Source organism: Gossypium arboreum, chromosome 12 (assembly GCF_025698485.1).
Source record: "Gossypium arboreum isolate Shixiya-1 chromosome 12, ASM2569848v2, whole genome shotgun sequence".
NCBI lineage: Eukaryota > Viridiplantae > Streptophyta > Magnoliopsida > Malvales > Malvaceae > Gossypium > Gossypium arboreum.
Genome location: NC_069081.1, coordinates 95,955,092 through 96,099,270, shown reverse-complemented (window position 1 = coordinate 96,099,270; position 144,179 = coordinate 95,955,092). Strand labels below are relative to the sequence as shown.

Here is a 144,179-nt window from a genome sequence, read left to right as displayed (position 1 = left end):
GATAAATAACAACAGATCAAACATGCATTTAGGTCAATTTAACCATAGGGGTATTTGGTAATTTATCTACTAGGTAAAGCGTAAATTTTTCACTTTTAAAGGTATTTCATAATTTATCTATTTTAGGGTTTTTCATGCATATTCCTACTTTTCACGTACTAATGTAATCACGTCGAGGGTTCTTACCGAATTGGGCTCGTTGGCCCATCATTCCAATTTTGGCCCATTAAGCCCAAAAATATCGAGGGCACAGAAACCATGCACTTTGCAGTCCAAATTTTACAGTTTACCAAAAACATTAATCGGTTTACCTCACGAGCATTCGCACACTCACAAATCTACAAAATACTGGTTTTCGGCATTTCAGCTTTTCGACTTTTGCCGATCCAGACTAAGAAAGAGGGTGTTAGTTATACACCTATTTGCGACGATATGTTGACGAGATCCACACACGAACCGACTACAATTGGATTACTAACACGTTAATCTAACTATTCAAATACAAACTACATATTAACCCCTTACAATGTTCGGCCAACCACACCTACAGGTCATAGTGAGCTTATAAGAAATTAATAAGCAACTCATTAACAAATTTTTGTCAATGTTTACCACATAATCATAATTTCACCGCAAGTTGTCTTCCGAGCAACAATCACTAAATCATTTATAACTGGAGCTACGAAACTCCAAATCAAGTGCCGTTAATTTTCCTGAAAATAAACTCATATATCTTATATCCATAAAATTTTCAGAATTTTGGTTTGGCCAATCAATACCAAATTTTTCTCAAAGTTTCGCATGTTTCACTATTTGACTAATCGACCACTCTTCATTACTGAATCAAATTTCTCATTGTACGTAATTCAAAATATGTTCTCGTTTATTCCATTTGAAACTTTATTCAGCTTCTAACTCATCTCGCCACAATTTATGGTGATTTTCCAAAGTCACATTATCGCATCGTCCCAAGCGATTTATTACCAAATCACTCTTTCGACATAACTTGCATGCATGTTTTTTTTAAACATGTATATCACCAATCAATCATCACATATCTATGATTTTACTTAAGTATAATCTCCATTTCATCATTTTAAAGCACAACATATTAGCCGATTTTTCCCCTTAGCATCTAAGCACATGCATGCTCATTTGTTTGGCTCAACTTCACATATCTTCCAATTTTCATCAAAAGAACATGAAACAACAACCATTTCCTTCATTTTAATTCATGACCAAATGCTCACAACACAACCAAAACCAAAATATGCTTCAAGAGTTAAGGTAGAATCAAGAAGAACTCATGAACATCAAGATAGAAGCAAACTACCATGAACTTACCTTCAATTTTCTTCCCCAAGTGACCGAACATTCAAGAGCTTTCTCCTCTCCTTTCTCTTCTCTAACTTTAGGCTATGATGAACAAAGATGGACAAAACTTTGTTCTTTTCACCCCTTTTTATTTTAATAAAATTTCATATTTCATCCATTTAATTCTTTAATACAAAAGACATGAAATTCCAATCATGAAACATTTACCTAACCCATTATCATGGAACATTTACCTAACCCATTATCAATTTGTATCAATTTGTACCATAAATTATGGATATCAAGTGCACATTTTGTCTACAACAACATGATGGCTGGCCACTTCATGTAAAATGGGAGGTTTGTCATGCAAATCCTCCTATTTTGCACTCCTATTTATTTGGCCACTTCAATTTAGCCTATAGAATTTTCAAACATTTGCACATAGGTTCTATTTCATAATTTCACCCCCTTTTTCTTATGGAACAAAAATTAACTAAAATTGTCGGGTTCTATCTTAAGCTTGGCTTTCTAGAGGCCCACTAACATAATTAAACTTATGCCAACATTCACAGAATTCTCGAAAATTGGGGCGCTATAACTCTACCCCTTAAAGAAATTTCGCCTCGAAATTTACTCGATCCAAATAGTTGAGGGTATTGTTGACGCATAGTCTCTTCTGATTCCCAAGTAGCTTCTTCCCTTCCATGATTACGCCACAGTACTTTTACCAACGGAACCAACTTCCTTCTTAGAACTTTAACCTCTCAATCTAAAATTTGTATGGGTTCTTCCTCAAAGGTCAAATCAGTCTGAACTTCAATTTCTACAACTGGCAGGACATGAGCAGGGTCAGAACGATAACGCCTTAACATGGAAACGTGAAAAACATCGTGAATCCTGTCTAATTCTGGAGGCAATTCCAACTGATAAGCCACTGGGCCTACTCGCTTTAAAACCCGATAAGGCCCAATGAACCGTGGACTCAACTTGCCCTTTTTACCGAACCTTAATATCTTCTTCCAAGGAGAAAACTTTAAGAAGACCATATCACCTACTGAGTACTCAATCTCCTTACGCTTCAAATCTGCATACGACTTTTGCCTATCAGATGCTTCTTTTAACCAGTCCCTAATTATTCTGACCTTATCCTCAGTATCAGCTACCAACTCTGGTCCAAGAATTTGTCGCTCTCCTAGTTCAGTCCAACAACTAGGTGTATGACACCTTCGTCCATACAGTACTTCATATGGTGCCATTCAAATACTCGCTTGGTAACTGTTATTGTATGCAAATTCTGCCAACGGCAAGTAATCCTCCCAACTACCTCGAAAGTCAATCACGCATCCCCTCAACATGTCCTCCAGAATCTGAATAACCCTCTCTGACTGACCATCAGTTTGGGGATGGAAAGCCGTACTAAAGTTCAATCGCGTCCCCAACGCCTTATGCAACCTTTGCCAAAACCGAGATGTGAATCGGGATCCGTCGAGACAATCAAACGGGACTCCATGAAGTCGTACAATCTACGCCACATACTGACTTGGCTAACTTTTGAAGCGAAAAGTCAAGACGCGACAGTATGAAATGGGCTGATTTGGTCAACCTATCCACAATCACCCACACCGAGTCTTTCTTTGATGGTGTCAAAGGCAACCCACTCACAAACTCCATGGTTACCCTCTCACTTCCAAAGTGGTATCTTCACCACCGTACAATCCGGAAGGTAATTGATGCTCACTGTCACTTGTTGGCATGTCGACATTTTCCTACAAACTCAGTTACTTCTCGCTTAAGTCCAGGCCACCAGTACAATTCTCGCAAGTCGTGATACAACTTATTCCCTCCAGGATGCATGGCACAAAGTCCCCCATGAGCTTCCTTCAATATTGACTGTCTCAAGTCAGAGTCCTTCGGAACACAAATTCTTCCTCGAAAGCATAAAACTCCTCCAGTATTCAGTCCAAAATCCTCATTCTCACCCTTCTCAACTTGCTGAAACCGAAGAACCAACGAGTTATCCTTCAACTGTTTTTCTTTAATCTGCTCAGTCCAAATAGGTCTCACTTGCAATTCTGCTAACAGACTTCCATCATCAAATAGACTCAAACGTGCAAACAAGGCTCTCAAATCAGAAACAACCCTTCGACTCAACGCATCAGCCACCACATTAGCCTTACCTGGGTGGTACTCAATCGAACAGTCGTAATCCTTAAGCAACTCTACCCATCTTTGTTGCCTAAGGTTTAACTCCTTCTGAGTTAACAGATACTTTAGGCTCTTATGATCCGTGTATATGATACACTTTTCTCCATATAAATAATGTCTCCAGATTTTCAACGCGAATATCACTGCTGCTAACTCTAAGTCATGCGTATGGTAGTTCGCTTCATGAGACTTAAGCTGTCGGGAAGCATAAGCGACCACCTTACCCTCTTGCATCAAGACACATCCTAACCCCACATGTGACGATCATTTGTACAGTGAAGTCCTTTCCAGACTGGTTGAATCAACACCGGTGCTTCACCAATACCTTTTTCAAATGGTCAAAAGCTTTTGTCGACTCTCACCCGCATAAATGCTACCCTTTCCTTACAGAAGCCATCAATGGTGCAAAGAATCGAGAACCGAATCGCCTCAATTTTTCGAGGATCCACTCTAATTCCTTCAGCAGAAACCACATGACCTAGAAAAGCCACTTCGCAACCAAAATTCACACTTACTAAACTTTGCATACGTTCATTCTCTCAAAGACTTGCAAAGACAATACGTAGATGCTCCTCATGTTTCTCCTCGGTTTCGAGTATACCGAATATCATCGATGAAAACTACCACGAATCGGTCTAAGTAAGGTTGGAACACTCGATTCATTAGATCCATGAAAGCGGCAAAGCGCCGTCAACCCAACGGCATAACCAGAACTCGTAATGACCATATCGAGTCCCGAATGTCATCTTATAAATATCCACTTCCTTTACCCTTAATCGATGGTATCCAGATCGAAGGTCAATCTTGGAAAATACCAAGCTCCTCTAAGTTGGTCAAATAAATCATCAATCCTTGGCAGAGGGTATTTGTTCTTTATCGTCAGTTTGTTCAACTGGCGGTAATCGATGCACATACGCATTGTCCCGTCCTTTTTCTTCACAAATAGCACCGGTGCTCCCCATGGAGACACGCTTGGCCTAATGAAGCCCTTATCCAACAACTCTTGAATTTGAGCCTTTAACTCCACTAACTCCTTCGGTGCCATCCTATACGGTACGATGGACACAGGCGCCGTTCCAGGCAACAAATCTATTCCAAACTCAACTTCTCGGTTCGGAGGCAATCCTGGAAGCTCCTCCGGAAAAACATCTTGGAACTCTTTTACGGTCCTAACCTTATCCACTGTCAGTCCCTCCTCTTTTGACTGGCTTAAAAATGCCAAATAGACCTCACAACCTTTCCGAATCCACTTTTCGGCTCTTAATACCGACACCACATTGGACAAATAATCTCTTCGCTCACCTATCACCATAACCTCCTCATCCTTTGTGGTCCTTAACACCATTTGTTTAGCAGCACAATCCAGAGTCGCTTTATGCTTAACAAGCCAGTCCATTCCCAAAATGAGATCAAACTCTCCGAACGGTAACTCCATCAGATCTCCAGGGAAAATCTTACCTTGAGTTTCCAAGGGTACATCCCTATACAGTTTGTCTACCCTAACCGAGTGACCCAAAGGACTTAGTACAGATACCCCACTCACAATCTCCTCAGAGCAGTCCAAGTTGTCCATAATCCGTTGTGGCCTCCAATCAATATTCTGCCACATTCGAGGCGATACCAGACACGCCTCTAAATATCTCCACTCCGTTAGCCCAAAGTCGTTCAGAAATAGATCCCCGAACTCCATTTCCCGTACTTGCCCGCAACCCTTTCCGAACACAAGTATTGCTCGTGACAGGCATCATCCCCGCACCATGGTCATGAGACTCTACCTCATTGTTGGTGGTACCGGTGCATCCACCGCTTTCAGTATATGTCTCAAGACGAAGATCTCGCCGAGCACTTCCTCGGCTTCATCCACGGCCTCTTGTACTCATATCGTATTATCTTGATTACAATTTTTATGCATCAATTAATATTCCAAAGTGTTTATTACAGATGTTTTATGAATCGATAGTAGTTCGAGTTTGTTTTCGCAGAATCAAGTCTAGCTACGATTTGATCTCTTATCGATTTTTCCTATGGTTTCAGATCATCCTATCTAGAGTATCCTAGCAGGATTTCAAAGATGCATGAAAAGTCGAAAAATATTCGTAAGAGTTTAGAGTAATACTTACGTGCTTGGTAGGAGATTGAATGCCACCTTCTAAAGATCTAAATTTTGAAAATCGCGTTTTCACAAAAAAAATTGGTTTTGAAAATCTTTGTTTTTGTAAACCCATTCCACACCGAGTTGTTGCAACCTAGGCTCTGATACCACTAAATGTAGCACCTCAAACCCGCCCAGACGTTATGGCGGATCCGACATGCCACATCGAGCGTTCAAAACATTTTATATTGTTGATCCGAAAAAACCTACTTAGTGTTTTAAAAGATAATTTCATTATAGGTTAAAGTGAATGAAAGCTGTGCACCAGGTAGGAAACCAGAAAAGAGGAGGTGAGTCTATTCGACTACTTAAGTACCAAGCTCCCTTCGGATCCAATCCTAGACATACACACCGCTATTGCCACACCTTAACGTCATGTATATTTCTAGGAAACCGATTTGATTAAGTCGTTTTTAGGAAAGTGATTAATTTTGGAAAATACTTTCATTACGGAAGCTTTGCTTGTTGTCGTGTTATTTTGAAATCAATTGTTGTTTTTTTTTTGAAAACGCGCCCTAAAGCTATCTAATTTCAACAGTTAAAATAAGTAATACCTATCTTAGTAATACATATTAAAACCATCAAAATAATTAAGCGGCCTTATTACATTTAAAAACCCAAACCTCAACGTAAATAATAGGATGTCCAGTTCACCGAAGAAAACCAAACTTTTAGAACGGTGGCCACTCAATTCCCTCACGACTCCAAGCCCACTATGGTTGGGGATTTCTGCGTGGATGAAAATAAAAGGGTGAGTTTGAGGAAACTCGGTGTAAGGAAAACCCATTCAAAGCCCAAGTCACTTAAGCCTATTGGGCCTAAGCCCATTCAGTAATAAGTGGTACTGGACGAGCCTTTTCAGATTACAATAAACCGGGCCTTAGCTCCTTATTCAGATAACAAGATGGCCCATAGGCCCATTTCAAAATACATGCAACATCAATAACATATGCAAGCCCATTTGGGGAGACTACTCAACCCACCAACCACTACACTCCACCCATACCAACCCCACACTCCATGTGGGGAATAGCTCAACCCACCCATTTAACACTCCACGATTTGACCTTGCTCACTCGATTATCAAAGAATTGAGGCAAAGCCTCCAAGACGTGGACAAGCCACTTTCAGTACTTCCTCCATCAATATCCCAATCCCATGCATCGATAATAACAACATGGCATGCAGTAAATAACAACAGTCAAACATGCATTTAGGTCAATTTAACCCTAGGGGTATTTCGGTAATTTATCTACTAGGGGTACAACTGTAAATTTTTCACTTTTAAAGGTATTTCAGTAATTTATCTATTTTAGGGTTTTTCATGCATATTCCTACTTTTCACGTACTAACAGAATCACGTACCGAGGGTTCTTACCGAATTGGGCTCGTTGGCCCATCATTCTAATTTTGGCCCATTAAGCCCAAAAATATCGAGGGCACAGAAACCATGCACTTTGCAGTCCAAATTTTGCAGTTTACCAAAAACATTAATCGATTTACCTCACGAGCATTCGCACACTCACAAATCTACAAAATATCGGTTTTCGGCATTTCGGCTTTTCGACTTTTGCCGATCCAGACTAAGAAAGAGGGTGTTAGTTACACACCTGTTTCTGACGATATGTTGACGAGATCCACACACGAACCGCCTACAATTGGATTACTAACACGTTAATCTAACTATTCAAATACAAACTACATATTAACCCCTTACAATATTCGGCCAACCACACCTACAGATCATAGTGAGCTTATAAGAAATTAATAAGCAACTCATTAACAAATTTTTGTCAATGTTTACCACATAATCATAATTTCACTGCAAGCTGTCTTCCTGAGCAACAGTCACTAAATCATTTATAACTGGAGCTACGAAACTCCAAATCAAGTGCCGTTAATTTTCCCTGAAAATAGACTCATATATCTTATATCCATAAAATTTTCAGAATTTTTGGTTTGGCCAATCAATACCAAATTTTTCTCGAAGTTTCGCATGTTTCACTGTTTGACTAATCTGACCACTCTTCATTACGAATCAAATTTCTCATTGTACAGAATTCAAAATATGTTCTCGTTTATTCCATTTGAAACTTTATTCAGCTTCTAACTCATCTGCCACAATTTATGGTGATTTTCCAAAGTCACATTATTGCTACTGTCCCAAGCAGATTTATTACCAAATCACTCTTTCAGACATAACTTGCATGCATGTTTTTTTTTTAAACATGTATATCACCAATCAATCATCACATATCTATGATTTTACTTAAGTATAATCTCCATTTCATCATTTTAAAGCACAACATATTAGCCGATTTTTCCCCTTAGCATCTAAGCACATGCATGCTCATTTGTTTGGCTCAACTTCACATATCTTCCAATTTTCATCAAAAGAACATGAAACAACAACCATTTCCTTCATTTTAATTCATGACCAAATGCTCACAACACAACCAAAAACCAAAATATGCTTCAAAAGTTAAGGTAGAATCAAGAAGAACTCATGAACATCAAGATAGAAGCAAACTACCATGAACTTACCTTCAATTTTCTTCCCCAAGTGACCGAACATTCAAGAGCTTTCTCCTCTCCTTTCTCTTCTCTAACTTTAGGCTATGATGAACAAAGATGGACAAAACTTTGTTCTTTTCATCCCTTTTTCTTTTAATAAAATTTCATATTTCATCCATTTAATTCTTTAATACAAAAGACATGAAATTCCAATCATGGAACATTTACCTAACCCATTATCATGAAACATTTACCTAACCTATTATCATGGAACATTTACCTAACCCATTATCAATTTGTACCATAAATTATGGATATCAAGTGCACATTTTGTCTACAATAACATGATGGCTGGCCACTTCATGTAAAATGGGAGGTTTGTCATGCAAATCCTCCTATTTTGCACTCCTATTTATTTGGCCACTTCAATTTAGCCTATAGCATTTTCAAACATTTGCACATAGGTTCTATTTCATAATTTCACCCCCTTTTTCTTATGGAACAAAAATTAACTAAAATTGTCGGGTTCTATCTTAAGCTTGGCTTTCTAGAGGCCCACTAACATAATTAAACTTATGCCAACATTCACAGAATTCTCGAAAATTGGGGCGTTACATCCACTCGAACATAAGTTCAGAGCTTTCACTTGTTGACACCAACAAGAAATCATCACCCTTTTCATTGGCTAAATTAGCAGCCGCTAAAACTTCCTTGCTGCTCTTAGCAACCCTTTTATTTCGCAGTTTGTAACAATTTGTCTTGATGTGACCTAACTTCTTACAATAGTGACATCTCTTGTCCTACTTTTTTCACGTGTGAAAATGATATACAAATTGTGCAAGTATACATGTTGGACCAAGTAATAAAGTGATATGTAATACCCCTACCCGTATTCATTGCCAGAATAGGGTACGAGGCATTACCGGAGTTTACGAATTAAATTTTTTTTAATTCAATATAGCCCCTTTATAAATATCTAACCTTCCCTGCAATATTAAATCGAGACCAATCCACATCAACCAAATCAATTCAACATATTTTCAAGATAAATTCATGCATATTTATAAGATAACGTTATCACATATCTAAAACCAAGTTTGTTAACTATACTAATGGCTAACTTTACATTCGTTTCACGTTAACATTTACTTTGTTAGCTTATACATGCCATTGATTTCCAAAATAAAGTTTCTTTATATACCGAAATCCTGAGGTTGATAGTGTGATATGTCTCTGACCAAATCCGACCTCCGAGCTCTTAACACTACAAAACAGGGAAAAAGGAAACGGGGTAAGCACTTTGTGCTTAGTAAGCTCATGTAACAAGAATTATACTTACCTAATATTTTTAATACAATACAATAAACATTCATATATCCATTCAATGCATTATTACCCTAATATGCACAAACTCAACATTCAAGTTAGTACAATAATTTTCATGTACCAATAATATATAATATGATTGATGAGCTCATCAATACCATGATTTCCATTTCCTTGTTATTTTTCCATATATATCCCGTTGAATTTCTTAGAGTTTTTCGATGGATTTTCAGAGGTGCACTTTTAGTGTACAATTCCGGGTCCATCAATTCATATTCATGTGCGCATATTTCCATTTCGAGAGCACACTCATGAACCTCAACCTTGCAATGGATTACCATCGAGCTAAATCTCGCAATATAAACTCATAGAGTATTGTCGGGATTACCAGTCCAGACTAAATCCTCTGCAACGATCGGTAAAATTTTTCTATCAATATTTTCATACGATTTTCCTATCAAATCAATTTTTATGCAAAAATATTGAAATAAATTTCTCTTTAAATCAGATATTGTCCTCAAAAATCTTACTAGTAAAGAGGTTTGGGTATTGTTTCCTCATTGCCTCCTCTGGTTCCCATGTCGCTTCCTCAATCCCGTGCTTTTGCCACAATATTTTTACCAAATTTATCTTTTTATTTCTAAGCTCTTTTGTCTCCCGTGCCAATATCTTGACCGGTTCTTCACTGTAAGTCATATCCGGTTGAACCTCTACTTCTGTCGGAGAAATAACATGTGAAGGATCTGATCGATATCGTCGTAACATAGATACATGAAAAACATTATGGATTCTATCAAGTTCCGGTGGTAATGGCAATCGATAAGTTTAATCGGTCCAATTCTTTCTATGATTTCATAAGGCCCGATAAATCTTGGACTCAGTTTACCCTTTCGACCGAATCGGAGGACTTTCTTCCAAGGAGACACTTTCAGGAATACCTTGCCACCGACTTGAAATTCAATCTCTTTTCGTTTAAGGTCGGCATATGATTTTTGACGATCGGTCGCTTTTAGACTATCCCGAATAACCTTCACTTTTTCTTCATTTCCGGATCAAATCAACCCCATGTATCTTCCTTTCACTAAGCTCTATCCAATATAACGGTGTTCTACATTTTCTACCATATAAAGCTTCATACGGAGCCATTTTAATATTAGACCGATAATCATATCGTAAGCAAATTCAATCAAAGGTAGATACCTCTCCCAATTACCTTCAAACTCTAGTATACAACATCGGAGCATATCTTCCAATACTTGAATTACACGCTCAGATTGACCATCTGTCTGAGGATGAAATGCAGTCCTGAAATACAATTGAGTACCCAAGGCTTCTTGCAATTTGTCCCAGAAACGAGACGTAAATCGGGGATCTCTATCTGATATAATGGAAACAAGCACCCTTTGTAGCCTGACAATCTCAGATATGTACAGTTCAGCTAGTTTATCTAAAGAATAATCCATACGTACCGGAATAAAGTGAGCTGACTTTGTTAATCGGTCAAGAATCACCCAAATAACATCTTTTTTCCTCGGAGACAAAGGTAACCCCGATACAAAATCCATAGTGATTCTTTCCCATTTCCATTCTGTATAGTAATTGGCTGAAGTAACCCTGAAGGTACCTGATGTTCAGCCTTAACTTGCTGACATATTAAACACCTTGATACAAACTCAGAGATATCACGTTTCATTCCCGACCATGAATATATCTTTTTCAGATCATTATACATTTTATTACTCCCCGGATGTACAGACATAGTACCGCTGTGAGCCTTGCGTAGAATCTTCTATATGAGCTCTGAATTCTAAGGTACACATACCCTACCTCTGAATAATAAACAACCATCAGAACCAATTTGAAATTCAGAATCATTATCTGACTCATACTGTGCCCGTTTAACCTGTAACTTCTCATCATTCTTCTGAGCTTCAAATATTTGTTGTAGAAATGTTATTAATGTGGTATTAAAATTTTGTTAGGAAATTTTAATGTTTGGGTAGTCAATTAAATGAAAATGACTAAATTGTAATAGGTGTAAAAGTTGCTAGAATGATTAAATAGCTTAAGAGACCAATGAGAAAGGATTTAAAAGGCAATTAGACCCAAAAGTTATTTGGGCTGGACGGCAAGGGTATGAAATCAGCAGAAAAATTAATAAATTAAGGGTAAAATTGGAATATTGCAAAATTAACTAAATAAAACTAGGACTAAATAGGAAATATCTAGATTTCTCTTCATTTCTCTTCAATTCCAGTAGCTAAAAACGCCATAGGAGGGTTCTCTAAGCTGGTATTTCATAATTTTTGCACCAAATCTGGAAGATTCAAATACGAAGCTAGATCGAGGAAAGGAAAAACTTCAGGATTAGTAGATTTTTGTACACGAACAAGTATCAAGGTAAGTTCGTGTAACTTGAATTATATTCTTAAATGCTTGAGATTGTATGTTATTTATGTGAATATGATTTAAATGTTCATTGTATGAAAATTGGTGAAACATTGATATATTTGATAAAAAGGGGAAGAAATCCTGGTTGAATGAAAGGAAAATTCGATGGATCTCTGAAAAGGAATTGACGATAAAAAGGATCAAGCCCGGACGGGTGATCCTATCTTGATATAGCCCTCCCGAAGAATACGTGGAAAATGGATTTAGCCCGGATGGGTAATCCAATTAGGTCTCAATTTAGCTCGGATGGTAATTCAGATCCAAGCTCATTAGAGTAATTGTCGTTGTAGGGGATTTAGTCTAGACTAGTAATCCCGACAATACTCTATGAGTTTATATTGCAGGGGATTTAGCCTGGACTGGTAATCCCGCTGCAAGGTTAAGGTTCGTGGGAGTGTGCTATCTGAAATGGAAATATGCGCACATGAATATGAATTGACGGACCCGGAATTGTACACTAAAAGTGCACCTCTGAAAATCCATCGAAAAACTCCAAGAAATTCAACGGGATAAATATGGAAAAATAACAAGGAAATGAAAATCATGGTATTGATGAGCTCATCAATCATAGTATATATTATTACATGGAAATTATTGTACTAACTTGAATGTTGAGTTTGTGCATATTAGGGTAATAATGCATTGAATGGATATATGAATGTTTATTATATTGTATTGAAAACATTAGGTAAGTATAATTCTTGTTACATGAGCTTACTAAGCACAAAGTGCTTACCCCGTTTCCTTTTTCCCTGTTTTGTAGTGTTAAGAGCTCGGAGGTAGGATTTGGTCGGAGACACATCACACTATCAACTTCAGGATTTCGGTATATAAAGAAACTTTATTTTGGAAATCAATGGCATGTATAAGCTAACAAAGTAAATGTTAACATGAAATGAATGTAAAGTTAGCCATTAGTATGGTTAACAAACCTGGTTTTAGATATGTGATAATGTTATCTTATAAATATGCATGAATTTATCTTGAAAATATGTTGAATTGATTTGGTTGATGTGGATTGGTCTCGATTTAATATTGCAGGGAAGGTTAGATATTTATAAAGGGGCTATATTGAATTAAAAAAAATTTAATTCGTAAACTCCGATAATGCCTCGTACCCTATTCTGGCAATGAATACGGGTAGGGGTATTACATGATAAGTGATATCGTCTCCACAAGGATCGGATTAGGTGTACAAATGGTTAAATTATTATGATAAAGTTAGATTAATGTTATAGTAAAATAATTATAAGAATGCAGTGGTAAACAAAAAGAATATTGATGTGAACAATATGTGTAACTAATGAATAATCGAAAATGCTATGTCAATGCAAGAGTAAAAATGTAATGACAATTAAGAAAATGATTATATGAATAACATGTAACTGAACAAGTAAACAACTAAGGATGCAATGGCAAAGATACTACGACAAGGGACAAGGGATATACAAAGTTGATTTGGAAGGTTGAGATTACTAAGAATCTACCCTTACTATCAATAATGCCTTAGCAAAGTCATACTCAATCTACTACTTAGAAGAGTTCTAAAGTGGTTTACTTCTTTTGAAAGCAGAAACCTCATGTTACCTTGCCTGTGTCTATAGGCCTTTAATACGGTACCTGTATTGTTTTCCTTCTGTATAAACAATGCTCTATGTCTAGAGTGTACTACAAGTATCTGTAGAGTACTTGCTCATATCATTCAATTTAGTCCAACTAATCCAACCTTTTTAAAATTAAATTAGTTTATAGGTATGCTGCACAGTCGTATATGTCTAGGGATTGCATGCATACAATTTAGAAATAAAAACAATTGAATGAAATAGTAAATTAATTCAGATCTATGCTTCAACCATTAAAGAAAATAAAGGTTTCATCAAGTAACCCCAACCTATGAGATTTAGCTTATGGGTTGGCAAATAAAATTCAAAACCCATTCAACATCGTTTCAATCAAATTAATTCATGAAGGAACAAATTAAGAAATGATAGAAGAATGTCAGAAAGATAGCTTTCGCATGTCCAGTTCACACTTTAGTGGCACAGTATCCTGTGATGGCTGAGAGGGACTGCCTTCGCTTTCCTCTTTCCTTCTCTATTCAGTTGCTACCCTATAGTTTCATCTATGGATCACCACCCTTATTCGTCTTTTTGGGTTTCCTTCTTTGGCTTTTTATAGCTTTTTCCTTAGGGTAAATCCAACAACCCATGTTTATCTTTTCCTCTTTTTAATTTCTTTTTTCAACAATCTAAGATTATATTCTCTTCTTTTTAAATTTTTTTTTCTAGGATAACAACCAACATCCCAAGATTATCTTCTCCTATTTTTTAGACATATTTTTCTGGTACAAGTACAGTTGGGCTAAAATTGGTATTCGTTGAGTGTTGGCTCGGTCTTCCTGGAATTGCCAAGGCATTCATGCTGACAAAATGTCTAACCTTTTGCCTTAACAAACCTTCACTTCTTTGTTTCTTTCTCCACACTCTGCACCTGCCAAACCACCAAACACACCCTTCCACATGCAATTAAAAGTAACAAATAATAACATTTAAGCACTGTCCAAGCTTCTTATGCAATGTTCTAAAAACGCTAAAATAATATCTTAAAATGTAACTAAGTTCACTTAAGTACAGACAATTGACCCAGTCTAAAGGTATGAATTATAACTCTTTTCAAGAGTTACCAACTTCCCTAATGCTATTAAAATCGACACTTGCCTATCTGACTTTTTATTCAAACCAAACTCATTGTCAAGTTTGTCTTTGCTCAATAGATGACCATTTACATCCTTGAATGAGAGATTATTTCTGTCATAAATCAAGGTCTCCTTGAAAGACTTGTATGAAGGGGGTAAATAACACAATAATAGCATAGCATGATCTTCACCGTCAATCTGAACCTTAATATTTCTAAATCATTTAAAAGAGTAATAAATTGATTGACGTAACCTCTAAGGTGCTCACTTTCGTCCATGCAGAACGTGTATAGACACTATTTCAATACATATTGGTTAGGTAGAGACTTTGCCGCGTAGATGATTCTAACATTTTCCATAAGGTGAATGTCGTTTTCTCCATCAAAACATCCTACAAGACATTATTTACTAGACATAATTGAATCGTGGATAGAGATTTTTTTTATCTAACCTAGCCCATTTGATTTATCCATGTCTACAGGCTTTTTCTCTATAAGGACCTTCTTAAGATCGTCTTGAATTAGGATTGCTGTCACCTGAACTTGCCACAGATTGAAATTTGTGATGCTATTGAACTTATCAATATCAAACCTTATTGTTGCCATCTCTGAACAAGTTGATTGCGAAAATCGAACTAGTTCTAATACCAGTTTGTTGGGAATAAACCCTATTAAGTAACGAATAAGTAAAATAATGAAGAAATTGAAAAGATCGAACATAAATATTTTACATGGAAAAACCTCTTCGAAGAAGATAAAAAACCGCAATGAAAGATAATGCCACTAAATAGACAAAAACAAAGAGTACAAAAAAGAGAGATAAAACAAAACCCCAAAACCCGAAATAAAAACTCTCAAAACATAAACACAAAATTCTCTAAAAACTTATAAAAACTAATACCTAAATGTGTAATGAGTTATCTTTTTAGGTTGGAAAAATGGTCTATTTATAGGCTAAATTAATAGGTCAAATAATATGAAAATAACCTACATTAATCAGAGCTTAAGTAGAAAACTAAAAATATAGTTTAATTGAGTGAAGAAAGGCCGAAAAATGCGAGTAATTTAGCCATGCTTAGGAGATGCCAAAGGAGTGTCATGATGGAGCACAAAAAGAGGTTGTAACGTAAAAATTGATGTAGAGCGTTTATTTCCAATGACCCAGGAGCATTCTCAGGAATTTTGCCAGGACGACAAGATGTTGCAACGAGGAAGTCACAACGGACCAGCAAAATCTTCACATCCATTAAGAGTTTTTGTGACATTTCCAAGCTCCAAAATCCTTTGTATGAATAGACTTTTTAAGAATATTTTTCAAAGAATTCCCTTTATTTTGAAATTACTTTGTAAAACCTTTCATATTTTGTAATCAGATCTATTTTCATTTCATTGTTTTATAATTTTCAACACTTGATGTGAAAGAAGTAGAGATCGGAAGTGGAAGTGCATAGATTTAAGCTTGGGCATTTTTAATCTTGCTACTCGGCACCTCTCTTGACCTTACTTTTATCTTTTATATTGTAATTATAGTTGGATTAGTAAATGTTGATGTGTGTTTTGGGTTTAGTTATAATGTATAGCTAAATTTCTATATCATCAATGACTTGTATGTGGATGTGAAATGATTTGATGCTTATAGGTTAGCTATGAATACATCGCATTTATTAATTACATGTGCTTAATGTTACTTCAGCTTCAAAACCTTATGTATTGATGTGAAATGATTTAGCTATGAATACATTTTTGTAACTGTTTTTTTTCTTTAAATATAAATTAAATAACATTATCCTCCAATATCCAAATTTATTAAATATTCAATTTTGATTTTTTAGTTGATTTGCAACATGTACTAAAATAAATTAATTTAAGTTAATAAAATTCATTTTTATAATTTATTATTATATTTATGTATTATTTAATAAATTGAAAAATAAGTATTAAATTTAAATTATAAAATCAATTTAGTATATTACTTAAAATTGAGTGTATAATATAATTATAGAATACATGATAAATGTAAATTTGAAATTATCATTTTTTTATCTTCATCTTTGTTCTTTAAATTATTTTAAACAAAATCAAATTTTAATTATAAAGTTTGGATTTTATTATAGATGATCAAAACGCGTTTAAAAATTAAATTAAATTTATTTATTTTTTCAACTTAGTTATAAAATTTTAAAAATTATTTTTATAATTGATGTAATTTAACTTAACAATGATTCAATTCTGTATAAGCACAATTTTTCTTTTAATGAATATTGATTTAGATCATGAATATTTACAACCTAATTCGAAAAAAAAAGAGAGTAGACATATGAGATAACAAAATGGATAGTAGCAATTCACAATGCTCATTATTAGCATATCAATTGACACCTTGATGGTCAATATAGCTGTGATTAAGCCATTGTTGACATCTCAAGTCTTGTTGATGTTTCTCAATTTGTAATTTTTCTAATAAATTTAATTGTTAACAACAAAGGGAAAATTTTTAATGCAGGGATGTGAAAATTTTACTTGCTGACCAGCTAAAATTAGGTTTGACAAAAATCTAATTGAGGAGACAACATGTTTGAATCAATCACTTCGCGACAAATAGGGTGGTCAAACCGATAAAAATAATTTTGTGGCTATTTTTTGGAAGAAGAATATAGTTAGAAATAGGACAGTAAAAATGTAAGTAAAAACGATATATATAAAGGCAGAGTTTTGAATGAAAGGAATAGGATTGGGGGAGTAGGAGAATTTTGCTCCTTTCCTTCAAACGGTGATTCATGCGGGACTTGTCCGTTGAAAGACCCTAAACCCATATCACCATTCCGGAAAGGCAATTAAGCAACCCTCCTTACCTACTCTAATTAACCTTTTTGTCTAATTAACCTTTTTGTCTTTTTCACTTCATTTCCAAACTCACGGTGTTGCAGTAGTGGAGCAATGGAAGGCGAAGGATTTGTTGCCGCAAGCAAAGTGAACATCTATGAAGGCCGTGTCACCGCCTTCGTCATCTGCACTTGCCTCATTGCTGCCAGTGGTGGTCTGCTCTTCGGCTATGACCTGGGTATCTCAGGTGGGGTCACATCAATGGAGCCTTTTCTGAACAAGTTCTTCCCTAGTGTTTTGGAACAACAGAGTAAGGCATCCCAAACCGAGAACCAGTACTGCAAATTCGATAGCCAACTACTCACTCTTTTCACTTCTTCCCTTTACCTTGCTGCTTTGGTCGCCTCCTTCTTTGCCTCCATTGTTACCAGGATCTTTGGCCGCAAAATTTCCATGTTAGCTGGAGGTGTTGCATTTCTCATCGGTTCCATCTTGAATGGTGTTGCCATGAACATTGGTGTCCTAATCTTTGGCCGTTTGTTGCTTGGTGTTGGCGTTGGATTTGCTAATCAGGTAAGTGAATTAAAAGTTGTTGCATGCTCCAATTCCAACTACCTACTAATTTATCCATGGCATGGCAGTCTGTTCCTGTATACTTATCCGAAATGGCACCTGCAAGCATTAGAGGAGCTTTGAACATTGGTTTCCAAATGGCCATTACCATCGGTATTCTAGCTGCGGGCCTTATTAACTATGGCACAGCAAAGATCGAAGGTGGATGGGGATGGCGGCTTTCTCTAGTTCTGGCAGTTTTTCCTGCTGTAGTGATGACCGCCGGATCATACCTGCTACCAGACACTCCCAATTCCATCCTCGAGAGAGGCCAACCCGAGAAGGCGAGGCAGATGTTGCAGAAAGTCCGGGGCACGCAACATGTGGATGCCGAGTTTCAGGACTTGCTCGACGCCACCGAAGCTGCCAAGAAGGTGGATCACCCATGGACGAACATCCTCCAACCAAGATACAGGCCTCAACTTGTCCTCTGCATCGTCATCCCATTCTTCCAACAGCTCACCGGAATCAACGTTGTTATGTTCTACGCACCTGTTCTCTTCAAGACCTTGGGTTTCGGTGATGATGCCTCGCTCATGTCCGCAGTCATATCTGGCATCGTCAATGTCCTTGCCACCATGGTTTCCATCTATTCAGTCGATAAGTTCGGACGAAGGGTGTTGTTCCTCGAAGGTGGCGCACAAATGTTCCTTTTCCAGGTACATATATAAGACTACTTTTAACCATCATTTAAGCTTATCTACAATATATGCACCGTTTGATTGATTAACATTATTATGTATGTACAGATTGCGATAGGAACGATGATTGCGGTGAGGTTTGGGGTGAATGGAGATGGAGAGTTATCAAGGTGGGATGCCAACATACTGTTGCTGTTCATCTGTGCATACGTGGCAGCATTTGCATGGTCATGGGGACCATTGGGATGGCTGGTTCCAAGTGAGATCTGTCCCTTGGAAATCCGATCAGCAGGACAAGGCATTAACGTGGCTATAAACATGATCTTCACCTTCATCATTGGTCAAGTATTCCTGAGCATGCTTTGCCACATGAAGTTTGGGCTCTTCTTTTTCTTTGCCGGGTTCGTGGTAATAATGACGGTCTTCGTCTACTACTTCTTGCCGGAGACAAAGAACGTGCCAATAGAAGAGATAAACCAAGTGTGGAAGCAACACTGGTTTTGGGGAAAGTATATCCTAGACGAGGCCCTCATTGGACTGAGCCGCAACGATGAAGGAAGAGATACTTGAATTCAATACGCAGCATCCAACCTCAACACCCCAAAAAAAAAAACCCTGGCTTTAACAAATTATGTATGTGAGCTGGGGGAAATCTTTTTTATTTTATTTTTCTTTTAAAAGAAGTGATGAGATTAAAGAGTGACAGAAAGTTGAAGTTTTGTGCCCATTCATTCTTTAACACTATTTACCTGAACTTTTTCATACTTCCCCTCTCTAATTATGACCAGTTTTTTGAAAGTTTGCAATAAGAATTCCAACATTACCTCCGATATTATTTTCAACCTCCACAAACTCTAAATTTAAATCATAAATATAAATTATAAATTTTAAGAAAAATTGTGTAATTTAAAACTAAAATATTCATAATATGCATTTATACATAATCTTATTATTTTGGTAATAATTTCATTACTAGGAGAGCTTTACTTGAAATCACCTTGCTTGAACAAAAATAATCTCAAATCATAAAATGAACAGTACACCTCTCAAATCATAAAATGAACAAGGACACCTCTGTTATACAAATAATATAAGTTAATGTAACCTAATTTAAAATGTGGTTTTTCAAGATATTTATATTTATTGTATAATTAGAGTATATAAAATAGTGATTGCCTTTAATAAAAATAATCAATTGTGTTATACAATAAATAAATAAGTAAAAAATAAAGAGAGAAATATGTATTTCTTACACATTAATAGTATTTCTACAAATGTTTATATATATAAATATAAAAAGTATAAATATATAAAATTCGACTCCTAATGAACATTAGAACAAAACATCACTTAAAGGAAAATATTACATCGCGTATTTACTTTTCTCGTGACAACATCACATAATATCCTAAACCAACGCATATCAATATTGAATAGTAGATTTCCAAATTATCATTTGAACGGATTTGTTGAATAGTTATATTACCATTCTTCTTAAGGTCACGAGTAAAGAAGAACTTTTGGGAAATATATTTTGTTCAATCTTCTTTAATATATTGACCGCCTCTCATCGTCCTCGTGAACGATAAGAGAAATCAACACTAAAACAACTATCAATCAAATACTACGTGTGGTGTTTGCAAGTGTGATAGGTCAGTTGTGATATATTTGTACAACGGGATACAAGAGTACTCCGAGGATTGAACCCAAAGGAGTTGGCGATTAAGTGAATTCTAGCTACAAACATGTAATTAAAAAGTCTAAAAAATTATTAGCTAGCCACTATAGTACGACAAACCATAACTGAAGTTGATTAAAACTAATTAATTACCTAAAACATAAAAGGACTAAATTATAAAGAAATCAAACCACACAACTACCAAATACGAGTAAATACGATAACAGAGAGTGGTTGGTTAACTTCTATGTGGTTGGTTGGTTTTCGAATTAGGGATCTAAATTGCGATTACTCCTAAATTGGCTCTATTTTATCTCTTGGCCTAAACTTTACCCAATTAGACAAATTAGTCCGATTTATCTCTCGACCTCACCGACTAACCCGAGACTTATCAAATTGGTTCCCAATAAGATCTCCTTTCAGTCTCACTTTTCTCGATTTTCCCTTAAGGGCGTCAATCCTAAGTTTTTAAGTCTATTCGATTTAGTCTAATTTTGCAATTTAGTCATCAAACCCAAAAATCAATTACCCAATATTTCCATCAACCAACCCCTAAATATTTAGCTACTCGTTGCCAGTTCTAAACTAACAAACAAAAAAAAGTAACCATGAAATCCATTGACATAAAAAGAAGATAAAATGTTGGATTTTTACTTGAGAAAATGTAAAGGAAAACTGTAACACCCCTTACTCATACCTAAGACCGAGACAGAGTACGAGGCATTACCGAAAACATACAAAGACATTCGGGAAATATGGCTATCAAATTTCGTTTGAAAATAAAAACATTCATAATATCCCTAATATGGGCTTACGAGGCCCGAAACACATTAAGAAACCTATTCAGGAACAACTCGGGTCCTTAAAAGAATTAAAAAAAACTTCATTAAAAATAGGGGCACACGCCCGTGTAACCCTCTCTACATGGCCGTGTTGATGGCCCGTGTGTTTCACACGGCCTAAGCACCTAGGGACACGCCTGTGTCCCTTACCCGTGTGGCCAATTTAATTCACAATTTCTCATAAATCAAGTGCAGACTTCACACGGCCAGAACACACGCCTGTGTCTATGGTCCGTGGAGCATTCTGCCAACTTAGCTATAAACAAAGAAATCACACGGCCAAGGCACACGCCCATGTCTGTTGCCCGTGTCCTCAGCCCGTAGAGCTCTTTGTCTAAATGGTCATGGTCTAAATAAAGTCGCACAGCCGAGACACGCGCCCGTGTACCAGGCCGTGTGGCTAAAAATAGGCTATTTACCAAGCCTTCAAGCCATCCATGCCAACAATAACCTACATAGCATTCTACCATACCAATATCTCTATCAACATGGGACCAAACAACCACAAGAAACTTCAGTTCAACTAACTACTAGAACAATTCAATTAACCAAGAGGGCAACAACCTTTAACACATGATTCAATATGAATATTAGCCATTAACCATGGCCTTATACAAAATGAATTAATAACACATTCATGAACCAATACTTTGGCTAAACTAATGACATGTACCAAAAAAAATAAACAAAATTCCTATACATGCTATTATAACAAAATAAAAGCTTCCATATAGCCAAAACGGAATTAGGTCGATAGTGTGATCAACGCTCTAACCGTCTTCCAATCCTTAAGAGTCCACAAGTATTGTAAAACAAGGGAAAATGAAAGGGGTAAGCATTAACATGCTTAGTAAGTCCGGATAACGGGAAAGTAAACTTACAGGTTATTTAGTATATGACCATAATTTCACTCAATCGAAACAAGTATGGGATAGATTTCCTATTACATGCACTCAACCATTAAGTTAGTCTCATAGAATGACAAGATAATAACACATCTAGATGAGCTCATCACATCATCATTCCCAATTTACATTTCATGTTAGTCCCATTGAATTTTTTGGTTTTTCAATAGATATCTCATTTCCCGTCAGTTCTTACAAGTGATCATTTCGAGTAATCACTCAATCCAAACAAGTATGGGATAGATTTCCTATCACATGCACTCAACCATTAAGTTAGTCTCATAGAATGACAAGATAATAACACATCTAGATGAGCTCATCACATCATCATTCCCAATTTACATTTCATGTTAGTCCCATTGAATTTTTTGGTTTTTCAATAGATATCTCATTTCCCGTCAGTTCTTACAAGTGATCATTTCGAGTACGCACTCCCGCAAACCTCACATCTTATGGCGGAATTACTAGATCAGACTAAATCCCCCGTAATAAAAACTCATAGAGTAAATGTCGGGATTACCAGTCCAGGCTAAATCCCCTACAATGACATATACTCTAATGAGCTCGGATCTGAATTACCAGTCCAGGCTAAATTCAGATCCTACTTTGGATTACCCGTCCAGGCTAAATCCTTAATACACACATATTTTTCGGGAGGCTAGGTCACTATAGGATCATCCGTCCGGGCTAGAGCCTTTTTACCGTCAATTCATTTTTTAGATATTCCATCGAATAACCCTATTCATTCAACCTGGGGCATTCTTATACTCATTTTACACACTTTATTAAATCTCATAAATTATCATGCAATAAACATTTACACAATCAAGAATATACATTTTAAGTACATTAAAAGTCTACTTTGAGTTATTCGAACTTACCTGGTGATCGTCTCGGATTTGAGTTTTGATCACTCCGAAACCTTTTCTTTCCCTCGGTCGACTTTCGGATTCGGTCTCTCGGGGTCTATATCAAAAAAAATAACTATATCAATACATCATTTAATTCATTTTTGGTCTATATCTCATACTAGGGCAAAATGACCAATTTGCCTCTAAACCTTGCTAAAATTACGATTTTTCCCTCGGGCTCGTAATTCGGTTTTCATTACATTTTCTAAACAATAAAACCTAGCATAATAATATTTATACTTATGGCATCTTACAAATCCATCTATATCATATATTTCATACTAATTTCACAAACTTTGCTAAATGGTCCTATGAGGGTTTTCATGAGAAATCTCTTTACAAAAGTTTTTTATCACATAACTAAACTTCATATTCCTCCATAAAAACTCAAAAAACCTTAGAAACTCTTACATGGCAGCTCCTTATAACCTTTACCATTTTGCAAAATAGTCCCCCAAGAGAAAGCCCATGCAAAGGGGACTCCAAAAGTACAAAAATTTTCAAGAAAATCACTTACTTGTGTGAGTAATGAGTTTCTGAATTTTAAAGCTTCAAAAACCCTTCTCTTTGCTGTAAATTTCGGTGGAAAAAATGGGGAAGACGAAGTATGATATCATCTTTTCTTTATTAAAATATTTCAAGTCAAATAAGTTCACCTAATTCACCTAAACTAAAATTTTTGTCTCCTAAACTACTATGGCCGGCCACCCTTGTTTTTAAGGGGATAATTGCCCTTTAAAAGCCTCCAAAATTAGTCCATGACAATTTAACACTCTTTTTCTATCTAATTTGGACTTTCGCACTTAATGCGATTTAGTACTTTTTCACAATTAGGCTCACAATCGATGAAATTAATTCATCAAAATTTTCATGTATCTATGTAATCATGCTATTACATCACAAATATTAATAAACTAATTTTATTAGCCTCGGATTCGTGGTCCCGAAACCACTGTTCCGGCTAGGCCCTATTTTGGGATGTTACAAAAACAACTAACAACAAAATAAAGAACCAAGAACACTAAAGTTAAGATTGTTTACAAATGAAAAGAAGCAAACCAAAATAGCATTAAACTCAACATTAAAATGTGATTACAACAGATTTTGAAGTACTAAATCTATAAATAAACCTCAGTTACAGTAACAACTAACTTAATTGCTTAAGCAAATGCTAGGAAAACAAAGAAATTGCAGAAAGCTAAGTGCTACAGCTATGGAGAAAACTAAACCCTAAAGAAGATAAAGAGAAAACTAAGAGAAAACTATTCTAAGTCTAGTGTCTAAGTGGCTTTCTCTCTCTCCAGCCAATATTTTGGCCTTTTTAGCATATATCAGACCCAATTTTATTGACCAATTTACCCCTGAGCGTGTCTTTTTTATTGGGGAACATGTTGGACAATGACTACCCTTCTGGTCATTTTTTGTGTACTTTCGACAGTGATATCGTGATACTTAGGCCATGTATCTTGATATTAGCTCTAGACTTGAAATGGGGGAAGTCCTTAGGAGTTGGATATTGCAATATCCATAGTTGATATCACGATACCACTGGGAAAAACCTCAATCCTCTTCAACTTAGCACTGTCAGGGGTGTCAACTCCTATAAGGCACTTATCAACTCCTTGACCCTACTTGTGGAGTTGAAAAACTCCACTAATCATGTACCAAATATTTTCCCTTAAATTTTTTTATTAATTTTGTAAGTTATTTTCATTATTTTAAAATTTTTACCATTTTAATAACTTATAATTTTTTTAAAAAATATTTTATTATTTTTAGTAACCACATATAGAATGAATCTAAACAAATAGATATTTATATTCAGATAAATGTGAATGTCCATTTGATCAGATTCATTCTAAGTAGGGGTGAGCATTTAATCGAATCGAGTAAAAAATTTTTGAGTTAATCGAGTTGACGAGTCCTATTTTATCATCCTAACTTGATTTACAAGTTTTTCAAATCGAGTCATGTGAAATGAAATTGAGTTAAGTCGAATCAAGTAAAATTATTCAAGTTAAATTAAAAATTGAATATGTCAAATTAAAATCTCATTACAATATAACTAATTTCATGTTAGAGCACATAAATTTGAAACCGTATATATTTGAAAACTTTTTCAAAGAAAAATAAGCTATGATAAACTTAAATCTTTAATTAACTTATCTAGTTCCAAAATTATTATTTTAAAAAGTTTTAAAATTTTAACTTTCCTTATATATTTTAAATTTTATAATTTTTAAAAATATAAATTTTAGAGTTTTTATAAATATTTTGAATTTTAAAATTATTTCAAATCCTTTTGTAATTTTTGTTGTAATTTTTGTTAAAAGAGACTAATTATGGCGGGAGCAAAGGAGAATTTACACCAATCTGCTGTAACGACCTAAAATTTGTGGGTATTGGAAAATTGAATTTTTGGGTCATCATTTCTACAAAATGAATTCGTAAATATTTATTAGAAATATTTATGAAGCTAATAGTGTAGTTAATTAGACTTTGGTTAAGTGAATTAGCTTGAATTAAAACTAATTTAGTGAAAGGACTAGATTGAATATAGTATAAAAGTTTAATTATAGATTAAAGAAAAGTCAAAAGACTAAATTAGCAAATAAACCTTAAGTGAAAAATGTGTGGTAAAATTAATTACATGTGTATAAAGTATAATACGTACATGTGTAGTATAAATATATGTTTACTTATATTATAAGTAAATAATAATATAATATAATAATTAAAAGTAAATAAAAGAAACAAAATAGAAAAGGAAACAGAGAATGAAAACGAAATAGAAAGGGAAGAAAAGGAAAGAAAAATAAAAGGAAAAATTAAGGTTTTAAAGTTTGAAGCTTATTTGGTAAGTCAATTTAATTCATTTTCTTGTAATTTTGATGTTTTCGTAATCTTAGAATAAAGCCCTACTTGAATTATGTTGAAATTTAGAAACTTAGTAAATTTTTAGATGTTAACTAGATTGAAAAAATAGATGAATTATGAGATAAAATGATAGAAATTCAAGTTAGAAGTGGGAGAATGATTGAATTGTAAAAAAGAGATATAAGTTTTGTTATAGTAGGGACTAAATTGACTAAATTGTAGAATTAGTGTTTATGAAGGAAGTTAAATGTTAAAACTTGTTAAAGATGGGTTAGAATGAAAATATGAGATGGTTTTGAAGAAAAAGAATTAGCTATTGCTTAAGGACTAAATTGGAATTTTTGTAAAAGTTACATGAAAAATATAAGAGTGTGTTATTAAATGATATGTATTGATGATTTTAAATGTTAATTTTTCTGTAGCTAACGTAGCACCAGAAACATCATCAAAGAAGGGAAAAGAGAAAGTGAGCGAAGATAATGAATAAACTTGAGAACCACAGTTTGTATTTCTATAAACTAAGCTTTTAAATTAAATGTTGTATGTATTACTTTACTATGTATGGTAAGTAAGTTAAAGGTGAGTATTGTTAAATTTGAAATGTAATAACTGTTATACGAAAATTTGAAAGTGAAATGAAAACCCTATTAACAGTATCGGGCTAAGTCGAATATAGTTGGCATGCCATAGGATTGGAAGTGTTCAGGGATATTCCGACTTTGTGTCGATAAGGCACTGTAAGTGTCAACTCATCACATCGTTCGGATTTGTTCGATGAGGTACTCGTGTATCGCTACTATTATCATTATTATTATCATTATGTTACTATTACGGTGTATTTCGGCTTCGGCCGATGAAACACTGTATACTATCCCCCTGTGTGGCTTGGATTCGTGTATCCGTTTAGGTCCAAGTTATGTTAATAGGGGTAAATTACTGCACTGAAGACTGAATGATACTGACTGAATTGAATATCTTACTAGTTTCGATTCTAATGATAAATGTTATTATGAAATGAAGACAATTAATTGAATGTTCATGATGTGTTTATTTATTGGATTCTATGGTTGAAGTATAAATGCATAAATTTAGTATTGATTTATAAAAATACCACTGAGTGTATACTCAGCGTACGGTTTGTTTCCGTGCGTAGGTTAGGTACAAAGTAAATAACGTCTCAGCATCCAAGCCAACTCCCGAACTCCAATACTTGGTGATGTATCTTATCTTGAGGAATGGCATGTACCTAGGTTATCTTAATGTTATTTTGAGTATGAATATTACTAGTGTAAGCATGATAAAGGTTAATCTATATAAGTAAAATTTATGTTTATAAAATAGTCACTTATATAGTTTATTTTGAATTGATTTGGATGATATTTAAGTATAATGTTCGGAAATTCTATGTTAAATAGTTATCGAAAATACGTGAGTTAAATCGTTATACTAATGGTTTTAGTGTGTATTAGATATGTTTAATCATGTTTTGGACTGGTTGAAAGATTGTAATTTTAAATTGCTTGCTATTCAAGGTGTGCAGGGTTGGTAAATTTGAACTATAAGGTTTATTTGGAGTCCACACGGCATGTCACACGGGCGTGTGATCAAACCGTTGAGACACACGGCTTGTACACGGGCACGTTGATAGACCATGTGTCCCCTGCATCCTTAAATGAAGTCAGGATAGTACACGGGTAAAAGACACGGCTGTGTGTCTTGGTCGTGTGAAGGACACGGGTTTCAAGCATGGTCGTGTGTCAAAATCGTGTAAAAATGGCTTAAAAATGGTGAAAAATTAGTTTACCGCACAGCCTAGCCACATAAGCGTGTACCTAGGCCGTGTGCCCCTTTGATGCTTAAGAAATTGCAAGTCAAAATTGCCCACGGGCTGGCCACACGGCCATGGGAGCCACACGGGCTGGCCACAAGGGCATTTGCCCCTAACTTCAAGAAATTTTTTTTCAAAGTTTTCCAAAGTTACCGGTTTAGTTCCAAATCATTTCTAAAGCATGTAATGGGCCCCGTAGGCCCATATTTGGGATGTTATGGTGAAATTTCAAAAGTTTTGATTTGGAAAGTAAAATTATGACTCGTTTTGTATAAATGCTAGTGTATAAGTTCGGTAATGCCTCGTAACCCTGTTCCGGTGACAGATACGGGTTAGGGGTGTTACATATGCTATTCGAATTATTCAAATTATTCGAGTTATTCGAATTATAAAATTCAACTCGACTCGAACTCGAAATTCGAATTACTTATTTTAGTTGACTTGAAAAAATTGAATAACTCGATTCGATTAACTCAAAAATCAATTTTTTTTATTTTTTTTAATCGAATGGAATTTTGCTCATTCTAATTCTACACATATATTTTTTTAATATATATATATATATATATATATTTTATTTTCACTAACATGATATATCACGTCAATATATTTTTATGCGGTATGCATATATGTCAACTTCTTAAGATTTATGTTAATTACATCTAACAATTAAATCAATTAGTGATAGATCTTCATTAATAGGATGAGTCAATTAATTTTTTTAAACACCAAAACCTGGTAAAATCTTAATTGATTTTTTTTAGGATAAGGTACATCAACAATTATTCAACTTTGATTAAAATAACAAAATAGTCACTAAAATTTTAAAAGATACAACTCAGTTACTAAATTTTACAAAAATAACAAAATAGTCACTAACGTCATCAAAAAATGACAATCAATCATCCACTAACATTTTTCGTTACAAGCCTAACGAGGCAGGTGATGTGGCTTGTAATACGCCGAAAATTTTTACAGTAAAATATTATCCGTGATATAGTAAAATAAGGGAATAAAGTGACAAAAAGGGAATTTTTGAGTGATGTCAATATTGAGAAGTATATTATGATATATTAATTCAAGAAAGGACTAAATTGCAAAGATGAGAAAAGTCTTGTTGCACAAGAGTAAATACTCAAAATTTAAGGTGTTGAATTGTAAATATAAAAAAAGTTGAAGGAATAATGGTGCAAATATTTTAAGGGTGGAATGATCTAGAAACCAAGAAAAATTGATGAATTAGGACCAAATTAATAGGTAAAAAAATTATGAGGGACTAAATCGCAATTTTACCAAATTAAGTGATGACTCAAGGATGGAATTCTAAAAGATCATGAAGGGCAAAATGGTCAATTAGTAAGAGAGAGAATTCTAGAATGTGATGATTATGTTGATGATATTTTAAATTAATTAATTAGATAAATATTATTTTATTAACATTTTATGAGATGTTTATTATTATTATATTATTATTTATTTAGTATAAAAGGAAGGAAAGATGAAGAATTATCAACATATTTCCTTTCCCATGCAAACTAACGTAAGATAAGAAGAAGAAAAAAGTTTGATTTCTTTACAATTTAGTCCTTCCACCAAAAATTCATTATTTTCACCTAAAATTGAAAGAATTTCCATAGCCATCAAGAGAGAAAGATAGCAAGGAGATGATGGGGAGCAAGAATATCAAGTTGGATTCAAGAAATCGAAGCTGGAGGAGAGAGAAAATCAAGTTAAAGATTGAAGTCAATAAGAAAAGGTAAGTACATCAAGATTTCAATATGTTTTAAGTTTGTTATTATTGATAAAGCATGGAAATAACGTTATAGTAGAGTTTTCTTACATAAGGTCCTATGTTCTTGATATGTTAGTGAAGAAAAAAATAAGAGAAAGTGATGAGAAATGGTGTAGAAAAAGAAAATAAGGATGTTATAACTTGGTAATTAATATCTTGTACTAAAACAGTTTTGGACAGCAGCAGTAGTCTAACTTTGAAAAATCATAAAAAATTGTAGAAATCTAATTATAGGATGAATAAAATATGAAATTAAATCTTATTAAGTCTAGTTTCTTATAGAAGAAATTATGTAAGCAATGGAATTCTAAATCATGAGATATGATGAATTTTGTGAGACAAGGTCAGAATGATTTCGGTTCCCTGCTCGATTTTGTAAAATCATAAAAAAAAATTGGATAAAAATAATTAGGGGCTTAAATTTATATGTTTAGAATCCTGAATGAGTTCATTTTCAATAGAAACAAATATGAACATCATTCGAATTTTATACAAGGAGATAATTAATTTTAGTGAAGAAGGGTCACAACCTGTCGACAATGAGAATAGGGGTAACTTTAAAGAATAAATTGTACTTATTTACTAAACCAAAATTCTAAAAATTTATGGTAAGAAGATATATGAGTTTAGTTTCAGGTAAAATTAGCGGATCTTAATTTGGAGTCCTATAGCTCCAGATATAAATAATTTAGTGACTATGACATAGATGGACAGCTTGAATATTCATAAAAGTAAATACTAAAGATTATAGATAATATGACTTACAAGTGTGCTACATACATCAAGGATGTGGAATGGAGAGGAGGAGGAGGAAAACATATATGAATATTCATTAAGCATGGCTAATTTGCATATTTTAGGCTTAGGGACTAAATTGAATAAAAGTAAAACTTTATGGGTAATTTTGTAAAAATTTCAGAAATGACCAAATTGCATGAAATGGATTATTTTATTATTTAAATTACAAAATTGAATGAAATTATTAATTTAGTTCAATATCGGGGAAAATATGTTTTAGGATTAAACCGAAAAGTGTTAAAATTATGGAAAATTCTGATATTTTATAGAATTCATGGACTGTTATCAATATATATGAGAATAATAGCTGGAAATAAGGATTAAATTGCAAGAATTTTATTTTCCTGACCCTAAGGACGAAATCGTCATTAATTAAAAGTTTAGGTGCAAAATGGTAATTTTGCCTAGAGCATTAATTAAATGCATTAGAAGATGAAATGAATGAAAATGATGATCAAATTTATTTATAAAGATCCGGACGACTCAAATATGAGACTTGATCGTGGAAAAGAAAGGATATCGGATTAATGAAATTATAAACACAAACAAGCAATGAGGTAAGTTTGTATAACTTGAATTGTATTTTAAATACTTGAAATATGTGGTTATGTGATGAAAGTATGATTTGAATGTTCAATTCATGATATTTGATGAAATATTGATAATACTCGATATAAATTGAAAATAAATCCCAGTTGAATGAAAGGAAAATTCGATAGATCTCTGAAAAGGAATTGACGGTAAAAAGGATCTAGCCCGGACGGGTGATCCTATTCTGATATAGCCCTCCCGAAGAATACGTGTAAAATGGATTTATCCCGGACGGGTAATCTGAATTAGGGTCTGAATTTAGCCTAGACTGGTAATTCAGATCCAAGCTCATTAGAGTAATTATCGTTGCAGGGAATTTAGCCTGGACTGGTAATCCCGACAATACTCTATGAGTTTATATTACAGGGGATTTAGCCTGGACTGGTAATCCCACTGTAAAGATGAGGTTCGTGGGAGTGTGCTCTCTGATATGAAATGTGTAAGACCATGGTTGAAAGATATCATGGCAACCTGATATGAAATGTGTAAGACCATGGTTGAAAGATACCATGGCAGCCTGATATGAATTGTGTAAGACCATGGTTGAAAGATACCATGGCAACCTGATATGAAATGTGTAAGACCATGGTTGAAAGATACCATGGCAGCTTGATATGAAATGTGTAAGACCATGGTTGAAAGATACCATGGCAACCTGATATGAAATGTGTAAGACCATGGTTGAAAGATACCATGGCAACGTGATATGAAATAAACAAGACCATGGTTGAAAGATATCATGGCAACATGACAGAAAATGAGTAAGACCATAGTTGAAAGACACTATTGCATCATGTCAAAGATAAATAAGACCGTGGATGGGAGACGCCTAACATCTGTTGAACAATTGATATTCGTGTAATATGTATCGATGACGAATGGTTATATGAAATAATTATGAAGATAGATAAACGAAATAAGTATAAGTACATGGAATATAATTTATGTTAAGTTTGATATAAGCTATTACCTAATAAGTATACATAAAATATATGGAAATGATACAGCATGAAATATTGATATAATGAAATGAATGATATATGCTTATGAAGAAACGGTAAGAGCATGATATGTTTCATGACATGTACATATATGATTATCTTTGATATGTTGATACAAGGAAATTATGTAAGTTAAGACTATTATTAAACTCAAGTGCGATATGTCGAGAAAATAGATATATCAATGTTGAATTTATATGAGATATGTGCAAGTATACTAACAATGTTGATGTTTGATGCTTATACAAGTGTCAAACTGTTGATTGAATGGTAATATATTTATTTATATGATGCATTGAATCGGTAAGTATTTAAATTTTTTTTTAGTGATCTGTAAATGTAGTAATGCTCCGAAACCCTGTTCTGGCAGCGGATACGGGTTAGGGGTTTTACATTTAGTGGTATCAGAGCTATGGTTTAGTCAGTTTTCAGACCAAACGTAGTATATGTGAAGTCTAAAAACACATGTCATTATAATATGTGATAGTGTGAGATCTCTCGACTCTGATGAGATTTGTTTTATTTATAGAAAGAGATGTTTTTCAACCAAGCTAATTTCAATAATGTTAAAAGCGATACTCAAGTATATAAGTAGCAAGTTGATTATGATGAATCGGTATAAAAAAATGGTATGAATAAATGTTTTATAATACATGTCGATGATGAATATGATGCTATATATATTATTAAAAGCAAATTATATTACTACATGAAATATTGTCTTGATGACTAAATTACAAAATATATAAAAGTAATATATAAAGTACATGATAAGGATTATTAGAGAATTATGAATGAATAGTGAATTTTGAAATATATTACATGTATTGAAGATACAGAAGATATAAGTATATGAATTATTGGTACAAGGATTAAATTGTAAAGCATGTAAAAGTATCATGCGAAAGGTGTAAAAGTGATATGCGTGCATGAAATAATTTGCCCAAGTAGACAAGATTAGAACTACTAGTATATTAAGGGACCTCAGCATGCTTTCTGATTATTAGCATATTCAGCACATTTGTGCTTTCTGTATAGCACTTCAGTGTTCTCTGTTTAATAGTGCATAATAATGCACCTCTATATAAGTCCCATATATCCTAAGTGTTCTATCTAGTCTATTGGGCCTCTGCTAAGTAAAAAGTAAACAATTTTCGTTACGAGGTAAAGGATTATCTCTGAGTAAAAATGTTAGTTATGATGAAGTAGAACTCGTAAAAGTACGAATAAATGTTTTATAGTACTTGAGAATGATAAATGTTATATGAGTAAATATATGACAATTAAATTATGAGACTTTACGATCTATACCCCTTTACTAGTACAATTATATGCAATGAAATTCATGAGAGTTATATTGATTAAGTTCAGAAGTGGAAAGAGAAAAGCTCAATGGTTGAACAATTGACAATGCAGTCGAAACTGAGAATGAGTTAATAAGTAAAGATGGGTTCTGAATAAAGATATCAGATTTTTCTTAAACTAGTTGAGATATACAATATCACTGTTAAAGAAAGAAGTTATTTATGGGAAAATCGATTTATTTAAATATGGTATTTACAGAATAGTTAATTGAAAATTTCTTCCGAATTAGTTTTTTTGAGTGAAGTAAATGATGTGTAATTATTGATGACTATACTAGTCAATAGATTGGTGAATAGATTGCAAAAATATTTGAATATAGCCGTTATAACTGGGTATATTATAGTAAATTTTTGGGATTTTATATGGGTATCTTATATATACTGATATTTTCAGAGGCATATGGAACTGTTCATGTTTGGATGCTATAATCAATATATGAAAAGGTTGGATAAATATGCTAATAGACAGAAATTATCGCAAGTCTGATTGATTCACAAGTGGTACTACTCTATCTTTCTTTGGTTTTTCAAGCCAATATATGTGATAGAACACTTGATAATAAGATTCATATGATATTATTTTCTATTTCTGTTGATAGAAGCTCTAAAAGGTAAATGTGAAATATTGTATTGAAAATAAATTATGAAATGAAAAGATAGATAATGGATATAAATGATAAACTGGGTAAATATATACAGAAAGAAACTATAGAACTATAGAAATAATGAAATTCATGATCAAAAGAAAACAAGGAAATTTCGAGGACGAAATTTATTTTAAAGGGGAGAGAAATGTAATACCCCGAAAATTTTTACAGTAAAATATTATCTGTGATATAGTAAAATAAAGAAATAAAGTGACAAAAAGGGAATTTTTGAGTGATGTCAATATTGAGAAGTATATTATGATATATTAATTCAAGAAAGGACTAAATTACAAAGATGAGAAAAGTCTTGTTGCACAAGAGTAAATACTCAAAATTTAAGGGGTTGAAGTGTAAATATAAAAAAAGTTGAAGGAATAATGGTGCAAATATTTTAAGGGTGGAATGATCTAGAAACCAAGAAAAATTGATGAATTAGGACCAAATTGAATAGGTAAAAAAATTATGAGGGGCTAAATCGCAATTTTACCAAATTAAGTGATGACTCAAGGATGGAATTCTAAAAGATCATGAAGGGAAAAATGGTCAATTAGTAAGAGAGAAAATTCTAGAATGTAATGATTATGTTGATGATATTTTAAATTAATTAATTAGATAAATATTATTTTATTAACATTTTATGAGATGTTTATTATTATTATATTATTATTTATTTAGTATAAAAGGAAGGAAAGATGAAGAATTATCAACACATTTCCTTTCCCATACAAACTAACGTAAGATAAGAAGAAGAAAAGAAGTTTGCTTTCTTTACAATTTAGTCCTTCCACCAAAAATTCATTATTTTCACCTAAAACTTGAAAGAATTTCCATAGCCATCAAGAGAGAAAGATAGCAAGGAGATGATGGGGAGCAAGAATATCAAGTTGGATTCAAGAAATCGAAGCTGGAGGAGAGAGAAAATCAAGTTAAAGATTGAAGTCAATAAGAAAAGGTAAGTACATCAAGATTTCAATATGTTTTTAAGTTTGTTATTATTGATAAAGCATGGAAATAATGTTATAGTAGAGTTTTCTTACATAAGGTCCTATGTTCTTGATATGTTAGTGAAGAAAAAAATAAGAGAAAGTGATGAGAAATGGTGTAGAAAAGAAAATAAGGATGTTATAACATGGTAATTAATATCTTGTACTAAAACAGTTTTGGACAGCAGCAGTAGTCTAACTTTGAAAAATCATCAAAATTGTAGAAATCTAATTATAGGATGAATAAAATATGAAATTAAAGCTTATTAAGTCTAGTTTCTTATAGAATAAATTATGTAAGCAATGGAATTCTAAATCATGAGATATGATGAATTTTGTGAGACAAGGTCAGAATGATTTCTGGTTCCCCTGTTCTGAATTTGTAAAATCATAAAAAAAAAATTGGATAAAAATAATTAGGGGCTTAAATTTATATGTTTATAATCCTGAATGAGTCCATTTTCAATAGAAACAAATATGAACATCATTCGAATTTTGTACAAGGAGATAATTAATTTTTAGTGAAGAAGGGTCACAACTGTCAAACAGCAGAATAGGGATAACTTTAAAGAATAAATTGTACTTATTTACTAAACCAAAAATTCTAAAAATTTTATGGTAAGAAGATATATGAGTTTAGTTTCAGGTAAAATTAGCGGATCTTAATTTGGAGTCCTATAGCTCCAGATATAAATAATTTAGTGACTATGACACAGATGGACAGCTTGAATATTCATAAAAGTAAATAATAAAAATTATAGATAATGTTACTTACAAGTGTGCTACATACATCAAGGATGTGGAATGGAGAGGAGGAGGAGGAAAACATATATGAATATTCATTAAGTATGGCTAATTTGCATATTTTAGGCTTAGGGACTAAATTGAATAAAAGTAAAGCTTTATGGGTAATTTTGTAAAATTTCAAAAATGACCAAATTGCATGAAATGGATTATTTTATTATTTAAATTACAAAATTGAATGAAATTATTAATTTAGTTCAATATCGGGGGGAAAATATATTTTAGGGATTAAACTGAAAAGTGTTAAAATTATGGAAAATTCTGATATTTTATAGAATTCATGGACTGTTATCAATATATATGAGAATAATAGCTGGAAATAAGGATTAAATTGCAAGAATTTTATTTTCCTGACCCTAAGGACGAAATCGTCATTAATTAAAAGTTTAGGTGCAAAATGGTAATTTTGCCTAGAGCATTAATTAAATGCATTAGAAGATGAAATGAATGAAAATGATGATCAAATTTATTTATAAAGATCCGGACGACTCAAATATGAGACTTGATCGTGGAAAAGAAAGGATATCGGATTAATGAAATTATAAACACAAACAAGCAATGAGGTAAGTTTGTATAACTTGAATTGTATTTTAAATACTTGAAATATGTGGTTATGTGATGAAAATATGATTTGAATGTTCAATTCATGATATTTGATGAAGTATTGATAATACTCGATATAAATTGAAAATAAATCTCAGTTGAATTAAAGGAAAATTCGATAGATCTCTGAAAAGGAATTGACGGTAAAAAGGATCTAGCCCGGATGGGTGATCCTATTCTGATATAGCCCTCCCGAAGAATATGTGTAAAATGGATTTAGCCCGGACAGGTAATCCGAATTAGGGTCTGAATTTAGCCTGGACTGGTAATTCAGATCCAAGCTCATTAGAGTAATTGTCGTTGCGAGGATTTAGCCGGACTGGTAATCCCGACAATACTCTATGAGTTTATATTACTGAGGATTTAGCCTGGTGGTAATCCCAATGTAAGGATGAGGTTCACGGAGTGTGCTCTCTGATATGAAATGTGTAAGACCATGGTTGAAAGATATCATGGCAGCCTGATATGAAATGTGTAAGACCATGGTTGAAAGATACCATGGCAACCTGATATGAAATGTGTAAGACCATGGTTGAAAGATACCATGGCAGCCTGATATGAAATGTATAAGACCATGGTTGAAAGATACCATGGCAACCTGATATGAAATGTGTAAGACCATGGTTGAAAGACACCATGGCAACGTGATATGAAATAAACAAGACCATAGTTGAAAGATACCATGGCAACATGACAGAAAATGAGTAAGACCATAGTTGAAAGACACTATGGCATCATGTCAAAGATAAATAAGACCGTGGATGGGAGATGCTCTAACATCTGTTGAACAATTGATATTCAGGTAGTATGTATCAGATGACGAATGGTTATATGAAATAATTATGAAGATAGATAAACGAAATAAGTATAAGTACATGGAATATAATTTATGTTAAGTTTGATATAAGCTATTACCGGAATAAATATACATAAAATATATGGAAATGATGGAGTGTGAAATATTGATATAATGAAATGAATGATATATGCTTATGAAGAAACGGTAAGAGCATGATATGTTTCATGACATGTACATATATGATTATCTTTGATATGTTGATACAAGGAAATTATGTAAGTTGAGACTATTATTAAACTCAAGTGCGATATGTTGAGAAAATAGATATATCAATGTTGAATTTATATGAGATATGTGCAAGTATACTAGCAATGTTGCTGTTTGATGCTTATACAAGTGTCAAACTGTTGATTGAATGGTAATATATTTATTTATATGATGCATTGAATCGGTAAGTATTTAAAATTTTTTTTTAGTGATCTGTAAATGGTAGTAATGCTCCGAAACCCTGTTCTGGCAGTGGATACGGGTTAGGGGTGTTACATGGCCCGTTAACTAGCCACATTGGACATGACCATCTGAAAGAAGAAGAAGAAGAAGAAAAAGAAGAAGAAGAAGAAAGGGAGATCACAGTGGGTATCTCAGAACTCATTCTACTAACCTCTTCAAACCAGTCATGTCCACTTCCCTCTTCAACATCTTTCAACTCCTCTTTTTCTTTTCTTTTCTTTTTTTCCCAAAAAACTTAAAAGAAAAACTTTGAATTTGTTCTTCTCTTAACCACACCATCATCGACTTCTCTAAACATTAATCACCATCACTATCTAGTTAACCAACCTCCATACATCACCATCACTGTCAAATCCAAACCCCCTCACAACCACTCCATTTACCATCGTCGCAATAAACACATTATCACCACAACCTTAACAACCAAACAATTTACACCAACAACACAAAAAATGCAAAATGAAGGATAAAAAAAAATTCCAAAGAAAACTAAATTGAAGGTTGCAATGGATAGAAAGGAAACAAAATCAAAGAAAGAAAAAACAAAATATATAGAAAAGAAATAAGAGCGTTGAGGCCAATTTTGAGGTCTCGGGTCGTTATCTCAAAAATCTAAATGGTAGGAATGTAATAGAGGTCACAAAAAACAATTGATTCGACTTTCAGATTTTGAGATTGGGTAAGGAAAAGTTTGAGTGTTCAAGCATAAATTCGAGTAGTTTGGGGCATTTTTTGGAGAATCCGTCTCCAGTTTCATGTTTGAAAGGTAAAAAAAAAAAGACTAGATAAGAGTTTGGAGTTTTCTGACCACCACTAGCAAGCAAACACGAAAGTTCGATGTTGATTTTTGGATTGCTTCAGAGCAGAGAAAATTTTGAAGGTGAGAATATTAAATAAAACAAAAAGAGGTTTTTGTTGTATTTATTTAGAAAATTAATAATAATAATTAAAAGAAAAAAAAAAAGAAATTTGATAGTGGGACCATGTCCAATGTGACACTCTAATGGGCCACATCAATTGTATGTTACATCTATAATAGAAAATAAGCTCGGGTGATTGATATATCAATTTCGTGTAAAGTTTAATGGCTGAGTTATAACTTTTTAAAATTTTATTATTTTAGTCAAAGTTAAGCTAATGCTGATGTATTTTATTTTTTTTATTAAAATTTTTTTAATCTTTAGCCTTAATTAAAGTTGGTAGAAAAGCCGAAAGTGAAAACTGAAATATCTGGCCGACGCCGTAAAGCATAAGAGAGAGAAACATTTCTTTAAAGAAAACCTTAAAAGCAAAATTTTATCGCTCTTTGTCTGTCTCTTTGAAATCATTTCCCATACCCCAAACATGTCGTTCGTCGGGGAAGTCAGCAGCGGCGGCGGCGGCGCTAGCACCGTCGGCGTAAACAATAAGCAGTTCTTTTGCTACCAATGCAACCGTACCGTCAGTATAACTATCTCTCCTTCATCTGATCCCTCTTGTCCCTTATGCAACGATGGATTTCTCGAAGAATACGAAAACCCTAACCTTAATCCAGGATCCGCCTTCCATAACCCGAACCCGAACTTTAACCCATTCTCTGACCCCTATTTAACGATGTCGGATCCTGTCTCCTCCTTCCTCCAGCTCCTTTTTCCTTCCTCCTCTTCATCATCCCCTGCTTCCGTCGGGTCGACCCGTTCTGGCAGTGGCGACCCGTTCTCTTTCGATCCATTTGCCTTCATTCAAGGTCATCTCAGCGATCTACGTTCACGCGGGGCGCAAATCGAGTTCGTGATCCAAAACAATCCGTCCGAGCCGGGCTTTCGGCTTCCGGTGAACATCGGTGATTATTTCATCGGACCGGGCCTCGAGCAACTAATCCAGCAGCTGGCCGAAAACGACCCTAACCGGTACGGAACCCCACCAGCATCGAAATCAGCCATGGACACGCTACCTTCGGTGAAGATTTCGAAGCATAACTTGAGTTCGGAGTTCAACCAGTGCGCAGTTTGCATGGACGAGTTCGAGGATGGAACTGAAGCAAAACAGATGCCCTGCAAGCATCTTTATCATAAGGATTGCATATTTCCGTGGCTAGAATTGCATAATTCTTGCCCTGTGTGTCGTCACGAGTTGCCTACAGATGATCCTGATTATGAGAGGAGGGTTCGTGGGGCACATGGGACTGCTGGTGGCAATGATGGTAGTAGTAGTGGTCTTGCCGATAATGCGCAGAGGTCTGCCGGGGATAATCGAACGGTGGAGAGGAGTTTCAGGATATCGCTTCCTTGGCCATTTAGGGCTCGTGGGTCGGGTTCAGGATCAGGCGATAATGCGGAGACCAGGCAAGAAGATCTGGATTGAGAACTGTGAGTAACCCCCCAAAAAAAAAAAAAAACAGTATGTGTATTATTATATCCCCTTTACTGGTGCTGTCTTTGTCTTGGCCTTTAATTTGGGTAGTTGAGAATTGGGATTATAATTCAATTTCTTGTGTTCTAATCATGAAATTAGTTTAACTGCTAATACAATCTCACCTGAGAGCTTTTGGTATGTTTGGTTAGTTTGGTTACAGGCCTTTGGTCCATGGTATTTTCATCTATGTGATGATGCTCTTTTAGAGTTTTAGGATGGGACCTGCAGGCTGGCAGCATTGGTCGATAAATTACCTGTATAATTTGTGTGGATTTGATAGCGGAGTATTTAGTCAAAGAAATCATATTTATGCCTTCTTTTCTTTGAAGTCCCATACACTCAAATGTTATGCTCGCATGGCCCTTTAGATTATTTCCATGCATTTATTCTTCTATCCATGGATTATGGTCGTATTGATTTGGGAGGGCATCATGATGGTTTATATTGTGGAAATGTTTATAACTATTTAGTCACTGGTATTATATTTTCTGACTAGTTTTCATTGTCACGAATGTATTTCTCATGTTTCATGCTTTTAGTTAGTGTATTTCTCAGAGAATCTAACTATATCTTAGCTTTGATAGGCTTTGTGTGCAATAGTAGTTCTCCGAGTTCAGTAAAGGCAAAATTTTCAGGACCATTGAAATTTGGGGTGGCTGAAGAAAGATGTGTTTTAAGAAATATTTATAAGTAGAAAGATTATAGGAGCATGTCATTTTCTTCAGGAATTCTCTTAAGATTATTTAGGTGTTCCTCCAATGTAAAACTAGAAGTTAGATTATCTTTTTTCTTTAGGACGTGTTGTTAAGGAAAGCATTCAAAGAACTTGCAGGAGAAAAAAGATACTTGTGAGTGTCAGGAATAAGAAAAGCGTAAGTTATTTTTATACTTCCAAGATATGATTTGTGGCACTAACAACATATTCAGTGGAAGAAACTCCTCACAAGTTATAATGGTCATGCAATGTCTAGGTTATGTTATGTGTTGTCACTCAATTCGATATTTATTTGCTTGATTTTGTTTCATTATTAAGCTGTCTGAACTTCTTCTGGTAGCTGGGGTTGAAGCTATTTATGTATTTCTTCGGTACAATATCTAGCTGAAATGTCATACTTGATGCTTAAGAATGGCAAGGATCTTTTAATGTTCACTTATGCAGCATATGGCTTTTCTTGCATTACATACTGGCCTATGACGATAAGGTTTAACTTTATTGTCAAAATGTTCAGCTGCGGTGAGTGTGGGGTAGGCTGAGGTTCAATTTATACTGAGAAAAGTTTCATATCTTATGTAATAAAATTTTGTTAGTTTTTCCATGAAGACTAATCGCTACAACCGTTCCTTATTACTGGCTACAAATAGAACTGTCTCCAGCTATACTTGTTTTCCTTTGTACTTTGGTTCATGAATTTAGGGTATACTCGATGGAAAGGTGGAAAGATAAAGAGTGTGATTCTGTTATTAACCACTGGAGTTGGAAGAAGCCTATAGTTACTGAATTTGTGATGTACACAAATCAAAGCTACTTTCTAATGGGGGCACTTATGTATTGCATGGTGCAGCAATATTTGGATTCAATTTTTGTGATGCAGATTTAGATAATTGCCTGCATTTTCAGGGCCATTTTGAATGTACTTTTGTGGAGTCATATTTGTATAATGGCACCCTAACTTGGATTTGATTTTATGGCAGATTGAAATACAACAAAAAGTATCAGCATTTCTTGTATAAGACATGATGATAGAACAGCCTGTTTCAAAGTTGGGATATGCAGAGTTATGTGTAAACATGGAGAACTAAGATTAGTTTGGTAACCTTTTTAAGGAAGTGCTAGTTTTGGTATTTTAATATTACTTGCCCATCTGATTTTTTTTTTTTATATATATATAACAGATTTGCTTGTCTATGACACAGCTTCATTTACTCTTTGTCACAATGTATAGATTCACTGGTCGATGCTCAATTCCCTTTCCTCTTATATCAGCAAAATATTACCTCTGATTTTTTTATTTTTTGACAAGCATAAACTATTGACATGTAGCAGCCTTCATTATGATAGCCTTTTCTTTATAAATTATAAGACATAGTGAAACCTAAAAACTTGCAAATGTAGGTGTGTTTCTCCTTAGTCACGGTCTGTTTAGGCCATCAACTTATCACATATGAACCACTAATGTTTGAGCTTCGTTATTGAAGAGAGAAGTAATAAATAAAAAGATAAATTTGGTAAATAGTTTTTACAATAAAGTTTTGGTGATTTAAGCATTTATGGATTAAATGGATAGATAATAGAATGATATTAAAATTTGAGATTGGGCATTAAAATAAATGATAAAAACATAAATACAACTGTTATTAAACAATTGAGTTAGCATAGCATGTTTGTAATCTACATTACAATTTTAAATTAGTTAATAGAAATTGGTAAATGAAAAAGACTGTGGTGGGAGATGATTAAGGAATGTTTTATATTTTAATTGATGAGGATTTAAGTACATCTAATATTTTATTATTATATAGAGAATGTGGGGTTCGCTTCTTTTCCCTTCTTTTATTTTAGCCTTGCCTTTGGTAAATTAATTTATTTGATTCCCAAACTTTACAAAAAAATATCATTTTAGTTCTCCATTTAATTTTTCATCTCTTTTACCCAATGTCTATTAATTTTACTGACATGACATTCACATGATCATTTTTTTAATTTTTTTTAATAAATTTTATATATTTTTCAAAAGCAACTGTCGATGTGGCGTCTACATATATACCACATTAGCAAATTTTATAGACAGTAACATTTCCATCCATTTTTTTGGGTGATTTAATAAACAACATAAGCTCAATGGCTAAAAGAGACGAAGAAATAAAGGTAGGGTAAAATGATTTTTTTTGTAAAATTAGAGGGTCAAATAAATCATTATGCTAATAAGAAATTTAGTTATATGAAGTTTATCAACTTTTTAAAATTTTGTTAATAGAAAATTTTGGTAAAAGGTTAAATAAATTTTCCAAATTTATAAGGAGACTATTTGATGCATTTACAAGATATAAGTCTCATGCATCAATGTGAATAATAACACGACACCTCATCATTAATCAAAATAAAAATAGCGAATGACTTATAAATAAATAATAATAAATTTATTTAAACATACTTAATTACAATTAATTATAAATAAATGCTAATACCTTGCACTTGAAATCCTAGACCTACACCTTAAACACTTAAGCCCAAGATCCTAAATCCGAGAGTTATTATTCATTTATAATAGGCATTTTAATGTTTAATTATGTTTAAATAAAATTACTATTTATTTACAAGTGTTTTATATTTTTATTTAATTTATTGATGATGTGTCATATTATTATTCATTGATGATACAAGAGATTTATGCATCGATGTTGCATCAAATATTATTCCTAATTTATACATAAAATTAAGGCTTAATTGAGCAAGAGGCCCTTAAACTTTACAATTTTTTTAGTTAAGTACTTTTTTTTGTCAAATCAGGTACTTAAACTATAATTTTGTAACCAATGTTAGCCCTTATTGTTAGACTCCGTTAAAAAAAAACTAGAGTCAATCAAGAAGCGACACTTCACGACATCATTAAAATCTAATTAAATAAAAAAATATATATTAATTTTAATATTAAATAAAATAATCATATTAATTTTTGTTAGAATTGAGTGACCCAAATCCTTATTTAAATAAAATACAATAGTAAAATAAAATAAAAGTAAAATTCATATAAAACTACACTTCTTTTATTTTATTTTAGAATAAAGTTTTTAATCATTATTAAACTCCATCTATTTGATATTGATTAGAATAAGGTGCTTCAATCTTACTACACTCCTATTAGAATATGGTTTTACAAGCCTATAAATAGACATAGTCTACTCCTCTTATAATTACTCGAATTCAACATAGTGAATTATCTTCTCCTCTACCCGTGGTTTATTCCCGAAAGAGTTTTCACGTAAAAATCTACTGTTCTTTATTTTTCTTTCTCTTTTCTTTGTGATACATTGTCATTATCGACATTCTATTTTTCAAAAATTGGTATCCAAGCTTTCGGGTTGTTCATCTTGGTCACGGTAATGGCGTCTTTGAAGTATGAAACTCCACTGTTAGATTGCAACACCAGACTTGCGTTGTGGTAAATTAAGATGCAGGAAGTTATTGCGCAAATGGATTTGAAGGATGCCCTGCTAAGGATAGATAATATGCCTTCGACATTAAATGATGAAGACAAGAAGCGTAAGGATCGAAAGGCATTAACACAATTACATCTGTATTTGTTTAACAAATTTTTGCAAGATGTGATGAATGAGAAGACTGCTGCTACATTATGGAAGAGGCTGAAACAAATATGTATGTCGAAAACTCTAACTAGTAAGTTGCATATGCAGCAGCGTCTTTATGTTCATCGTTTAGAGGAAGGTGCGTCTGTGCACGAACACTTAACAGTTTTTAAATAAATTCTCCCAAACCTGGAGGCCGTGGAGGTTCAGTATGATAAGGAAGATCTAGGGTTGATTTTACTTTGTTTGTTACCCCCGTCTTATTCAACCTTTAGAGACACGATTTTATATAGCCGCGAGTCTCTCACAGTTGATGAGGTTTATGATTCTTTGACCTCGTATGATAAGATAAAGCATCTTGTGATAAACCCGACTCTCAAGGACAGGGTTTTATTATTTGTAGGAGACAAGATCGGAATGCTGATGATGATCGTGGAAGGACACAAGAACGGAATCCTCGCGGTAAATCTAAAGGAAGATCGAAGTCTTCAAATAGAGGTAAAACTTGTAACTTCTGCAAGAAGAAAGGACACATTAAATCTGAGTGGTATAAGCTGCAGAAAAAGATCAAAAGGGAGGCTGCAAATCAAAAGGGAAAACAGCCAAAAAAATCCGGTGAAGCTGGTGTTGTAGAAGACTACAGCGATAGTGAACTTCTAGTTGTTTCTATCAACAATTCTAAAGTGAGTGAGGAGTGGATCCTTAATTCGGGTTGTACCTTCCATATGAGTCCTAATCGGGATTGGTTTACTACTTACGAAATAGTGTCTAAACGTGTTGTTTTGATGGGAAATAATAATTTGTGTAAAATTGTAAGTGTTGGATCGATAAAAGTTAAGATGTTTGGCGGAGTTGTCAGAACACTTAGTGATGTGCGACATGTTCCAAAATTGAAGAGAAATTTAATTTTGTTGAGTACTATTAATTCAAAAGGGTACAAATACACAGCTGGAAGTAGGGTTTTGAAGATTTCTAAAGGTTTCCTCGTTGTGATGAAAGGGCAGAGAAAGACTACCAAGTTATATGTCTTGCAGGGTTCTACTGTTGCTGGTGATGCAACAGTCGCTTCCTTTTTCTTGTCAAAAGATGATGTTACTAGACTTTGGCATTGCGCCTAGGGCATATGAGTAAGAATGGCATGGCAGAATTGAGAAAAAGAGAACTTCTTGATGAGTAAGGAATTTGCAAACTGAAGTTCTATGAGCACTGCAGTTTTGGGAAGCAAAAGAGAGTTCGATTCACCAGAGGAATCCATAACACGAAGAGACCGTTCGAGTATATTCATTCTGATCTATGGGGGCCATCTAAAGTGCCTTCGAGAGGTGGAGCTAATTATATGCTAACTTTTATTAATGATTTTTCTAGAAAAGTTTAGACGTTCTTCTTGAAGTAGAAAAGCGATGTGTTTTTCGCATTAAAGTTTTGGAAAACTATGATTGAAAAACAGACGAGAAAACAAATAAAACACCTCCGTACAGATAATGGCTTAGAGTTCTATTCTGATAAGTTTAATGAACTATACAAGTCAAAAGGGACCGTGAAATACTTGACAGTTGGTCATACTCCACAACAAAACAACATTACAAAATGAATGATCAAATTGATTATAGAGAAAGTTCGATATATGTTGTCGAATACTAACCAGCCTCTACTGCATGTTTTTTGATCAACTGGTCTCCATCTATTGCCATTGAGAAAAAGACCCTACAAGAGGTATGGTCTAGTAATCTTGTTGATTATTCTGATTTAAAGATACTTAGGTGTCCTGCGTATGCTCATGTTAATAATGAAAAATTGGAACCGAGATCCATTAAATGTGTTTTTCTTGGTTATAATCTGGTGTAAAAGGGTATCAGTTATGGTATCCTGAAAATGAAAAAGTTGTGATTAGCAGAGATGTTGTTTTTGATGAAACTGCTATGCTACCTAACTTATCTCTTAAAGACTCTTCCAATAAAGAACATCAAAAGTAGGTGGAGCATCAGATTAATCTAGAATCTACAACAGAGTCGACTCCTCAAGTTAGTGCAAAAATTCAGAATAAAGTTACTTTTTCACCACAATACTCTGTCGCCAAAAATAGAACTAGAAGAGAAATTAAACCTCCAAAGAAGTATACCGAGGCTAATAGAGTTACTTGTGCTTTAAATGTGGCTGAAGATATGATACAAACTATGAGTCATCTAATTATTTTGAGGCTGTTAGCTGTGAAAACTCAGAAAAGTGGATGTTTGCTATGTAAGATGAGATGGAATCATTCCACAAAAATAGAACATGGGATCTTGTAAAACTTCCTAAAGGTAAAAAGGTTGTTTGTTGTAAATGAGTGTTTAAAAAGAAAGAAGAGACTCCAGGAGTTGAAGAACCTAGATATAAAGCAAGTCTTGTTGCAAAGGGTTACAGTCAAATTTCAGAAGTAGACTTTACAGATGTGTTCTCCCCAGTTGTGAAGCATAGTTTGATTCGAGCTTTGCTTGGTAATGTGGCCATGCATGATTTGGAGCTTGAGTAGTTAGATGTAAAAAATGCATTTTTGCATAGAAAACTTGATGAGGATATTTACATGCAACAACCAAAGGGTTTTTCAGTCTCAAAAAAAGAGGACTGTATTTATTTGCTAAAAAAAAGTCCCTTTACGGTTTGAAACAGTCACCAAGACAATGGTACAAGAGGTTTGGTTCATTTATGACTTCTCATGATTTCAAAAGAAGTAGCTTTGAGAGTTGTGTTTACTTTAAGAAAATCAGTGATGGTTTTTTTGTGTATCTACTCATTTATATTGATAACATGTTGATAGCAGTGAAAGATAAATGAGAGATAAGAAAGGTTAAAGCCCAACTAAGTGAAGAATATGAGATGAAATATTTGGGACCAGCAAAGAAGATACTTGGTATGAATATTCTCAGAGACAGAAAAGGAAGTAAATTGTACCCAAGTCAAAAGGGGTACATTGAGAAAGTTTTTTGCAGGTTCAATATGCAGAGTGCTAAACTTGGTAGTACTCCTTTAGCAGCCCATTTCAGACTTTCATTAGCTTTGTCTCCACAATCAGATGATGAGATTGAGTACATGTCACATGTTCCATATTCTAGTGCAGTGGGATCCCTCATGCATGCTATGGTTTGTTCACGTCCAGATTTATCATATGCAGTCAGTGGAGTTAGCAGATACATGGCGAATCCAGGTAATAAACACTGGAAAGCAGTTCAGTAGATTTTAAGATACTTACGAGGTACTATTAATGTTTGCTTACAATTTGGAAGAACTAGAGATGGAGTCATGAGGTATGTTGATGCTGATTTTGCTGGAGACCTTGATAGAAAAAGATCTCTCACAGGTTATGTCTTTACAATCGGAGGTTGTGCAATTAGTTGGAAAACTACTTTGCAAACTACAATCGCTTTGTCTACCACTGAAGCTGAGTACTTGGTGATTACTAAGGCTTGTAAAGAAGCTATTTGGTTGAAGGGACTCTTTAGTAAACTCAATAAAGACCTTCAAATTAGTACAGTATTTTGTCACAGTAATAATGCTATCTTCCTTACAAAAGATCAAATGTTTCATTAGGGAACAAACCACATTGATGTTCGGTATCATTTTGTTCGTGATATTATTGCTCGTGGTGATATTGTTGTGAGCAAAAGTAGTACTCATAAAAATCCTGTAGATTTGATGCCACTAAGTTACTTCCTATAACCAAGTTTGAACATTTCTTAGACTTGGTTGGTGCTCATTGTTGAAGTTCAACCCTTAAGGGGCTTTATAGAATAAGTGGAGAACTTGTTCGTTGAGTGTTCATGATGAAGAACTTGTTCATTGAGAATTCGTGTTAAGGTGGAGATTGTTAGAATGGAGTGACCTGAATCCTTATTTAAATAAAATACAACAGTAAAATAAAATAAAAGTAAAATCCATATAGAACTACACTTCTTTTATTTTATTTTAAAATAAGATTTTTTAAACCTTATTGAACTCTATCTATTTGATATTTATTAGAATAAGGTGTTTCAATCTTACTACTTTCCTATTAGAATATGATTTTACAATCCTATAAATAGACATAGTCTACTCCTTTTGTAATTATTCAAATTCGACATAGTGAATTATCTTCACCTCTGTCCGTGATTTTTTCCCCAAAGGTTCTTCACGTAAAAATCTGTGTGTTCTTTATTTTTCTTTTTTCTTTTTTTGCGATACATTGTCATTATCGGCATTCTTTTTTTCACAGTTTTAAATAAAGTAAAAAATATTTCCCTTCTCCCTTCACCCCATTTTTTTCCCTTTCATCCACTTCATCTTCAAAATCCCACAAACTTTGATTTCAACATTTCTTTACCACATTAAATCATCATTTCAAATAAAAATTTTAGGTTAAATTCTACAATTGGTCCCTATATTTTTTCATTTTGAGCAATTTAATTTTTTTCTTTTATATTCTTTTAACTTTCTTTTTTTTTTCTTTATTTTCCACTCTCTTATACTTCTCTCTCAATTTTCCTTCCTTCTTTATTTTTTTTATTGTAGTTTTTCTATGCTTTCCATTTGTTAAAACTAATTCACAAGCTCACCTCACTCCAAAAAATTAAATTCTTCAAAAAAGGTAAAAGTATAGAGACTAGTTTTAACAAATGAAAAACATAGAAAAAAAATTGGCTTATGTATATATTGATTAATCCACTCATGTAAAAGGAAAATTTAGATTATTATTTCAAGTATTAGTGAAAATTTGGGTGCGATTTTTTTTTTTTGAAATAATAAGACTAGACTTTTATTATAAGAAGATGGCCTAACCACTTGAGCCTAAGAAATGAGTCTTTAAACATAAAACAAGAGTCCAACAAACAAGACCCAACGGGCAAAATATAAAGAAAAAGGAAAAAGGAAACTAAGACCCTTATCCAGTCAAAATTAATTGAACTGCTACCCACCACTCCCCATATATGTCCTTATTGTTGTCGGTTGTAGTTTTCGGAGAAGCTTCTAGTACCCGTATCCTCTGTTTGCTCTTCCGATCACTAAACGACTTAGGCTCTCAATCAGGTTCATGTTCGCGGTGTCTTCCCAGACCCAATGACACGACAACGTAGTGAGGGATGCATTGTTCCAAGTAAAACTCTTCGCATTTCTTCAAACTCGTTTGTACTGTAAGTTAACTAGAGTAGGCAAGAAGTCCCAAGAGACTTTTCAAGTTGAAAGTTTTGTTTGGCAAGGAGATTGAAGCACCATAATTTTTTGTAGAAACCTTTCATTACTTTCTGTACTTCAAGTGTATCCATGTCATTACTAAAGTCCAATAGTAATCTATATGCACTTCTGGCTGAAAACTCGCCCGAAGACTCCCCTTTCCAAACCAAAAGATCAGCGTGTTCCACCGTTGCCAAAGGAATACGTAGAATTCCATCAATGTCCATATTTGAAAAGGTATCACGAATCACATCCTCTTTCCAAATTCAATGCGAGCTATCAATTAATTTCGCAACAATAGTTATCCCATTATCACAAATAGAACCACTAATTTTGTAATTAATTGAACCAGGTATCCAACCATCCTCCATAACATTAATTCTGTCACTTGTGCCCATTCTCCGATAGAGACCCATTTCTAAAAGCCCTCGGGTTGCCCAAATACTCTGTCAGGTATACGACTGTAAATTCCCCAACCTAGCTCTCAAAAACTCACTTTGCGAAAAGTATTTTGCTTTTAACACTCGCGCTAATAACGAATCGGGTATTGAATAAGATGCCAGCCCTGCTTCGGTAATAATGCTAAGTTAAATTTAGCTAAGTTGAAAAATCCTAAACCTTCGATCTCTTTCAACTCACATAGCTTCTTCCAATCGCAGTAGGGGATACCTCTTCAACCATGCCCTTTTTGCCACCAAAACCTAGAAATAATACCCTCTAGTTCAGTGCAAAAATATTTAGGTAACAAAAAACACATCATAGAATACGTAGGAATAACTTGAATAACTGCTTTAATGAAGACTTCCTTCCCCATAAGGATAAGAACAGTATATTGTAACTGTCTAATCTTTGCTTAAATCTATCTTTTAAAGTTTGAAAAGTGAACTTTTTACTTCTCTCCATCATATTAGGTAACCCCAAGTACTGCTCGGGGTCATTCGAGTATCTAACTCCTAGGGCACCAGAAACTGAATGTCTATCTTCTTCACCCACATTGGAACTAAAAAAAACTATTGAGTTCTCATAATTTATTCACTACACAAAATAGATCTTGTACTCGTGTAAAACAATCTTCAGCGGATGAACCCCTCTTTCATTAGCCTCTCCAAACAACATACAATCGTCGGTAAAAAGTAAGTGTATAATCAAAGGTCCCCCCTCTACTCACTTTGATACCTTTAATTAAGCCTTCATTCATCACTTCATTCATCAAAACTGATAACCCTTCACTATAAATCAAGGAAAGAAAAGGGCTTTAAGGATTCCCCATTACTTGGTTTGAAAGCTTTGCCCACCTTACCATTGACAATAACCGAATATAAAACAGATGAGATGCACCTTATGATTAAGTCAATCTAAGACAATGCAAAACCTATTCGCTCCATCATCACACAAAGGAAGTTCCATTCAACAAGATCATATTCCTTACTCATGTCAACCTTTAAAGCCGTAGACCTCTTTTTACCCAATCGTTTCTATCTAAATGAGTGCAAAATTTCATAATCCACTAGAATATTATCTGTAATCAATCATCCTGGCACAAAAATACTCTATGCACCATCAATACACCCTTCTAGCACTCACTGAAATCGATTCGCTATTATCTTAGCGACCAATTTGTACAATACATTACACAAACTAATGAATCTAGAATTCTTAAAAATTAATAGGCGGGGAGTTTTCAGAATAAGCACAAAGATTGGTAATATTAACGGAATCAAGAACCTTACCACCATTCAGTACCTCCAAGCAGAAATTAGCAATCTCCCTGCCCATAATATACCAAAAATGCTGAAAAATAATGTCGAAAAACTATCATCACTAAAAGGTTTTATCAGTCTCATACTTTTTAAAGCATTAACAATCTCATCCTCAGTATACCTTTCGGTTAACATTAAATTTTCCTCATCAAAAATTTACTTTCTCACCCCCATTAACAAATGATCCGTAACTATACTGCTATTAGTCGTAAAAAGCTCCTTAAAGTAGTCCATTGCGAAACACTCCATCCCAGCCTCCTCGGTCGTTCCTCTCTCATCCTCATATTGTAAACCCATAATTTGATTTTTTTTTTCTCTGTGAAGCATATTTATAGAAGAAAGTTGTGTTTTTATCTCCCAAGCGAAGCCAATTCACACGTGCTCAATGTTCTCAAAACATCTCATCTTTATCAATTTCTAAATTCAAGATAATTTTTGTTTCAATCAACTCCTCGAGGGTTGCATCATCTCTCTCTTTCCAATAAATCCCCTAATTTACTCGTCAAGTCCTGCCAAATACCATCCCTTTTTCCCCGAATCAATTTGGCCCATTGACACAAATCAGTCCTAATTTGTTCTAACTTAATGAAAATATCTCATTCATCATTACCACAAATTTTCTAACATTATCCTCAAAAGACTCTTACATTACCCACAAAGCCTCAAATCAAAAAGGCATAGGTCTGTGATGAATGCCCTTCTCTATCGTAGAGGACAATGATTTGAATAAAAGTAAGGTAAATGACGTACCATAAAATTAGAGAATAAGGTTATCAAGCCTTCATTAGTTACCCCTCAGTCGACGTTCTCTAATATTCATTTCCTGAATATTCCCCTCTTCCATGCATACCAAGGTCCAGAGTATCCCAAATCCACTAAGTGACAGTCCTCCAAAACTCCTCTAAGCATTTCCATCCTTCTCTCGTCCCTAGGCACACCCCTCACTTTCTCAAATGAATACAAGATTTCATTAAAGTCCCCACACACCATCCAATGGGAGTCTTGCGAAGTCCTCGGTGACTTAAAAATTAGCCACAAATCTTCCTATCCCCTAACATAAGAAGCCTCATAAAACTCAGTGAAATTCCATCGTAAATTACTTTCATCTTCATGAACATCTACATCAATATGGTTCATTGAATAATTTCTAAAAGAGATAGTATTATTACATTTCATGCTATACACAAGCCACCTCTCGAGCGCTCCATCAAAACATCAAATCCATTCAAACACCAAAACGCCTATGAATATTCTCCATCCTCTTACTATTTAATTTAGTCACCATAAAGTATACTAAGTGGGGATTATACAACTTTAGCAAATGTCGAACCCTTCTAACAGCCCGTGGACTCCCCAAACCACGGACATTCCAACTCAAGATTTTCATTGTGACCAGTCAGCTTGCCTCTTGGCACTGCCAATACAAAATGGGTTTTCCCCACTGGTCTTTCCTCCCTAACCACTAACGCATCTTCTACACCATTAAAGCTTAGTGTTTCACCCTCCTTGCGAAACCTCTTTTTACCTTCGCCAGTCCCAATCGAAAATTCCTTCTTGTCATGTTCCATATCAATCCGACCTTTCCCCTGACCCATAATACCATTTCCTCCTCTAAATTAATTCCTAACATGGGACCCAACCGAACATGTCCCTCTTGTGGTCCAGTATTCAGATTCACTTGTTGACTAAGATTTCCAAGTCTACCCCAATCACTATCCTCAATCAACCACACACTCTACATAGCGGCAGCTCTCCTAGACTGCGTATGAAGGGTCAAATCCCAACCTAACTCTGTAGATTATTCCCTTCTTAACATCCGCAATTAGTAGAATGAGCCATTATGTCCAAGTCGACCACAATAAAAGCATAACATAATTAACCTATCATATTTTAAGGTAACTGTAACACCCCTAACCTTTATCCGTCGCCGGAACAGGGTTACAAAGCATTACCAAACTTTTCAGATAAAAAAACAGAAATTACATATTATTTAACATACATGTCATAAATCAATTATATTGTCCCTTATATGAGCCCTCGAGGCCCAAAATATATGTTAGAAACAAATCGAGACTAAATCGAGTAATCAAAAAAAATTTTCGAAAACATCAAAAAATTTTAAAGAAATAGGGGACACACGCCCGTGTGACCAGGCCGTGTGGCTCACACTGTCAAGAAACATGCCCATGTCTCAGGCCATGTGTACATTCAAAATAGGGCCACACGGTCGTGTCCTAGCCCATGTCTAAATTTAAGTTTTTATTGACTTAAGTCACACGGCCAAGCCATACGCACGGCCAAGCCACATGCCTATGTGCTAGGCCGTGTGTCTCACACAGCAGAGACACACACCGGTGTTTCTGCCCATGTGAAAATACCTGAGCATTCTGTTTTGAAATTTTAAAGTTGCAGGGGATACACAGTCAAACCACACGCCCATGTGTTAGCCACGTGAACTCAAAATGAACCTTAAACATCAAGTTTACCATTCCCTGCAATCTTGAATACTAAACAACTCAAAATTAATTGTTCAACCAATTTGAAACAAAATCAAATTTCTTCAAAACATGCCAAAATAATCAACTTAGATGTCTAACCAATGTACCCTCATAGGTACCAGAATCATAATATCAAAACATATTAATTTAAACATCATTCAAATTGAATTTGTAAAGATACCAAATTCAACCTAATTTTGCCTATATCATGTTCATTTATGCAATAATTTAAAACATGCCATATTATAGCCTTAATATAACACATGCTCATATATATAACTAACCAATATTAACTTATAATCTTATTTACAGTCTATCCACAAAATAGTTAACAATTAAATGCCCTAGGTACATGCCGACATAAAAAGGAATAACATCACCACATTTGAGTTCGGGACCATTGTTGAATGCTGAATCGGCAGTCAAACCTTAAATACCTAATCTACGCACGGAAAATAAAACCGTACGCTGAGTATAAACTCAATAGTATTTCTATAATTCGAATATTTAAAAGTAAAATAACATAATATGCACATTTAATCATACAATAACAATAACCATTCAATTAATCATTTCATAAACAAATTAATCATAACATACTCAATTCTCATCATTTGTTATCTCAAATAGCTTTTCACGATATGATATACAATTTATATGTCTCATTTCCATTTCACATTCAATATTATCCAATATCATTCATAATATCACTTCGTTTAATTACCCCTATTAATACAACTTGGACTCGGACGGATACACGGATCTAACCAAAACACACCAATTTGGTACCTAGTACCTCATCAGATAATTCGCAGTAATAAGTTGACACACAGTATCTCATCGGCTTAACCGAAATAAATTGGCACCCAATGCCTCATCGAATTAATCCGAAGTAATAAATTGACACCCAGTGTCTCATCGACTCGAAGTCAAAGTAATCCTTAAACTCTTCCAATCCTATGGCATGCCATCTATATCCGACTCAGCTCGATATAGTTAATAGAGTTCAATTCACAATTCAAATGCAACAATATCCAATATTCAAATTTCACATTATTCACATATTCATATAATTTAATTAAATATCAAAATGCTAAATACTCACCTCAATCACTTACCATAAACATTTAATCAAAATACAAAAATTAATAATTAAATTCGAATTATAGAAATACAAATCAGAATTTTCGAGCTATTCCTCATTGACTTTATTTTTTCCCTTCTTAGTTGAGGGTTCCGGTACAACGTTAGCTACGGAACTAAAACAATTAAAATTCATCAATATATTACAATTCAATTTCACATTGAATATTTCAATTTTTATTCAACATTTGCCTAAATTTCAATTTAGTCCCTAAACCGAGACTAACTTTATTTCTTCATAATTAATTCTATATTTTTATTCAATTTCCACTTTAAACTAGATTTAACTATCTAATTTCACTTAAATCCTTAAATTTTGAAATTTTCACATTTTAATCCCTAATATTCAAAATTTATAATTTATTCTACAATTCAATCCTTTTTCATTTCTAGCTTAAAAATCTATCAATTTAGTTCCTAATACTCAAATTATTCTATATAAACAACATTTAATAATTTAATAATTTCTAAAATTTCAACATAGGTTGGGTAGTATTTAATACCGTGACTTAAAAATATAAAATTACAAAAAATGAACTAAATTAACTAACCAATTGAATTTTAAATCCTTGAAACCCTAACTTTTCTCCTTTCTTTCTCTTTTCTTTTCTTTCTTTCATTTGTTTCGTTTCTTTCTCTCCTTATTTTTCTATTGTTTTTCTTTTACTTAATTATTATAATATAATATAATATATAATATATAATATATATGCTTAACATTTAAGTTTTATTATAATATTACTTATATATTTTAAGTTTAGGTTTTATAGTAAATACCGCCTCATTCAATCCAATTGGAATAATTTTTATTTAGTCCCTTCAATTATTCTTTAATCTATAATTCAACTTTCACTCTTTTTGTAATTTAGTCTTTATACCTAATTATCTTATTTCATACAAATTCACCTAATCAAAACATAATTAACTACACAACTAGCTTCGTTAATATTTTTAATAAATATTTTCGAATCCGTTTTACGAAAACAGAGATCCAAAAATATAATTTTCAATTACACATGACTATTGAGTCGTTACACTAACATATAGTTGAAGTTTCGAGAATCAAATATGGTCTTCTTCTTCCTTGTTAAAGGCCTTTTAACATCTAGTTGAACCCTTATCCATAGGAAATTCCGTACACCCTTACTCAAACTCTTAGAATCGTACTCAAAAGAAACTTGCCCAAAAAATCACCCAATTGTCGCGCAACAGCTTCTTATTTGGGGTGCGATTTAACTGTGTAGGATTGATTTGAGTTAAGAGTCCCTTTCTCCATTAAAAACTTATAATGTGAAGGAGGGAAATGTTCTTTTTCCACCACTACAATTTGTGTTTATATTTTCACCACGTTTATGTTACTACTTATTTTTTAAAATATAATATGAAAATAAGTCAACTTTCTCATTATTTAATTAAAAATATTTATTTCTATAAATACTAATCATTCAAACACCCAAAATTTTCATACAAAAGAAAAATTCAAATCAACACTAATCTCATAATATTATCAAACTTTTATGATTGAAATATAAGCATGGCACCTAGATGATTCAACTTTTTTGTGTGATATTTTAAAAATAATCTATTGGATGGAGTCTCATTGGATTCTTCCAAGCAGTTGCCAATGTAAGATCAATAAGACAAAAAATACAATACATCACCACAAAAAGACAATATAGTCCTTAGCAGAAAAGCTATTCCGTGTATGCATGATAACCTCAAACTGGACCTAGAATAACATAACTGCAAGAAGCAATATTAGCCGTGAGATGCTTAATGATACAAGGCACAGGGGGGCATCGTTCCTGGTTGTTGAATTTCGGGGAAAGTGGCAAATTACGTAAATAAACAGCTGGCTAGATGTCAATTTGCAACGACGTACTGACTAACTTACTGACGCACTTCATTTAAAATGCCATTTTGATTAAATGTTGCATTCACGCGCCTTCACTCCCTCCTCGCGCATCACGTTTCCTTCTATCTCTTTCGGATTAATATAATTGCTTGCGCCCGTTTGGGTTACAGATTTAGCAACAAAATCAGACTGTTGCTTAATACTTTATTTATAATACTAATACTTTTTAGACGAATCCACTTTCTTAGGGATTGGGTTTGTTGGTGTGTACAACTGTTTTCTATTGCAATCAACCTCGTTACAAGTTATGTATTATAACCATAAACACGAATTAATATTTAGGATTAGAAAATTATCTTGTAAAAATAATTTAGGTGTATTTATTATTACTAAGAAATAAGTTATGGCCAAAAAATTGTATTATAAAAAGTAATTTATATGTCATAATATATTTATTTATAAAAGTTATAACATAATTTATTTATGTGCCCATACTATGTGTTATAAAAATAATTTTTTTTAGTAAAAAATATTATATTTTTTATCATAACTTATTTGTAAAAAATAACTTTTTAGAGTTATGACAAAAGTTATATTATTTATGATAAAAGTTATATAATATAAATTTAAAATTATTTTTTGCTTAATTTACATATTATAAAAGGGTTATCACTCAGCATAAATTTTTTTCAAATTAGGTTTATATGAGTTTTTATGATTAAATAACAGACCATTTGCACCATGAACCCTCATATTGTATGGTAAATGTTAATTATGCAAATCCAAGAGGTTTTCTTGTACTATATCGTGGATTATGATATTTTTTGAGAGAACGGAACAAGAAATGACTTATTTGAGAGAATGTAACAAGAGATGACTTACAAACTCTTTAATTTGAGACATTCAAGGCTTCAAAATGTCATTGAAAGACATTTGTTGTTCTAAAAAAATATTTCCATTTTAATAACATCATCTTAGTGTAGCATAAAAAAACAAGGTTGGATCGTAGTAGTATGTTGCATACTTCATAGCTTTATCGTAGGTGGATTTGGGATTATCCATACTAAAAGATATTGATAATCTTAATAATACAGTTTAGATTAAGATAATGGAGAACTTGATCAAGTACCGACATTTGATGAAAGTGAGCTGATGTTAAATATTAAAGAGGATACCAACATTTGATAAAAGTGAGCTTATGTTAAATATTGAAGAGGAAATAACCCAACAAATATGGAATACTAAAACAATTAGATAAAATTACATATGATATTTATTTTTCTTATTATTTTTATTAGTAATTGTATTATCAACTACTTTTTGAACTAACATAATAATATGATGATTTGGTTTTAATTTTTGTTACTTGTTTAGATTTTTTTATTGTGCAAATAATTGTTTACAATAATTAATATTTTTAAATATAAATTATATAATTGTATAATTATAATTTGTACTACCAAACATGACATGGAGAATTACAATGTAATTAAACTCATCAACCAAACACGCCTAGAGAATTACAATTCTTTGTAATTACTTTCATTCAATTACTCTATTTTGTCCAAACATACCTTACATTAAAATTTTAAAATAAACATATATATATATATTAAATTGGGTTCAATTACATTTAGGTAAAATACAAGAATAGTCACTCACCTAATCAATTTGTTCTATTTTATTCGATCAACTATTACATTTTTTTTAATTTAACCACTCAATTTTCTAAAATTAAATATTTTAGCTACTTTTGTGGTTAACTTAGTAACAAAAGTTTAATGTTGATTTTTTTATTAGCCTAATAACAAATTTAGTCCTCCAATATCTACATATGCTATCAATTTGATCTTAAATATAACAAATTTAACAAATTTTATCCTCAATATTTACAAAATTTATCTTTTTATTTTTAGTTCTAAAATTATAAAATTTATTTAAAAATATTTTAAATATTTTTATATTTACTTTTAAATTTAAAATTTTATATTTACTTTTTCTCGTCAACCATTCTCATTTTCTTGGCAAGCATGAAAAATCTAGAAATTAAAGCTATTTTTTATTCAATCTCTTTTGATTTAGTCTCATTTTTCTTTTGCTATATTGTTCACTCAAATGCCTAATTAAAGCACAGAAGGAAGCTTAAAATTAACAAATTTATAAAGTTAGAAAAATAATTGGGTTGACAACACCAACTTTGGCGACTTGCTCTTTGGCTGCAAAGATGGTACAGGTTTCAAGCTTTAGTGTTCTTGTGTCTTTATCATTTTTAGCTCAAACATTACAGAGAGATTGCAAGCAAGGCTATACATTTGATATTTTTAACTTTGTCAATTGAATGAAAGAAGGAAGAAAGTGAAAGATATTATTGAAAGTCATTTTAGTACAAACATCTTAAAAATATTTTTATATTTACTTTTTTATTTTTTATAATTTATATTTACTTTTTTTAAATCAAGATTTTAAAATATTTTATAATTAGGATTAAAATGAAAAATCTTGTAAACATTAAGGATTAGATTTATTGATTTTTTTTTAGATTTAAGACCAAATGGATAAAATGTGTAATATTTGATGGCTAAATTTGTTATTAGGCCAATAAAACAAAGTCCACGTTAGACTTTTGTTAGGCAACTAGCGAAGCGAGACTAAAATATTTAATTTTGAAAAGTTAAGTGACTAAAACAAAAAAAAAAAGTAAAAAGTTGGGTGACCAAAATAGATCGAACTAAATAATTAAATAACTATTACTGTACTTTACCCATTATATTTTAAACATAACAAATTAGATTTAACATATTATTCTCAACCTAAAAGTATTCAATACAAGTACAATAATAAAACACATTGCATTTGAAGTGGTTTGAATTTTATTCACTAATAAAAATATTTACGTTAAACTACAAAATCTAAATAGTAACATATTTTTTATAAAATTTAATTTTTATTTAATCGAATTGAATAATTTATTTTTAAATCAATTCGAATAAGTAATTTTTTTAAGTTTGAGTAGAATTAATTTTTACAACTTAAAAATCAAAATACGATTGGTGTAAATATTCATTAGACTCCTAATTATTTCAAAAATAAACAAATCGGTCCATCTAAAAATTATGAAAATTTCAAATAAAAATAAAAACCTAAAATTAAAACAATAAAAATATTTTATAAAATGTTAAATTATAAAAAAAATCCAAGATGATAAATTTGAGGCTTTAATCTAATAAATTAGCAAATAAAGTTTATCATACAAATGGTTTTTTTTTTTTTACTTTAAAAGAGTTTTCAAATACACATAGTGTCAAAATTGTATGTTCTAACTTAGAATTTAATCGTATTATCAACTGAGTTTTAATTTGAATAATTTTATTAGAATTAACTCGATTTTCATTTCAACCATTTTGATTTAAAAACTTTTAAAATAAATTAAAAATAAAATAACATTTGTTAGAATTGGACTGATTGGATCGTGAATCGATCAATATACTAACAAAGAGATTGAATCCATAAAATCAAAAATAAAAACAAAACTAACAATTGAAATAGTTAAACCAATTTATAAATTTATAACATGTTATAAAAATGTAATTGTTGTTAGAGGTATAGTGAAACAAAAAATCTATAAATTGGATGAATGATCTCATTTTTAAAAATAAAATAAAATAAAAATCATCAATTAATGGAGGGAGGATTATATTAACCGGCAAGGGAAGTTTCTAGGATTATATTTTATTTTTTATTTACAAATTAAAAATTTAAAATTCATTTTTGTATGCACAAATAAATGGAGAATAATAAAGTGAGTGGGTTGAATTATCTAAAAATGTTGATTATTAATCATAATTATCGAATTAAGTTGGTTTTTTTAAAATTTAGCAGATTAGTTAGATGTTGGGAAAATGTGTCCAACTGGACGTGTTTTCATTGGATATGGTAGGAAAACATTTTTAGTTGAATGCGCTCTTAGCTTTGGTTAGATGGTTAAATGTTACTGCTTTTATCATTGAGTCTTAAGTTCAATTTCTCTCCTACTCACATTTATATTTTTATTTCATATTGCTTTTAAATTTTTAATTAATTTTTATAAACGGTTAGATGGTTAGATAGTTGCAATTATATCTTTAAGTCTTGAGTTTGATTTATCTCCTACTCATATTTATATTTTGTATTTCATGTTGGTTTAAGCTTCTTCTTTTTTAATTAATATTTTAAGCATATTAGCTTATTTCATTAGATGAGTAGATAAATGTAATTATATCATTGAGTCTGAAGTTCCATTATTTTTATAAGCATATTAATATATTTTTTATTTCATATTGTTTTAAGTTTTTTTAATTTTTAATTAATGTTTTGATGATATTTTAATTATTTTTATTTTTAATTAATGTATTTTTATTTTAACTCTTTTATTTATAAAATCAAATAATTATTACAAATGTCACTAATTGTAAGAAAAATAATAATATGTTTATAAAAATAATTAAAAATAAAAATACATTAATTAAAATTTTAAAAACTTGAAACAACATAGAATAAAAAATACAAATATGAGTAAAGAATGAATCAAACTAGAGACTCAATGATGTAATTGCAACTATCTAACCATCTAACTAAAGAACTACTATATTAAAAATAATTAAAAATTTAAAAACTTGAAATAAAATAAATAAAAAATAAAAAATACAAATATGAATAAGAGATGAATTAAATTTAAATTCAACAATAAAAACACTAATATTTAATTATTTGATCAAAGTTAAAAGCGCATTTAGCTAAAAGCACATACACTGAAAACTCATCCACTTGGAAAATACATTTTTCCTCTAAAATTGGCTTAATCTAATAAATTTCACAAAAATCGATTTAATCGGGTAATTATGGTTAAAAATCAACATTTTGTGCTAATTCACCCAAGTGAGTGCTTGTTGAGTTGAAATCCAAGGACCGGCGCGTGAAAAAAAGAAAAGAGAGAAAATGAGGAAGAAAAGAGGGGATTAGAGTGGGAGCCACCACCCATGTGCTCTCCTTCCTGTCTCCACCAGCTCCTGCCGCTCAATCATTGGCACTCTCTCTTCTTTCATTTCATCTCCAATTTCCATTTCCACTTCTTTCTAAATATTCGGTTGCTTCTTTTAATCCCCCTTTATCCCCCAAACAGCACCCCAAATCTTTTTAGTTTCAGTCCACAACTGAACTAGAAGGGCTATACAAACAAACAAATTCTGGGTAAGAGTGTGCTACTCCTGTTCCCACCATGTCTAATTCGGAGGGTGGTGCCACCAACGGAGCTATAATGGACCCTCAGAGACAGCAAGCCACGGTTAATGGTTCCCTTGCCATAAAAAAAACTCCTTCTAAAGACCGTCACAGCAAAGTCGACGGTCGTGGCCGAAGAATCAGGATGCCTATCATTTGTGCCGCTCGTGTTTTCCAGTTGACTCGTGAGTTGGGTCACAAATCCGATGGTCAGACAATCGAGTGGCTCTTACGCCAGGCTGAACCTTCCATCATTGCCGCCACTGGCACCGGGACCACTCCCGCCAGCTTCTCCACCATGTCTGTTTCCGTCCGTGGCGGAGCTAATTCTACTTCTCTATCGTCCACCACTGCTTCTCCGTCTTTGGATCATAAGCCTTTGTTGGGTCCCACCCCATTTATACTCGGGAAACGTGTCAGGTCCGACGATGATAACCCCGGAAAGTATGATACCGGAGGAGTCATGGTAGGACCAGGAGTTGTGGGGCCCGCTGGTGGATTCTGGGCTCTTCCAGGCAGGGCAGACTTTGGTCAATTGTGGAGTTTCCCGCCCCCAGCGGAGATGGCGGCTCATCAACCTGCTGCTGCGTTGTTCGTTCAGCAACAGCAAGCGATGGGAGAAGCGTCGGCGGCTAGAGTTGGTAATTATCTTCCTGGTCATCTGAACTTGTTAGCCTCGTTGTCGGGTGCTCCAGGAAGTTCGGGTCGGAGAGGCGAGGATCCTCGTTGAATTTGGCTGGACAAGTTTACCCCTGTTATCGGGAGTATATATATAGCTTGGTTTTGATGTGTGTGGATGTGGAAGAGGGTTTTTAGGTGCAGGCGTGCAGCTTTAGGGTCAGGGAATTAGGGGTAAATTTTGGGGACATTTGGTTGATGATTAATTAGGGTTGTAGAGCCGTCACAAATTGTTCACGATTGTGAGAGTTCATGCGAGGGAGAATTTGGGGCTTGGAGCCACAGACAGGGAGAGATCATGGTACTTGGGGATATATATGGCATGGTAAGAATGGAGTTAAAGCTACTCGTTTTCAGACGATGAAGCTGCAAAACTAATGGTCGATTCTTCTTGTTTTTACACATCATTGGGTGATTGGGAGATTTGCCCTGGATCATACTAGCAATTGACTCACCGTTGTGGCATATGGTCTTCGTAATTATGATTCTGTTTTTGAGAATCATTAGTTAGTTTGCTGCGTACCATTGAATTTATGGCTCTCAAGGTGTTGGATTTATGTCTCTCTCTCTCTCTCTCTTTCTGTTTCTGCCTTCGGTGTCAGTCTTTATGTCGATCACATGATCTTAAAGGGGACTGCTGTGTCAATGATTTATTTTAAAAAAAAAAAAAGCAGCTCTGCTCTGCTTCCTTTCGGTAAGCCCCTCTCATTTGGATCATTTTTAGCCACTTATCAGCCTCCAACAAATAATTGTCTTCATGCAAGTGGCTGCTTCTTTCTCACTTGGTTTGATTTATTATGTAGTGTTTCATAACTGGCGGCTTCACTCACTGGGTCTTGTATGTGTTTTCAATGGTATATTTGGGCATGTTTTAGTAACAGCAACTGCTCCTATCTTCTGCTTTAATAGTTTGGATCAGATCAGAGCTATACTAAATGCATACTATGTGTGTCAATTAAAATGATAATTGCAGAACACAAGACTAATAGGGATGACCTGCAACAATTGAAGTGTATGGATTTTGATGAAAAGAAATGGGGTCATGATGAATATGGCAGTGAATGCCAAACACTTGTTTTTCTTTCATTTTCAAGCCTTGCATGAATGAGGAAAACTAAAACAGCAATGACCTAACCAATTATTAGATTCCACATGGACAATAAAAAGGTAAAATGAAATAATTTGGGTAAATTATAAAAATGGTCACTTTTTTTACTCAAATTACATATTAGTCACTTATTTTTTATGTTTTAGTCACTTACGTTATTGTTTTGTTACGAAGAGGTCATTCTACCATTAAGTTCTGTTACCTCCAAACATGGGTTTTAAATGCCAACTTGGATGTCTTACGTGGCAATCCAAATTAAATTTATTTAATTAAAAATTTATTTTCATCCTAGTAACTGGACATCCAAGTTGACATTTAAAATTCATTTGGATTGCCGTGTAGGACTATCTTTAAGGAGGTAATGGACTTTAATGGTAGAGTGACCACTTCGTAACAAAACGGTAATGTAATTGACTAAAACGTAACATTTCAAACATAAGTGACTAAAATGTAATATGAGGCAAACAAAAGTCACCATTTTTGTAATTTATCCAAACAATTATGATGTGAAGAAAACATGAAATCACATATAGGAATGGTTAGGTCTTGCAATTAGTGAGAGAAAAAAATCATTAATCATTCCAAAAATGTTACTTCATTTTTAATGATTGCAAAACGAAAGAGTGAGGATGATGAGAAAGTAGGGGAGGGGAGGGGAGGGGTGGTCTTATGATGTCAATTGCCTTTGCCTCTTTGATTTTTCACAGCTAAAAATTTGGGTGCAAGACAGATTGGACCCTCTCTTTTGGCAATTCAAGTAGAAGATAATATTTTGTGAGAAAAGAATATTTTAAAAATAAAGGAAGGAAAATGGAGAGGGCAGAGGCAGTGCATCCACTTCCAATTGTCTGAGGTTCAATTTTCAGATTTGCTGCAAGGACTTATCCTCTCACAAGAAGAAGCCTTATCCCATTTGCTCTACCCTTTAACATCCTTGTTCACTTCAACAACACAAATTTCATTAAGAATCAATATCCATTCCAGCAACTCTTGGCACTGTCATTCTTAGATTTAAAAATAAATAAATAACCAAAACATATGTATTAAAAGAATAAGAAAATGATTCAAAAAGAAATGATCATGAAATAGATTGATAAGTATTTGGACATCCCCATGAGACATAGAATTCACAATGTTATCTTCCTTGGTTCAATTCAGTTTGTATTTTCAATTCATGGACTAGATTTGGTTGAGACTTTGATTGTTTGACCGACGTCCTTGGACTATCCAAGTTTTGAAGTTTTTGATGATATATCCAAGGCTGAAATGAAAAACTTTTTAAAATTTTTCATTTCATAAAAGATTTCACATTATATTATTTTCTCTACTCCAAGATTAAATCTTTATATATTTTAAAATTAATAAAAATAATTGTTTTGTACTAGTTTTAAAGGGATTTAATTAAATAATATAATATTAATTTAAAATATGATTTAAGTCAATCTGAATTTTTTACCATATTCACAAAGGTGATATTAGTTTTAAAATGAACACAATATATATAGTGTTAAATATTCTTCTTATTTAAAAGATTTTAGAAGTATGTTAAAAATATTAAAATGAGAACTTTTAAATATTCTTTTGAAAATTTTAAAATTAGAAAACTCATTCACAAATTTTATAAATATTAAAAGTTAAATATATTAATTTTTAAAATTCGATCTAAAATGAAAAATTTTGATAGCGGAAAATCAGTAACGGGTCACGCCTAATTCTGGAATTTAGTTGTAATAACCTGCACTTTGATAATCTATTCATCCTTTGTCCAAAAATAAGAGTCTAAAATCAATGTCCATAAATCTTTTTTTTTTTTTTCATTTTCGTCCTTTAAAGTTCTTTGTTTTTTTTTTTTTTTGCTTAGATCACAACTAAAGTCATCAACCGTTTAACGATTCAATACTATTACGTTAAAAATGGTTGGCATATCTCTCACCTCTACCTACCCGAGCTATGTAACTTTGATGATGTTATAAAAAATTTGCCCCCATGCAGGATCGAACTACAGACCTTCAGTTTACAAGACTGACGCTCTACCACTGAGCTATAGGGTCTTCGAATTGCTATGACCATTTTTTTTCCTTAGAGAACGTATGTTGACTTGAAAGGGAAGCAAAAAGGCAAATGTTGATACGAGCGGGGCACCGGGAGCAGCTTGGAGCAACTCAAAGCATGGATGTTTTCAAGGTTATTTGTTCCATTCTAGGACTGTTTCCATTGCCTTACAGCTACCCCTGTTCTTCCTGCTTTCAAAAGCCAAAATCTTGAATGTCACTACAAAAATAAACCATCTTCATGGAGAGGATGTTTCAAAACTGCATATCTCTTTAAACTCCACATGCTGGTTACTTCTAGGAACCACATATTTAACGCCATCCCTAAAAGTTTTAGGGCCAACTGGCCAAACCTTAATCAATGGTGGAAAAGTTCCATGGTCCAACTTCATTTTCCGACTAAAGCAGTTCATTTTTCCCCCACATTCAACTCAATTTCATTTAATAACATTAATTAAGGAACATTGTTTATTGTTCATGTACACTACGTTAATGCACCAATTCAAAGGTCTAATTTTACCAACTTGCATTACCATTGCATTTCCACAATCAAATACCATGAAAGAACCTATCTTCAACAATGTAGATGGAAGGCCACCTTTAAAGATCATATTTCGTTATCATTACTGACAAGTCATAAGCATTACAGGAGAAACTGCTTCAGCATTCACATATCAAACAAGACAAAAATAATAACTTGATTGGAGAAGAGACAAGTCAAGCTGATTCTCCAACGCATCTAGACACCTACCAGAAAACATTAGCTCCAAAAATTGAATGAAAAATTTACACTCCCTCCCAAACCCCCGGGCAAAATAAGAACAAATTCTTGGGGGAACTCGAAAAGAACTATGCCTTCAACTAGTAATCATCCAACACTTCCTCCTCTGTTGCCTTTTCAGCAGCAGGGGTTTCCTTGTCTGAACCTCCTTCCTCCTAATAAAAAAAATCCAAATGAGAGGTTAGGCATATTGTCACAATTCGCAACAAATGGGTAAACGTAAGAAACAGAGCACCAAATGGTTTGAGGAGAAGGGTGAATGAAGCCTTACTTCCTCATTTTGATGGTCAGCATTCTTAGCCTCCTCCATTGCCTTTTCATACTCTGCTTTCAGCTCAGCTGCTTTATCCACGTAACACTTCTTTTCCTGATTGAAGTCAAGTTCATTAGCAAACTCAGTTTTTAATCTATAACCAATTTATAATCATAATAATGAATATTAACAACTTACTTCTTCTGACATAGATTTCCATTTCTCACCACCTTCCTTTGCAACCTAAATTTCATCACAGAAACGTTATAAACTTACCATTATTTAATAATAAAATTGAAAAAATAATAATATTCAACCATGGTGAGAAATGAGTACCCCTGTAACACCCTTTGCATCTGGGTTCGCTTCCTTGTAAGATTTCCTAAAGTCGTCCCTGGAAAGGAAAAAGAGAAATCCCGTTAATTAAAGGCCACATGGAACTAACTCGTGAACAAAAAGAGGGTAAACAAAGAGTCATTACATGAACAAGAAGAAGGCGGTGGGAGGGCGTTTGGGGGCATTGGGATCTTTTCCCTTCTTCAACTTCTTCGGCTTTTTAGGATTTGACTCTGTTGTTGCGGGAGGCTTCTTCCTGAAAATTCATCGGAAACATATAAGTAAACCAAAAGTGAAGAACAAACTCCCCAAGGAAGGCCGATGAAAGTAAACAATACCTTTCTGCAGGCTTCTTCTTGGCTTCAGCAGGCTTCTCTATAACTTGAGACTCTAAATTAGAAAATAAAAATAAAGTAAAACTAATTATGAAAAATTCCCACCACCAGTAACCTAATTTAAGTTATATTAATTAGACTTGGAAACGAAGAGGCTAACCCAAATTCATTTTGATTTTAGCTTCAAGGCTACAGCTATGCATATTGATAAGAGCCATGGGTACGGTTTTGTTACACTCATCACTGCAATTTCAGGGTGTGAAACGAAACAAAGAAAATTTAGTAATGAATATACAAAGATGTGAAAATACCCAGAAAGGAAATCAGAATAAAAAACATAGAACAAGAGAGAATGAGATTACCATTTGGCAAAAGCACTGCCATCTTTAGCGCGAACAAGAGAGGAGGCAGGGGCAGGGGCAGGGGCTGAAGCAGCGTCGACTCTCTTCCTAGGCTTTGGTGGATTGGATTTGGACCCGCCTGCCATTATCTTTGTTTTTCACTGTAACACTCACAAAGAACGAAAGAGGAGTTTCTTGATTGAAGGGAACCAATAAATGGAGAATGCGATTTCGATGGGTTGTTTGGGGAGGGGGAAACAATTAATAGTAGCAGAAAAGGCAAAAAAATAGAGGGAAATGGAAAATGGGGTTTCGATATTTTGGCGCCAGCTTAGAAGCGCGCCTTTGCTTTTCTTTTATTCCCAACATTTTTGGATTTTGGAGCTGGGAGGGAGGTTGAAAATTTTGAACCAAATTTCACTAGGATTCATGAGTTGGCTCCATTAATCACCCTACGACGTAGAAGCAAAGCTTTGGGCCAAGAGTTTCGGCCTCAATTAGACTCTTATTGCTGGGCTAAGTTGGCACAAAATTGAAGAGGGGTTGTGTTTCAATTCAGATTGAGCTCCGACTCAATTTTCCAAGTTGATAATATTTTTATTTATGGTCAAGTATGCTTAAATCCAGACCATCAACACCTCTAACCTCTACGTCCATTTTCTTTAAAGTGGATTGTAGCAGTGTAGGTGAATCTAAACTATTATTTTCTCTATTTTTTTAACAATTAATTAATCAAAAATGTATATTTGATATATGTGAGAGTATCATATTATTCTAAATTTAAATTTATAAAAATCTAGACTTTTTTTCTTATTTGATCATACTAGTAGGATCACCCGCAATTCACAGCTTGCTGATATTCAGTAATTATACATTGTTAGAGTTGAGATTCAGAAGCGCTGAAAACAAATTCTAAAAAAAAAAAAGGGATGAGTGAAAGGAAAGTAGAAAGTCTAGATTTTGAGGATTTCCCTGGATGAAGTTGGTAGTAAATAAAGGATACACAGGTTTGATGGGTAAGCATAAGAAGTTATGGATAGATTACCTGGAATGCAAAATGCTTTGAACACAGGTCCTTATCAGGTGTGGTTGTAAATTCCCTATTTCTCAGTTTCAAAAGCTTTGATAAAATGGATGAATAAAATGCATGCAAGACATTTGTTAGCTTCACATTAAACAATTTGACACTTACTTAACCACATCTCTTTCCTCATTTTTTATTAACTCATTCCTCTTTCTCAAACCTCTCACCAATTCCTTTTTACTGCTCTCTGAATTACATTTTAAACAATGGACAAGTATCAGGTTTTTATATCTTGTGGGTTTTTTTGTTTTTTTTTTAATATATAGTAGAGAAACCCCAAAATGGCAAAATAACATCATCTAACACCAGCCGAAGCTTCTTCTCTTCTTGTAAAAATCTTGGGTAGAGAAAAATAAGCCTAATAGCTCCGAGCCAAGTAAATGACCCAAAATGATCTCTCTCGTGATTCATCTTTTACATTGGTACTAATTTAAGCATTGAAGACAAAACCCCGATGCCCCTTCACCATTTTATCTTCTTTGAATTGAATCATGGGGTAGACCATGATCAGAATTTGATTTTTTTTTTTTTATGGAAAAATTCTTCAAGTGAAGGCAAATATGGCCGTTTCATTTCATCGCATTTTACTTGCTTCCATACAAAACCAGTACTGCCATTAGAAATGGATCCAAATCAATTTTGATTGGAAAGAATGCCCCACAATTGTTTTTAGTAAAGTTGAAATTGAAAGAGATGCAGAAGATTTTTTATTTTTTTATTTTTTTACCAAAGGATCAATAATAGAAAGAAGAAAGTAGACAAGAGACACAAAATTTTAAACTTTGAAGAGGTCAAATGCCGGTGTATTTAGATTCCTCTACCTCAGAGTACTAATATTTTGCCTCCTTTTTTAACTGTTTGCCCCAAATTAGTTAAAACCCCCATTAATACCAAATCATCACAAAATCACATCTTGAAGGCGTTAAATGGCGGTTTAAGTTTAAAACAACCATGCATCCTTATAGAATCTACACATCTGATGGCTTCTCAACACAATATGTATTTTATCATACACACAAATGATCTTTTTTTTACATTAGTATATTAATGAGAACATGGAACTGGGAAAGAAATAATGGTCCAATTAAACAAGGTTCGAAAGAGAAATATATGCAGTGTGAAGGTGGGAGGGGTGTTCCAAATGAAAACCGATGGCTCATACCCCAGACCCTAACCTATTCAATGGCGAAGTAAAACGGTCTTATATTACAAGACAAAAGGAACGGAAGAGATATTAGTGCTGGTGCTGAAGCATTTATAGTAGTGCAGTGAAGTTGTGGTTCCGTATTGCCCATTACACATGGAAGAAATAAATCCACAAGAGGAAAACCCCAGCTGAGATATGGTCCGAGAACTGTCAATACTGAATTAAAAACAAGTTTTAAGACATTTCTCATAAACAAAAGCTACCCGCTTCACTTTTAAAGAAACTAAGCTTTGCATGCCATTAATCTACACAAATTCATAACATTCAAACATCGAAACCCAAATCTCCATTTGCATTGTCTTCTCCTTTTCTTTTCACATTGTTATCAATTTGATACCTAAAGTTAATTGGTAAGCATCATTGTGGGCTCATTAAAGGAAAAAGAAAACCATTTGTAAATATATATATATATATATATATCTTCATGGAAAGGATTTTGTTGTTTAGCTAAAAGGTAGATTGCATTTTCTTTGAAGTTGGATTTCAGTTACAATCATTACCCAGATGGAGATCAAAAAGCTAACTTAGAAACAAGGGGGAAAAGGTGATAAATAAGAAGAAGAAGAAGAAGAAGAAGAAGAAGAAGAAAGCTTAGAATACAAAGAGACCTTAAAATGAACTTAACAAGCTATGATTTGATTGATTCTAGTTTGGGAGTGATGATCAGCATAAGAAACCGAAGTTACCATTGTCGAAGTTGAGAGCATAACTGAAGGGATCATAGTGGAAGCTAAACTTCTGCTTGGATGTCCTACCCTTCACTTGTCTCCTTATCTCAGCTCTAACCCTCCAAAACATGCTCCTAAGCTTCCTCTTCCCACACAGACACAACCCAATCACTCCCATTTTTCAAACAAGCAGGCCACTCAGATATGAACTGTGGGGTCACAGTAAAGGAATTATATAGGGAGTTCAAAACAATAAAATAAAGGGTTAACTTAAAGCTTGGAACACACACAAGGCCAAGGGGGTGTACGCTAGCAGCTGGGTGTGTTTTGGACCAGTTATAACTTCTGGAAAGCAAAAAGTGTTGGTCGTGTAGAACCAGTAACCGAGGCAAAAGTTAATCTCTTAATCTCTTTCTCTCTCTATCTTTCTATCCATCCATCCATCTATCTAGTGTCTTGTCGCTGCCAAGGAAAGCCTACGGCGCTGTCTGTCTGTGTGTCTCTGTCCTTGGTCTTATTGTAAAAGAGGCATGCAAGGGGAGTTAGAGGGAAAGATTACGGGGTTGATCACATGGGGTTAGTGGGTTTGAATTGAAACAAGATGACAAGTAGAGTTTTGACAAACTAGTGTAAGATATCCCCAATAAGGCCATGACATAGGGGAGACGTTGTATTTGTAAGCTTTAAACGCCCGTTTATTTACAGGGCTTCTTTTAGATTTTTTAGTTTTCACCTTTTGGGGTTTTGATGGAACGATGCTCAGATTAGCTATCTTTTCATTTGTACTTGTTTTACTTGGTAAAATATTGATTTACTTTTAGCTTTTGGTTTACTGCTCTTTGTCAATAGATGCATCCCCTCATCATTATACCCCCCCAAAATGATGTCATTTTTGACAATGAACTTGTAACATTTATGATCCCACATTTCATGTACCATTTAATAGATTTGTAATGTCTAACCTACAAAAATACAGGTAATAGTAGTATATTTTGCACATTGAAACCCCAAGCCAAGAGAAAGGAGGTATGTTGTAAAAATTCTTCTGGGATATCTAAAATTCCCCAAGCAGCGACTAAGGTTAGACCTCGACTTACGAGCTAGACCGGTCCATTCCATCCGGCAATTCGTATGCCCTTTTGTCCAGTGACTCCAGTCCCTATCTTCATTTTTCTTTAAGCAAAATTTCGCATTTATTTGTTGTCATTCGCTCCCTCCCCCTCGCCCTCCCCCTCCCCCACCCCCACCCCCAACCCCAACACCTTTAATTGCATTTATTAATTAACAGACTTGTGATCATCAAATTTAAACTAAACACTCCATAATATGAAAGAAAAGAGAGAGAGAAAAAGTAGGCATTAAGTTAGCAGTGGAATTAATGAATTGGTTTTGTATTAGCTCAAAATATGATGGTCCTAGGGGGTTTAAAAAGAAGCAAATTATTCAGAGCTGCTGCTAGTAAAATAATATTAATAATTCTCCAATAACAACGACGACTAAAGGGTTCATTTATGAAGAAGCATTTAATTGGGCTGACATGTTTGTCTTCCTTTTAAATTCCACATTGTTCATTACTTCCCTCAATCCTGCAAGTTGTTGAATTTTCCGTTATGCCTTTAAAACTCCTTTTGCAGTTATACTGTAACCTGCTTCTTCTTTTCTTCCTCCCAACATGGACTTTTTTTACCCCTTCCCCCATGCCCATGTCTCTGTTTATTACTATCTTCCCCCCCTTTTTTTTTTTAAAGGAAAATTATAGAGTGGGATGTCCTGCATCACATCAATGTTTGTTCCATCCGATCACAATGAGAGTTTATGTTGGGCCTGACTCGATTAATTAAGAAACTTAGAAATTAAACACACAAATAATTTAATATAATGGTAAATAAATAAAAATACAAAATATTAAGATAAAATTAAATCTCAAAATTTAAAACAAAACCCTCAAAACTTTAAATAAATTTTCATGTTTTAATTATTAAAATATTCATACGTTATATATAATATATTAGATAGTTATAAATTACAAAATCTATATTTATTATTAAAATATTACAATAGATATTTTTCAATAAATTATTAAGAATATTATTTAAAGATAACATTAATAATGTTACAATTTATTATTAAAGTAAATTTTCAATATTAAATAATTTTGTGAAAATAATAACTTATATTAATTATGTTAATAATTTATTGAATAGAAATATGTATGCTTAATAATATTTAAAATATTATTTATATGTATGCTAGAATTTTGATTTATATGTACACAAGTTAATACAACAATGAAATTGCATTTTAGCTCTTATAGAAATATATAACTTAATTTCACTCCCTTTTTTTTTTTTACTTCACCCCTTGTAAGGCACATTGCTATAATAACTCGATTTTAAGTAGTGTCAAAAGTAGCAGTTTTGGAACCCCATTTTCGTTGTCTAAGCCCGTAAATATTAATATTTAAAACTTACAAGGCTAGTATAGAAATATATTAAAGTTTGATCTAGTGATTTTGTCAAATTGATAGTTAACCTGACACAAATATGTATTCAACTCAGACAAGCAATTATTGTACTGGAGACACCTATGCAACCGGATCCGTTTACTAGAGTTCACCAGGCTAAATAGCTAATGAAAAGAAAAAATTGAAAAGAATTAACATGAGATTGATGCTTGAATGAATAAATGTGGAATTGAACAAGAGTATGATGTTGAGATATTGATTTTGAAATAGATTGAATTTAGTACATGTTTATATGGCATTATGGTTAATTATATGATAAGCTCACCTTGTTGTTGTGATTTGTCATGTTAAGCAAACCTTGCCAAGTTATGTAGCTTGTTGTGTTTAATTGTAAAATGAGGTAAGTTTTTTTAAATTCCTATGAACTTACTAAGTATTCAATATGCTTACCATGTTTCTTTTCCCTTTTCCTTGTAAATAATTTTGCGAAATGTGTCAACCGGATCGACTCGAAGCTCACACTATACTATCACATAATCGATAACTTTTTTGTCATTTGAGTCTTGAGTTGTGACATGTATATACATAGGATGCTTTCAAGTTATTTTGATACATATATTTATATAAGATGTAATAAGTTGAATCATGTTATGTTATGTTATAAATTAATGCTTTTGAATTGGCATATTTTGACTTATATATATATTTGAGATGTATTGTGTATGTAATAGCCCGCCCAGTGGAGTCTCCATATTTGGCTACTGTTTGGCGTATAGATGATAAATTAAGGATAGATTTGAGTAAGTAAAGTATTTGTTTTGGCTAAGTATAGAATGTTGTGTAATACGCCATTTGGTAAAATCCTAATTTAGCAAGCTATAAGGTTTGACGAACTCTTTTATTAAATATCTGCCAACCCAGATGCTTTGGGCGAACTCGTTAAATTCACAATAGTTTATATTTGTTTATTATTTTAGTATGGTGATTTGGTTAGTCAAGTTGATGTCTAGTTAGAACAAAACTAGACTACTGTCAATGATATGACCTAAATTTTGTTAAGAGCAGTTAATCACGTGAATCAAGTGAGTTAGTGGGATTCTCAAATTTTTCCACTAATCTTTGTCTCCGTTGCTTAAGTATATAAAGATAGCAATGGTCTTTATGAAACACTTTTACGTTTTCTTCTTCCTTAATTTCTTCTAGAAGTCTCTGAAAAACTTAAGTTTAGGAAACTTCATTAAAGTAAAGGTTCACAGTATCTAGCTAACTTATACGTTAGAACCAACTCACTGGTAATTACTGATGAACCCTTAGGTTATCATTGAAGTCATTTACGTGTTTTTTGTACTGCATGCATAGATGTTAGAATGGTACATGATGAAGGAAACTTCCTAATTCTGGATTAAGTGTTGTTAATTATTGCATACATGTTCAGATTTGATAGATTAATGATCTCATATGCATAAATATATTTCTTTTAACTTAAAAAGCTAATGATGGTCCACATGATAAAGACAAATGACTTGCTTTGTAGATTGTGCTAGAATTTCTGTTGAGTTCCTTCTTACTTCCATGTGTTGTAAATATCTTTGTTTATATAATTCATGTAAGGCAAGTAATCCTCCTCTGTAATGGATAAAAGGTGTATATGTGGATGGTGGTTATCCAAAGTCATCAGCCTATCTGTGATATGAAGTAAGCACTATTCTTCACACTTAAGCCAGTATCATTTGCTTCTGATATGTGATGGAGATTAGGAGATATGTTTGTGTAGGCTCCAGTAGGGCAACTATCTCGCAAACCAAATTGAAATATCATGATAAAACATGCTATTCTGAATGAAAATGATATGAGGTGTTAAGGGGGTAAATGTATGATATGCTTCTGATTTTGAATTCTGGGTACGTGGTGGGCATGAAGATGGATTGTCTAAGTTATGTTAAGTTGGTGTACAATATACGCCCATGTGTTAACTAAGTTGGCGTACTCAATATGTCTGTGTTATGTATACGTCATTGGGCATACTATGTTCATCATGTGTAAGTTTCCCTGAAAAGTTCGGTTGTGTTGTAAGTAATGATATGTGGTTTTCTTCTTGAAACTCACTAAGTTAATATGAACTTTCTCTATTACCTTTTCCTTCTCAGGCTTGCTGACTGAAGAAGACTTTATTAGAAGGACTATGCTAGAGTGTTGCTGTTATTGTGAGCTAATTGTTTTGTCCTGTATCATGCATAACTCATGGGGTGGCATATAAATGTATTTTGTAAATGATCTATATAAAGAACTTATATATTGACAAGGCTCTGTTTTTACAAGATTTCTATTAAGTATTAATGTTTGGATTTGAATTCTTGCATTTTGTTTAATGAAGTTATTATATTTGAATTTATATGCCAAATGGCTTGAACGTTATTTCAAACTGTTAATGATTTCATTCAAACTTCGATAAAACCACAACTATATATCATATGTTTATATGTATAATTTTTTAATAATTTTATAAAGTTTTCGCCAAATTGTTTTGCTATAAGCTAGTCTGATTTTGAGTAGTAACACATCAAACTCGGATCCAATCATAGGGTCGGGTTTGACGTGTTACAAGGTGTATGAATTTTCATGCTTTAAGGTAAAGTAATATAAGTAAAAATGGAATGGATTAACTTGTTGAATATGCGATATTTGGTATTGAATTGTTGAAGTTCAAAAGATGTATATGCTATGAAGGTTTTGATAGAACCTTGAGTATAGTTGATTGAATTTTTTGGCAAGCTTTTGATATTGTTTTGATTCAAAGAAAAGTTTGGTGTTAGTTGAATTTGTGAACAAGTTGGGTTTGGAGCATGAAATAGGTACCTTATGAGTCAAATTTTACTTAAAAAAAAGTTCACGTCCCAATGAGTAATCTTCCTCGTAGATATGTCGATCGATAGTGAGTTACATCGCGACATCAAGTAGCTTGAAGTCATGACGTGACAAACTGTTTGGCGACCATGATGTTAGCCCTATAATTTTGAAACTTTGCAATTTGATCCTAGTTCATGTTCGGGTCAACAAAATAACTTTTGTAATATCGATTAAAACTTAGATTTAATTGTGTATCATAATGTGAATTTGTTTATGATATGATTTAATGTTTGAATGATTTATTTATGGTGTATTTGACGGTAGTTGCTCCGACAACAATTGTGGCATCCTATAGCTTAAACCTGATGATCGAGTCGAGCAAAAGGCGTTACAATTGCAATCTCAGAAAGAAAACTCAAGTTCAAACATTAAAGATGACATTATTAAAAGAATCAATCACGAATTACGAAATAATTAATTATACCTATACCATAAGAGTGAGCATTCAATCAAATTGAGTGAAAATTTTTTGAGTTAATCAAGTTGACGAGTTCTATTTTATCATCTTAACTCAATTTGAATTTTTTTTGAATTAAGTTGAGTGAAATGAAATTGAAGTCAAGTTGAATCGAGTGAAACTATTCATGTTAAATTAAACATGTCAAATTACAATTTTGTTCTGATGTAACTAATTTCATGTTAGAGCACATAAATTTGAAACCATATAAATTTTAAAATTTTTTCAAAGCAAAATAAAGGGAGAAAAGATATTTTAATATGATGAACTTTAATAATTAATTAACTTATCTAGGTTTTTAAAATACTTGTTTTAGAAAAATATTAAAATTTTAACTATCTTTATATATTCTTTATATTTAACAATAATATAAAATTTGAAAATTTATTTTGAATTTTATTTTGTAATTTTGTCGGAAAGACCAATTTGGTCATTTTCAAAATTAACAAGGACCAAAAGGGTGTTTACACTAATCTATTATTCAATTATAAAATTTAACTAGACTTAACTCAAACTCAAATTACTTATTCAAATTTAATTAAAAAATCAAATAATTTAATTTGATTAACTCAAAATTTAAAAATTTTTATTTTTTAAATCGAATCAAATTTTACCCTTCATGTGGGATAAAAATTGATAAAGGCACTTTTTAGTATCATATTAAAATCTTATCACGTGTGTGATAAAGTGTAGATGAGGAGTTTTTAATTTTTAGCCGAGGTAAAAAGGCCGGTAGAGAGAGAGCAGGTACATAGTAGTGGCCAATGCCCAATGCCGAGTAGGCACAGACACCTGGACATATAAGGCGTGTGTGGATGGGAGAAAATCCAAAAAATAGCAAGCAAGTGTCCCATATTTCAAATTTTGAGCTTTTAATGAAAATGGTAAAAGTAACAAACGCCGAACGCCTCACTTTTAACCTGAAAATTGTGGTAAAAGGACAAGGCCTTTCTGGTTAAAGAAAAAAGAAACGGAAGTGAAAAGCAAAGGAGTCGTCTCTTTCTTCTGTTTTAGGGCATAAAGCGTAGTAGTAGTTGTGGAGAAATGGGGGATGAGTGACGGACCAAAACGAGCAAATGGACCTTACACTTACACAGGGTGGGTGGGTGACTTTTCACTATCATTTAGGTTTATTAGTTGGAGATGATCACACCATATCTGATGAGATACAGTCATATAATATAATATAAAAGTATGACTAGTAAATATATTTCAACCACGGGTGTTTAATTGTAGCATTAAAAATGTAAGCCATATTTGGTGGTTGAGTCATTTCTTGGGACACTACCATAGAATGGCTATTTTGAAGCCTTTACTTAACAACCATTTGATGTTGTTAGAATTTTATCTGTAATGCTAGTTTCAATAGTGCTTGGGATAGTCATTGTTAATGTTTTTACTTGAGAAATAATTGTTCCAACATTTCTTTTTGAGTTGGCAATTGGATATGAAAAATCAAACCAATGTTTTTCAAATTAAAAATTATTTAATAATTGAATTTAAATGTAATTATTTGTAATTATACAAACGTGACAAATTTAACTAATTAAACTTTCTGAATACACAACACATGATCTAAGTTTAAGAATTATTTTTTTATACAATAACAATGAAATATTTTAATTTTAAAATAATTATACATAATTTTATTAATCTCATTTATAAATTTTATTGATACTTACTAAATATTTTTCTAATTTATACAGTATTGGTTATTGATTACTACTTATTTATATTAATTTTAAGTTTGACCGAAAGTTGTGAATGATGATAGGAAAAAGTTTCAAATGTTTATTTTTCAGTTTTATAAAGTATCTTTAATGAAAATATTTTTTCTAATTTCCACGTAATTTTATTGTTATTTTCCTAAAATTATTTTTAAAATAATCAACTAAATTCGGGTCGAGTCAATGTATGATATTAGTACAATTTGTGTTTGTTCTAACTCAGCTCGGCCTGAAATATGGGTCTAACATTTTGTTCAAGCCCACTCATATTTATAAATAGCTAATCTAAACTTATTTTAAGCCAATTCATATTATTTTTAAAAAGATATAATTTTTAATTTAATATTTAATTTTATTACAACTATAAATTTAGGCAACATGCTTTAATGTTTATGTGGTTTTATATGATTATATATTTAGTTTTATCTTATATGAATTACATAATATAAAAATATATATTTATTAAAAGTATAAAATATATCCGATTTGAGCTAGAGTCTCGAATGTGAAACTTAAGGTTCAACTTATTTTTTTAATAAATTTTTTTTGTCCAAATCTATTTTATAGGCCCGTACTTTTATTAAACTCTTCTATATTTTAAACTAACATTTAGATTTAATCGAATAACTTAACTCATAAATAGATTTACTTCAAATCGAAATAAGCCTAACTTCCAATAATAAAAAAGGAAAAGAAAAAACTAAAGTGCAAATTCCTAATGGACCAATTATCCAAACCTTACAAGCTACGGCCTGAATTGCTCGCCCGTTTATTACAAGAAAAATACGAAATAATATTATATTAAATCTTTTATAATTATTAATTTTCAAAATTAATATAAATATATAGTAACTTAAACATAAGTATGACATAAAGTACTTAAATATAACAAAAAAAAAAACGAATTTCTGGGTTTAAAAAAAAAAAAAAGAAAAGAAGAAGGATATGAATATAAGAATATCAAATTTTTTATTTATTTGAATATGATAAAAATAATACTAATACAAAAATAGTTACAACTTTACAAATATTTTGTTTAAAAAACAACTTATCAATAGGTATTGAATGCAATGATAAAACACATTTCACTATTAAAAGAGAACAAAATTTAATATTATTAGAATGGACAAGTATAAACCCCAATCATAAAAAAAGAAACGAACATAAAAATATCAAAAAGAAAATAACCTTAAACTTAAAAGGATTGATTTAAATATAAATAAATTGATATATAATAATTTTATTTGTAATGGGGAATTGAATTATAGAGAGCTTTTAATCTATTAGATTTACTCATTAATATATGGTTAACTTATTTCATTATACATATAAGGAAGGAAATTGATAATGATAAGTAAAAAAAAAAAAAGTCAATATGAACTCAATCAACCTGCATTTTCCTTTTTAAGTTTGTTGGTTAGAGGATATATAGGGAGGGAAGATTGGCCTCCTTTTGAGCAAATGGCTATGAACAAACTTCACTTTCTTTTCCCTTCAACCTCACCACAAATGAGTTCAAAATTGAGACATATTGAACGTGCACCAAATTCTAGCTCCCTCAGTCCATTCTTTTTCCTTTTTGAACTGCTGTGGGCTTCACAGAACGCAATTAAAATCAACTTGTTTATGATAGTTGGTTTAGAGGATATGTTTCAAAATATATTATACTCCATGGCATATATCATAATACAATGTAGTAGGATAATACATTTTGTACTTTGATACAATGATACAACAAGGAGGGAGTACAAATGGGGTAGTGGCGGTTGCTACGAAGGTTGGTTTGTCCAGTCGAGAAGGAGAGCTAGATTTGTGGAGAGTGGAGGTGAAAAGAATATAAAGGTTTAAAGTTGAATGAGCGTTGACATAGTATAAGCTTGGTATTCTTGAAGAGTCGATCCCTTCTTCATTGTTCCTGAATGTATCTATAAGCTCGGGTCCTGTGTAAGCTGATGTTAACGTGTTGGACTTCACATTTGGCCATTATTACGGAGTGCATTGGGGATATCTTTGATAGGACAAGGATGTCTGTGACAAGACAAATCTTGTCATTCATTCTGACTTGATAGGGTAAAACAGTTGGGTCCACGTGATATTTAGTGACCAAATATTTCATGTTCCCAATGAAAATTAGACCATTTGTTGCTCGTGTGGTCATCCAAGAAAGGCAAGCTCGCAGATTACCTCCCAAGTTGTTGATGGCAAGCTTACTGCTAAGGTGTCTTCTTAACTTATCAGGACACAGATAAGAATGTAACATGTACCATTTACATATGTGTGTAAACACCAAATTAATTATTAAAAGTGAATGATGTAAATATCTTTTAAAATTTTAAAATTAACAAAATTACGCTATCTAAATACAGCATTATTTATTTAAATTTAAGTTATAAAATTTCAAAACAAAGTTAAAATGTTATTAATCTATGTTAAAATTGATATACTTTAAATATAAATTTTCTTATTAATTTATTTAAAAATAATAATTAAACTTTCTCTATTTAAGTATGTAATTTTTGTTACAAAATCAAGTTACATATTACATAATTTGAATTTTGGTTGACAAGAAACTTTAATTATCGCTCTTTTATATTCTTAACTTTTTATTAATTTATTTAAATTTAAATAAACTAAATATATAAAAATAAATTCCATTGCTTTATTAAAATAAAAGTTAACTTACAATTAAATCATTAAATTCTAAACTTTTATTTTTAAAATATTTTTACAAGATATTTTTATTATTTAATCATCTATGGATGAAATAATAGAATAATAAAATATAATTTTAAAAAAATTACATTGGCTATTAAAATAAATGATAAAAATTATACATTAAAAACATAATCATTTTATCGTACAACTATTATTAAACATTTGAGTTTTAAACTATGAAAACTTATTATCTATTGATATTTCTTCTTAATTTTTATTATACAACTAGTATAATTCACAATTAAGTTTATATAGCATGTTTAAAATGTCCTTACAAAAATTAAAAAAATACTTATTACCTATTGGTATTTCTTTTTAATTTTTATTATATTCATTTCCATTTTGAATTTAAATTTTAAATCAATATTATAAAAATACTAAATTAATTCAACATATTATAATTTTACTAGTTTCTAATGTCACATGTGTCGTATGTGATTTTATACATTTAAATTTTAATTAATTTTTATAAATATTGTATTTTTAATTATTGTAATGAGTTTAAAATAAAATTTTTATTCATATTGTTATATATAATTAATATATGTTAACCGATTCAAAAATTCAAATATTATAATATAAAAAATTAAATCAAGATTAAAATATTTATAACATATTCAATATATATTATAATTTTACTTAAGTAATATTATCCAAAATAATAACTAATTAACATATATAAATTATTTTGATATTGCTCTAAAAACAAAATTCTAGTTGTTTTTTTTTTGTGTAAAGAAATTTCTAATTGTTATTAAAACATTTGTAAAAACTACAAAAAAAAAAGAAAAAGAAAAAGAAAAGAAAAGAAAGATATATCATAAATTGTTAAGGACCGATAGATGAGTCAAGTTGACAAGCTAATTTAATTAGAATATAGTTAGAATATAGTCGAGCTTATGTTAAATGTTATTTATTTAGTTAATGTTAACTATTCAGTTGTACAAATGGTTGTTTAAGCTTAAGAGGAATTCAAATGGTTCTATTACTCGATACAAGGAACGTCTAGTTGGGAAAAGATACTCACAAGTGGTAGGTTTTGACTATCAAGACACCTAGTCCCAGAAGGTTGAAGGTGAGACAAGTTGACATCAACAAGACTTTTTAAATGGAGATATAATAGAAGAGGTGTTTATGCTTCAACTACCTTGGTATGAACAACATTTTAAGAATCAACAACTAGTTTGCAAATTGGTTAGAGTATGCAATATTAAGCACATCATATTTTGTTAATTGTATTTGTTGACTCAATTGAATTTAGTTACATTAATTGAAATCAATTGCAATGTAACTGAATGAGCTATGAGTTGTTAAAGTTGTTAATGATTTGGTTGGTTTATTTTAACAATTAATGACCTGTATTGTGTGGCTATAAATAACATCTATCAAATATTAATCAATAACTTCCACTTCAATGTAAAAGTAATTTTTTCTTTTTCAATTTTTTTTTCATGTTTCTTTGTTGATTTTCTCATTTTCTTTTTGTTAATTTTCAATTGTTATTTGTGTTCAGACCATATTTCAACATGGTATTAGAGCTAGTTTTGATCACTAGAAAATGTTGATTGTTGATTGATTTGGTTGTTGGTGTCTGTTTGTGAAGCTGCTTGGTGGTTGGTAATGTGTTGAAACTTTCAAAGCTAGGTTTGATAACTGGAAACAATGTTACTCTTCGATTGTTTAGTAACTAATATTTTTTGAATAATTCAAAGTGATTTTCTCAGCTAACTTGGTTTCTTTTTTTGCTATTTTGAGCTGGTGTTGGTGTGATTTGCTTGGTTGTATTTGTCTTTGATCTCGGTTGGTGATTTGATAAGTTCTTGCTCATAAGTTGTTTTTCTCTTGGTGTTCAATCGGTACTCTCATTATGGATTTGAAATTTTTGCTCTTGCTTTTTTGTTCTACTCTTGACATCTTGTGTATTTGTTTCTTGGTTATGAAGGCTGTGGTGAGTAATTTTATTCAGGGCCTAGTACAACAAGTTAAAATCTTGTTGATCTAGTGGTTTTGGATTGAATGTCAACCCTAAAAATTCATTGTTCCTACTCTATAACAATGATAACATTGGAAATTTACTAGTTAATTCTTTTTGCGGTGAGGCACTTGATATTCTTTTTGCCATTTTTCACTTTTATGTGAGCGCCATAAGTGGTAAGCTTTAACTAGCATGACACCTTTAGTCTCATTGTGAAGCTTGTTACAATTTAAGATGATATCTCTTTTGTTATCTCAAAGGGTTGGAAGTTGTGACAAATTGACATCAACAATGCCTTTTTAAATGAAGATTTGATAGAAGAGGTGTTTATGATTCAAATACTAAGGTATGGACAATATTCTTAAAATCAACAACTGGTTTGCAAGCTCAACAAGGGTCTATGCAGCCTCAAGCATGCTCTTAGAGCATGGTTCGATAAATTAAAACAACATTTGCTTTCAGTTGGCTTTACATCAGCCAAATCTGACGCCTCATTGTTTTTTAAGCTTGGAGAGGATACTATCATATATATTCTTATATATGTGGACGAAATCATTATCACTGGTGAGTTAGTCTAATATATTGTTTTCTAACATATTGCACATTTATATCCATAACAAAACTTACCATCAACTAAGCACATATTAATCTCAATGCATTATAGTTGTCCAAGCCTACAATAATACTTGACTAAGGACCTTCAAGAATAATCATATCATGCTTAGGACTTTATCATTATACAATTTATTTAACACAGAAATAAAGACTGTAAACAATAATGACAATGCCTTTACTAATAAACTAGGTAAAAGTACGTTATTACAATCATCATATAATAGGTCATTGGTAATACTCCAACAGTGCCTTGAAAGTGAAGGACTAACTTATAAGTCAAGCTGTGAAGCTAATTCAGTTAGAATATGGTTAGAATATAGTTGATCTTCTGGTAAAAGTCAACTACTCGATTGCACAACCTGGTATATTCTTGTTATTAGCAGTTAAGGTAGTTAAGGAGCTTTGTATAAATAATACATGTGAGGTTCTCGAATGATAACCTCGATAGTTTGAGTATTCATTGATCTCAGATATACTTTGTCATTGATTGTGCTTTACAGTAGTTACTGTCAAGATCTTAGCATAATTGAACTCTTCACAATTTCATTTTTATTTATCTTAACCATCAATAAACTGATCATAGTAAATTTTATAAAATTTTATATAAGAAATATAAAGATATTTATTATATAAATGATTAAAATGTACTAGTCAAAGTAAAAGTAAAAGTAATATAATTTTTTGTTAATGGAAATATAATAATAACTTATTACTTTTATATGAATTATTGATAGATTATGAATGATATGATGTATATATTAATCCAAATTCACAAAATATAACTCAAAATTCAAAAATTCAACTTAATCGACAAATCAATTCGATTATTTTAATTATTACAAAAGCTTGAATGATTGTGGGTTAATAATTTTGAGGAGGTCAATTAGTTTAGTTTTCAAAATTAGAGACCCTATTAGTGATAGAAAATAAGATTATAGATGTACATGTGTAAATCTCACTTTCTTAGACTTGTTAAAATGAGTTTTTGGTTCTACATTACATACATTGGTATTTGTATTTTCGTTTTCCTGCTTTTAATGAATTCCCATGTTAAAGTTGTTGTTCATCCACTCACTCGTCATTTTCCTCCTATTTTCTTTTACTTCTCTTTCCTCATTATCCTCAGTCCGGATTGAATTTTGGTAATCAAATTGGCAGAAGTGAATTATTAACTATTACTTATTAGGGGTTTAATCTTCATTTAAGACAGACAAGCACTGACAGGTGATAAAGACTGCCCAACCACCATCACTTTTAGCTTTCACAAGCATTGGTTTTAGGAGGAAGGGTGTGAGAACAAAATTTTCAAGTATATCACGAAGGATCGTAATTGCCTGCCAACGCCTTTTTCTTTTTCTTGAAACCCCATTCTTTAACTAAACAAATTACAACTTTTGGGCGGTCTTTGGTTCTAAATCTAAACTGGTAAAATACCCCCTAATGCCTTTATTAGAGATATTAAGTTGGAGTTTCGTCTTAACCTAATCAATCTTGAAAAAGTGGTGTAAAAAATATTGCAAAAGTCATTGCTTGTTGGGAGGGCTTAAACAGGGGCCCAGTGATGGCGCTGCCTTCACATGTTCACCATAGTGATGGCTCCTCCCTGGCCCCAAACCCAAAGTCATAGCCCTCATCATTCCAACACTCCACTCTACAGCCTTGCTGGACAAATAGAGCCAATAGAATCTCCATGTGTGAAGATAACGGGCAATGAGGAATGTGTTATGCATGTCAATTGATCAAGGTCGTTTCCACCCTTAACCTTATAACCCAAATAGACTACTTAGTTGTAATATCCAAGTAGAATATTCTTTTCTATGTTTCTTTCTTTTCTATGTAATTTATTTATGTATTGATCATTGTCATTAAAATTAACACTTTATACATAAGGAATGAGGCAAGAACTTTAAAGAAAACCATAAATTATAATATGATACAAGCAGCACATGGCATTATTAATACATCAGACTCTTATGTATTAATAATATATATTTTAACTAGGGATAATAAATTTACTATTTATTCACATCATCAGCTTAGCAAACATTGGGGCCAAAACCAACGGATCCGTGGGCTCCATCAAAGGAAATTTGGATCCCCTCTTGCTGGATGTTCCCTATTATTGAAAGTCCAAATGTGGAGGAAGCAAATGCAAGACAGAAAGTACCCATATCATCAACTGGTATAAGAAAGTTACTTGCCGGTAAGGTCAAGATGGGTCCGCCTGAAAAATAAAACGACATCGTTGGAACTCGAATCATTACAAAATTCGATAAGTTATAACATGTATTGAATATGGATACTGTGGAGATTCGAGATAAGTTAGCTGTTTGTGCGATAAAGGCATCACGCAAGGCATTCTAAGCCAAGATCGGAAACCTTGACACGGCAGTTCTGATGTCCATAACAACCCCTCCATACCCTAATTCGGTAAGCTAAAAAATGCCTTCAGATACAAGCATTCGGATGCCACCTACTTCTAAACCCGAGAACCCTACATAATAAAAGCTCAGGGCCTGTAGGTTACATAGCAAATTGACCCATGCAGCACCTGCTAGCATTGCTCCACGACCGAATTCTAGTGATCCGGATACATCGGAGCCCTGATTGACTAAACAGTAACTAAAAGCACCCACTATTTGACCACCCAATTGACCCCCTAGCGACAAGGATCCACCTCCAAGACTCAGTAACCCAGCTACCCCAATGAACATGCCCCGGTTAATGTGGCCACACCCAATAGCCACATTTTTAACCACAGTTCGACTGGAAGTGAGTGTTTCAAGCGCTAGTGTCCCTGTTGTATAAGACCCATCACCATACAAAACCTCGTATCGGCATTGACCAGCATTGTAACCTGAATTCTCAATCCGGTCACAAACGGTGAAACAGCAAGAGATGCCAGCGTAAGAAGCAGAATCAGCCGAATAAAAAACCGGGTCAGATTCCTTATAACATTGACCTCAAGGCTGGCACTGGACCCAAACAATATCACTGCCCGAATCAATGACCACGTATTGACTTTTTGGTGGGCTACCAACGCCTATTCTCACAAAATACTCCCCACTTCCTTGGTCTATCCCTGAAACGACATCTGACCCAAAATCGTTCACCTCATAAACAACACCTCCGTCATGGCCTTCACCGCCAGAGAGGCGTCGTAGGAGATTTGCAACCCTTTTCACGTCCCTTTGCATGCGTTCATGAAAACGAAGGCTATGGTCGCGAAAAGTACCACTAGTGTTGGAAGATAACTTGTCCCTATGGACAAGTTTCAGCTTCCATTTCCCTTGAGTTTCACTAACATCGGAAACTTGGTGATCTCAGATGTTTGGAGAGGCCTGGGTATTTTTGTCCCAATGAAAGTTTGTTTGATGTTCAAGAGTTGAAAGTCGGGATAGCAAGCAATGGCGACACTGCTTAGACTTAAGTGTAGTATTGCCACTAGGACTATTGGTAGCGCTGAGGAAGCTAACATGGGTGAGAGATTTGGTGGTTTATTTAGGGGTTTTAGAGAAAGGTGGAGGGTTCCGGGTGGTTTTGGGTTAGTGTGGGCATATATAGAGGCCAAAAGACATGTGGGGTTTGGAATAATAATTGAGGATTAAAGCAAAGCAAAGCAAGCAGTATTTATATCTGTTTTGGTTTTGGTATAGGTTTGTTTTTGGACTGACCAAAAACTTGGGGAATGTCTTGTGCTTGTTTATGTTCCAACTCTCTTTTTTATTTTTCGGGGCGGGGGTATGTAATAGCCCAAATTTCAGTGTTGTCGGAAATAGTGGTTCGATACCACCAAATTCAAAAAATGAACTCGTAGATATATTATTTAATATTTATGAGCCAAATGTAGCTTTTAAAATATTTTTGAAATAGTAAATTGTGTTTTATAAAGATTTATTTTATTAAGAAATTAAGAAAAAAAGGTATCGAGATCTCGGTGTTATAAACCGAGCCATAAATATTTTTATAAATATTTACGGAGTGTCAATAAGGTAGTATTAAAATTTTGTTAGAAAATTTTGACATTTGGGTGATTAATTAAATAAAAAAGACTAAATTGAAAAAGGTGCAAAAGTTGCTAGAAGGATTAAATAGCTCAATTGTCAAATGAAGAAGGACCTAAAGTGAAAACAAGCCTAAAGGAGATACTTTGGGCTGCACAAGTAGAGAAAAAATCAGGAAAATTGAGGAAATAAGGGCAAAATGGGAAAATAACAAAATTTACTAAATAAAAAGGGGACTAGAATGGAATATCTATAATTCTCTTTATTTCTCTTCTTTTTCATCAGCTGAAAAACAACCATGGAAGAGGGTTCAAGCTGGTTTTCATACTCTAGCTTCATGTAAGTTTAATTCTTGTTTTCTCCTTGAAATTTCTAAGATTTTAGACTTTTACAATTAGGTCCAACTTGCTATGTCATTAGTTTTTGATTCCATGGCTAATTTTTAAAGTTGCTATGGATGAGTGCTGGAAGCATATGATGAATAAATATAGAATTGAAACTTTAATTTTGATGTATGATGATTTTATCAAGTAAAATTGATGGAAATTGATTTTAGGACCTAATTATGAAAGAATTTGGAATTAAGGTCTAGTGCTAAAGTTCTGATTTTCAGGGGTTATGAAGTAGTTTAAAATGATAGACTAAAGTATTAATTGAGAAAAATTAGCTCAATTGAAGAGTTAATTGAGCAAGGACTGAATTGTATGAACTGTGAAATTTGGGGTAAAATGGAAATCAACATTTTGCATTAAAACTGTTTTGAACAGCGGCAGTAGTCTAACTTTGAAAAATTACCAAAAATTGTAGAAATAAAATTTGAGAATGAATAAAATATGAAATTAAAGCTTATTGAGTCTAGTTTTTTATAGAGGAAATTATGTAAGCAATGGAATTGTAAATCATGAGATATAATAAATTTTATGAGACAAGGTCAGAATGATTTCGGGTTCCCTTGTTTTGACTTTAGAAAATCATAAAAAATTTAAGAAAAATAATCAGGGCTTAAATTTATATGTTTAGAATTCTGAGTGAGTCTATTTTCAAGAGAAACAAATTGAAACATTATTCGAATCCAGTACGAGGAGATAATTAGTTTTTAGTGAAAAGGGGTCGGAACTGTTAGACCGCAGAACAGGGGTGAATTTAAAGAATAAACTATACTTATTGGTTAAACCAAAAATCCTGAAAATTTTATGGTAAGAAGATACATTAATCTAGTTTCAGGGAAAATTAACAGATCTTAATTTTGAGTTCTGTAGCTTAAGATAAAAATAATTTAGTGACTATGATATAGATGGACAACTTGAATATTCATATAAGTAAATAGTAAAAATTATAGATAATATTACTTACAACTGTGCTATATACATTAAGGATGTGGAATGGAGAGGAGGAAGAGGAAAATATGTGAGTGACTTATGCATAAATTAATTACATGCTCAATTATATTTGGTAAATGTTAAACTTTGTTAAAATGAAAAATGTTATAAATTCATGTTTGAATTAAATGTTATATATGTTAAAGAATAATTTTAATATTTGATATTGCCTAATAAATGAATATCTGATATTGCTTAGTAAATGTCAAGCCAAATATAAAAAAAAAATGTTATAAGTGGAATATGTGTGAAAGAATGTGGTAAGTATTTTCATGCTTATGTATGGTTATATGTGTTTATCTCAAACACAAGAAAATGATGGTATATATATTTGATATATGGAGACATGAGACTATGATATATGAACATGGAATATATTTTATAAATGCGTTTGTTCATAATTATAGAATTGTGCAACTCAAGTGTACTATTTGTATAAAGATAGTATTTCAAATGATTTGATGAGTAAAGCTCCAATATGAGATAGTCTGAAATCAAGACAAATTGTTATAAAAGCGTATTTAAAATACATAGATTTGATTGTTATAAGTTATGTGAATAAATGATCTGTAAAAGTATATGCATATGAGAAATTTAATGAAAGTTAAGCCCATACATGTTTCTTGATATTTATATAAATTATATGACAAACAATGTGATAAGAATAGGTATTAGGGCTCATGATCAATTCGAATAATTATGCTTTGCACAATTATGTTGAATATAAAGAAGCGGTAAGTTAAGTATCATGTTATACGAATTTATTAAATATTACATGTTTACTTTATTTTACTTATTCCCCTAATTAATAATGATTCGATAAGTTATGATAATCTCTCGTATCCTGTTCTGATGATGGATATGGGTAGGAAGTGTTACAGTGTACTTTTTTTTCTTTCGCTTGATATGAGTGGTGTTATCTTGACCCCAAGTGTGAATGATTGATTACTTTTCTAAATTTGAACCCTTCAACAAGCTGGAGGAAACAATGTTGGTTTGGTTCGTATCCATCTAACTGAAGGAGATGGCAACTAATATTTGGAATTACAGAAAATGCTATAAACCAAAGAAACGCCATCTGTACCTGCAATTAACTTATGAAATGGACAACTATTAGGGCTGCCACAGAAGACCTTTGAGATCATGCCTTCCAAACTTTGGATTGATTAGTTTAATAAACTTGGGTTTGTTTGTTTTTTTTTCCTCTTTCCATAAATTAATCTAAATTGTTTAATTTCTGTTTATTGTGTGGCTTTTTCATTCATCTTTACAAAGGCCAATGTGAGTACTTGATAATTCTAGTTGTACTAAATTATCCCTTTCTCTCAAAAGGTGAATGATTTGAGGAAGCGAAGTTTCTTATTCAGCTGACCCATTTATTTTTAGATTTAAAACAAGTTCCATATACAGTCCAAATTTAAGAATAAATTATTAATAAATTTGGATATAAAATTACAAAACTCTCACAACTACCTTGCCATTAAATCATGATCTAACAACAAAAACAAAATATTACTTCATCTAACTCTTAATTGGACTTGTTGATAAGTTACACAATAAGAGATCAATTTCATTGGATTTACAATACTAGATAGGTCAAAATTGTGGGTGTTTATGCAGCTTCCCTTTCATGGTGTTATTAATTAGCAATTTTTAGAGATTTTGGAATGCGATGATTAAGATAGTATTTAGAAAGCCACTTAATAATTGGATTTGAATGTAATTGTTTGTAATTAGATAAGAATAATATGTTTGGGTAACTATTGTAATTGTTAAGTACAGCTGCCAAATTAGGTGTAATTGGAGCATCCCAATTATACTTTTCAATTTTCAGGAGGGTAAGAATTTGAGTAATTACATAGAAAATTACACTCAAATCTACCTTTTAAAAAGATTATTTTTATACAAGTTATAAAATTATATTATAAATATAAATATAAATATGTATGAGTGTTTGGGATGATTATAAAAAATTCTTATATTATAAATTCTAAAAATAATTTGTGTATTTTATAAAGTTATAACCAAAAATTATATTATTTAAATCCCAAAAGGTTTCGAGTTATGGCAAAAAAAATATTATAAACAAATTTACATGTTATAAAAATGTTATAATATATTTATTTATAAAAAATTATTGCTAAATATGGACATAACTTATTTATGTGTCTATACTATATATTATAAAAATAATACACTTATTCATAAAAAATGCTATAATTTTTTATCATAACTTATTTATAAAAAAAATTTCTTATGAGACAAATTATTTTTATATAATTTTATAAAAGTTAATATTATATATTATTATTTTTACTTAATTTACATTTTATTCGTATGGGTGAAGAGATAGACCTAACAAATCCAAGCCCCACAATGAAGCTTCTTAACCAAATACCTTGTGAAGTAGCTTCAAAACACAATACAAACTCCATTTACATAGTAGAAGTGGCCACCAATATTTTCCTTTTGGGCATTTCCCCACGATATGATTGTTCCGGAAAACATAAAATATATTTAAATGTCGATTTTCAAAACCAACATATCCAACAAAATTTGTGTTTGAATATCCAATGAATTCCAGATTATCGGATTGTCATATGTAAGCATGTAACTTTAGATCCTTTCCAATGTTGAGTTTTGGACATTCGTTCTAATGGAAGTTACCATTCTTAACAATGGTTGCAACACTTTACGAATCATCCTTTATTTTAAATCTCACAAGAATTTTATTGATGTGAATTTATTTCAACAATTGTAACGTCTCTTACTTAATTTGATTATCGAGTCCGAGTTACAGGAGGTCACATCTATTTTTGAAGTAATTAAGGTCAAATACATCGTAAATAAAATATTCAAACATTCCACCAAGACATAAATACATTCACGTTATGATATGCAATTAAATTCGAGCCTTAATAGAGCTTATGAAAACTCTTTTGTTGACTCGAGTATTATGACCAAATTACAATATTTTTAAAGTTTTCGAAATAGGTATTGATACCTCTATTAGGTACCAATATCCTTTTTAGTTTCGATGTTTCAGAAAAATCAATTTAAATTGAAGGTGTCGACACCTTACCTTTTGTATCGATACCATTTTAAGGTTCGATGTTTGAAAATTTTGAAAAAAAACACCAAGTACCGATACCTTTATCTTGAGAATCAAGACATTAGGCCAAAAAGTCAAAATATTGCATTTTGGTACCTTTATGATGCGAACAAAAGATTATAATCAATTGGTGCCTAAAAGCACACTTAAACCTGAACAAATATGTGAAATTAATTTTAAATATTGTTATAGAAACAAAAAAGTTTCTTCCCATTTATTTCTCCTCATTCTTGACCTTTTCCATGATAGAATCTTCCTCCATTAAAGCCATTCAAAAACATGAGCCCTCCTTCGTCTGCTGCTATTAAAATTTGAACCACTAGATCCATAAATTAAGTTAAGATTGGAAGCTAGAATGGATATCAAATTGAGAACCAACTTTTAGTTGCATAAACAATTGATTTTGAATGTAGGTTTTGTAAGAAAGCAAAGAAGGGGTGAGGATGAAGAGTAAGAAATGAGTTTAAGAAAATATTAGGTGTAAAGTGGATAGACTTCTAAATTTTTACATGAATATTGAAAATCCTATATTTCCTTCATATTTCACAAATCATTCCAAATATTTGTACTTACTACTCACCCTACCTACTCCATCTTTTATTTTATTTTTTTCAGGAATTCTCAATTTTATATATATATTATACTTCTATTTTTTAGATTCTTCTTTAAAAGTTTTATAATTAGAACCAAATTGATAAAATGTACAAAGGTTAAGGATTAAATTTATTAATTTTTTAAAAATAAGATTAAATTAATAAAATACATAAATATTAAGAATTAATTTTATTATTATACTAATCAAAATTATGTGAAATTTTGATAGTAAGTACATTGAGTGATATGAGCATATCTATACTACCATATATAAAAGGAAGATTCTAAGACCTTCCTTCTTTGACACATGTTCTTGCTTCTTCTTTTTTTACATTATTAATAATAATGGTTAAACTTCAATATTGATACATTTATTTTTAATTATATAAAATGATTAAATTTTAATTTTTTTTGTGAAAAAAACAAACAAAGATAAACTACAATAAAGTTCCGATAGATACAAAAATCCTCTCTTTATCTGCCTCAAGATAAACTAGCATTTCATCTGGAGGAGAGTCAATCAGGTGAAGATCCCCCCTCTTTCAAGAGCCATTTTAGCAAGATAGTCTGCACTTTGATTCTCTTCCCTGGGAATATGTCTTATAATCCATTGTCTTTCTTGAGACAAAATCTGATGTATTCTCCTAAGAAGAGCCGATGTTGGTTTCTTCGAATCATTCTCATGAATGGCTTTGACTACCTCCAAACTATCAGAGTGAATAATCACATTGTCATGTCCTCTCCGTTGGATAAGCTTTAGGCCATCCAATGCCCCATAGTTCTGCATCGAAAATTGAACAATTCCCAATGAATCGATTGTATCCCATTATCCAGTTTCCTGTGCTATCCCAAATGACTCCTTCCGCAGCTGCTCTTCCGGATGTTCTGGAAACAGCACCATCAGCATTGAGATAAATCCAATCCTTGGATGTCGGCTCTTTAAGGGGTAAAACAGTATAGTCACTCGAAATACTTCTAGAATCCAAAGACGCTTGTTTAGCCCAGCATATTGAGACTTTAATGATTTCATTGGGACTTCATGATTTCATTTGAAAGATGGAAAGGTTGCGATTCTTCCATAGACGCCAAGCTAACAATCCAAAGAGGCAAGCCCATATAATATCCCCACCATGAACCCTCGAAGTATCCTGTAAATTGAAAGAGATCCATTCGTGTAAAGGGTTAAAGAAAAAAAGAGATTGTTGGTTTCTTGGAACAACCTGTTTCCAAACCTCCTTAGCCACAGTGCAATCCCGAATGATATGCAAGATGTTCTCAGAAGCATGTCCACAAATCGAATAAGAAGCATCGTTCGCTAAACCACGCCTCACTCTTTCCACATTAGTGAGGAGTTTCTGTTTAAGCACTATCCAGAAAAAGAAGCGAACTCTTTGTGGGCCCGGGATTTTCCACACCGTTTTCCATAATTTGTCCCTGGAGTTCCAAGAGTCCTCCTTCAGCATCTTGTATGCACTTTTAATTGAGAAAGCTCTGGTTGAAGTATGTTTAAATTTGAGATTTAATTTTGATATAATTTGGTATCTTAATGTTTATAATGATATTAATTAGTTTAGATATTTTATTCTAATTAAATTGTGGTCGTAAATTTAAAAAGGTATTAACATTGTTCAAATTTTTGTTAGATTTAAATTCATTACAATAATATCATTTTACATGATTATAAAATGAATACTTAAAAAATAGAATCTCATATCAATAAATTTAATAAAAGAATTTTAACTGTGTGATGGAAACTATGTTAGTATCAATTAGATTACTATCATGGCTTTGAGAAACTTCACTTAATTAAATATGTATAATTATATTATATATAAAGCTCAACTTCAACCAAGTAATACAATATTTTAGGTTTGACTATGTGTATTCTTGTATGCCATGTTTATATTATTATTTTAATTATAACTATATTTAAATATATTTATAACTTTTAACATTAATAATTGGTATAATGATTTATTTGATCCTCTAATTTTATAAAAAATAATTATTTTAATTTTTTTATTTAATTTTTGTATCTTTAGTCTTTGAACTTGCATTGCTTGTCAAATTATCTCAAAATAGATAGAAAAATTAAAGTTTATTAATTTTGCTAATGTGGCATACAAGTAGATGCTACATCGTCGATTAATTCATTTAAAATATATTTTAATTTTTTTAACTTTAAAAAAAATAATTAATTACTGGTATGGCAATCCATGTATTTGTCATGTCAGCAAACGTTAATTTTGTCATACATTTTGGAGGGTAATTTGATAAACAACACGAGTTTAAAGATTAAAAGAGACAAAAAAATTAAATGAAAAGCTAAAATAAATTCTTTTATAAAATTAAAGAACCAAATAAATCATTATACCTTAATAATCTAATATGTATTTATCTTCACATTCTAATTATTTATTATCATACTCATATGAGTGGAATTTAAAAATATCAACAAAATATAATTCTTTTGGTGTTTCATCAATCAAATTTCCTTTTAATTTCTTTTTGGTCCTTTTCATAATGAGAGGTGCATTCAAAGTTCGTAAATCCATGGACCGGACCAAGCATTAAAGATTATAATCATTGCATAGAGATGGAATGATGTGACTATATCCTTCTCCATGGGATGGGGCCATCATAATCAATTTGCTTCCTAAGCTCAAGCATGGTTGGTTGGTGTTGGGTGATAATTCAAGAGCGTTTAGATGCCATACTATGATTAAATGTAAATTTTTGTTTTAGCACCTCCGAACAACTAATAATTTAATTGATTTTTTAATACAATTTTCTTTTTTTAGATTTTATCTTCTCAAAATTTTATAATTTTATTTTCATCATTATATAATTTATTGCTTTGCCCTTAAGACAAGCAAGGGCTTAAACAGATTGGTTATTGTTTGTTCATAATAAAGTAGTATTATATTTTATGTTTCAAAAGTTTATAATTTAGTCTCGATTTAGTAATACAAATTTTTTAATTAAATGATACTTTCATATATAAAATTTTTAAATAATAATAAAAGTTATATTTGATATATTGATAATATAATTTTTATTTTACAAATAACTTTTAAGATTCTTATCACTCCCTGTGAAATTTAAAAATAAATCCCAACAACAAAGAGGCACTTATTTTGCGAATCTAACATAGGCATCATAACTCTCAAATTTGTTCTAAGATCGTAATTAAAAGGTGACTTTGTGACTATAAATATTTAAATGATCCTAATATTTGTCATGACGTTTTTAAACGTAATGCACTGAATATTTACGTTAAAAGAAACAAACATAGGAGCGAGCCATCAATGCAGCCAAGTCCTCTTTTACAAGTTGAAATATGTGTCATGGCCCCTGCCTTTTTCAAACATTAATCTTTTAAAATACCTGTCAACTACATTTATTTAAAACCTTTTTGGCTATCTCTTCAACTTCTCCTTCAAATCCCACTTTTAACCTTTTTTTTTTAAATTTTTTTTTAAATTTTCCATATTTCCATGTTATCAATATATTTAGGTAATTATAAATATTAAGATTTGAGTTCTCATTCGACTGAAAAATATTTAGATAAAAATTTTCCAATAATAATAATTTCAAAATTAATTTAAATGTGTCACTTCTTCCATTCAGTTGAACAAGAATTTTAAGTATATTAAATATTAATTAAGAGTCTGTTTTCCCAGCAAACATCTAATAGTAGATATTAATACATTACCTACATATGGTATGTTTCTTTTGTGATCATATCATGTACAATTAGGGTTTAATACAAATAATTAAATTTATAATAATATTATTAATACAAGGACCTTTTTTTCCTTTATTGAGTGGAAGATTGGTTTAAAAGCAAAGGTGGTTTGTATATGATATTCATATGCATGCATGGCGGCTCATTGGCAAATCAATTCCAACTGTGGAACAGCAACAAAAACCAGAAAATTAACAGACTAGGAGAAGTAAACTCTTAATTCTTTGATTGAAAAACTCACTTAAATCTAGACAACCAAACCTATGCTATTTATATAGCAGGAGCTAATTAACAAGTTGATATAAGCTCTAATAATTTTTATTCTAGTTAATCCAACTAATTCTATAACAGAAATTACTACCTTCTTCACAGACTAACTGTCAACTACTTAATTGTCATAATTGCTAAGTTGACTTATTCCTCAATATTCACTGCACAGGCCCAAATTTAACTAAGCCCAACGGACCAACTAAAAAACCCAACCTAACCCCATTACATTAGCCCAATCCCTAAAAAAGCCCTAGCCCAAATAACCCCAAACAGACCCAACTAATCAATTTAGGGTTTCAAAAAAGCTGAAATCCTAAATCACCTAATCCCACCGCCTCAGTCACATCGTCAGTGCAAGTGGCACCTGCCTCCACCGCCGTTCGCCTGCAATATTAAAAGAAGAAAAGACAGTGTGCAGAAAAGGTTGAAATCCTTGTAAAAAATAGGCCATATAAGCCACAAGAGAATCGGGTATAAGGTTGGGGATTTTCTTTCTTGTTTTCGAAATATAAGAGGGAAATAACATAAAAAAGGCTTCAATATATACTCGAAATCGCAGCAAGGGATACAAAAGTCCGAATCAAAGGTCTATTTACCTTTTTATCTTTTTATCTTTTTTTGAATTTATTTGCATATATCATCTCTACTCTAATAAAAGCAATACATATATATATTAGATAAATATAAGAGAAAAAAAAAATTTACCTCTGGGCGATTTCCGGCCACCGTGTACGGTGGCCGACACGACGGAGCCACGGCGAGGATGATAGCCGGATCCCCTGGCCAGTTCCGGGTTTTCTCCAGAGAGAAAAACCCTCTCTCTTTCTTTTTTTTTCTTAATCTCAGAAAAAATGAAATTTCAAAAAAAAATATTACTTTTATAAGCCCCTGGTACGACGTCATTTTGGGGCAAACACTCAGCACCCAAAACGGCGTCGTTTAGCTACCCTGACCCGAGACCCGACTCCAACCTGCTTAGGATTCGCGTGTTTTTTGACTGAGGGTCTATTTGCGCCCTCAGTCCCTCCGCTTTTGAGGCCGGTTTCAATGTGGTCCCATTCCCCTTTCTTTCCTTTTAATTTCGCCCATAAAGTTTCATATTTGTTTCGTTTTGGTCCCGTGTGAAGCACAGCGTTTTGAAGAATGGGAAAATTTCTTTTTTAATCCCCCATGTCCTTCGCGCCCTTCGAATGGGTCCATTCTCTGACTTTTATTTTTAAATTTGCCCTAAAATTTCATTTTTGTTTCGAATTTAGTCCTTTTTTTTTCAGATTTAATTTAGTTTATACATTACTTTTACCATTTTTATTATTTTTAATATTATTTACTATTATATTTACCATTATCGTTATTATTATTATTATTAGTATATTTTTCTATTATTAGAATTATTTTTAGTTTCAATTAATACTTATATATTTATATATTTTATGTATATATTTATAGTTATTTTCAATATTATTATTATTCCTAATAAATATATGTATACATATTTAAATACTATATTATACACATCTTTAATACCACGTTATATACATATTATTATTATTATATCTATTTTACTCTTATTATATTTGTTATTAATATTAGTATATGTTTCATTACATATGTATATATCTTTTAATATATATATATATATATATTTATGTAATATTCTTAATAATTGTTTTTTACATTATTATCATTTCTAATATATATGTGTATCGTATATGCTTTTATATATATTATATATCGTTAGTATTATTAGTTATATGTTTTATCCTATTTCATGTACATATTTTTGTTATCCTTATTATCATTATTAATATTAGCATGTGTTTTATTATATGTATATATCTTTAATGAATATATGTATATATTTATGTAATATTATTAATAGTTGTTTTTAACATTATTATTATTTCTAATATGTATATCCTATGTAAATATTTCAATATTATATTATGTATACATTTTTTATATATTATATATATATCTTTTAATATTTTATTATTATTATTATGTATATATATTTTAATGCTACATATATTTTTTATTTCTATTATTACGTATATATTTTAATACATATATGTATATATTTATATATCGTTATTATTAGTTATTTTTATATTATTACTGTTTTCAATAAATATTGTATATATTTTTAATCTAGTATTATATGTTTTACATATATATGTTCCCTACTATTTCATATTTACATTATTACTATTATTATCATGTTTAATACCATATGTATTATTATCGTTTTATACTATTATTATTATTATTATTATCGTTTTCGTTATCATTGTCATTTTATTTTGCCATGTTTTATTTTTATTTATTTATTTATTTATTTACTTATGTATTCGATCATTTCATTTTCCTCATGCATTTGTTTATATTTACATATTACTAGCCTTGCTATTATTTCATCTTTTATAATTGCTCATATTATTGTTTTTGACATTCATCGCACCTATTATTATGTTATTATACATATTAATATCATAATTTGCTTTTATGTTTTATTATAAATCACATTATATTTTTTTACTCAATACATTAAAATAATTCTTTCATAAAAGTAATATTCCGAATTTGGTAATTCGAGACAATCGTGCCCTAACTTACTGGGTTCCGATTTTTCTCATTTAACCTAAATAACGGAATATTCTTTTAAATCACAATACGAGTTTTGAAATAAATGCTTACTCTCGAAGATGCGAGGTGTTGTGTCCTAACTTACTAAATACGACATCTTGTTACCTCAAGATAAGAGCTTTTGCAAATAAAGGCAATATTCGGTATTAAGAAATTCGAGAAAATGTGCCCTAACTTACTGGGTTTCGACTTTTCTCGTTTACCCTAAATAACCGAACATCCTTTTAAAAAATTTAGAATACATTAAATAAAAGCAAGTTCATTCTCAAAAGTTCGAGATGTCTGTCCTAACTTACTGGATGTGACATTTTATTACTTCGAGATGAAAAGGTCTTTAACACTCGAGTGTTTTTACAAAAAGATGGATCGTATTTTAATGTCTTTCAAGTTTTCCATTTTCGACACTAAGACACTAATTAATCAACTAGGTACCAATTTTTGGGCGTATCGAGGGTGCTAATCCTTCCTCGTGCGTAACTGACTCCCAAACTCATTTTCTGATTTTCGTAGACCAAGAATTATCGTTTTAGTAAATCTTAACTTTTATTAAAATGATTAATTTGATGTGACCCGATCACACCTCATAAAAAAGGATTGGTGGTGACTCCCCATTTTTCATTTTCGTTTCCAAAACCAAAGTCGATCCCTGTTTTTTCAAAAAAAATGGTTTCGACATTCACCTAACTAGGAATGTCTATGATCACCTTCTGCTCTGTAATTCCTTAATATTCACCCGACTAGAAATGTCTGTCACCTTCTATTCTGTAAGGATCCATCTCTGCTGACAACCTTGAGTATTGATCTGAACTGGGTAAAACATCCAGTTGAAAGAGGCTTAGTGAGCACATTTGCTATAACGACTCAATTTTCAGTGGTACTGAAAATTACAGTTTTAGGATCTTATTTTCGTAAACCGAGTCTGTAAATATTAAATAAAGATATTTACGAAGTTATTAAATAGGTGAATTGAAATTTGGATAGCAAATTTAGCCGAAATTGTGAATAATTAGGGCCTAGAGACTAAATTGTAAAGTTCAATTTCTATAGATTTTTAATTAGAAAATAACTTGATGACTTAAATTGTAATTAACCAAAGGTCCAAAACAACAATTAGACCATGCCAAAGTAAATATTAGTGGACGGTATAATCTTATGGTTATTAACTTAATTAAGTTAAGTACTATTTAACTAAATAATACACTGGTTCATGCCACACCTTGAGGAATGATGTGCTAATTGTCTTGGTTCAGTGAGTTGATGATAGTTGACATTCATTGTTGAACTTTCATCAGAAACACTTACAAAAGTCTCATCAAATCAATAATAACATTTCTAGACAATATGGTCAATCTTGCTACATAACAGACACTATGGCTGATTTTGTGTAAACCTTCCCTCACAACCTCTGGCACAATGAAACCCTTTACCATTCTAGAAACTACCTCAAAATTGCTGCTTATGTCCTTGGTTATAGCTTCTATTGTAACCACTTGGTCCAGAATTCTTAGACCAACTTACACCTTCACTACTCTGTTGACTAGCCAAATTAGCTTGAAGAGGTATATTAGACCCAAATTTGAGTTGTCTTAATTCACAACCAAGTAGCATCTCAGTTTTGAGGTCAAGAGAAACACAAGTGGTTAAGGCTACCACTCTAGTAAACTTATATTTTACTGAGAGCCCTACAAGAATAATGTTAACTTGCTCCAGTTAAAAAATCAAAGTACTTGCAGCAACCAATGTGTCAAACATTCCTTTGATCTTGGGCAGATACTATTTAACAGACAACTGACCCTTTTTCTAAAAATACAAATCATGCCTTAAGCTTGAAATTGTGATAATAGAATTGGTAGCAAACTTTCTTTCTATAGTTGCCCACATATCAAAGCTAGTATGAGCATTGGTAAGATAAATCAAGATCTCATAACACATGATTGACAGCAACCAAGAAGCTAACAATTTGTCCTGTAGTATATGCAATATGTATTCAGGATTCTCAACTAATTTCCCATCTTTATCAAATATGAATTGAGAAAGAACATTGGCAGTGTCTAAAACAAAACCTTGCATACCATATCCTTCAAGAATCAACATGATTTGATGCTTCCATAGTAATTGGTTTCATTAAGTTTGACAGCATCATGTTTAGGAAATTGCTCAACTTTCTTACCAAGAAGAGAAGCCACTGAAGCATGCTCTGTGTAACACCCCTAACTCGTATTCATGCCGAAATAGGTTAAGAGGCATTATCGGACTCGTAACTTAGATCAAAATAACCAAATATCAAATACCATCTTAATTCAATAAAATACCATTCATTCATGTTCATTACGAACTTAAACTGAGCATACAAGGTCTAATCCATGCATTTAGGACTAAATCGATAACATGTGAACTTTTCAGAACTTATAAAAATATTCAACTTTTAAAAGGTTACACACCCGTATGAACAGGTCGTGTGCCTCACACAGCATTAGACACGCTCGTGTGTCTAAGCTGTAGCGAAATAGGGCATACATACTGACTTGTCCACACAGCCACAAGACACGCCCGTGTGCCAGGCCGTGTGAAAATTAGAGAGGCTATTGACTTGGCCACACGACTGATCACGCGCCTTTGTGCCAACCCGTGTGCCACACACGACCAATAGACACGCTCTTGTATCTAGGCCGTGTCAAAACTGGAGGGTATACTGCCTTTAATTCGTAGGGTACCCTAGGGGACGCACGGCCGTGTAATGTGACCGTGTGTCGCACACGGCTGAACACACGCTCGTGTCTCTGCCCGTGTGGACAAACATAGGCCATTTGAATAGCCAATTTGCAACCCCAATTTGGGTCAACCTACAAGCAAAGAAATAAGCATATATGCACAACCAATTCAGCCAAATGCCAAACCAAAACATAAGCCACTCATGACATATCAATTCCAATCAGATATATACTCATAAGCCTTACTAATCCATATCAAAACATAAGTTAAAAAGCTTGTCAAAACATTTCTTTCTATACATCATTCAATTACATGCTAAAACTTGCTAAAACTTACCAACATTTACCATTTCTTTTGTCCAACTAGAACATATCAAATATATCATATTGCATCACATATCTTATACCAAAACCATGACATATCCACAACCACACCAAGCCATATCACATGGCTAAATATATATTCATCACAAAACATAATTCCACAACTTCTAGCCTATACATGCCATACTTTAATATATACATTTTCAAAGTACCAAAATGAGGTTCGATAGTGTGGTGATGATCCTTGATGATCCCCGAACTCACGCTAGCTTCGATATCTATAAAACAATGCAAACACACACACAAAGTAAGCTTTCAAAAGCTTAGTAAGTTCTCACCATAATCATCAGCAGTATATAAAATATGAAACATCAACACATACGTACTTATAAATTCTCAACTCATCTATCAATTTCATGCCAACATCATTCATATATTTACACCAATTCAATAAACTTTATATATGCATAATACCATTTACTACATAGGTATTAAACTTACTTGAACATTCCCGTATTCATTCATTTTCATTCTCACCTCTTGCTCGGTTATTTTAAGACTTTTCGAAGATTATCAATGCTTTAAACTTCCGCACACTTAGTGTATTAAAGATTAGCCGAAGCTATAATAATTTCGCACACTTAGTGCTTTCTCAATTAACCAAAGCTATCTCGGTATTGCACACTTAGTTCCTCATATAACCGAAGCTAGTTTAAATCGCACACTTAGTGTCAAATACCATTGATTTATCATTGTATTCATCCAAACTAAATGTATATACAATCTATGTATAAACTAAGTATCAAAACATACTTATAACATCATATTTTATGTACGAACTTACCTCGTACTCGAAATTGTCGACTCAGATCATCTACTCTATAATCTTTGACTTCCCTCGGTCTAAGTCCGAATTCCTCTTTTCTTAATCTATAAGTATTCAAAATTAACCCTTTAATTCACTAAATTATTCAAAACAATCCATAGACACATATTTAGGGCATTTTGCAAACTAGCCCTCACGTTTTCACATTTCGACACTTTAGTCTCTAATTCACAAAATCACAAAACACACAAAGTTTGCTTGTACACAAGCTTAGCCGAATTTTCATAGCTCTCCTACAAGTCCATACATTTTATTTATTTGACATTTTAGTCCCTCAAAATAATATTTTTACAATTTAGCCCAAATTACTCAAATTCATCAAAAATCCAAAGACAAAACATGTAAACCCAACATCAAGCTTTCATATTTCAACATATAACATCACAAAGCTCATGAATTCATCCATGACATATTTCAAAATTATGAACAAAATTAAAAATTGAGGCATGGGTTCGATAATATACGAAGCAACGATTACAAAAACGTAGAAATAATTAAAAACCGAACAAAATCCATACCTTAATCAAGAAATTCAATGGCCGAACCCTAACTATCCTTTTCATTTCTTTTATGTGTGATTTTAGGTTGATGAACATGAGAAAATGAGCTTATTTTAAGCTTTGTTTTACTTAACTTATATTATTAATCAAATACCAAATTTGCCCTTTATTAATACATATAAAAATCATTTGTAATAAGGCCATATATGTCCATTAACCATGTAAATGGCATAATTACCACATAAGGACATCTCATAAATAAAGCCAAATCAATTAGGCACTTTTAACATATAGCAGGCAACTTTTACATTTTACGTGATTAGGTCCTTTTTCTAAATTAAGCACACAAACATTCAAATTTTCATAAGAGACTTTCACACATGCTAATTCACACATCATAAACACGAAAAATAATATTTAAACATTTCTCTGACTTGGATTTGTAGTCTCGAAGCACTATTCCGACTAGGGTCTAAACCGGACTGTTACACTCTGTGTACAAGCCCAATTTAGCCCGGGGCCCATAAATAGAAATAAACTAAACCAACAAGCCCAAAACCAAAGCCCAAATTTTAGACCCAACTACCCTAGCCCAATACAACCCAAACCTTAACAAAAAAATAAAACCCTAGCCCCCTTAACACAAGTGGCGCCGCAACCTACCCTAGCCACTGCCTCTGCCATGCCGCCGACGTCAGCACCTCTGCCACCACCTGCTCCTCCACTTGCTCCACCACCTGCAAGATTTAATGAAGAAGAGACAGAAAATAATAAAAAAAAGCATGTAAAATGGATTTAAAAAGCCAAGCCAAAATCATTTGTAACATTTGGCAATTTTATAAATACAAGCAGTAGACATTTTTAGGAAAAAAAAAAAACAACAAGCATTGAAGAAAAAAAGCAAACTCAAACGTGCCAAGGTTCCCTTTTTTTCCTTTTATTTTCATTTTTCAAAACTATACATACATATAAAGATTTCATTTTTTATTTTCGGTTATATATCAAAAAAATACATAAAAAGGGGAGGGAAACCGTACCTATTTTGGATAGCCTAAAAGTGGGCATTTTTTTGGGCTCCGACCATCGTGTACGGCGGTCGCCGGAGTTTGGATGGAGGGAGAGAGGCTTCAGAGAAAAGGGAGAGGGAGAAGTTTTTTTTATTAAAAAAGGGGTGCTGAAATGAAATTTTTTTGGGAAAATTTAAATAAAGGGCCAAAACGACGTCGTTTTGGCCAGGATCCTTAAACCCCAAAACGGCGTCGTTTTGAGCCTTAAACCTCTACCCGACCCGCTCTAGGCCTAGGATCCGCGTGTTTTCAATGGAAGGGCTAATTGCACTTTTAACCCTTCCACTTTTTTATTGTTTTGCAATTAAGTTTTTTTTTATTTTTAATTTTTACCCTGTGATTTATTTCAATTACATTTTGGTCCACATTTAAACGACGCCGTTTTTGTGGGTAGGGATTATTTCCCTTTTGGACCTCCTTTTTATTCGCGTGTTCAAATTGGCCCATTTTCTTTTTATTTATTTCAGATTTGCCCCAAAACTTTGTTGTTAGATTCAATTTCGTCCTTTTCATTACTTTTGTTGTTTTATTATATTATTACTCTTATTATTATACTTGTATTTATATTTATTTTATTCTAATACCATTATTATTACTACTTCTATTATTATTATTATTATTTTACTATTATTATTTTTCGTATATATATATTATTATTTGTATTATTACTATTATTAACGCTTTTATTATTGCTATTATTATTCCTTTTACTATTACTATTATTATTACTATTATTACTATTTTTTATGTTCATTTTATTATTAATATTATTATTATAATCTTATTTTATTACTACTATCATTTTTAAAATTATTGTTACTATTATTCGTTTACCATTTAATACATTATTACTATTTTTGTTATTGTTATTACCATTATTATTACTATTACTTTTACTTTTATTTACTATTATTATATTATTATATTATTTTTATTTTTATTTTCCATTACTATTATCATTATTATTATTACTAATATTAATATTCTTATTATTACTATTATTATTATCATTAGTATTATTATTATTTACTATTAATATTATTATTATTATTATTATTATTATTATTATTATTATCGTTCTCATTATCATTGTCATTTTTATTTTGTCATGTTTTATATTTTTATGTATTTGTTTATTTCATTTTCCTTATGCATTTGTTTTATATTTTTATATTACTAGCCTTGCTTTTATTTCATCTTTTTATAATTGCTCATATTATTGTTATTGACAATCGTCGCTTTATATTATTATGTTATTATACGTATTAGTACCATAATTTTCTTTTATATTTCACTATAAATCACATCATATTTTTACTCGATACATTAAAATATTGTTTTAAATAAGAAATATTTCGTATTTCGAGATTCAAGAAAATCGTGCCCTAACTTACTAGGTTTTGATTCTTCTCATTTAACCTAAATAGCGGAATATGCTTTTAAAATCGCAATACGAGTTTTGAATAAAATACTAATTCTCGGAAATACGAAGTGTCGTGCCCTAACTTTCTGGATATGACATCTTGTTACCTCGGGATAAGATTTTTTTTATATAAAGACAATTCGATATTTGGAAGTTCGAGAGATCATGCCCTAACTTACTGGGTTTTGATTTTTCTCATTTACTCTAAATAATCGAATATCCTTTTAAAAAGTTAAAATACACGGATTTTAAATAAAAGGCAAGCTCACTCTCAAAAGTTCGAGATGTCACGTCCTAACTTACCGGATGTGACATTTTATTACTTCGAGACGAGAAGGTCTTTAACATTCGAATTTTTTTTTACAAAAAGAGGGATCGTATTTTAAAGTCTTTTAAGTTTTCAATTTTCGACACTAAGACACTAATTAATCAACTAGGTACCAATTTTTGGACGTTACGAGGGTGCTAATCCTTCCTCGTGCGTAACCGACTCCCGAACCCGTCTTTCTGAATTTCGTGGACCAAAATCGTTGTTTAAATAAATCAAACTATTTATTAAAAACAATTACTTTTACGAGGTGACCCGATCACACCTCATCAAAAAGGATTGGTGGCGACTCCTATGTTTGTTTTCATTTTCAAAACCAAGTCGACCCCCTTTTTTTCAAACTTTAAAATGGTTTCGACACTCTGAATATGATATATTCACCTGCTTACCACCACCACCATTCGAGGGGTGATTTGGACTGCCTTCAACTACTTCTGGTGCCATGATGATAAAAACACTTGTAACCAAAATCTCCAGTGATCTTAGCATAAAGACCTTGGCTCTAGTACCATGTCGAGATAACACGAGAACAATAAGAAAAACCAGAAAACTAACAGACTAAGAGAAGCAAAGTCTATTTCTTTAATTGAAACACTCACCTGAATCTAGAGAACCAAAAGCAACTAGTTAACCAGTTGATATTAGTTCTAACAACTTTAATCTAGTTGATCCAACTAATTCTATAATAGAAATAACTACCTTCTTAACAGACTAACTATCATAATTGCTAAGCTGAGTTATTCCTTAATACCAGCTTCTATACTAAATGTCAACATTCGACTAGCTATGGCCTGTTAGGTTTATATCAAGAGTAAAAAAGCTTTAAAGTTAAGGAGGATTCACCTAAGCTAAAGTTAGAGGATAAAAGAATCACCATAGCAAGCAATAGGGAGGTGTGCTACATCAAATCTGATTAATTATTTGAAAAAAAACAATTTCTAACAACGGGTTCTTGGAGTTCAATTTTTTAATCATTTATGTGTTCTAATATTTAATAAAGATTGCGATAAAATTATAATACTATTATGAGTTCGATTTAGCTTAGTTGAGATTCAAACCACAATACGTTTACATGATTCTTGTCATTCTACTTTATTAATAAAATTTTTACCTTAAAAAGTATTATAAAAATAAAGAACGAATATGACAAGTTTAATATTCCTTAAGTAAGGTTTCACATTAAAATTTTACATGCGGATAAAAAATAGGATTGAAATAATTTTACTTCTCATTTAGAGGTCCAACTTAAGTCAACTTTAAATTTAATCAGAATCACCCTAATAGTAATGAATCTAAGAAGACATTAGATTAAGAAAAAAGAAAGAAGATGCATCTTTCAAGTATGCTTATAAGAGATGAAAGATTTATTAATTTAAATATTAAAAAGCTAATTAAAAGAATGAAAAACAATGAATGGATGGATGAATTTAAATGCAATTTACCATAAAATTATAGACAAACATTTTAAGTAAGCTTGATTTCCACTTTCTTTAGGTTCTTGTGGCTTGCATATATAGGATTTCATAGCGAAGGTTGTCTCTCAAACCTTTTTTGAGTCACTTGGAGTCTTGGACTCTATGTTATGATTAAAAAAAAAAAAACCATGAAATATTCTGTGGGAGTGCGCACTAGAGCTAAGACAAGGATGGAGGATTTATATTGAAAAATTGTGTCAACAGTTATAAATACGACAAGGCCAACCAGAACTGAAATGTTAGAAAAATAAGAAAGAAACCCTATGTGGGAATTAATGTTACAAATACATGTTAGAAAAACTGAAGTTGGGAACACATAGGATAGCATCACCACTTCCCAATAATTGTATCATTATTACCACCTAAAAGTTGTCTTAATATCTTTATTTTATTTTCTCTTTCCGAATGTCAACATGCAACTCATTCATGTGCATATGAAATTTAGATTGATATGTTCTGCAATATGGCATAAATGTATAATTATACACTAATTAACTTACAAGGTATTCTATATATATATAATTGAGGGCAAAGTTTAATATGATCATATTGAAGGTTGTTCATCCTCTTATTATGTGATTGAATCATGGTATAAGAAAACAAACTTTAGTTTCCAACCACCACCATTGCAATCCTTCCAAGTAAAAAGTATTAAAATAGTGAAAGAATGATGAGTTTATTGATATCTTGATGAGTATTTATAATGACTACATTGCTCATTAAACCACAAAGAAGAGATAAAGAAATTAAAAAAAAAAAAAACTACAAATTTTGAACATAAGATAAGACAAGGAAGTTCAAGAAAGATAACAAGAAATCTAAACAAAATAGTTATTGATGTGGACTAAGTCAATGCAAGTTGGTGTTGATATCAACCACACCCAACTTGGAAAAATGGTAACAAAGGAAGCTCGTGGCAGTGTTTTTGTTAGAAGATCCATGACTTGATGAACGAAGTGGAAGTCAATGACCACATGTTTCATGCGGAATGTAAGTTGCGTTCACAATGTCACAGAGAACCCGAGGAACTGCTATAAGTGGAACACAAAGTTCATGAAGTAAGTGAATGAGTTAATCAGTCTCAATACAGCTGCGGCAACAACTTGATATTCAACTTCTGTTGATGAGCAAGAAACCGAGTGATGCTTTTTCGAAGACCATGAAATAGGAGAGTTACGGAGATAGATTATATATCCGGTTGTTGAAGTGCGATCGTTAGGATTACTAATCCAATCAGAGTCTGAATATGCAAGTAGGTGTAGATCAAGTGCCTTGGTAATTTTAAGAGCATAAAAAGAGGTAGCATGGAGATACTGAAGAAGTCGTTTGAGAGAAATCCAATGAGACATAAATTGTTGATGAATAGCTTGTGATAACTTTCTTATAGCATCAACAATATCAGGGCGAGTCATAGGCGTGGAAATTCCTTTACAATTGTTCATGTCAACCTCTTGTAATATATCATTTGTTTATGCTATAAGAAAGGTAGAGACTATCAGTGGAACGAAACACCTCAAATACCAAGCAAATAATTAACCGGACCTAAAAAACCGATTAGAGAGAAGCCTTGATGATATTCTCAACACCCTCAAGCTAATTGCCAGTTACTAGAATATCGTCAACATAGACCAGCTTATACATAGTGGAGCTAAAATTGTGTAAGATAAATAGTGAAGAGTTAGATTATGATTTAATAAAACCCAAAGTAAAAAGATAATTTTGAGTTCTGTGTTTCATGCACGAGGAATTTATTTAGGACCATATATTGTTTTCTGAAGATGACAAATATAGTTGGATGTTCAGAATCTTCAAATATTGGTGGTTGTCGCATACAAACTTTTTAGTAAATTAACCTTAAAAGAAAGCATTGTTAACATAATATATTTTTAAGCATAAGACAAAATATATAATTATATAAATAAAGTAATAATAAATTGAACAACTATAATATGATTGATTTTAATATAAAATAATGCATAAAATTTTTAAGTGAATATTTTTAAAAAAGTTTGAAATATTAAATAGAATTAAATATTATAAAATAATAAATATTTGAACTTTTCTCAATTTTTAATTATTTAGTAAAAATTATTATTAGACATGAATATAATTGCAATATCTTTGAATTATTTATTAATTTTGTAAATGTTAAATTATTTAATTTTTTCCTATGCCCTTAATGGTTAATTTATATTTTCATTATAAGTCATTTCACTGCTATCTTTATAATTAAATTCAAACACATCTCACCATTAATTTTAATCTCATTAATATAATAGTTAATCTCACTGTTATAATAACTAATTTTCTTACTAATGTTGTTTTTAGTATCAACTATGCTAATCAGACTCTCCATCCAAATGAAAATGTAATTATTACAACTACTGATGAAGGCAAGAACTATTGAAGTCTAGATATGTGCTTTGGTGTTAGGTGCAACAACTATTCTGCCATGACATCCTGTCTTGAAATAATATAGTCAAGTAGCCTAACTATGCACTCGTGATTCATGAAAAAAGAGATCCAAGGTTCATATTTTGTGTGAAAAATGGCAGTTCTGCCTTTATGTGTACTGCTCCCCAAATTACTGGACAGCAATAGGCTTGCTAGGTGTTTTGCATGATCCAGGTAGTTGGGTTTGGATTCGGCTTTTCTGTTTACAGCTTCTGGGATTTGGGTTGTTTTTTTTTTTTTTTGTGTTACGATTTGTAGGCATGATGGGTATCTCTAGGCAGACATTAGAAAGGACCATCTCTGATGAAAATTACTAAGCAATGATGAGATTGACCAGCTGGTTCTTTTGCTACCAAATTCCCAGAATTTTCAAGACACCAACTCCGTTGTTAGCATAGCTGTAGGGTTTTTGAATGTGAATCCAGAGAGACAAACGGACGTGGGTGGGATTGTGTTTTTGATCAAATTGTGAAACGTGCATTTTGGTGGGGAATTACTTACTATCCTCCATTATTTCACAGGAATGAGCTCTCTGCAGTTGCACTTCACTTCATCCCCACCACCAAATCCTTATAACCATAGCACAAGCCGAATAGATGTGCAAATATTCAGTGATGTTTCTATCCATTACCTTTCTAAATTACTTGTATTACAACTAAACGATCATTTTAAATGATGAGAAATAAATTCATTTTTATCATTACTAATTTTATTATCGGGTGTTCAAAATATTCTAATTTGTTATTTTAAATTTACAAGATTATGTAATTTACTTTTTTTAAATATTAGTTATTTGAATAGATTTTCCTTTTAATTTTTTAAAATATTTTCATTGTTTAAAAACTTCAAAATTAAATCATAATAAAAATTTTATTTTCTAATCATAAGTGTCCTCGTCCATTTTATAGTCTAAGCATAATCTTGTTCGGTTAGGAGCCATATCTAGATAAAATCATCCCAATAATGAATCTTACAAATTTTTTAATATAATCTCTCCTCTAATTAAAGTTGATTTTTTTTCAAAATCTTCAAACTTTGAATTCCATTTTAAAATATTTTAATTAATTAAATTGTATTTAAAAAATTACTTTATTCAAAGTTTCTAAATTCATTTTCTTTTCAAAATTTTATCATTAATAAATTTAAAATCATAAGAAATCAAAGTTAAAAATTATTGATGAATAAAAATCAAAATATGAAAAATTAATAATAAAAAATTAATCGGTGCATTAGACAAGAAAACTAATGTGTAATTATTTTAGGCTAGCTTGTATATTCATTTTCTCACTTCGGATTTAAATTTTATTCTATTATAATTTAGTACTTAAAGTATCAATTTTTAAATTTTGATCCATTTTATAATAACAATTAAAAATTTTGTTAGGCCACTTTGACCAATAGAAAATTGTCACGTGACAATTAAATTTATTTAAAATAAAATTTAAGATTAAATTTAAAAATTATGATATTAAGTATTAAAAAATTGACTTTGACCAGCATTGACCTATCACGTGGCACCATTAGAGTAGACCATATGTCTCGTTTATTTTATTTTATTAATATGATATATATTATATTGATTAAAATATAAAAAAATCATATAGTATATATAAAAATTTAAAAGCTTTAAAAAATATAAAGTTATAAAATTTAAAAAGTCAAAATAATGTATAACAATTAAAAAGTATTTAAATTTCAAGTAATTGAAAAAAAACCTTGAAACTTAAATACCTTTTTAGAATTTTCTAAAAAATATTTTAAACTTTTTAAATATTGTTACATTTTTAACAATTCTGTTTACATTTTTGTAATAATATTATTAATTTCAAGTAATTTATTTTTAATTATCGTATTTTTAAAATTTATTTTTATAAAGTTTTTATAACATTTTTCTAGATTTTATATATCTATTTTTATTTTTCATATTTTTAATGTGTATATATATTTAATAAAATATTATTTGTTTTTTTTAATAAAGCCATCATATGATGTGATTAGCTATTATATTGTTTTTAACATCTTTCAAAAAAATAGACTAAAAAATATAATAGAGGCATATTTTAGATATTAAATTGAAAAGTAATTAATACTTTTAAGTAGTAAGGAAAAAATGTTTAAATACCAAAATAAAAAATAAGTATATTTCAAAAGTTAAATTTGGTAATTAATTGGTAGAAGTAAATATTTTATTGCGATTCTGAATTATTGGTTAGTGTTGGGCGCTATTCTTTTTTTCTGTTAAACAGGATTTTAACTGATGGAGGTAATTGCGGGAATGAAATGGATAAGGTCAAAATACACGTAATTCATATAAACAATTTTAGTTTTATATTTAAAGAGTTAAATTTTAAATATAAAAATTAGATACAAATTTCATTTAATTTATTAAAATATTTTTAAAATATATATTTTTAGTGAATTATAAGATAAAGTAAACTAACAATAATGCGATTCGAAGTCAAATTATATTTGTGGGTGATAAACAGAAAAAGGAAATTGTAAAAATAAATAATGGAATATCTAAAACAGACAATACCCTGTAGCTCTGAGATTTTACAGAGTCAACCTTTGCTATTGAATGGATTATTTTTCTAAATACAACATAAAGAATCCAGGATTTAAAAATATCAGATTCAAGAATTGCTCCGCTGCACCAACAATACTGTTGGTATGCTTTTTGGTTTACTGGGTTTTTGTTGGAATTTAAAATACCCATTCTCAGTATCTGCAGCACAGGGTTTTTTGGGTTTTCCATTTTTTAAGTTGTCTTTTTCACAGTGAAACTCACCCTGCATTTGATCATTTTCACAATAAACAGATTGTTTTTTACCTTCTATTTATTATTATATCTTTGGTTTTCATATATTTCTCATTTCTGACACAACTTCTGTTGCCTCATTCGTTCATCTATAGGTCAGCAATTCTCAAGAGACTAATTCTTGAATCCTGGAGCAAATCAGTATTTAATTCCTCTCATTCTCCACTGGGGGGCTTCTTCATTTTTACTGGGCTTGATCTCTGGTTAGCTCTCTTGTCTTTTATTCCCCAGAATTTTACACCTGTTAGTGAAACCCAGTAACGTAATCACCCAATAACTATGGTTGAAAATCCATGGATTCTGGTTATTCTAATTAGGCAGTGCTGTTAATTCACTTCTTTTTTAGTCGTGGATTGAGACAAGCCTAGATGACTGTACATGAAGCTAGCAACAGCTCCGAGTGGAGTAGAGAGCAAGATAAGGCATTTGAGAATGCCCTTGCAACATATCCTGAGGACACCTCATATCGGTGGGAGAAAATCGCGGCTGATGTGCGTGGTAAAACTTTGGAAGAGATTAAACAACACTATGAGCTTTTAGAGGATGATGTTAACCGGATTGAGTCTGGTTGTGTGCCTTTACCTGCATATAGTTCTTCTGAGGGTTCAACATGCCATGCTGGTGATGAAGTAACTAGCAAGAAAGGAAGCGACCATTTAGGGCATTTTAATAGTGAGTCAGATCATGGGAGTAAGAATTCAAGGTCAGACCAGGAACGTCGTAAGGGGATTGCTTGGACAGAGGATGAGCACAGGTGAATTAGATGCTCCCATTTTATTTTTAGTTTCTGTTTTCATTTAGATTGTTTTTATGTACCTTTAGAAGTATCTTGATTAAGTTTATTTTGCTTGCCGAACTTTAGTACTTAAGTGTTTTTTATGCTTTATAGTTATTAATTAGGTACATTTGTTATGTTTTGATTGTCTTGGAATCTCTAATCTTGTTCATGTTCAGAATCTTTGGTTTTTATTTGACAAAAATAATTGCTTTCCACTGTGAGTTACTATGAAGCTGTTGATTTTTGTTGAAGGTCAATAGATGAATAATGTGTCTTTAAATTATGTGAAATAACGGAAGAGAACAGAGAATTTCAATGTTATGACATGGAATAGATTTCTTGCCAGTGCTTGTTCAGTCTCTGTCCAGAAAACTTGTACCCTGAAAAGAATAGTTACACAATCTTTAAATGTGACCCGTATAACACTCGTGGCCTTTATCTGTGGATAAGCCTTTTAACCTTGTCTAATGTGGGTTAATCTTTTTGAAACCACCTTGATAGCCTTACTCTTGACCTAAAGCTGGCATTTTAGGTTTTGATTGCTTTAGGATGGTGTGTGCCTCTAATGTACAATTGTTGTTTTTAGTTTTTTGCATAGCAGTTTGTGGTTCCATCATGAAAGTGCTTTGCAAATTTGATTCTGATATGGAAGGGAAGGGAAGGGAAGGGAAGGGACAACTTGAGACGGGTTATTGTAGAGAAATAGCTTCTCATCAGGCTACGTTATAAGAAAAGAAGTTATGAAAATAATACTCGTAACCTATGTGATTTGCTGCATCATGAAGTATCATGAATTGGTGCTTAGATTGTACAGCAAGTTTGCTTTGTTGGGTTAGTTTGATTCGCGCATTATGTTGGAAACCAAGCCTTTCCAAGTGAGAACTACGTTAGTCTGTGGTCAAATTTGCATCAAATTTAACGAATTAACTATTTAGGTTGTTTTTTTCTCTCCTATTTCGATTATACCACTTTCTAACTGAATTCTGCGTTAGACAAATTTTGGATATTTTACCTATATGAGCTGTCTCACTTCACAATATTTGGAAAGTTCACTGCCCATTTAGAATACCCATAACTAAGAGCAAGTAAAGATTAAATTCTGCCATTTTTTCTACCATATTAATTAAAGTTCCTCTAGATATTACAGATATTGGTTTGCTCCCCGTTCTCCATTAACTTTTCGAACTTTAGCATTATATTTTTTTTTCTCATTTGATAGGATAAATTGTGTAAATTTATGTCAAATAACAGATGGACATATGGAGATGTGATTTAGGCAACTCGGCTACACATCCCTGGCATGTATACTAGGCCATGTTAAGAAACACATAATGTGTATCTTCACTAAACCATGTGAAACATGTAAAGCAACCTTTTCACTTCAACCTAGTGTGGCTTTTGAGGTTAGGCATGGCAGGGAATTTAAGAGTTCCTACTTTAAATTGCTTTTGGGCATTTAGAAAATAGTAAATGAGTTGAGATAGGGGTATGCTTTAGGCGTAAAACTTGGCATTAATAAATGGTTTATCGTGGATACCTTATTCTATGCTTAGCATGTTGGTCACTGAGCTTCCATTTTTCCCATTTGGTTCTTGATAAAAGTGTACTCGAAATAAAGGACAAATAATGACTTAACAGCCAGTTAAAGAGCCACTTGATTTATAAATCTATGTCAAGATTTTTTGTCCCGTTTTTTTCTTCTCTATTCTGTTTGTTGGTTTAATTAGAATGAGTATCTTTGAAAATAATGAACCAAAAAAAAAGAAGGTGAAAACTTCCATATATTGTTTAAATGACATGATAGGCTAAATAATTATTATTTCAGTATTAATTTGAACCAAATTTGTTAAGGGGGGCCTTACCGGATAGAATTTAGAAGTTTCTGTGACAAGTTTAGACAAATTGAAGTTTGATGAACTGAGCAGGAGAAAAGTAGTCTATATTTATGTATACTGAAAAGGAAAAAGGTGTAAATTTACTTACTACGTCACCATTTTATCATTTTCTCTTTCAACAACTTTGATTCCAAACTGGAGGGAGCTATACAGCATGCTTCCATGGGTTGAAACACTAGTAAAAAACTCAGCGACTTGAAATGAAATAATTGTTGAATTTCAGCTATAGTTATTTATTTGGTTAAATGTTCAATTCCTTGCTAAAGACATGACTTTCCTTGCAACATCTAATTAATTCCCATTTCCAAAATTAACTGTAACTTATTGATGTAGAGTCCTTAGTTTGATAATTCTGTTCTTGACATGTGAAGTAGCCTATTTGTTTTAACATTTACTATTACATTGTACATGTAAACTACTACTATGATGATTTTATTTTACCGTTCCTATGTGAGTTTTACATTAAGTAGATGTTTTGTCTGTGCTTAAGTTTTATATTGTAATTACTTTTACTTTGTGTTGGGAAGTTTGGTATGCACTAGAAATAACTCAACCTAAAACATAGATATCTGATAGCATTAAAGATGCAAGGTTATTGTGATAATACTTGTACTTAACGTTTTGGTGTGTTTTTGTGCTTGGTAAATTTGGAAGTAAGTATTGAATGCTTTCCCTTTGGATGTATGATGGCTTGATATTTTGTCTCAGTTGTAAAGCAACATCATCACAACAACAATTGACTGTGTTTAAATAATCAGAATATTTGTTCTCTGTTCAAAAGAAGACATGCTAAAAGGGTGTTAAGACTGTGGTTGTTGGTGAAAACCCCTTCATGAAAAATATATTGGATGATTAATATAGCTGGGGGATATTTTCCGTTGAGAATGTTCAGTAACTGTTGCATGATATTAGATGCTAATTCTGAGAATAGTTGTAATCTTGTTTTAGAGAGGCAGCAATCAGATTTGGAAATCTAAAGGACATCTGGGGAAAAAAGAATCTTGTAGAAGAAAGGATAAATGTAGAAGTCAATTGTAACTGCTCCAGGTGGATATCTGATGTCAGCTTCTGTATATAATGAAGATTGGTGTTTGTCTTGATGCTAAAAGCTGTATGGTAAAGATAAGGAGTCTCCTGGAGCTTTATGTGCAACCTGCAAAATATGTTAGGAGTTTTTAAAGCATTGGGTAGATCACCTTGAAAGATTTCATACAATTAAAGCTTTTCTTATGGTCTACTTGTATTAACATGAGTGTTAGTGCTATTGTCATTCCTTCCACAACTCATGTATTTTTGCAGATTTCTCTGTTTGAAGCCTTGGCTTTTTAGCTTTATATGAAGTTTGTTATTGGGAAAGCAAAGTTAGGAGATCCTCCGGAAGATTCAGTAGATATATACTGAGAAATTATTTGGAAGAATTGGATAGGAAGAAAAAGGTAGGTTCCGTGCTTTATTTGCAATTAAAGTTGTTCCCCTTCTGGATTAATTGTCAAGAACAGCTAGGATTTCTGAAGGATGTTAAAAAGCATATATGGTGAATGTAGTTGACTGCTCCTTGAAGTGGATCTATTAAGGTATGTTTGAAGGAGACGAATCTGAGTCATATTGGAATATATACTGTAATTTATATTTACTGAAAAAATCAGTAACATTTAAGAACACATTGATTTTCTTAGAAATGATAGTTGCCTAGGCTTGCATAACTCGAGTCACCTGTTGGCAGAGTTTGTCATTTTATCCGGCTGTATTTGCAGGCAGCTTGATATAACCTTGGGTCATATGTGAGGCTTTTGGAACATTGTGTTTGTCATCAGCATCTCTTATTTGCTCCCTCTCCTAATGATGTGTGTTTTAGTGTTCTAGACTTCTGGTTGCCATAGTTTTGTGAAGTCGCAAATAATATTATGTTTCTGAAAAGTTCAACGGTTATGCTTCCTGCATCTTAAAGAAGGAAAAAGAAAGAAAAAAAAAACAGAAAGAAACTTGTGTTCTCTTATTAAAAATTCTGTTTTAGTAATATGCTCGTTTAATCAAGAGACTTGATTTTTATTGAGTTTAGTTGAGGTGCTATGATTTTATTCATTTTTGTCATTTGAAATTTGCTTAATGAGGATCTTTTCTATGAATGTGAGATGTACTTTGATGTTGCATTTGACCAATAGGCTTGTCATATTATGATTTTATTGGTATGTTTAGTCACTGTATCTTTTTCTTTGTCCCTTGAAAAACAGGTTATTTCTTCTTGGTTTGGACAAATATGGGAAAGGTGACTGGCGAAGCATATCCCGGGACTTTGTGGTCACAAGAACGCCAACACAAGTTGCAAGTCACGCGCAAAAATATTTCATTCGCTTAAACTCCATTAACAAAGATAGGAGGCGATCTAGCATCCATGATATTACTAGCGTGGGCAATGGAGAGATTCTAGCGACCCAAGGACCAATCACTGGTGAACCGAATGGTGCAGCAACTGGATGTTCCTCCGCAAAATCAGCCAAACAACCCTCTCAGCATCCTGCTGCATCACCAGGTGTTGGCATGTATTCTTCTCCAACTATAGGGCAGCCAATAGGAGGGCCCCTTGTCTCAACAATTGGCACGTCAGCTAATCTTCCTGCCCCGCCACATTTAGCTTATGGAGCAGTGGTTCCTAGTGCACCGATGAACATGGGTCCTGTCAAATACTCAATGCCTCATAAATCTGATCATAGGTGATGTGGTGTTTTGCCGCTAAATGTACAAAGGATAGCAGGCATGCTTGCTTGTGCCGACATGGGGTTTCTGGGTTTTCCATTTTAGCCGGAATAAGATTTTATTATTTGCAAGCACAGGTTGCGTCTGTCATTTGGTTTAATCTAAATAAGCCATAGGGAGAGAACTTCCATGTACCTGTATAGGCAACTGTGGAGAAAGAAAATGTTAAATATGGCAGATTTATGAATTGCTCATCATTTTCGCAAGAAAATGCTCAATATTATTTGAACCACGTTTTCATGATCATATAAGATTAGGGTTAGGGGTTAAACCGAAAAAACCAAGTCAACGGTTCAAAAGATTTATTTGATCGATTTTCGGTTATTAAATTTTTTAATTATAAATACTAAATACTCAACCCAATATCTAAATAATCAATAACAATATGAAACTTAACCCAACTAAACTCAATTGTAATTAAAATATACCATAAGTCATTAGGCTCTTCAAATGATAAATGATTATGAATTACAGGTGAATCTTTATCAATGATATTAATGTTGAAGTTGTTGGTTAATTTGATTAATTTTGTTACTTAGCTATTTATTCGATTTTATTATGTTTTTAATCGAATTCGAATTATTTTAGCTTCACTGAATATACATTATTTTGTGTATGATTATATTTATTTCTGTAGGTAGATTTTGACGGAATACATAATATATCAAAGGTTGTAAAGTATCCAACTCGGCAACTCAGCTTCAAAATCAACTTATTGCCTATTTTATATGTATATATATATATGTGTATGTGTGTTTTGGTCATATGACATATACCTAGGTTGGTTTTAGATTATTGTTTAAGTTAGTGATTTGATACTTTTGGTAACATGATTTATAATATTTTCGTGGTCGGATTTTATTCTTTAATTAGTAGTTATTCAGGCTTGCTTATATAGGCTTGAATGTGCAAATTAGTAGATTAAACATTGATGCATTGAATGGTATAATTTGATGGTGTTTGAGTGTGTTCACAAATTGATGTTTTTATGTTGAGGTAAGTTTAAGTGCAAAATGGTATGGTGTTGAAGAGTTAGAAATATGCATTTTAGGCCATTTAGTCATTAAGTCTTGAGACAGCGAAACCGCAAGAGTGTGTCTCGAGACTATCAAAAAAATTTTACCTTATTATTCAGTCAAAAGCTTAATGTCTTGTCAGGCTAGTCTCGAAACAATCTCATCTAGTTCTCGAGATAAGTGGCCTTTGTCTCGAGATAATGGCGCATCGAAGCTAAATAAAATTTGCCATACTCTAGGTCCAGAGACAAGGGAGACAAGACCCATTGTCTCGAAACATTTAAACATCGAAACTAAAATAGTAAAATAGTAGATGACTATTTGGAGACCAAGTCTTGAGACTTGAAGACTTTTGTCTCGAGACATGTTAACTTCAAAGCAAAAATACAAAATTAAAAGAGTTTAGATTTGTATTCTAATCTTGTATGAGACCCTATTTAACCCTAATTATTTAAATCATGTTTAATATGCACTCATATACGTAAGGTGAGCCTTTATAATTCGATTTCACGAAAATAATCTGCTTGTAACACTAAATAGTGGCATGAATGAAATCGGTAAAAATCACTTCTAGTGGGTTCAACGATAATAATGAGTAGAATAAGTAGGTTTATCCTTATGTATTTACTGAGCTCTTTGTACTCACGCATTAGTTGTTTAAACGTGTAGGTTGTGGACTTATTTAGAAACTTGTGATTCTAACTTGGGGCCATCGCATTACTATTTAAGATTGAGGTTATAATTGTTATTTGTATTTTGACATGTACATAGAGGCTTGGATTATTAAAATAATTTGCAAATATTTTGACTTGTGAAATTAAGTGCCATTTGAATCCTATTTGAAAGTTTCTATAACCATTGACTTATAAATTGAAATTATCCATGTTTGAAAACTTATTGATATATTATGTTAATGTTTGGGGATGATTTGAAATGTTTTTGAACTAATTTTGAGGTTCTTTGCATCAAGTTTTGAGACTAGACCATTTAGGTATCGAGGTTGACAAGTCAGTTGATAAAAAGCTACATTAAACCTTACAAGTTTTGAGACTTTGGTGTTAAGTATTGAAACTTACATGTCAAGTCTCAAGATAACTTGTATTTTTTTATCATTTTAAACCTCTAGAACCCTGTTTTAAGTTTTGGACATGTCCGAACATTTATGAAATGTTTCAAAATAATTTTAAAAATGTATTCAAGCTTTCTAAATTATGAGAATGACTTTAAAGAATTTTTACTAAGTCATAAAATGGTGTTTTACTAAAAGAAAATTTTTATAGACGTTAAGAAAGTGTTCTGGTAGCATCCCCTATTGGTACTAATCATTGGGACAAGTAAAGGTTGTTACACAATGACAGGATCTAGTAATAACTTTATTTCTCAAGTAAATTAAAAATGAAGGGGGTTAAAATTAAAAGCTAAAATAATATTAAAAGTAACTAAAAAGAAGTGGTAAAATAAAATAAATGAGAAAAAGCTTTAGTCAAGGTAAAATCCCTATTTGATTCATAAATATGATCTTCGATACAATGATATCTTTAATGCCTTTAATAAATTAGTTCTCGTTGTTGACTCAACGCTGGGCAACTAATCTTCCCCTACCTATTTGGTAATCAAGAGACAAATTGTTTGAAATTAGTTCCCTAACCAATAAATAACCTTGTTAAATAACTTTATAATTCAACACTTAAGATTTAACAAATGATAGGATTAAGAACGAGAATAACTTAATTTTAACAAACAAACATACATCAACAAAATTTATTAATGATAGATCACAAATTCACACCATACAATCATAAACTACAACCTAAATAATTATTGAGTTTGTGATAAGTATTAAAATGAAATAAAAAATTGCAGAATGAGTTAGTGAAAGTGAAACATCCACTGTCAATTGACGAAATAGTCACCACTTTCACCTTATTCTTTTCCTTCCTTTTGTCCGTCGAAGCTTAGAATTATGAGCTTTCAACATTGCCAGCAATTGAGTTGCTCATAGCCAACATCTAGAGGGGGTCGAATATCGAGTTTTGCATCATCATGCTGCTGGACACCCGTAATCGACTAAAGCTATCTTTGGTGACAAATGGCGTTTGAAAACATTACTTTTGTTTTTGGAATTTATTGTCATTATTTTTTTTGGACTTCAATTTTTTTCCATTTCCACAGTAACACATCGGGTTCTTATTTTCTGCTGTTGGAGAATGCATTCCTTCAAATTTTTGTCTTCGCTGCTGCATCACTAGAGAAATAGGGCAAAAGCAATACAAATATCCCAATTATTAGGATTCCACCCATTTGGGGTGATTAAAATGATAGTTGTTTATTTATTTTATTTTATTTTATTTTTTTTGATGAAAAGACCCGAAAGTCGACCTCAATTCATTGCATCAATTAAAATCACATCATGAATTTCAATAGGGTAATCCCTATCGAAATCCTTAATACAATTCAAAGCCTTAGCCCATTTACAAAGAGAATCAGTAGCTTTATTACAACTACGCGGGGCCCAAGCAAAAAGATAACTATCACAAAAATCCAAAATTTTAATGTTCTCCCGAATGCTGTAGCCCAACGTGGACAAGTCAGCCCACCGCCTATTAAGCCTATTCACCAGGCTGGCACAATCGGTTTCAAATTCCAGCTTAAGCCATTTCCTGGAACGCGCAAATTTAAAGCTCTCAACCAGCGCATGAAACTCAACTCATTCGGCTTGAACATTCTGTGCTACCATACCAGCCCGCCCGCCAAGTACAAAACCGTCGTGATCCCTCGCCACCAGCCCAAAACTCATCTTCCTACCGTTCGGAGACGCATCGAAATTAATTTTAACAACCCCCTGATCCGGCTTCTTCCAAACTTTCTCCATAATCGGTTTAAGAAGCAGCGGCTTATCCATGAAATTAAAAATTCTAAAATCCCTGCTCAACACAGCAGCCCTTTCCCACGTTACTCTAGCCTCCTCCTCCTATAGTTGTTTATTTAAATGTAAAACAATGTGGTGGAAATTTTGTGAAAGATTAAAATTAAAAAAAAATTCACTTCGGATTTTCATCAGGAATTTTCTATCAGCAATCCAATTATAAAATGTCCTTAGTATTAATTTCACATTTTATCTTTAATATAAATTTTATTAAAAAATAATATTTTTACCTTAATATATGTTTTAATTTTAAAATACATATGAATAAAAATTAAAATAACTAAAACAACTAATCAAACAAATAAATTAATCTGTAATGAATAAATTATAAGAGGATAAAATTAATAATAAACAAATTTAATTACGTTACAAAAACTTAAAGTTATCCTTTTAACTTAACACAAATAAATAAAATTATTTAACTCAATTAACTTAAAATTTTTTCATTTAATAATGCATCCCATTCTATTTTCTAAAATCGAAAGCTTTTCCCGCTTTTAATGCTGCCCTTGTCCATTCAGGGCAACAATAATTCACATGGTAGGTGGTGCCATTTATTCTAATACACTTGTAGCTTCGATGATTACTCTATACATACTCCATACTATGCCAAGAATTGTCGATTCCTAAAACCAATAAAACCAGTACAATCTTGTTAGCTTGGACGACAGAAATTTTTGAAACTACAATTGAGCTTCAATTCCATGGCCGCCTTTCCATTTCCCTACACTTTCTTTCTCACAAAACCTTCCATTTCAAAGTCCTTAACTACCCGTCACCATGTAAAGCTTCTGGTTTCACCTACGACCAGGAAAAACACCTCAAAAACTTGCAGCTGCAGTGCCCAAAATACCCGCCGTGCTCCTTCAAATTCCCCACTTTGGACTGTCACCGACATAGCCCAAGCTGTCGGTGGCAAGATTGTAAAATGGGGTCCTCCAGGAACCATTTCTATTGATACCAGAACCATAGAACCCGGCCAATGGTTCTTCGCCATTACCGGGGAAAATGTTGATGCCCATGATTTTATAACCCTTGATTTATCGAAAAGTGGATGTGTCGGGGTAATTGGAAACCGTGTTTGCGAGAATTGGGAAATGGGTTTCGTCCAGGTTGATGGCGACACTGTAAGTTCATTGCTGAAGATGGCAGCATTTGCAAGGAACAGGTTTGTCGGTAAAGTGATAGCAGTTACGGGAAGCGTTGGGAAAACTAGCACAAAAGCTATGATAGCTTTGGCGCTTGAGAGTTTAGGGAGTAAAGTTTATCATAGTTATGAGCACTGGAATAATACATTCGGGGTTTCTCTCTCATTGATAACGATTCCTAGGGATGCAGGGATAGCAGTTTTGGAGATGGGAATGAATCGGAAAGGACAGTTATTGGAATTGACACGGCTAGGGAGGCCTGATATTAGAGTGATTCTTAAAGTGGCCACTGCTCATTTGGAGAATCTTGTAAGCTTGGAGGGAGTTGCAATGGCTAAAGGGGAGATGTTCCAAGAAGCAAAGCCAGGAGATATATGTGTAGCCAATGCTGATGATCCTTTTGTCAAGAGCATTCCAGTTCCACAAGGAGCTAGAAGGGTAAGATAGGCTTGTGTCACACTAATCGTGTTCTTCCGGCACTTGTGTTATACATGTCAGTTAAACTATTAGAAGCCTAGTATATATAACATTACACACTGCATTGGCATTAGCTTATGCTTTCTAAGAGCCACACTGTATGAGATACTAAAATTTGGGCTCTTCCCCCTGCCTTATCATAGACGTGTCAAAGTATTCAAGCAATTATTAGCAGCATGCTTTTAAATGGTTTCATGGTAAAAGGTGAGTCCAAGTCTTTGGACTGTCTAAGCTGTATGTTTCTCCAGTTAATCTTGGCAGTCAATAATGTGGTTTCTATTTTTTGCCTTCCATCGTAGCTGGCCCTGTAGTTTGACTTTTTCCTCTGCTTCAGGTGCTTTTTGGTCGGAGTTTGGAGTCTGATGTTCGGTTGGTAGCAGCAGAAAGGGTAGGCAGTGGTGGCAGTGTTGGAGTTCGAGTTGTCTTACAGAAAAACATGGAGATGTAAGTTTTTCTTTTTCAAATTGAACCACTCTTGGACCAAAGAGTGTTTGAAATGAATAGATCCTTACTAATTATTTGGGGCAACTCTGGAAAATCAATTGAAAGGCAGGAATTTTTCTCTCAATGAATGGTTCCCTTTTAGAGTTGAGATTTTGACGAAAACAGTTACATTCTTGCTTTGAAATCCACTTTTCGAAACTGAAGTGAATGATCAGTTGGTACCAAAGGGTTGTGCTATTGTTCAATACATTCATCATCACCATTCACAAGAGTAGGGCCTATCTATCAATGGTGATTAAAAATACATTGGAATATAATTATAAATGGAATGCAAAGTAACAAAATTAGTGGCAAATGAGATCTAAGAGCTAGGACTCAAACCAGATATCAATTTTCTTTTTTGGGTAAATTGTAACTTTTCCTTATCAACAACTATTTCATAAAGACCAAAACATGCAGAATGTTTAGGTTTGTACTCTGTAGTTTGGGCTTCTTTTCTAGGATTGCATCTTATTTGATATAAATCACTTGAAACTATTTATGCCTTTGATACATAAACAGCTTATTGGCTTCATATCCAGGGTGGAATTTGTGATTCCGACTTTGGGTCTGCATATGGCTGTCAATGCATGTGCAGCAGCAGCAGTTGCAACTTCTATGGGTGTTCCTCTTTCTCAAGTTGGAAGATCCTTATCTCGATACATTCCTGTTAGTATGAGGTCCGAGTTTGTTGTAGCCAAAAGTGGCATCAAGATAGTGAATGACGCTTTCAATGCCAATCCTGTTAGCACCAAAGCCGGTATCGACACGTTGAAAAACATCGATTGTGATGGAAAAAGAGTTGCTATTCTTGGGGACATGTTTGAACTAGGTACTCATGAGATAGAGTATCATGAGGAGGTATTAAACTATTGTCTTGATGCTTGTATTGATGTAGTTGCCATTGCGGGGCAGAGGTTTCATTTAGCAGCTGATAATATGAATTTAATGAAGAAGATGAAGGTTGTACATGCTGTTGAAACAGAAAATCTTATTCCTAAAATCTTGAACTGTTTGAATATGAATGATGTAGTCCTCGTGAAGGGTGGGTGTCAGATGCAAATGGTGAAAGTTGTGGATGCAATTAAGGCAATGCCTAGATTCACTCAACCTTCATGTTCGGGTTCGGAGAATTGAAGGCAAGAACAAGGATGACAAATCTGATAAAAACAACTGATCAGGAGTCGAACTCTTAAAACAGAGTCGGTAAGGTGTGGGGCTAAGCAAGTGCCAATGTCCCTTTCGGACAAGGTGCATTTGTTCGAGACTTAACTACTGTAAGGGACTTCTACCCTTTTGTTGCTTTGTAAACTACTTTGTTGGATGCATTGAAGAATCAGGATATATGTACTCCTACTGCCATGCCATCATGTTGCAACCAACATTACATTTGTCATATGGTATGTTTTTTTTAAAGTTGACAAACCGGCCTGTGATTCCATCATCGTCCTGTTGTGTTGTGTTTCTTTAATGTTAAGCAAAACCATTCATTCACTAGCATTAACATAGTTTAAGTTATGGTGATTTGGAGCAATGGAAAGCAGGTGAGGCAATCTTCAATCAGCATGGGCCTACCGTCCATTCATTTCCACCTCAGGATTTGGGTTTGAAGATTTAAAAAAGAAAGCTAGAAAGATTTGTATTAAAGATAAGCACATGGATTGTTGCTTGGTTAGGTTTGCCTATTTTGTTTTGACCAATCAAGCTTTTATGCTTAACAAATCAGCTTTTCAAAATAGGTTTCTTCCTACATCATACATAATATTTAGAAGTTTCTCAATTTTGCTACCCTCTTACGTCAGTCAGCTTTCTATATCTTTCCACTGATAAAAAGGAAAAATTGGGGAAAAAAAAGAACAAATTATTTGACTACGACCTTGAACAAAAGAAAAGTCACATAGATAAGTTCTGGGTATTTGTATTTGTAGAAACGGATAATTTACATTTATAGCTCATTGAACTTGGTATTAATTTTTTATATTGGTGACCAAATTGCATTTTTTTACTTTTATCATTAACAAATTGGTTATATTAGTCTCTGTATTTTGCGAATTGCTCAATTTTAGTATTTGTACTTTTTAAAATTTTAGTCCTGACTCAAACAGTTGCGAGTCATATACTAGGCGTACAGTAAATATTCTCCAATTTGATCATTCTAAATTTTAACACTTTTAAAAATTTTATTAAATTCCTGAAAGTTTTAATTAGGTCCTCCAAAATTTAATCCTAACATTTAGGTTTGAAATGAAATCCGACTTGGCCATGCTAAAAGGAAAGATGGTAGTGGCAGTTGGTACTATGATAGTTGATCCCACATGGTCTACGTATGACATGTCTAAAAACTTGAAGCATCACTGAGTCACTATGAAGTCACTGCATATATAGATCATTTTGGCTCTGCAATTTGTTTGGTTGAGGTTTCCAATTGGCTACCAAATTGCATGTTTCCTTTATCTTAGCAGTAAAGGTGAGCAGACATCAGAAAGTTACAATGCCAACTCAGAAAGTTTCAAATCCACATCCTCTTCCTGTCATTGACATGCTAATCCATGACGTCTGCTTCTGTTGCTAATTTGACATTTTAATAACTTATCTCAATTCATCATCTCTATTTTTCCTTTTTACTACTATAGTTTGACAGTTTTTCATTTATTTTTTGCAAAATAAATAATTGTTGAAGGATAAATAAAAGCTAAAATGTATCGCTAACTAGAACGAAAATTTTAAAAAAATTTAAATGTCATTAAACATATACACAGTTTTGGGGTGGTGGTCGCTCATCTCGCCCCCTTAATCATGCGGCATTTTGCAACTATTCGTTTACCTTTCTGGAAAGTTCCAACGACGGATGAATACAAATATAGGTATAGGTATTTTTATTTTTATGTTTTATGGTAGTTTGGGCTGCTTAGAAAATAAGTGAAGCCTTCACGCAATCATAAATAAATATGATACTGTCAATTTCTACTGATGAAATAAAATTTCAAGAAATGGACCAACTTAACATTGGAGTTATAATTTTCTTTTCAAAATAAAGAAAATCTGGAATCTTGGTTAGGTATTTTGTACAAAAATTAAATCATATAGTTGGACTCAACTTTCATTTCCTCAGCATCTTTTTCTTAAAGAAACCAAATCTTTTGTTTTAAATATTATTATCATTTTACAATAAAGTTTAGAATTCAACCAACCACCCCCTTTTGTATCCCTTTAAATACCGTTTGCCAATCTACAACATTCATCCATAATCACAAACCATCCCTCCATTTTATCATTGAAGTATTCCCAAAGAGAAAACCAGAAAATCAAGGATTCAAATTTCATTCATGAAGATGAAGAACCAGCTACTAGAACAAGTTATTGGAGTTCCAATGAAATCTATCGTATATCGAGTTGAGAGAACCCCGAGACTGTACTTACCTGATGCTGAAGGGTCTGCAACGTTCAGGATAAGTAAGTTTTGTTCTTAACTCTTAAATAATTTGTGTCAATGATGGATATGAAAATTCATTATAGCGAAGATGTTCACAATACTAATGGGAAAGTTTTGGAATTGCAGGCAAAGGGAATTTTGTACTTAAAAGAATGAACAAGCTAGGGAAGAAAGCTGATAGTTTCGCACATGGAATCCGAGAACATGGTAAGATAAGAAACATATTAGTACCGTATTCAAAGCTTATAGGTATCTGACACTCATGTTGGAGTACATGAGATCATGGTGACATGAAAGCTAAAGTTTTTTTTTTTTTTTGGTTTGTTACTTGTGAAATTTGCAGTGAGACTGGGGCCAAAGATCAGTGAAACTGTGAAGGGAAAATTGAGTTTGGGGGCAAGAATTCTTCAAGTAGGAGGGGTGGAGAAAATTTTCAAACAATTATTTAGTGTGAAAGAAGGAGAGAAGCTGTTGAAGGCTTGCCAATGCTATTTATCAACAACGTCAGGTCCTATAGCGGGCCTTCTTTTCATCTCCTCTGCAAAGGTCGCCTTTTGTAGCGATAGATCCATCAAAATCCCTTCTTCGAATGGAGATTTTGTCAGAGTACATTACAAGGTATCATATATGATTGCCTTTCTGTCTTCATAATTTTGCACCCTGTAATGGCATCATCTCACGTTGTGGTGTCAAATTGGATGCAGGTTTTGATTCCACTTGAGAAAATCAAGGGAGTTAATGAGAGTGAAAACATGAAGAAACCATCGCAGAAGTACATGGAAATTGTGACAGTTGATGATTTTGATTTCTGGTTTATGGGTTTCTTGAATTATCAGAAAGCTTTCAAGTATCTGCAACAGGCAGTAGTATCCCAAAGAGTAGAGGATGAACAAGTCACTTTCTAGGTGGCTTACAAAATTATTTATTTATCCTCTGTTTTCATCAAGTTGTTTATTGTTGATGAAACCAGGAAAAAACCATCAGTCTTAGAAATGTAAAAAGTTATTGTTGTTGATTCAATATATAGGCTACTTAATTCTTCAATCCCCCAAGGCTCCATATCCACTAATGTATAGGATGCGTTTCCTTATAATGGTCATGGTTGACTATGGCGGGCTCCAATCTTAATATGATCGGATTGACCATCTTGATGAGTTTGAACTCCCTGTGAACACATTAAACCAAACATAATCCACAAGAACAATACCTGATCTCAAGCATGACCAATATATTTGAATCAGTAAATCTTTTTTATCGATAACGAGTCTTTTACCTCCAGAATCGCATAATGCATGTGAATATGGACCTTCAATTATATATAAAATATTCTAAAAAGAAAAAATAAATCAGAATTTTTAGATTTTACAAACAAGTTAAGAATTTAACCAGTGTATTATAAGGTGTAATAAAAAATAAAAAAATAATTATATAATTAAATTACACTTGTCACACTCTCAATTGACTTGTGAAGTCTAAAAAACTCAGTTGATAGTGTGTCAAATAATTACCCAAATTATCATATGATATTAAAATATGAATTAATATTTGCTACACTAATATTATTTTACAAGCACCATTAAAAATTGTCTTGTATCTTTTTTATATTTATTTTTTAATATTTTACTATATTCAGTATAATGTTTGAAAGTTGAACATATTATAGTTGTTAGATCCTAATGGGACAGCAATGGTCAACTCTACGAATAGTACAAGTGGTCTGGGCAGTTGGTTCCATAAGTAGTACTGGAACCCTCTGGGAAAACCCCCTCAATTTGGCAAATAAACGAGCCTTACTTATTAATCACCACAACAAACCTCAACCACCACGTACTACCTGAGGTGACCTAGGCTTATGGCTTCAAACCATTTGACCACTTATTAATGTGATTGCATAACGTTAGTAAGTTAAGAAACAATTTAATTGCAGAAATAACTGTGGAGTGTAATAATCAATAGTTCGCTCGGGGATGCATTAGGATAGCGTATATTTTGTTGTTATGATAAAATTTAGCAACAACAATCCCTCCTCCATTGGCAGAGTACAAGCTTAGAAAACCAGTTATCATCTCAACTTCATTGACGCAAATGAAGTTGCCAAATCAATAGCCTCATTTACACATGATGCATCCGTTCCTTGAAATGGAACATACATTTCCATAAATTACAGAAGATGGGGGTTGCAAGCCAACTTAAATATCACAAAACACTAACGAGTTTGGAGTTTAAAGAATAACATGCAACAATATTCAAGATTTAAGTGCTAAGAATCCAAACAGTTCTTACAGAACCAAGTTTTGAAATAAGTTACCAACATGTCCTGTAGACGAACCACCCTTGCCTCTACCACACTTCCCCTTCAGAGGCCCGAGACAAAGACTCTGATACCTCCAATCGTTTCCTAAGTTCAAATTTCTCTAGTACACCAGCATAAACAACATCCTTGTTTGTATTTTCATCTATACTGAAAACCATAACAGGCATTTCTTGTTTATTAATTCGCAATATTTAGTACAAACATGTGAAGCAAACTTCAATAAAAAGATTCAATTAATTAAAAGAAAGGGTCAACATTAACTAGAAACCTTCTGCTGAATAACTTTTGAAACTGTTTCACGTAGAGCAGCTACATCTAAACCAACATCAATCCAGGTGATACAGAAGGAAGATTTTTCTGTTATCTCGAATTTTTAATTGACGGAATTGTAAAATTGTAGTAAAAAGAAGTAATTGGCTTAATGGTTAAGAATTAGTGAAATATCATTGAGGCTTGAGTTCAATTCCCTTTGTTTGCAATTTTTTTTCTTTTAAGCCTATGCCATCCACTCCTAGAAAATTGTTAGGTTTCATTTTTTTTTAAGGATTAAAATAATTCTATGTTGAATTTTTTCTCTTTTCCCTTATTGTTGTCCCCCTTTCTAGCTCTCTTCTCTTCTCTGTTCCCCACCTCCACTTTCTTCCCTTCTCCTTTTTTCTTGCACCATTATTGTCGTTCCTAGTGGTCCTCTTCTACTCCTTTTATTTCTTTTGATCAGTGTTTTCATCGTCTAGGCTGAATTATTGTTGTCCACCTTTTGTTCTTCACTGTTGTCGTCACTACTTCCTCATTTTTCCTCCTCTATCACCGCTATGGTAATCAACCACCAATCTTGTCGCCATGATGAAAGTAGATTTAATTTTATTTCAAGACAATTACAACCATAACAAATTATTCATTTTTCAAATGAGAATGATATTCCATTAGAATAAACTGATAATAATGATGAATCTTGTCAAGAATTAATAAGAAGTAAAAGGATTAAAAAGGTCAAAGATTTTAGACCAGATTTTATTATGTTTCTTGTAGAAAGAAAAGGTGAAAAAAGTATGTTCAACAAGATACCTTATTGTTATAATACGTAATCTGATCCTATTACATTTGAAGAGGCAATAAAATCTCAAGACTCTGCTTTTTGGAAAGAAGCAATAAATGATGAGATAGATTCAATAATGGAAAATCAAACTTAGATCTTAGTTGATCTTCCACCGGGTTCCAAACCTATAGGTTATAAATGGATCTTTAAAAAGAAAATGAAGGTTGATGGAAACATTGATAAATTTAAAGCAAGGTTAGTAGCCAAAGGTTTTATACAAAAATAAAGAATTGATTACTTTAATACCTATGCTCCAGTAGCAAGAATTGCTACAATTAGACTTTTAATATCACTTACCTTAATATATAATTTGGTTGTTAACCAAATAGATGTTAAAACTGCATTTTTAAATGGTGAATTGGAAGAGGAAGTGTATATGGAACAACTAGAAGGTTTGTTGTTCCAGGACAGGAGCATAAGGTTTGTAAGCTTATTAAATGTAACATGTTTTTAGGGTTAATTGGAACAGTGGTTTTGGGACCATAATCTGAAGTCAAAATATTTATTTTATTATTTTATTAAGGTTTACAGTATGATAGAATGTTCGCGTGAAAATTTCGTAAAGAAATTTTACCGTTTGAGTGGTTAACTCGGTAAAAAGGACTAAATTACGTAAAGCGTAAAACTTGTGTTCTATTAGCTAAAAGAGTGAAATAGCAATAGAACACTAAAGTAAAAGTCCTTATGTGGATATTAACCCACTAATTAGTTAGTGGAAGATTTGGTTGGCATTGTTGTAAATTGTTTTAAATTGGAAGGTTAATTAGGTAAATTTGGAAATAAGGTTAAATAAAAGAGAACTAAAATTTTCACTCATCTTCATCCTATATTTTCCACTGAAATTTAGAAACAAAGAAATCCATGGATGAGCTTTGAAGTTTTTGTAAGTGATTTTTTACCTGATTTTTTTTAATAATTTTTACGTTTTTAAGCTCGTTGTAGCTTAATCTAGCTAGCCCGTATCTCCGTTTTCGAAACTGCTATAGATTTTGAATAATGTCATTGTTGAATACTTGAGTGTTTAAATGTTTAATGATAGATTATGAAGGTTAAATGATAGATATCCAAGTTTTGTTATGTGATTTTTGATAAAATTGTCAATTAGGGATTAATTTGTGAAATTGTAAAATTTTATGGTTAAATGTTTGAATAAAATGAAAATATGGGCTGTTATGAAGCTATAAAAAAATTGGCTAGCATGGGTTGTCCTTAAATTTCATGAATTTGCAATTTTACGAGATAAAGACTAAATTGTAAAAGTGTGAAACTTTAGGGGCAAAAGCATAATTTTGCCAAAATATGTATATAGTGTCAAATTGAATAGAAAGGAAAGTTAATATGTTGAATTTGATATTATATATAGATTAAGATAAGCAATTACCGAAACTAGATCGGGGAAAACGAAAAGTGGACGAATAGTCGATAATTTTATTTGAGCGACATGAGGTAAGTTCGTATAGCTAGAACCGGATTATTAAATACATGTAATTGTTTAAAATATATGTGTATAAGTTGAATGAATTATCCACTTGAAATTCGAATTGCTGATTATATGATTAAATTGTTGTTTACATGAATGAAAGAGAAATGCTACAATTGTTATATATTTTACATGGGTTCGGTACGATAATATGCATTAGGTATGCAAATTGAGTATTTAAATGTATATACTTAATTGAATTGAATATAATATGATTTGAGAAATTGAATATAATATGATTTGAGAAATTTAATTATTGATCATTGAATGCTTAAATGATGAAGTTGGATTATTATCGAGCCCCGTTTGAACCGTAAGAATTTGTTAGATACGAGTGACATGTCGCTAGGGTTACCGTTTTGGTCGAGGTCCTGCATTTGTTGCGAACTTACCATAGCTTATCGATATATCAGCTCGTAAGAGCTTACTGTTTTCAGCTCGTTAGAGCTTACCGATTCAGCCCATATGAGGTTATTGTTTAGCTCGATAAAGTTTATTGTTCAGCTCGATAGAGCTTACCGTTTCAGCTTAATAGAGCTTACTGTTTATCAGCTCAGGAGGAGCTTACCAATCATGGCTCGAAAGAACGAAAAGGATAATGAATTGACGGATTACCGATAAATACACTTAGCATGTATCACCTGAGTATCTATCCAAATTCTATGTAGTTCAACGGGCATAATTACTCTTACCAATCATATGAATAAGCTATGTTGAAATAAATGAATTAATATTAAAATGGATATATTACTATTGATACGGATGAATTACTGTTGATGCAGATAAATTATTATTATTACTGATGAATTACTGGTTATACGGATGAACTACTAGTTATATGAATGAATTCTAGTTTATACGAATAAAAATAAATTGTCATAATGTTATGTGAATTACATGGTATTGATGTTATTTGATGAATTAAATATGGAATGAAGTTATATGTACTTGATATTGAACATTTACTGTTTTCACCTATGGTGACTTGATGTTTACATCGATATAATGATACTAATCTATTGATGATTTTATATGCTTATACATTGGGCAAATTTGGTTGGGTTGTATTGAAGTGGTAATATAGGTTATAATGACGTACGAACAAATGTTATACGTGAATCGAGATATAGGTGGTTTAACTATATATATGCCCATTAGTGTGCAAAATACAGAATATTTGATGTTATTTCCATGGTTCAACGGACAAGATAACGGTATAAGAATTGAAATGATAATATGAATCAGTTCAGGTATATGTGACACGCTCGACAAGTAAGTAATATTTAATAATTTCATATGATACGTAAGTGAAAACCGCTGAATACACACATGAATTATTAGGGTGTTATTGTAATATGTGTTAATTTCGATAGAGCTGATTTATATGTATTCATGCTTATCTAATTGTGAATTAATTGTTAAATTGTATATAGTACACACTAGTCATACGAGCTTACTAAGCTTATTAGCTTACTCTATTTATTTCTCGTATTTTATAGTGATTTGAAAGTTCGCTCGGGTTGGAAGTCATCGAAGATTTCATTACACTATCCAGAAGTTGAATTGGTATTTTTGAACTCTTTGAAATTGGTAATATGGCATGTATAGGCTAGTTGACTAAATGAGATGTGTAAGTTATTTTAGCTATTGAAGCTTATATGTATTGATGTGTTTAAGCCATGTGATTTGGCTTAACTTGGTTAAATCTTGGGTTATGTTTATGTGTACTAGATATGGCATGTTTTAGTAAGTAGTTAATGGAATGAGGATATGCAAATGGTATGGATATGTGATGGAAATATGGATCGAAACTATTTGAATGATAGTTGGTACTTGGATGCTTAAGGTTGAATTATTGAATAAGTTATATGTGTATATTGACTAATGAATCATATTGGTTTGGAATATGTATGAATGCACAAATAGAATTGATTTGAGTATATAAATTTTTGGTTTTGTAATGGCATATAATGTGCATTTGAAATGGTTGTTTTGATTTCCAAATTAAATAAAAGTATGGTGTTATATGTGAGCTTAGGTGATTGAAGTTTGGGTGAAGAAAAGTGGCCTAAAACAAGCCTATTTCTCGTCTACACGGTTGAGCACACAGACGTGTGACTCGACCATGTGTCTGCTAAAACTTAGCTAAAATAAGTCAGTGAGTTACACGGCCTAGACACACGGGCGTATCTATTAGCCGTGTGTGGCACACGGGATGAGACACGAGCGTGTGGTCGGCCATGTGACCCAAGTCAGTATGTATGCCCTATTTCTGCATGGCCTATGATACGGGCCATGTGAGGCACATGGCTTAGGCACACAGGCGTGTGACCTTTGTATTCAAGAAAATTTTCTAAGTTTCCCAAAGTTTTCAAATGTTATCGATTTAGTCCTGAATACATGTTTTAAGTTATTTATACTCGACTTAAGCATGTTACAAGTGTAAAATGCATGACTTTGATTGAAATGAGTTGATTTAATGAAAAATAAATGTTCTGAATTGTGCTACAAGTCCGGTAATGCCTCGTAACCTATTCCAGCGATGGGTACGGGTTAGGGGTGTTACATTTATTAGTATCAGGGCTACGATTTAGTCATTCTAAGACTAGCGTAGCATATATGAGTCTAGATATACATGCCATATTTAACCTGTGATAGTGTGATATCTCCTGACTCTGACGAGAATTGTTTTAATTAGACAGATGTGTTTTCCAACCGAGCTAATTTTGATAGTAATGAATATAATACTCAAATATTTGAGTAAAATTTGTTTATGATGAGTTGAAACTCATAAAGGTATGAATGATAGTTTATAACATTATGTTATTGATAAATGTTATGTCATATGCGAATATATGTGAAAGTCAAATTATGAGGCTTTACGACCTTCATCCCCTTACCAGTATAGATTTATAATGAAATTTACTAGATTAGGATTGAATAAGTTCCCAAGTGTGAAAATCAAAGAGTTCAAGGATAGAATGATTTATAACATGGTCAGCTATGAGAATGGGTTAGCAAGTAAACACTGTTCTGAAAGAGATGACAGATTGCTCAGAAGATCATTCAGATTACGCAATGTCGCTGTTAAAGAAGAAATTTACTTCAGTTAACTGAATTATTCAGGTATAATAATTAAAGAAAGTATTACCAGAATTTCTTCTGAATTGATTTTCATTAATGGATGAGATAATGTGGGATTAGTGATGACAAGATTAGACAGTGAAATAATGTTTGAATTGTATTGATAGCTGAGTGCATGATTATAGTTGAAGTAAATTACGATGATTTCTCGTAGGTATTCTATGTGTAACTATATATTTTCAGATGAAATTCTTATCATATGATAATGTTAACTAAATATACTGATATACAAAAGCATTGTTGGGTTGTTTGGGTTATGATCTGCATTATTCTATCTTTTTCTGGTATTCTATTACATTGTGTTGATAGAAGGTCGATGGTAAAATCTGTATGATGTTAGTATTCTGTTTCTATTGGTTATTATTCTGTTGAACAAACTTGAAGATTATATTGCTTCTGTTACCGTTGATTCCAGTGCATATGAGTGATGCTTTACTTCTGGATTTCCTCTGAGACATTATAGAGATATTTACCATCTAATATGGGTACTTTCTCAAAAAGTTCAGTATAGTATTATATTTGGGATTATAGTATCTCGGTTTTCTTATGATTCTATATGGTTATCTGTGAAAAAAATTTGAATGGATATAATTATATTTACTTCGATTATAATTTCTGGTTTGATCATAGTAACGTTGCTATACAGATCTTGGATTTATAGAGGTTGTGATTCTGCATTGGTTGTTATTGGAACTATATTTGATTTTCACTTTTGTTTCAAACTGTATTATTGATAGTAGAGATCGACTCATTTGTTTAATCTGATTGAGTTATTCACTTGAAAGGTAATTGAATTTTGTATGCTTGAGTTTATCCATAGGTAAGAAAAATAAATCTTGTACGCTCATGAGTGAACAGACGGGTAGTTTGAATGAAGTGTTCATATTCTAGAGGACATGGTGTAGAATTATAACTATCGGATCAGATCTAATTCAGAAATGATATTGTAAATTAAAGTTATTCTGATGGATAAAGTTATTGCATTTATGAATTTTGAATGGTTTGATACTTGTTAATAAAATTATTAATTGTGGAAGGATTATGGATTAGCGATTGATTATCATTCAAGGAAAGTGATTGTAGTTACTTTAAGGGTAATAAGTATGTAGTTACTTTACCAGAAGGTGGTTCGATATTAGCTAAGTTAAAAAGCTAAATCGATGTTTATTCAGCAAGTCTGTGGGACATGGAAATAATGCAGTGAATTGTAAGTTAAAATAGTACAATGGGAGACGTTTCTGATTCAGAGTTTCAGATTAGAACCGATGATTACTTGTTGTTCTAAAACAAAGTTTGAGTACCGAGAAATCTAGAGTTTTTACAGCGATTGATACACGAAGCTCAAAGTAGTAGTTTGCTTATTTTTCCAGAAAAACAAGATGATTAATGATCTGAATTTGTTGTATCGGTAGACAAGTATGAAACGAGACATTTCTGACTTTACGCTTAGAAGTTTAAAGTATCAACAAGTTAAACTGATTGTTATATACCTTCGGGACTGTTACAGTTTGAGATGATATTTAAATGAAAAATAGGATCATATTATGATGGATTTTATATTGGGATTTTTCTTATCACCAAAAAAGAAAGGTGTTATCTGGGTTACTACCGAATGTTTAAAAAGTCTGTATATTTATTTCTATACGTACAGATTTCTCTTTTGATAGACTTGTTGAGTTATACATTTCAGAGATTTTCAGATTATACATCGTGTAAGTCTCTATTATTTTGGGAACTCAAGGTTTATATTGTGATTCTGTAGAAAACTACAGTAAATTTTGGGTACGAGGTTGAGTTTTAATACCGCATTTCATCTTCAAACTGATGGTTAATTTGAGAAAGTAATTCAGATTCTTGGAAATATGTTTTGTTACTATGTTTTAGAATTTGAAAGCAGCTGAGAAAGACATTTACTATTGGTTGAGTTTTCGTATAATAATGGTTATTAGATTAGTATAAAGGTGGCATTGTATGAAGTATTGTATAGTTGCAATTACCAAAATCCGTTGTACTGGATAGAGCTTTGTGAGAGAAAGATTCACTGAGTTGTTCTGATCAGAGAGATTGAAGAGATAGTGAAAGTAATTCGTAACCATTAGAAAGTAGTTTCAAATCGACAGAAAAATAATGTGAACTTGAAACGTAAAAACATGGAGTTGCAGTCAAAGGACTAATTCGTTGAGAAAGTATTGTTTTGAATATAGCGTTACCCAATTTAGCCTTAAAGAGAAGTTAGGTTTGCAATTTATAGGACCGTATGAGATTTATGAGAGAATTAAGCCAGTGTTTTATATATATCTACGTTGCAACGGTGTAATTAGATCTTTTGCATATAAATTCTCCTACCAATATTGAGATACATTCTTATATAAATAGTATAGTGAAGAACGGATCAGAATTTTAGCTCGAGAGATTGAAGAGCTGAATTTATTGCATTACCTGTTGCATCAAAAGAAGCAGAATAGTTCAAAAAATTTTTTTATGATGTACCTCTATGGCCTAAGCTAATTTCACCTATTTCTATCTGTTGTGATAGTGAAGCTACTCTAGCAAAGGCATATAGCCAAGTATATAATGGAAAGCCTAGACACATTAGATTAAGACATAGCTATATCTGACAATTAATCTCTGATGGAGTAATCACTATTAATTATGTGAGGTCAAGTGAAAATTTGGCGAATCCTTTGACAAAAAGTCTTGCTAGAGATGTAGTCAACCATACCTCAAAAGGGATAGGACTCAAGCCCACTAATTAGAGTCACCCATGACAGAAACTCGACTCAACGTTTGGTATAACGTCAAGTTTTGAGTTCAATGAGACAATGTACATCATTAGTATGCGACTATTAACATTATAAATGAATCCAATCTAAGATTAAAGTGCTAGGTACCCGTAATGATAAAGGAAAGATGAGTAATGTACTCTTAATAAACCCATAACATAAATATGTTAGAGTGTTATAATTATAGGAACACTCTTGATGTATGTGAGTAAAAGTGTGGCCACTTCTTAGAGCTCAAGGGCTTGGCTCTGATAGCACTCATGAAAAGAGGACACAAACACATGGCCATAATAGTGTCCCTGGATACTATACATTGACTGATGTTGAAATCATTTCGTGAGATGTGTTCGGTTCAAAGCTTAGTCTACTATGCATTTTCGATTAACTTTAGCATGTTTTCACTAAATGAAGGTTCATGATAAACCATAATTTATACATATTTTTCTCCCATGCTAAATACATTTATGGATGATTTCTCCTTAGATTTGGAGAATTCGATGCTTCTAATCCTTTAATTTCATGTTTGATACTTAGGTGAGCATAGGAGAGTAAAAAGAGCGAGAAACGGGCAAAAAATGGAGAAAATGGGCTAACGTGGGAAATAACATGGCCTGGACTTCCCTACACAGGTAGACCACACGGCCGTGTCTATTCAGCAGACTTTAAAATGGTTTGAAGCACTTGCATACCGGCGTGTCACACTGGCATGTCTCTGTCAGGCCCAATTCTAGTTCTAATCGGAAAAAGGGCACTTTAGAAGGCTTTGAGGCATTCTAAAGCCTATTTAAACACACTAGAGGAGGACAAAAGGGGACACACGAAGTAGGAGGCAAAGAATTACTCAAAGAAAGCCGACTGATCAATTTCAAAAGCCGGATTATCCTTCAAGACTAAAGATTTCCCTTCAATTTCCTTCAGGAATTTTTGGGTTTTCTTTATGTTTTGTTATCATTATTCTTTTGAGATGTTTTCTTTTACACTTATGAACTAAAACCCCTAAATACCTAAGGGGAATGAAACCTAAGACGGATCTTGTTATTATTTTCCGAATTATATGATAAATACTTGATTTGTTATTAATTTTGAGTTCTTAATTCTTGCTTTAATATTTCAGGATATTGATTTAAATATTGATGTGCTTATTCAGAGGAGCAAAAGTCCCTGTCTAATAGTAGATCTAGCATAATTAAGTGGAGTTGATTGCACCCCTAGACATAGGGCGACATAATTTTGCCGGATTAAGGTGAAACCTAATAAGGAATCCATAGATCGAGTTAATGCAACACTGGGGTTTTTAATTAGAAAGAGATTTCAATTAATCAACCTAGGGTTCGATGTTGTTAGTCTCGAGAGAGATAATAATATAACTTAGGGATTTCTACGGATCAAGTCAAGTGAATAAATCGTCTGATTCAGAGTCAAATAATAAGTGAAGTCTAGGTGGATTTTCTCTTGGGTATTGTCCAAATCAATCAGTTTTTCCTAAAAGTATTTCCCCAATTTACTTTCTGTGCATTCTTAGTTTAGTTAATTAGTTTAGTTAAAACAAATCCCCCTTAATTTTAGGCTAGATAATAAAAAGAAAGTTAATACTAGTACTTTTAGTTACTGCGCTATAAACTATACTACTGTTCAATAGGTGTGCTTGCCTTCATCGTGATAATAGTTAGTTTTCAAGTACAGTCAATTATAAATTTAAAACTTATCATGATTTAACGATCATCAAGTTTTTAACGCTGTTGCCGGGGAACTAAGATATTAGGAACACTTAATTTTTATCACTTTATCCATTTATTTTATTGCAATTTAAATTTTATTTTTATTTTTGTTAATTTTCTTTTATTTTCTTCTGACAGGTTTTTATAGTTTATGACTAGAAGAAACCCGTCAGGACCATTACTTTTTGACAGTGAGATTGAAAGCATAGTTCGCAAAAACTAAAGAGAAATAAGGTGAAACCTAAGAAACATAGAGGAAGGACAAGAGGAAGATATCCATAACACAACTGAGGAGATAGCTGAAAATCAGAATAATCAGCTTTCAGCTGTGGTTGCTGCAGGTCCAATAAATCAGAATCCTGCTTCTCGTACTATGTATGATTATGCTAAACCTACCTTAACAGGAGCCGAATAGAGTATAGTTAGACCTGGTATTGCTGCAAATAATTTTGAACTGAAACCTAACACAATTCAAATGGTACAACAGTTTGTTCAGTTTGATGGTTTGCAGGACGAGGATCCAAACACTCATTTGGCTATTTTTTTGGAGTTTTGCGACACATTTAAGATCAATGGTGTTTTTGATGATGCCATTCACCTTCGGTTGTTTCCCTTTTCGTTGAGGAACAAAGCTAAACAATGGTTGAACTCGTTACCACGAGGGTCAATTACTACTTGGAAACAAATGACCAAAAAATTCTTACTTAAATATTTTCCACTGGCTAAAATGGCTAAGTTAAGGAATGATATCTCTTCTTTTATGTAGATGGATCTAGAAACACTCTATGATGCATGGGAGAGATACAATGATCTATTAAGAAGGTGCCCTCACCATGGGTTACCACTCTGGCTACAGGTTCAAACTTTTCACAATGGCCTGAATCCTTCAACTAGACAGATGATTGACGCAGCTGCTGGTGGGACTATTAAAAATAATACACCTAAGGAGGCTTATGAATTTAAAAGAGATGTCATTGAATAATTATCAATGGCAAGTCATAAGCACAAAGCCAACGAAAGTAGCCGACGCTTTTAACGTCGAAGCGGTCACCATGCTATCAAATCAGGTAGAACTTTTAAATAAAAAAATTAATGGTCTGTGTGGTTCTACTCAGGTACATCCCGTGATGAGGTGAGAATCAAATGGAGGATGAGTACACATAGAATATCAATCCTTCAACCCTAGCACCGAGGAGGAACAAGTTCAATATATGGGTAACAATAATTCTAGGCCTTAAAATAACCCATATAGTAATACTTATAATGCAAGTTGGAGGAACCATCCCAACTTCTTGTAGGGTGGTCAAGGAAATCAAAGGCCACAACATCTCCCAGGTTTTCAACAACCACTTTACCAGCAGGAAAAAAAGTCGAACCTTGAGGAGATACTAACGAAATTTATCTCGGTGTCAGAGACTCATTTTCAGAATACCAAAATAGCACTTAAGAATCAACAAGTGTCGATCCAAGGGCTCGAAAGTCAGATAGGCCAAGTTGCCAAATTAATTTCTGAACGACCACAAGGTAGCTTGCCAAGTAACATTGAATGTAACCCAAAGGAACAACTCAATGCGATTACCGCTCAAGAAAAAGAAGGGTTAGTTGAACATGAACCAAAATCGAGGCAAGGAATGGTGGTAAGTAAAAGTAAGGATGAGGTAAACCACAGTGAGCGAAAACCGGTAAGTAAAGAGTACGAACCTCGTATGCCATACCCCAATACGACAAGGAAAGACCACACGGACGAACAATTTGGTAAATTCCTTAAACTATTAAAGAAATTACATATTAACTTACCGTTTATTGAAGCTCTTTCGCAGATGCTGAACGCATTTAAATTCTTAAAGAGCTTTTAGCAAACAAATGGAAGTTGGATGAGACGTCGCATGTAGAGTTGAACGCAGTTTGCTTAGCCGTTCTACAGAATAAGCTACCCAACAAGTTGAAAGATCCAAGGAGTTTTACAATTCCTTGTTTGATTGGTAGTCTGAACGTGAATAATGCATTGGCTGATTTAAAGGCGAGCATTAATGTTATGCCCTATAAAATGTTTAAACAGTTAGGTCTTGCGAAACCCAAACAAACTAGGATGAGTATTCAATTGGCTGATAAAACCATTAGATTTCCTAGGGGTATCATTGAAGATGTTCTTATGAAAATCGATAAATTTATATGCCCAGTAGACTTTGTTGTTCTAGCTATGGAAGAGGATAGTAACATACCTTTGATTTTAGGACGACCCTTTTTAGCAACTACTAGAACCATTATTGATGTTGGTACAGGTGAACTCACACTTCGTCTGGGTGATGAAACAATCACTCTTTGAGCTCGTAATTTGAATAAAACATCGAATATTGAGGGTGGTTGTATAAATTATGCTACCAATACTAATCATGTGGTGCAACCTTCTTTGTAGGAAACACGTTCGAGGAGCATATATGAGCCATGTTCAAGTAACAACAAAGGACCCATCTATGAAGAACGAAGACTTCAAGTCGATGAACTAGATGAATGGCGTACACCTGTCAAGGAGAAACCAAAAGCACACTAAAAATCGAAGCGACACCACAATGAACATAGGGATGAAACAAGGCAAATTAAAGTTGGGGACAAAGTATTGTTAGATGAAAATGACCCCCAAATTGCTACTCTAGAGCACAATACGGACAGAGCGACTCCCTTCACGGTAATGAACATCTTCCGATATAGTACAGTTGAGGTAACACATATTGTATTCGAAACTTTTAAGGTAAATAATACTCGACTCAGACCTTATTTTGATAAAATTGATAGCATAGGTGAGGAGTTTCAACTCCTTAATCCACCGTAATCACACGAAATCAAGGTAGAGTCGAGCTTAGACTCTAAATAAGCGCTTCTTGAGAGGCAACCCAAGCACTAACCTCACTAAATTGGGTTTAACTTTTCTTTAACTGTTCATAGTTTAACTGCAGGAAATTTTGACATTTGACAAGGGCAAACACGACATAGCCCACAGGGGTGCTTTAGGCCGTGCTTATACCACGGGCAGTGACACGGTCGTTCGATACGACCGTGCGAGAATAGAGTAAAATTTTTCCCAAAACATGAGATTCGATACATTGCCAAGGCCGTGTGACATGGTCATGGGCAATCCTATCAAAATAACACGGGCGTGCGCTACACTCATGGAAGAAACTGAAAAATTAACACGGGCGTGCAACAAGTCCGTGTCACTACCCGTGGTCGAGACT

The 144,179-nt window shown here is 32.5% G+C and overlaps 8 protein-coding genes, 2 long non-coding RNA genes, 2 other non-coding genes and 1 pseudogene across 13 annotated transcripts; 7 read left to right on the top strand and 6 right to left on the bottom strand.

Annotated features, from left to right (window-relative positions):
* The first annotated feature begins 17,320 nt into the window (after positions 1-17,320).
* LOC108478077 (sugar transport protein 11-like) lies at positions 17,321-19,547 on the top strand. 2 transcript variants are annotated; one of them, XM_053023409.1, is made up of 5 exons: positions 17,321-17,489; positions 17,587-17,792; positions 17,914-18,055; positions 18,124-18,753; positions 18,844-19,547. In XM_053023409.1, exons 3-5 carry the CDS (start codon positions 17,936-17,938, stop codon positions 19,303-19,305), a joined length of 1,212 nt encoding a protein of 403 aa, XP_052879369.1. In that variant the 5' UTR covers positions 17,321-17,489; positions 17,587-17,792; positions 17,914-17,935; the 3' UTR covers positions 19,306-19,547. The 2 variants fall into 2 exon arrangements, with proteins under 2 accessions (XP_052879369.1, XP_017635997.1); XM_017780508.2 differs by having other exon boundaries at positions 17,323-17,489; positions 17,587-18,055.
* Positions 19,548-38,865: 19,318 nt separating this feature from the next.
* Positions 38,866-42,051, top strand: LOC108479936 (E3 ubiquitin-protein ligase RING1-like). Its single transcript, XM_017782800.2, has 2 exons — positions 38,866-40,016; positions 41,755-42,051. Exon 1 carries the CDS (start codon positions 39,013-39,015, stop codon positions 40,009-40,011), a length of 999 nt encoding a protein of 332 aa, XP_017638289.1. The 5' UTR covers positions 38,866-39,012; the 3' UTR covers positions 40,012-40,016; positions 41,755-42,051.
* Positions 42,052-61,490: 19,439 nt separating this feature from the next.
* On the top strand, positions 61,491-63,647 carry LOC108479959 (transcription factor TCP7-like). Its single transcript, XM_017782835.2, has one exon. It carries the CDS (start codon positions 62,062-62,064, stop codon positions 62,791-62,793), a length of 732 nt encoding a protein of 243 aa, XP_017638324.1. The 5' UTR covers positions 61,491-62,061; the 3' UTR covers positions 62,794-63,647.
* A 2,181-nt stretch (positions 63,648-65,828) lies between these two features.
* TRNAT-UGU (transfer RNA threonine (anticodon UGU)) lies at positions 65,829-65,900 on the bottom strand. Its single transcript has one exon. It is a non-coding gene; the product is annotated as a tRNA-Thr (tRNA).
* Positions 65,901-66,499: 599 nt separating this feature from the next.
* LOC108477080 (high mobility group B protein 7) lies at positions 66,500-68,182 on the bottom strand. Its single transcript, XM_017779522.2, has 8 exons — positions 67,968-68,182; positions 67,766-67,848; positions 67,609-67,660; positions 67,416-67,526; positions 67,271-67,328; positions 67,133-67,177; positions 66,953-67,048; positions 66,500-66,836 (listed from the first exon to the last, which is right to left on the bottom strand). The coding sequence occupies exons 1-8, from the start codon at positions 68,090-68,092 to the stop codon at positions 66,762-66,764; spliced, it is 645 nt and encodes a 214-aa protein (XP_017635011.1). The 5' UTR covers positions 68,093-68,182; the 3' UTR covers positions 66,500-66,761.
* A 1,850-nt stretch (positions 68,183-70,032) lies between these two features.
* LOC128285687 (uncharacterized) lies at positions 70,033-71,600 on the bottom strand. The gene is made up of 2 exons (XM_053023570.1): positions 70,924-71,600; positions 70,033-70,393 (listed from the first exon to the last, which is right to left on the bottom strand). Exons 1-2 carry the CDS (start codon positions 71,081-71,083, stop codon positions 70,206-70,208), a joined length of 348 nt encoding a protein of 115 aa, XP_052879530.1. The 5' UTR covers positions 71,084-71,600; the 3' UTR covers positions 70,033-70,205.
* A 14,201-nt stretch (positions 71,601-85,801) lies between these two features.
* LOC108478078 (protein ASPARTIC PROTEASE IN GUARD CELL 2-like) lies at positions 85,802-87,243 on the bottom strand (annotated as a pseudogene).
* A 9,550-nt stretch (positions 87,244-96,793) lies between these two features.
* LOC128285688 (uncharacterized) lies at positions 96,794-97,722 on the bottom strand. The gene is made up of 2 exons (XR_008276220.1): positions 97,578-97,722; positions 96,794-97,256 (listed from the first exon to the last, which is right to left on the bottom strand). It is a non-coding gene; the product is annotated as an uncharacterized LOC128285688 (long non-coding RNA).
* Positions 97,723-110,589: 12,867 nt separating this feature from the next.
* LOC128285689 (uncharacterized) lies at positions 110,590-111,414 on the top strand. Its single transcript, XR_008276221.1, has 2 exons — positions 110,590-110,857; positions 111,205-111,414. It is a non-coding gene; the product is annotated as an uncharacterized LOC128285689 (long non-coding RNA).
* A 1,789-nt stretch (positions 111,415-113,203) lies between these two features.
* LOC108476507 (transcription factor SRM1-like) lies at positions 113,204-119,139 on the top strand. The gene is made up of 4 exons (XM_017778722.2): positions 113,204-113,351; positions 113,597-113,704; positions 113,848-114,255; positions 118,406-119,139. Exons 3-4 carry the CDS (start codon positions 113,870-113,872, stop codon positions 118,887-118,889), a joined length of 870 nt encoding a protein of 289 aa, XP_017634211.1. The 5' UTR covers positions 113,204-113,351; positions 113,597-113,704; positions 113,848-113,869; the 3' UTR covers positions 118,890-119,139.
* Positions 119,140-123,399: 4,260 nt separating this feature from the next.
* On the top strand, positions 123,400-126,403 carry LOC108476520 (uncharacterized). The gene is made up of 3 exons (XM_017778743.2): positions 123,400-124,456; positions 124,830-124,939; positions 125,521-126,403. The coding sequence occupies exons 1-3, from the start codon at positions 123,575-123,577 to the stop codon at positions 126,113-126,115; spliced, it is 1,587 nt and encodes a 528-aa protein (XP_017634232.1). The 5' UTR covers positions 123,400-123,574; the 3' UTR covers positions 126,116-126,403.
* Positions 126,404-128,189: 1,786 nt separating this feature from the next.
* Positions 128,190-129,455, top strand: LOC108478296 (putative GEM-like protein 8). The gene is made up of 4 exons (XM_017780739.2): positions 128,190-128,431; positions 128,538-128,618; positions 128,755-129,029; positions 129,116-129,455. Exons 1-4 carry the CDS (start codon positions 128,305-128,307, stop codon positions 129,314-129,316), a joined length of 684 nt encoding a protein of 227 aa, XP_017636228.1. The 5' UTR covers positions 128,190-128,304; the 3' UTR covers positions 129,317-129,455.
* Positions 129,456-141,679: 12,224 nt separating this feature from the next.
* On the bottom strand, positions 141,680-141,786 carry LOC128285994 (small nucleolar RNA R71). The gene has a single exon (XR_008276541.1). It is a non-coding gene; the product is annotated as a small nucleolar RNA R71 (small nucleolar RNA).
* Positions 141,787-144,179: the final 2,393 nt, after the last annotated feature.

Excerpts from the sequence above, each read along its gene's own strand:
- LOC108479936 (XM_017782800.2), top strand. The coding sequence starts at position 39,013 with ATGTCGTTCGTCGGGGAAGTCAGCAGCGGCGGCGGCGGCGCTAGCACC.
- LOC108478296 (XM_017780739.2), top strand. The coding sequence starts at position 128,305 with ATGAAGATGAAGAACCAGCTACTAGAACAAGTTATTGGAGTTCCAATG. Across the intron at positions 128,432-128,537 it reads GTCTGCAACGTTCAGGATAA|GCAAAGGGAATTTTGTACTT; the intron begins GTAAGTTTTGTT and ends TTGGAATTGCAG. Across the intron at positions 128,619-128,754 it reads ACATGGAATCCGAGAACATG|TGAGACTGGGGCCAAAGATC; the intron begins GTAAGATAAGAA and ends TGAAATTTGCAG.
- LOC108477080 (XM_017779522.2), bottom strand. The coding sequence starts at position 68,092 with ATGGCAGGCGGGTCCAAATCCAATCCACCAAAGCCTAGGAAGAGAGTC. Across the intron at positions 67,178-67,270 it reads ATGCAAAGGGTGTTACAGGG|GTTGCAAAGGAAGGTGGTGA; the intron begins GTACTCATTTCT and ends GATGAAATTTAG. Across the intron at positions 66,837-66,952 it reads CTGACCATCAAAATGAGGAA|GAGGAAGGAGGTTCAGACAA; the intron begins GTAAGGCTTCAT and ends TTTTTTTATTAG.
- LOC128285687 (XM_053023570.1), bottom strand. The coding sequence starts at position 71,083 with ATGGGAGTGATTGGGTTGTGTCTGTGTGGGAAGAGGAAGCTTAGGAGC. Across the intron at positions 70,394-70,923 it reads TGCTCTCAACTTCGACAATG|TATTGACAGTTCTCGGACCA; the intron begins GTAACTTCGGTT and ends TTTTTAATTCAG.
- LOC108476507 (XM_017778722.2), top strand. The coding sequence starts at position 113,870 with ATGACTGTACATGAAGCTAGCAACAGCTCCGAGTGGAGTAGAGAGCAA. Across the intron at positions 114,256-118,405 it reads TGGACAGAGGATGAGCACAG|GTTATTTCTTCTTGGTTTGG; the intron begins GTGAATTAGATG and ends CTTGAAAAACAG.
- LOC108479959 (XM_017782835.2), top strand. The coding sequence starts at position 62,062 with ATGTCTAATTCGGAGGGTGGTGCCACCAACGGAGCTATAATGGACCCT.
- LOC108476520 (XM_017778743.2), top strand. The coding sequence starts at position 123,575 with ATGGCCGCCTTTCCATTTCCCTACACTTTCTTTCTCACAAAACCTTCC. Across the intron at positions 124,457-124,829 it reads TTCCACAAGGAGCTAGAAGG|GTGCTTTTTGGTCGGAGTTT; the intron begins GTAAGATAGGCT and ends CCTCTGCTTCAG. Across the intron at positions 124,940-125,520 it reads TTACAGAAAAACATGGAGAT|GGTGGAATTTGTGATTCCGA; the intron begins GTAAGTTTTTCT and ends CTTCATATCCAG.
- LOC108478077 (XM_017780508.2), top strand. The coding sequence starts at position 17,597 with ATGGAAGGCGAAGGATTTGTTGCCGCAAGCAAAGTGAACATCTATGAA. Across the intron at positions 18,056-18,123 it reads GCGTTGGATTTGCTAATCAG|TCTGTTCCTGTATACTTATC; the intron begins GTAAGTGAATTA and ends ATGGCATGGCAG. Across the intron at positions 18,754-18,843 it reads CACAAATGTTCCTTTTCCAG|ATTGCGATAGGAACGATGAT; the intron begins GTACATATATAA and ends ATGTATGTACAG.